The sequence below is a fragment of the Corythoichthys intestinalis genome, chromosome 3 (assembly GCF_030265065.1).
Source record: "Corythoichthys intestinalis isolate RoL2023-P3 chromosome 3, ASM3026506v1, whole genome shotgun sequence".
Lineage (NCBI taxonomy): Eukaryota > Metazoa > Chordata > Actinopteri > Syngnathiformes > Syngnathidae > Corythoichthys > Corythoichthys intestinalis.
This window is the reverse complement of record NC_080397.1, coordinates 39,005,289-39,149,467: the sequence shown is the minus strand read 5'-3', so window position 1 is coordinate 39,149,467 and position 144,179 is coordinate 39,005,289. Positions and strand designations below refer to the sequence as shown.

Below are 144,179 nucleotides of genomic sequence, written 5' to 3'. Positions count from 1 at the left end.
CCAGGCACATAAATTCCTTACCTGACTTGTTTTGGCTGTTCACCCAGGTTCAGGTTCAGAGTCTGCTCGTGGCTGAGGTCGTGGGTGGAGCCAAATCTACTGCTCAGAAGTCAAGCCTGAAGAATCTCACTCATCTTTGCGAGGAAGTCAGTTTAATGACATATATTGTTGTGTATGCCCAGAGTTTTAGGAGTGGTCTGACATTTTGTCTTCTTTCCCAGAATTCGGGCTTAGTTGATCAGTACATCACCGCCTTGTTGAGTCTGGAGCCAAGCCCTACAACGCTAGCCATGCTGGGTGTCTGTTTGGACTTCTGCACAGCTCAGAAGGACAAAGCCACAATTGAAAAACATAAGGTTTGTTGTTTAGCAATTACACTTGTTTGATAAACTGTACTTAGTGTAAAAAATAAAGGATCTAAATCTTGACTCCTTTATCTTGTCCAGAGGGCCATGTTAGACCTTTACATGAAGTCTGTGCTTATGAGCAAGACTAAAGCACACCAGCATATTCTGGATAAAAGTGGCTCCCTGCTCCGCCACGTCACTCACTCGGAGTTCCAAGAGCTGCTTCTCCCCACCATGCAAAAGACAATGCTGAGAAGTCCAGAGAATGCCATGAGGGGTGAGGTGTTTTGGGATTCTCATGTACATGATTAATAACCACTCTCCTTTGCTTAATTCCTAATGGAGCTTCTCTAAATTAATCCCTTCTCAGCAATTTCCTGCTTGCTGTCAGCACTGACTATAGATCTCAGTCAGTATGCCATGGATATTGGAAAGGCTATAGCAAGTAAGGGATTTTAAAAATATTTTTATTGGAGTGTATTTTTTCTCAATTTTTCTGTTTGATGTGGGGTTGGGTGTATTTTCAACATGGGGTAAAAAAAAAGTTTGACGTATATCTAGTAAATAGTTCCATCTGCTTTAGGCCAACTGAAAGCCAACAATGTGCAGTTAATGGAGGAAGCAGTCCAGGCCTTGCAGAACCTAGCCCGACAGTGCAGTGATCCCAATGCGGTACAGGAAATTGTCACACATCTTTTCAAGATTCTTGGAGGTGAAGTAGACATTTGCTATTTAGACAATTCTCTACATGGTTTTTTATTTAATGTGTACTGTAATGGTGCCATGGTTTCAGGATCGGAAGGAAAACTTACAGTTGTCACCCAAAAGATGAGTGTTTTGTCAGGTATGTACTTAAACCTTCTGAAGTTCAGAAGGTAGGATTAACCACTGCTTCATAAGCATTTACGATTTTAGGCATTGGCAGCTGTAGCCATCATGCAGTGTCAGGAAGCTCAAGCCAAACGCTGAGCTCTGCAGTCACAATGATGTTCATCCCTTATTTGCAACAGGAAGGTATGTGGGGAATTTTTTTTCTACTCTTCTTTTCATTCAATTACTTGAGGTCAAAGTCCTGGGAGCTATTGACCTAAGTATTTGCAGAGCTATCAGTATGAGATTGCTGAGACAGTGTCGCGGGTGTTCAGGCGCCATGTTGTGTCTAATGTGCCACCATACAAAGTACAGGTAGTCCTCGGGTTATGAACGAGTTCCGTTCTGACGCTTGTGACGTAACGCGAATTTTCGCGTAAATCTCAAAATAACTACAGGGTTTCGTCTAGGATTTTTTGAAGCTGTGGTGTTGATGGACTACATCGGAGTCGGACAGTCCCAATATGTTGTGCCGTGGCGAAATTGCTTCAAAGTTCATATCATGATAAATGACAATTGTTTTTTCCACATATTTTTCCAGGAAGAACCATAACAAATATCTATTTGAAATATTTCATTAGCCAGGATAATGTCATAGCCCTTTTCTTTATTTGGCCCTAATACGTACTACATTACCACAACAATATTAGTCTGGCTGTAAAGGGACCCTCATCCGTTGACCAATTAAATCTTTTCCTAATACTTTAAAATACTCATCTGAAATTACAACCAGTGATATTAGCAATGAACAAATGCTATTCTGGTACGCCACGATTCGGGTCAAACACACACCATAAAGAACTGAAATGCTATGTGAATGTCAATGTTAAGGTCATTTTGACAGGCTTAAACCAGAATTACATTCTTTAACTTGAAATATATTTCTGTGGATATTTCTCCCCATTTCCAACTCTGCACCAACGTAGTCAGGCACAAGCTTGCAACAGGAGAACCGATGAGATTTTCAAAATAAAGCGTGTAAGGGAACAATTTTTATTTGACGTGCTATTTTAAATGACTTCTAGCAAATAGTGCGTAAATAGTGAGCTATATATATTCATTTAAACGTACTGCCCGAAAACAGTGCGTTTCCTTGTGTACTACCCAACAGCCAGCTAACACTGAATGTACCACAAGTCTTGGTCTTTTCTTGCCTTTATGTGAAGTCGCTCATTTTCATATTGTAAAACTATAACACAGAAACATATACATATTCAATACTCTATACAAACTGTACCACACACTTACATACACAACTATTATATAGATAATACAACTTGTTTGAACTACGACTGGCCTTAAGGATAGTCTGGCTTCTATAATACAACAACAAGACTTAAGAAGTTTTGTACATATGACTTTTCTCCACAGATGTATGCATATACTGCGCATCAATAGGTTACTGTAAACGTAAAATACTTAGACATATATTTCCAAGGCAGAAAAGCACTCACGAGTGTCAATGCGACTGATAGACACAGCACTGTGCAAGTAAATGACTTGTGAGCCAAATTGTCACAAATTAGATGCAGTGAATTATTTTGACTGACAGGTGGCAGCAACACATCAAAAGGTCAACTGGTTTCTCACACTGGCGCATATAGACAACACATACGTATTATTAAAGGGTATGACAACACCTGGGGAAATGCTAATATTCCATCATTTATCCATCAACGCATGCCTTTTGAATTCATATCATGCCACTTTGTGTAATTACACACATCGCAACACCAAGAAAATGATAGAAATTTGGATCAATTGTCAAGCTAAAAGGACCCGCCCCCGAGATCCCGGAAATCTAGCATATTGTGTGCGTGATGTCACGACAAGGAAACAACAGGCTCAGTGCTTAGTACTGAATGGCGGCGATTAGAGGTGTGCAAAATTTCCGATTCTTAGATTATTCGCGATTCGGCCGTGGAAGATTCGAGAACGATTCACAAACATCCAAATTCCGATTATTGAAATATGCCAAGTAAAGCGGAAGTACAACACACTCAGCGCGCCGCGCGGTCAATGAGCAACGGAGCGAGAGTAGCTAAACATCATGCTTCTCATTACCTGGCCCCTCGGGTAATGCCAATGCTCAACTCACGGCTCTAGCTCAACTCATGCCACGAGATAAAAAAACACAACAACATACCTGAAGCTGCTACAAAAGTACGTCATCCACATAATGTTACGGTAGATATCATTTATATAAGACTAGATGCACTACGGTAGCGGTAGCGTTTGCAGCACATCTACAAAAAGGTAGATGCAGACGTAGTAAACGGCCGCCATCTTAAAGCAGTACACTTCTCTGCAAGGCTGTTGTAGCGAACCTTCCAAGCAAACCTAATTAACTTTTTATCTAAAATACTCCTAAATCGGTAAAATATTGACTTGAATCTATCTTTAAAATAGTTTTAAAACTTTCACATGTCGAAAGTTGACAAAAGGAAATTATGGATTAACGGGAGCAATTTTAACAACTTTAACGGTTGATTCACAACATTAAATTAATTGAATGTAGTTTAAAGCTGCTGATACAGAATGGGGACTGGAGTTTTTTATTTAATGTTATTTTTGTATATTTGTTTACTGCTATATTTTAACTTGATACTGAAATAGTAGTTTGGTTTAGCCTGAGAGTATTTTTGAACAATTTTGGAACAAATGTACAAAATATTTAAAAAAAAAAAAAAAAAAGGGGGGGGGGGGTGCATCAGTAATCGTTTTAGAATCGAATCGGACCATCTGAATCGTAATCGTAATCTAATCGTTAGGTGCCCAAAGATTCCCAGCTCTAGTGGCGATGATGGCGGACAATTTTGTTTCTAGTTGCAGCGACGAATCCGACGTAACGAACATTCTTCTAATGGTGACGAGGAGAGTTATGAACCTTTCTTTGGTGTTTTGGGTTACCAATTTGAGCCCAAACGAAAGCCATTGCAGCCTAATGAAAGGATCATTGAGGGGAGCAATCACACTGATGAAACACCAGCAACATATCTTGTGGGAAACACCGAATGGTTTGTTTTGCATTTCTTTTTGTGAAGCTGATACACCGTGACCGCAAAATAATGTAATGTATAGAATAATTATCATTTATTGTGCTATCATAGGTTTTCGCTCTGCCAACAGACACAAATATGAATGAGATTAGAGGATTTGTTCTATATATTTTACGAGCGATAATTTATATATGTGTCCACTCCTATATCCAATGTGTGATATGTTTTTTATTATAAAAGGGTACTCACTCTGGCCATTTCGAGCTTGGCTGCTCCGCTCCTTTGGTTAGCCTGGGGTGGTCTCACCAGTCATCGTCCTCTTTCTTGATATCTCGGGACATTTAGGTGGCTGCGCGTGTATGGTGGGCACCGCATCTGCTTTCATCAGCAATTTCTTAGCAAAACATGATTTCATTTGTTCATAGTTCGAATAGCTTTCAGGTGTAAAATGTGCACCACACAAAACCGTGCCGGAGGCTGGGTCTGCAAAATTAGCCCTCTTAGCACGGACGAACTTTACTCATTGTCTGCGTAGTTCAGCTCTTTTTCTCGCGTTCGGGAACTCATGGGTACCACATTGCGACAAATGGCTATTTGTAGACCACATAGCATGACAGGTTTGAACCATTTTAGCGATTTTTTGATAAAACACGAACGCAACTCTCTCGTTGATAAACAACAATGGCACCTGCCTCAACCTATTGTTTCCTTGTTATTACGTCTCCGCCCCATTCGGCTGTTTCCGGAATACTTTCGGAAATGTTCGTAATTTTCGATCTATTTTCGATAACTGCTCATGAATGTGATTTATTTTTTTGTTAACTTTATTAATATTTGTTATCTTGCCACATAACGGTTTTATTGATATCTCACAGCCCCATAGTGTTTTAATACCCTTTAAATTATACAAATTAGAAATTAAAAATTTAAATCTCATTTGCAAGGCGGCTTTTGTTTTGGGGTGTCTGTGTGCCACAATCTTTTATATGTAGGGGAAACCCTGAACTATCAAAAAACATGTATTATAAGTCATTGTACTGTCCTCACCAAGACGTGGGAGCAAAGTCCTAGCTAGACAGTAACCTTTCCCTTTTTTCTTACTCGGCTGCGCGACTTCTTCGCTGGAGTAAATGTGCTCATCCTCGTGTCTGCGCGTGCGCTCTTCTTCGTGTGCTCAAATACGTTCTTTTTGTGTGTACATGCGCTCTTACTCGCGTGCGGAAGTACTACGTGCGCTACGCTTCCTGCTTCAACATAAAAGCATGCATCACTAAACGAAAGTCAACACTATAATCAACTACACATTTCGCCAAAGGGCAGAACATTCATATTAATAAAATGAAATAAGAAAAATAAGATGCTGTGATGTACAATAAGGTACTGTTTACGCAATTAAAAAAAAAAAAAAAATGACTGGAGACAAAATGGCAGACGAGTCTCCGGCGTCATAAACTCAAAATCACGTAAGTCGGGTACGTCGTAACCCGTGGACTACCTGTAGTTGAATCAGTCACTGGTTAACCCTTTACACGCCACTCATTTGAGTTATTGACTGCCATTGAAAGCGCTAGTCGTCTGATCCATTTTGACTGGGAGGGCTGGCAGCGGTCATTTGGGCAAGTAGCGCCCTCAAGGTCACAAGGCAATCCTGAGTTGCAGATTTGGAAGAATATTTTAACAGTTCTGTTTGTAAGTCTACATAACTCCCGCTAGCCTAGATAGATGAACAAAGAAATTATGTTGGTACTGTATTTGTCATGACTACATAATAATTTTCAACTCAATTACGATTTGAATCATTGCTCTCGGGAAGTCTCCCCATTTAAGTCTAATTTTTGATCCCTCCCAAATTTAGTTCATGAGGGCACCTTGGTGCACGGCGTGTCAGTGCTCTCTCAATGGAGCAGTCGCCTTACCATGCAGATTCCGGCTGCTTTGTTAGACTGGTTCAAAAAGGCATTCACCCTCAAAACCTCCACCTCTTTGGTTCGCCACGCCTACATTCAGGCCATGTTGGGGGCCTTCAAAGGTCAGTTCACACAAGGGAGAATAATAACATTATATTGATTCGGATATCGTAATTCTAGCGTTTGTAATTCTTCTTGACTGTCCCTGTTTTCACTTATCTTTAAGGTGATACTCTGGACCAAGCATCAGACCTCATACCTCTGCTGCTTCAAACTGTGGAAAAAGCTGCAGCACAAAACTCCCAGTATGCTCTACTTTCCGAAGGCGTTGCGGCTTCGGTTCTTTTGAGTCGACTGTCCTTGCTCGAAACAATGACAGGTGATGATCACATTTTTTGGATCTTATTCACAGGGCTATTTAAGAACTATATCTGGGAGATGAATTCATTCATTGTCAATGGCAGCCAGTGAGTTAACAGTTCACATACACTTTCTTCCTACAGAGGCAAAGTTCTCCAGCTTTTGGAACTTGATCTTGGATGATAAGAAGCCACTTTTCACAACAGAAAAGTTCGTCTCCACGTCCAGTGAAGAAAGTGAGGCAGCTATCTATTATCAGTCAATCTCATATAAATTCAACATGTAAAACATCTTTTGGTCTCTTTAGCTCAGCTGACTGTACTGCTACTCTGCGAAAGGCTTTTCTTGGATCATGCCCACAGGCTTAACACCAGCAAATCTCAGTAAGTTTGTGCTCTATTTTGTAAGGTTTTATGTAAAAGTGTGTGAAATTTCCGATTCTTTCCGATCACTCGCGATTCGGCCGCTGAAGATTCGAGAACGATTCACAAACATCCATATTCGGATTATTTAAATATGCCAAGTAAAGCGGAACTAAAACACAGTCAGCGCAGTCTTCAGGACGGAATGAGAAATGAACCGAGAGTAAACATCCACCACAATACATGCCTCTGGATAAAAAAACGCCGACAGCCACTACAAACAACGCCCAGTTGCTACAAACTACGCCCACATAATGCTACGGTAGATATCACATGTATATAGATCTAGATGTGAAATGACACTTGACGGCGTTAGCACATGTACGGAGAACTAGATGCTAAATGAGACACTCGCCGGCGTTAGTAAACAGCCGCCATCTTAAAGCAGTAGACTTCTCAGGAAGGCTCTGTTGTAGCGAACCTAATTTTTTATCTAAAATACTCCTAAATCGGCAAACTCTTGACTTGAATCTGTCTTTAAATGATGAAACAGTTGTAAAACTTTCACATGGGGAAATAATGGAATAACGGGAGCAATTTTAACAACTTTAATGGTTGATTCAAGACATTAAATTAATTGAATGTAGTTTAAAGCTGCTGATACAGAATTGGGACTTTAGTATTTTATTTACTGTTTTGAACTGTTACCTTGATAATGAAATAGTAGTTTATTTAAGCTTGAGAGGATTTTTATGCTGTTTTTGTAGCTAATGTACAAAACATTAAAAGCAGCTAAAAGCTCTTGTGCATCATTAATCAATTTATAATCGAATCATAACATCTGATCGTAAATCGAATCGTGAGGTGGCCAAAGATCCGACCTACTTAATTGAAGCATCACTAGTGAACCCAGCTTTTAGTTATTGCTGCCATCAAAGATTTAGACACTTAGAAACACATTTTTTAAAAGATAATTAAGTCTGTGTTACATTTCATTATTCTTGCAGGATGTACCACAGTGCCACTGTGGCGGTGCTGTTGTCTCACAGCTGGCGTGTTAGGAAGCGGGCAAAACAGACAGTCAGAAAGCTGCTCTCGTCCTTGGGTGGTTCCAACCTTGCCCAGGGCCTTCTAGGAGAACTCCGAGCTGCAATCAACAAACACAAAGTGCGAACCTAAATCTTAATAGTTGTTAAGTAGTTGAATAGTTGAGTTTGGTTCAGCATCTGAAAAAGTGTGACATTCCTGTTGTTGTATTTTGTCAGGTTATGCCCCAGGATGCCTTGGTTTTAGAGTCTGGAGAGCTAACTGAGCTTGGTCGCAACTACACACGCCCACGTGTTCTGTTGGATGCGCTGCATGTCATTTGCTCTTCGGCCAGTCAGTGGAATGACCCAAATGAATCAGAAAACTTGGCCATGGAGATCCTCATTATTGCTCATCATCCTTCGTTAGGTACAGGAAGGAGCAGTTTTGTATTATTAAAACATCTGCACTATAGACCCTACCCACCGACGTCACAAAATCACGTGCTCGCTGTATGGTTCCGCCCACTTGTCCGTCATTTTGTGTCTGTATTATCAATGGTCTCAATTGATCGAGCAATTTATAATGCATTTCATGGAAGACCCGGTGCTTTCGGATGCCGTAAACTCACTTGATGCGTTGCATAAAAGGCGTTATGTGGAAAAGCTTCAGTTTATCCATTCGCCAGATCCATATTTGATGCCTAAATCGATGTTTTTCGACCCGCTGTCTCCGCCGTATTTGCCTGACATCTGCTAGCTACCCTGAACTGTACAACTATCTTGTCCACACAAAATCAGCCTATTCTCACGAAAGTTTGAAAAACTTTAAGAGCTTGGAGGCTTATAAATACTTCGTTGCTGGTTGGGTGAAACAGGTCCTCGTCCACGAAAATTCGGCAGGAATCTATCTTGTGCTTGGAAAGGTGAGTTACGAAATTTTCAATTCAAAATCTTTTGTTATTGCTAACATCCACTGTCAAGTCTAATGTATTTCATGTCGTTTGTCAATGGAGTTAGGGCTTTTAATGTTTATATGGTTTAGCGATAGCACTTTCACTACATACATACGTGTATGTTGTCGGCGATTAGCCTAGCAATGATCTTAATTGTGGTTGTCAGCCCCAAACCCTCTAAATATATATTAAATGCATCTTACCAGATATAAAATGACTACTACATAATCTGTGGTAATCGTTTGGAGCCCAGTTTTCTCGTCGAATTGCAGCAGCCCATCTCGCTCTCTTCTCTCCCGGTCTCTCGGAATCCGGTAGAACTTCAAGTCTCTCTGTCTTCTCCGTCTATCTTCTCTGTTATTGCAACCGACCGCCACACACGCCTTCACCATTTTGATTATTAATGTTAACGAGCAGAAAAACACGTCGTAAATAGGAGGAATGTACGTAGCCGTAACAGGGAAACATGATGTGTTGACGGACAATTGGGCGGCACCAGTCAGGAGGAAGGAGTTGTGACGTCACGTGGGTAGGGTCTATTGGCAACTTTCTCCGCCTTGATAATTTTCTTGTTTTACATCCTGCCTGTTTTATATTCATCTTTAAAAGTTGAAGCGCGGAGCAGTCTGTGGCCTTTCCTGCTCTCCACCATGAACGTAAAAGCTGAAGAATTTATAGAAAAGAATCTGGAGGCTATTCTGCCGCATCTGTTGGAGGTTAACACTGATAACCAGGTGAATCTCTAATAATCTTATAAATGCCTGTAAGAAGGGTAATAAATGAAGTACCTTAATTTTCAGACTATACGCCGCTACTTCTCCCCCATATTTTGGATCCTGGGGTTTATAGTCCAATGCGGCTTATTTGTTGATTTATTTGGGTTAATAGGTAACACTTTATTTGACAGCGGCGTCATAAGACCGCCATGATTATGACATGACACTGTCATGGGTATTAATGAATGCTTATGACAAATTTAATTAAGTGTCATCTGGCAAACATTGTCACTAACTCCATTTATGTCCAGCCCGGATCTTTTGCAGCCATTCAAAAGTGAGATAATTTGCAGGATGACATTAAATGATATCTGTCATAAGCACTCATTAATGCTCATAACAGTGTCATGTCATAATTATTAAAGTTTTATGACGCCGCTGTCAAAAGTGTTACCGGTTAATATCTTTTGGTGTAAAGATCCCATAATACAGTAAGTTGAGTTTTTCCGAGCACAAACATACAGACATACGGAACTGAATACATAACAGCCACTGGTGGAAGTAAAAACCATGCGCATTAAAATAACTGTTTTCAGTTCAACAATGTACATTTGTCAGTTTGAAAAATATGTTAGTACAAGTACCGTATTGGCCCGAATATAAGACTGTGTTTTTTTCCATTGAAATAAGACTGAAAAAGTGGGGGTCGTCTTATATTCGCGGTCTAGACATTATACCCATTTGCGATGCTAGATGGCGCCAGATATCATTGAAGCGATGTTCTGTCATGAGAGGGATCAGCTACTCTCAAGTTTAACCAGTTTGCATTATTTTATTGCAATGTTTTTCCTTATTCAGATTTGTTTCAAGACTACAGTTACAGTTAGACTTCACTTTGATGGTTAATGCAGTTATTGCAATGTTGTTGTTTTATTACAATAGATTGGTTTATTTACATTTCAGAAACCAGAAGCCATTCATTTACGAATGTGATTGGACTTGAGTTTACATATTTAACTATTCAGATATTAAGATTTGAATGAGGCAAAATAACATGCTTTTTCTCTCAAATATGTTGTTATAATCATTTGTTTCAGATGTACTGTAATTATTTTCTGTATGAAAATTAATTTGGTGTTCGAAAGGTCTTTTTTCAAACTTGAGTCTTAAAGGGGTCGTCTTATAATCAGGGCCGTCTTATATTCGGGCCAATACGGTATGTTGTGTTCATATTTACCTAGCTTGGCAATTATTCTGCAAAATTGTGTAATTTGGCACGATATGTATTACCCCAAATTTCAGAATCATTAAATTCACAAGTAACATTTCTAAAATCTAACTTGAGGGCAATTGTCTCATTTTGCTACAGGCTGTGAGAAATGCTGCAGGTGCCCTCTGTGCACTCTCTCCTGACAAACTGTTACCTCGCGTAATCAGTCACATAACAAAGGAGCTTTCCCAGCCCGCTCTTCATACTGTCACCAAGGAGGAGTACGCTATCATGCTGACACCTGAGGGTGAACTTTATGACAACTCCATTATTGAGAGGTAATATAAATGTTCCAGTAGTTCTTTAATGTAATTTGCCTTTGGCGTTTAAGAGATCTACTTCATTCAATTGCTGTTTTCCCAGTGCACAGAAAGAAAACAGCAAGAAGGGCAATATCAAGAAGGAGAACAAAGCGTACTCCTACAAAGAACAGATATTTGGACTCGAGTTACAGGAGGTAAACAATAGCTTTTTTTGTTGCTGTTTTAAATTAGGGATGTCCTGATCCGATCACGTGATCGGAAATCTGGCTGATCGCGGCATTTTTCAGAGGTTCGTAATCGTGCGATAAGGATCGGGTTTTTAATAGAAAAAAAGGTTTTTCTGCTTCATGCTCGTACAGCCTCTCACAACCTCTTTCTTCTTTTCTTGGTCAGCAGTGCCCTGGAGTTGGCTATTTAAATTTCATGATGATTGACAGATTCGTAGCTTTGATCTTGCCAGAGAAGCTTAGTAGCTCTACCATCAACGGCCAAAATGTATCATTCATCGTTTAGCTTGTTAAACACTATGAAAGTGGCACGGTGGGAGAGTAACATGTTTAAAAGTAAAAAAAAAAAAAAAACACTTTTTTTTCGGTATCGGCTCGGGGTCTGTATTGGCAGTTTCTCAAAATTAGGTGACTTGGACTCAGATACAAAAATATTCGATTGGGACATCCCTATTTTAAATATAATGTATGGATTTGAATTTTAACTTGATTTCACAGGAGATCAAGAAGAAAAGAGGCATCAAGGATGAAGTGCAACTCACCAGCAAACAGAAGGAAATGATTGAGTTGCAACGTGAGAAGGAGGAATCTATTCGGAAAAGGCTTCAAGGGGTAACGAAGAAAACCGCTTTCTCAAATATAGTGATCCCACGTTTCTCGCGGTTAATGGGGAACGCCTCCCGCTAGAATTGAAAATCCGCCAAGTAGAGGCGGAGCTTATTTGTGTGCGTTGAATGTATTTATTCAGATTTAGCAGCATTGGAAAGAGATACGTATAAGACATAATTTAACAATATGTATGTATAATTTTTATAAATGGTTTTAAACACTGCAAATGTAATAATTATGATATAAATTATATATATATAATATATGGCGGAAAACACTCAGGTGACTTGAGGTTCCGCTCTGAGACCCACAATTTGGCCAAATTTCAAAATTGTCCGATATGCATGTGTGATACATCATTTGAAAGCTTAAAATCTCAATTTTCTGGGGTAAGAAAAATTTTGAACAGGAGGGCATTTAAAAAAAAAAAAACAGCAAAACCCTATCTGGAGGTGAAAGCACGTGATAGCAGAATTACAAGTGCCACTACTTTAGCGAGATATTATCGCGTACTTACCTTGATTCGATCCAAAAACTCACCGAGTGTCAAGAGACAGCTGTGAATGGCCACAGCTGGATTTTTGGGGGATTTTATGGGTGAAACGTGGTAATATAACAAGGGTCGCGATGCAGAAATCGCAGACATCAAGAAGTGGTTGAGATTTTTTTTTTCATATTTTTACCCTTTTAAATGTTTTTTTTCCCCAATTTTTCTTTGTTTGGATCGATTATTTACCATCTAACATATCGGAAAAAATACAACAGTAAAAAAAAAAAATACAATTAAGCGATAGTTATTAGGTAGATATCCGTGACTTTTTTACAGACACCATTTTTTTCATTGTGACGTCATATGTTTAAAAGTTTAAAATATGCGAGTGAATAATTTTTTAAAGTCGTTTTTTTTTTATTTTTTTATTTTTTTTTAAAACGAAATATTAGGCATCAATTTATGATTCTGAGCTAAAAATGACAGACATTCTCAATAAATATAATTAATTACCTTCGTTTTTTGGCTGGGTTGAAACAAAATCTGTTGCGCGTCATCTGTAAACGGGGGTTTTCTGGCTAAAACGGACAAATTAAAAATAGTTCGGGAGCTTAATGAGCCATGAATCTTCTATGGCAGCATCTAGATATATTGTTCTATCAAACAACAGTTATTTTGGCTTAAAATACAGTAGTTTCTTTTAAAGATGAGTGCAAGAGCAGAAACTGCTTTTTCAGTCTTCTCTGTGTTTGCCGCCATATATATAGATTTGTACATGTATATATGCATATTGAAAAAAATCTGCGATGGACTGAGGGCGCAAGGTTAGAAGCGCGAAGTAGCGAGGGATCACGGTAATGTGTTTTTTCTCTTTGTCACTTTGTTGACTCATAACGTGGTTCTTATTTTTCACAGCTTGATGTAGAGTTGCACAGTGTGGTGGGTCTTCTAGTAGCTGTTGTTAAAGAGAGACCTGCACAGATTACTAGAGAGCTGCCGTCGGTCCTCCAAGTTCTGTTGCCCCTTTTGCACTCGCCTCTGGCAGCTCCACGTATTCAACAGATTTTCTTGGACATCGGATTGTGCCTCCTACCCAATCACCTCCATCATCTTGGTACCCAGCCTGTTTTTTTTTTTTTTTTTTTTTTTTAAATTACATCCACACTCCTCAGTTTGAAATGCAGCTGTTCAATTTATTACAATATTATAATTGAATAGATTTCTGTTTTTAAGGTGCTCTTGTGGGACATGTGACTTTGCGGTTGCTGAAGCCTGAATGTGACCTGGATGCAGCCTGGGAGCAGGAGGACCTGGACAAAGCAGTGGCCCGCACTGTTCAATTGCTACATAATAATACTGTCCCTCAGAGAGAGGGCAAGACTAGTGGTAAGGACAGCCAAGATCTGTCAAAAGATTTTTAGTATAGTACAACCCCTTGCAAAAAGTATGGAATCACCAGTCTCGGACGAGCACTCACTCATACATTTCATCATGTAGAACAAACTCAGATGAAAAACTTGAAAAATAATTAATTAGTTCAAAAGTGCAACTCTTTAGCATTCAGAAACACTAAAAGAAATCAATAAAAAACATTGTGGTTGTCAGTAACTCGTGAACAAGACCCCAAGATACTTGAACTCCTCCACTTGGGGCAGGATCTCATCCCCGACCCGGAGAGGGCATGCCACCCTTTTCCGGCTGAGGACCATGGTCTCAGATTTGGAGGTGCTGATCTTCATCCCAACCGCTTCACACTCGGCTGCAAACCGCCCCAGTGAGAGTTGGAGGTCACGGCTTGATGAAGCCAACAGCACCACATCATCTGCAAAAAGCAGAGATGAGATGCTGAGGCCACCAAACCGGACCCCCTCAACGCTTCGGCTGCGCCTAGAAATTCTGTCCATAAAAATTATGAACAGAATCGGTGACAAAGGGCAGCCTTGGCGGAGTCCAATCCTCACTGGGAACGAATTCGACTTACTGCCGGCAATGCGGACCAGACTCTGACACCGGTCGTACAGGGACCGAACAGCCCTTACCAAGGGGCTCGGTACCCCGTACTCCCGGAGCACCCTCCACAGGACTCCCCTAGGCACACGGTCAAACGCCTTCTCCAAATCCACAAAACACATGTAGGCTGGTTGAGCGAACTCCCATGCACCCTCGAGGACCCTGCCGAGGGTGTAGAGCTGGTCCACTGTTCCACGGCCGGGACGAAAACCACACTGCTCCTCCTGAATCCGAGATTCGACTTCCCGACGGACCCTCCTCTCCAGCACCCCTGAATAGACTTTACCGGGGAGGCTGAGGAGTGTGATCCCTCTATAATTGGAACACACCCTCCGGTAGGGGGACCACCACCCCGGTCTGCCAATCCAGAGGCACTGTCCCCGATGTCCACGCGATGTTGTAGAGGCGTGTCAGCCATGACAGCCCTACAACATCCAGAGCCTTTAGGAACTCCGGGCGGATCTCATCTACCCCCGGGGCCCTGCCACCGAGGAGCCTACCAACCACCTCAGTGACTTCAACCCCAGAGATTGAAGAGCCCACCTCAGAGTCCCCAGACTCTGCTTCCTCAAAGGAAGGCGTGTCGGTGGAATTGAGGAGGGCTTCGAAGTATTCTCCCCACCGACTCACGACGTCCCGAGTCGAGGTCAGCAGTACACCATCTTCACTATACACAGTGTTAATGGTGCACTGCTTTCCTCTCCTTAGACGCCGGATGGTGGACCAGAATTTCCTCGAAGCCGTCAGGAAGTCGTTTTCCATGGCCTCACCGAACTCCTCCCATGTCCGAGTTTTTGCCTCGGCGACCGCTGAAGCCGCAGTCCGCTTGGCCAGCCGGTACCTGTCAGCTGCCTCCGGAGTCCCACAGGCCAAAAAGGCCCGATAGGCCTCCTTCTTCAGCTTGACGGCATCCCTTACCCCAGGTGTCCACCAGTGGGTTCGGGGATTGCCGCCACGACAGGCACCAACCACCTTACGGCCACAGCTCCGATTGGCCGCCTCAACAATGGAGGTGCGGAACATGGTCCACTCGGACTCAATGTCCCCCACCTCCCCCGGGACAAGTTCTGCCGGAGGTGGGTGTTCAAGCCCTTTCTGACAGGGGATTCTGCCAGACGTTCCCAGCAGACCCTCACAATACGTTTCGGCCTGCCAGGCCTGACCAGCATCTTCCCCCACCATCGGAGCCAACACACCACCAGGTGGTGATCAGTTGACAGCTCCGCCCCTCTCTTCACCCGAGTGTCCAAAACATGCGGCCGCAAGTCCGATGACACGATCACAAAGTCGATCATCGAACTGCGGCCTAGGGTGTCCTGGTGCCAAGTGCACATATAGACACCCATATGTTTGAACATGGTGTTCGTTATGGACAATCCGTGACGAGCACAGAAGTCCAATAACAGAACACCGCTCGGGTTCTGATCGGGGGGGCCGTTCCTCCCAATCACGCCCCTCCAGGTCTCCCTGTCATTGCCCACGTGAGCGTTGAAGTCCCCCAGCAGAACGAGGGAGTCCCCAGAGGGGGCACTCTCCAGCACACCCTCCAAGGACTCCAAAAAGGGTGGGTACTCTGAACTGCTGTTTGGTGCATAAGCACAAACAACAGTCAGGACCCGTCCCCCCACCCGAAGGCGGAAGGAGGCTACCCTCTCGTCTACTGGGGTAAACCCCAGCGTACAGGCACCAAGCCGGGGGGCAATAAGTATGCCCACACCTGCTCGGCGCCTCTCACCGTGGGCAACTCCAGAGTGGAAGAGGGTCCAACCCCTCTCGAGAGGACTGGTATCAGAACCCAAACTGTGTGTGGAGGAGAGTCCAACTATGTCTAGTTGGAACTTCTCTGCCTCACACACCAGTTCGGGCTCCTTCCCCGCCAGAGAGGTGACATTCCATGTCCCAAGAGTTAGCTTCTGTAGCCGGGGGTCGGACCGCCAAGGCCCCCGCCTTTGGCTGCCGCCCAAATTGCTACGCACCCGACCCCTTTGGCCCTTCCCACAGGTGGTGAGCCCATGGGAAGGCGGACCCTCGTTGCCTTTTCGGGCTGTGCTCGGCCGGACCCCATGGGAAAAGGCCCGGCCACCAGACGCTCGCCTTCGAGCCCCACCCCCAGGCCTGGCTCCAGAGGAGGGCCCCGGTAACCCGCGTCCGGGCAAGGGAAACTTGGATCCTGTAATTTTCTCCATCATAAGGGGTCTTGTGAGAAAAATTGAATCATGAGATCCAAACAAAGAACTAACAATAAAGAGAGAAAGCTGTTTAAAATTTCAATGTAAACTTGTGCATTTATTGAAGATTTAACCACAGCCATCTCCCCATTGCCTTTGCCTGACATGCGGCCCCATATCATCAAGGACTGAGAGAATTTTGATGTCTTCTTCAGGCAGTCATCTTTGTAAATCTCACTGGAATAGCACCAAACCAAAGTTCCAGCATCATTACTTTGTCCAATGCAGATTCTTGACTCTTGACAAGAGATTAGATTTTAGACAGCTTTCTTATCCCTTCAATTGAAAATATGTTTGTCATTTTCCAACATGACAATGCATCATACCACAGAGCTAAAACTGCTAAAGCATTCCTTGGAGGATGACTCATCCAGTCAATGTCATGGCCTACAAATAGCCCAGATCTCAACCCTATTGAAAACCTGTGGTGGAAATTGAAAAAAAAAAAGGGCTATAGCAGTACTTCTCAAATAGTGGGGCGCGCCCCCCTAGGGGGGGCGCAGAGCGATGCCAGGGGGGGCGCATGTGTCCTCGGGGAACATGCTTTTTTTTTTTTTTTTTTTTTTTTTTTGGCCGTACTGGAATAACGTGTACTTGCACATCCACTCAGTGGGTGGCAGTGGCGCTCTCATTTACAGAGTGCGTTCAGTATTTTTGAACTAAGGAAGAGCACTCAGCACACAGAAAACAGATATGAAGAGCAGTGCGCCGCCGCCGTTTTCGAAAGCCGTTTTCCGACCGGACTCACTCACGCAGCGACCCACGGTCTTGTCGGGTTCTCACGTCGCCGCCCGAGAAGTGCCATTTTCGGCTTGGGATCGTCACGTCGACCGCCCTCACCTACGGTTCTACCTCGGCCGCCGAGAATGTGCCTTTTTCGTGCCATTTCCTTTTAGCTTTGACTTTTAATACAGTGTGTGATGAGGAAAGACCACTGTTTACTGTGTCCAAAAATATTTATAGCGGACAGCCAGAAGCCAAATCAATTAAGACGCCACTTAAAGACATTCGACCCCAATCTCATTGATAAGCCGCTTGATTGTTTTTCAGCGAAAACGTGCCGAATATTGCCAACAGTCGTCCTGCTTTGTCAGTGTTATATCAGTAAACCAGTGAGCATAGATCGCATGCTCATTGCAAAATAACTCCACACCATTGCAAAGGAGGTAATACTGAGTGTGAGCAACAAAAATAAAAACTGTCCTTCTGTCCAAGGACACTCTTTTTTTCTTTTATTCACTTTTGTTTTTTTCGGTCAAATTTTTTGGCATATTATCCTCATGAGTGAATGTTTCTAATCAATTCGAATTTGTTATTATTTACTGATTTTATTACATTTTATTTTTCTGTATCAAATGGTCAAAAATGTACCTTGAGTGTATTTTTACAGTTTGAACGTTGACTTTTTTTTTTTTTTTTAATTCAGGCAAATTGATGCTCGTCAAGTCTTTGTTACAAACAAAACAACGTTAATAAAGTTATACTTTATTATAAGTTGATCTATGTTACTTTTTTTCTTTATTAGAAAAAAAGGACACAGTGTTAGGCAGATGCGTATTTATGATAGTAATTTTATAGACAAATGATACTATTTACAGTGGCGGCAGATAGTTTGGGGGGGCGCGAAACATTTACGTCTTGCTTGGGGGGGGGCGTAACAGAAAATACAGTGCCTTGCAAAAGTATTCGGCCCCCTTGAACCTTGCAACCTTTCGCCACATTTCAGGCTTCAAACATAAAGATATAAAATTTTATTTTTTTGTCAAGAATCAACAACAAGTGGGACACAATCGTGAAGTGGAACAAAATTTATTGGATAATTTCAACTTTTTTAACAAATAAAAAACTGAAAAGTGGTGCGTGCAATATTATTCGGCCCCCTTGCGTTAATACTTTGTAGCGCCACCTTTTGCTCCAATTACAGCTGCAAGTCGCTTGGGTTATGTTTCTATCAGTTTTGCACATCGAGAGACTGACATTCTTGCCCATTTTTCCTTGCAAAACAGCTCGAGCTCAGTGAGGTTGGATGGAGAGTGTTTGTGAACAGCAGTCTTCAGCTCTTTCCACAGATTCTCCATTGGATTCAGGTCTGGACTTTGACTTGGCCATTCTAACACCTGGATACGTTTATATTTGAACCATTCCATTGTAGATTTGGCTTTATGTTTTGGATCATTGTCCTGTTGGAAGATAAATCTCCGTCCCAGTCTCAGGTCTTGTGCAGATACCAACAGGTTTTCTTCCAGAATGTTCCTGTATTTGGCTGCATCCGTCTTCCCGTCAATTTTAACCATCTTCCCTGTCCCTGCTGAAGAAAATCAGGCCCAAACCATGATGCTACCACCACCATGTTTGACAGTGGGGATGGTGTGTTCAGGGTGATGAGCTGTGTTGCTTTTACGCCAAACATATCGTTTTGCATTGTGGCCAAAAAGTTCAATTTTGGTTTCATCTGAGCAGAGCACCTTCTTCCACATGTTTGGTGTGTCTCCCAGGTGGCTTGTGGCAAACTTTAAACGAGACTTTTTATGGATATCTTTGAGAAATGGCTTTCTTCTTGCCACTCTTCCATAAAGGCCAGATTTGTGCAGTGTACGACTGATTGTTGTCCTATGGACAGACTCTCCCACCTCAGCTGTAGATCTCTGCAGTTCATCCAGAGTGATCATGGGCCTCTTGGCTGCATCTCTGATCAGTTTTCTCCTTGTTTGAGAAGAAAGTTTGGAAGGACGGCCGGGTCTTGGTAGATTTGCAGTGGTCTGATGCTCCTTCCATTTCAATATGATGGCTTGCACAGTGCTCCTTGAGATGTTTAAAGCTTGGGAAATCTTTTTGTATCCAAATCCGGCTTTAAACTTCTCCACAACAGTATCTCGGACCTGCCTGGTGTGTTCCTTGGTTTTCATAATGCTCTCTGCACTTTAAACAGAACCCTGAGACTATCACAGAGCAGGTGCATTTATACGGAGACTTCATTACACACAGGTAGATTCTATTTATCATCATCGGTCATTTAGGACAACACTGGATCATTCAGAGATCCTCACTGAACTTCTGGAGTGAGTTTGCTGCACTGAAAGTAAAGGGGCCGAATAATATTGCACGCCCCACTTTTCATTTTTTTATTTGTTAAAAAAGTTTAAATGATCCAATAAATGTTGTTTCACTTCACGATTGTGTCCCACTAGTTGTTGATTCTTGACAAAAAAATTAAATTTCATATCTTTATGTTTGAAGCCTGAAATGTGGCGAAAGGTTGCAAGATTCAAGGGGGCCGAATACTTTTGCAAGGCACTGTAATTGAGAAGCACTGGGCTATAGCAAGGCTCCGACCTGCAAGGATAATCTGGCAACCGCAATCAAAGAGAATTGGCATCAAATTGATGAAGAATACTCATCAAGTCCATGCCTCAGAGACTACAAGCTGTCATAAAAGCCAGAGGTGGTGCTACTAAATACAAGAGTAGAGATGTTTTAATTGTTATTTCTTTGTTTCTCATTCCATATTTTTTTCCTTAGAATGGAGTGATTCCTTATATATTTCCCTGCACTTGCTCTATGAAAGTAAAATTTACTCACCACCACAATGTTTTTTATTCATTTCTTTTAGTGTTTCTGGATGCTAAAGAGTTGCACTTTTGAACTAATTCATTATTTTTTCAAGCTTTTTATCTGAGTTTATTCTACATGATAAAGAGTGCTCATCCGAGACTGGTGATTCCATACTTTTTGCAAAGGGGTTGTACCTGTATACCATGCCTAAAACAATGAAAACTAATTAAAAAGAAATCAACTTTAGACTGTTATTGGCAACCACGAACAGAGAAAGGGTATTTGGTTTTATTAATTTTGATTTAATTAATGAATATATAATAGATGGCAATAAACAAGTAATGACATTACGTTTTAACTGTTTGAGTTGATACTCAATTTGGCCATTCGAGGGTGGGACAAGAGAAAATTGCCCATAGCCAAATAGTAACTAATCACCTGTGACAAATGTTGCATTTAAAATCAACTCCACAATACAGAATGGTCTTTAAATGAGGCATAGGATTTGTAACATGCCATGATTTTAGCAGTTCCCATTTTCATGTTGTTGGCATTGTTGTCGTTTTTTTTTTTTTTTTTTTTTTCTTCCCCAGGTGTGACCCCACTATCTGCTCCTGCCTTTTGCTACTGCTTTCCTTTCCTCAATGCCACACTCAAGAGGTCCTCAGGCAGTACAGAGGAGACGGAGAGTTTAATGACTAGATCTTTGCAAATCATCCATGAACATTGTCAGCTTCGTACTCAGACAGATGAGACGAATGTCATAGATGAGGTATCTTTTCATACTTCAGTTTTGCTTATTATGTATTTTCTCTGTTCACTATCCGTTGACAGGGCTTGAGGCTGATCTGTAGGGGGCCTATTTTTTAAAAAATCACTTAAAATTCAAATATTTTCAAAACCAAAGCTGCTACTGACCTAAAAACAAAACATGCACCTCCCTTAGGCATACACTATATGAGTCTCCATGAGCAGCGACGTAAAAAAATGCAGTCGTTCCATAATAAAATCCAGATTATTTTTTATATAAGTAAAGTTACTCTATTGTTTATGAATACAACATGGCGACCATCACAAAAACAAAGAGCTTTTTAAGTTGAAAATTCTTGTAAATGAATGCGTCCATCCCGAAATTTCTATAGCTATGAACATTAAACAATCTAGAATCTTGGTTAAAAGCAAATAACCGGGCCGTTATCATTCATTTTACGTAAATATTTCGAGCTAAAATGATGCTGTTGTGTATGGATACAACATGGCGGCCATCACAAAAGAGCTTTTTAAGTTGAAAGTTCTTGTAAGTAAATATGTAAATCCCAGAATTTCTATTGATATGAACATAAAACAGTCTAGATTCTTGGTTAAAAGCAACAAAACAAAAAAAAGGCAGTTATCATTCATTTTACGTAAATATTTCAAACTAAAGGTAAGCCAATTTTTCCCTGTTCATTTTTTTCCACAATGTTTCAAAGTGCATCCATGGTGTTATTTCATATAATAATTACCTTGAATCATTAACCAAATCACTCTTAAGGCACTCCTGCCTGCTTGTATGCAGTAAAACTATCGTCCTTTTTAACCTAAATCCGGCGTTTGAACACAGCGTATGTTCGAGTTCATAGCAGTGAAAGCTGCACGGCTCTCTGCCCGGCAAGGGAAGGCGTGGCACAATGTCTCTAGGAGCTTTCTAGTCAACTGATGGTGAAGTCTATGTCTATATTATAAATTTATTATTACTATTTAAAAAAAAAAAAAAAATCTTTTCAGAATGGCCCTGAACTGCTTCCTCGTGTCAACATGCTACTGCTGCTGACCAGAATTATTTCCACAGCCACACCTAGACTTCAGGTAACTTTCCCAATTGTAGCATCGCCTTGCCAGATTCAAAATAATGTATGTATTGATAGACAGTTTTCAGGTCATAGGAAGCATAACCTGTCCTTAAATCAAGATGTCTTGGTGTTTTCTAGTGCAGTGCGAGCAGCACATTTTGTGACATCCTAATAAAACTCTTTTCAGGTGTTGGCGTCTCAGTGTCTAACAACTCTGTGTGGCAGTGCCGGAGGAGGCGAGGGCTGCACTGTAGCAGAGCAGCCAGAGATAGATGTCCTGCTCAACGCCCTACTTTCACCTTGCTTCTCTGTTCGTGATGCTGCTCTAAGAGTGAGTTTCCCATATCTGAATTCCTTTTGTAGTTGTTTAAAGTTGAACTTCACTTTGAGTAAAAGTATCTTCATGCATTCACAGGAAAACCCACAAGAATGGGGAAAAAGACACAAAAATTAATCGATACATTTATCTATTCTGTATGTTCCTTTTTCAACTTTGGTTTGCAGGGGTTGTTGGAGATGGAGTTTGCTTTGCCGACAGACAGTACAGAGCAGAGTGGGTTGAGTTTACTGCGTAGGCTCTGGGTCGCTAGGTTTGATGTCGAAGAGGAAGGACGAGCCTTTGCTGAAAAGTATGTCTTATGCTTTGTTTTCTTACTCCTGAAGTCAAGGGCGCTTTCACACTAGCACTGTTTGGCCCGTTTTAAACGGACCAAAGTTCTTTTTCTCAGATAGTCTGCTTCGTTTTGTTAATGTCAATGCGCATCCAAACTCTAGTTCAGATCAAACAAACGAACTCTGGTCAGCTCAAAAGTCGTGGGTCTCGGTACACTTTAAGTGCACCATGCTTCGCTTGTGAATGCAACCGGAGCGTGGTGCGCTTTTGCGACTTTATGTGCAGCGTCACAGTGTGGAACTTTGATGCTACACGCAGTGCATCCTTGGAAGCGATAGTACAGCGCGCACGCTATTCAAAATTAGGGATGCAACGATACAGTTAAGTCAGGGTTCGGTATGATTTTCGATACGAGGGACACTATTTTTCATTCGATTCAATACATTTACAGTTCGCTTGGTATAGAGTGGGGAGGAAGCAACCCTGCCATTGGCTGAGTGGCAACTTAATTTATGCTACGTTACGTGCAGTGTGACAACACCACTCTGTGACGCTGCACGCTCCCTCTCCACACAGGAGAAGGTTTTTCCTCTTCTATTTGTCCATTCAATGAATGCGTCTTTCGTCCACGTGATGCTTCTTCGAAAGTTCAGTTGGTGCAGTGTGAATGCTGAACGTTTTCAACTAGTCATTTGCAAATGTTGTAGCGAGGTAGCGCTCAAACCGGACCCTGGTCCTCTTGGTGTAATGTGAAAGCGCCCTAAAAACCTTCTTTGGCGATTTAGAAGTATTCACCAGAGAATGTAGTATATAGTCAGGGGTGCACATAATTTTTTTGCCCAGGTTCTCAGAGGAGGATCTGGAGATGTGACTTGGTCCTCATTGAGCTTGAGAGCCGACCTGCCTGATGCGATAAATTTATGACAAGCTTTACTTAGAGCCAATTAACTTAAATTAATTATATTAACAATTAATGCCTGATTAACATCAACTGGCACAACAAAATTGCCATTACTTTGAAGTGAAATGTAAAGAAATAAAAAGCACCAATTCAAAATAAAGGGCATTATGCGGCTCCCACATTAACTCCAAGCCTTTTTAAAAGTGGGATGTCCTCCTCATAAGACCTCATTGAACGTGCATGTTTAGCTTTGTAAAATGCGAGCAAAAACACGTTTGTCAGTGCATGTCGCTGTTCATTACCTTTATTCCGCCACTTGTCCATAGGGCGAGCGGGGTCCTGTTTGACATCGATAGTTTGCTTAATTGCCACATGCTCTGTTTTTTTCGTGCTTTTCAAAGTTTGGATGGCTGAAATTCTTTGACCCTACATAAAATGCGCTGCTCTTATCGGCGACATTGGGATTCTCACAGCACATTTTGTACCGCATTTCCGTGCGAGCATCATTTGCTTCTAGCCATGGTACCTCCTACTTTTCAGCAAAAGTCCTTTTTTTCGGTAGCTCCGGTGACGTCTCTGTCGTCTGTCTGTCTTTTGACGGGGGTGGGGGAACACGGAAGTAATTACTCAGTGTGGCCTGCCTCTTTGACATTTTGAGAAGTTATTTTCTCATGTCCGCCGCAAATACGGTGGTCAGCCATCGGTACGCAAAAGCGTATGGAAGTCGTTGAGGGCCAGCGCCTTTGTCTACGTCCGGTACGCATGCGCGCATGAGGACCACTTATGTGCACCCCTGTATATAGTAATGTTGCCTATTGTTCAATAAGGTATTTGAATATGGAATTTGTGGAACCAAAAAGTAAGCCAATTTTGGTCTTCTTAGACTCTGGCAGTCTCTTGATCTGGAGTTGGTTCCAGAGATTTGCTCCTTGCTGATTGGAGACATCACTCACCATGAAGAGGCTGTTCGTTCTGCTGCGGCTGAGGCACTGTCAAGTGCTGTCTCCCAGTATAAAGACCAATCTGCTCCGGTCCTTGGACAACTAACTGAACTCTACCACCAAAAACTTTATGTAAGAGCCACCACTATACCGATTATTATGCCGACAAACTTAAGTCCCAGAGGCCAGATGCGGCCCGCCATATCATTAGCATGGCCCACAAACGGTACATCATTTGCGTCGACTTCATGTTTCTCACTAAAATTTACAATTTCCTGAATGAAAGATTAAGGACTAGAAATCGGAGAATATTTACAAAAGCCATATTATTCATTTATTAACTAAATGAAAACAGAATTTAAACAAATTAAAACAATGAATATGTTGGCTTTTTTCCCCTATGTAATTAAAAAACAAAAACAAATGATAAAGAAAATATTCAATGGTTTTTCCCTTTTGATTAAAATTTAAAAAGAAAAATAGATATTTCGTCTTAACTCATTTATTGCCATTGACACCGTCAAATGCACCCAGTGAGTTGTATCACACACCCCCTCCCCAAGTCATACCCTTGTCTTTAATGTCTTCTCTCTTGATTGTCGATCTCTTTTAATGGCAGTCAATGAGTTAACATTAGGGCTACAGCTATTGATTATTTTAGTAGTCGATTAATCGATGAACTAGTTAGTTCGAATAACAGTAATCGAATAAGTAACAGAGAAAATTAAAATACAAGAGCTGGACCGTAAACGGTATAAAAAAAAACATATCTGGTTCTAAGTACAATAAAAGAACAATTGGCTAACTTACTGTATATAGCAAAAGTCTGCTAGCTTAAATGCTAACTTTTTTTTTATAATGCTCTTAACACATGGTTCAAACACATAATCCCACAAAAAACGGCTAAATACACCAATAAACTAAATTACGAATGTGTTAAAAAAACATGACCTCAATCAAAAGCTTATGTTGGTCTTAACAGGTAGCAGCTGGATTTACCCATGTGAAATGAGTTATGTCATATTCACTGCCGCCACTAGAGGGCTGCCATCAATAAAACTAAATGTGAAAAATAAAACTAAATGTAACACTTTTAAAACAAACCATTACAACACTGCTTTAATTAAACGATTACTCGAAGCAGCAAACTTTCTATTTTTTTTTTTTTTTTTCTAATCGAATTACTCGAGTTAATCAATTAATCGCTGCAGTACTAAGATGCTCAAAGGGCAATTTTTAAGGTAACAATGTCTCCCCCAAAAAATTGATCAACTATCAATATAATTGTTGATTCGTTTGTTAATCCGTTAGTTGTCGATTGATTGTTGGTTGGTAGACATAATGGCCCTCCAAAGAAAATAAAAACTACAATTTGGCGTGCGATAAGGATGAGTTTGACACCCCTGGTTGAAGAGGTTTATCCGTCAATGCTGTTCAATCAATAAATATTCTTCAACTTTTATTGAAGAGACCACCCCCTGTGCTGGATACCTTGGGCAGGGTCATCTCTGAATCACCACCGGATCAATGGGAAGCAAGGTAGGAGAAAAGAAAAAGTTAAATTCATTAGCGTAATGATCCAATGTGTAGAAATTGAGCAGACCAACTCACGTCCATACAGTTTGCGCTGAGTTTTTATTTTTATTTATTTATTCATTTTTTTGCCATTTACCGCTACAGGTGTGGCATTGCCCTTACTCTGAACAAGCTGTCCCAGTATTTGGACGAATCCCAGGTGACTCCTCTCTTCCTCTTCTTTGTTCCCGACGCTCTGAATGACCGTCACGCTGACGTCCGGCGTTGCATGTTGGAGGCAGCTCTGTCAGCCCTCAACACTCATGGAAAGGTGTGATTTGCATTTCTTTTCACTATCTTCTCATACATTAACTGCAAAAAATAGAAATTACTATTAGTCATGCTTGCTAAAGATTTTAAGTGGAGGTAAATCGAATTCTTCAGTTCTCTTAAGTAACTTGTTATTCAGAGTACTTCTAACTTATCAAGTCAATCTTGTGAACGTGAGCAGTAATGTCACAGATTACTTGAAAAAATTTAATTACTGATTATAGATAACGCCTCAAAAAAGTAATCTAGTTACTGTTTACTTTTTTATTATTATTAAAGTAACGACCGTAAGTTACTTTAAAAGTTATCAGTTACTTTTTAACAATTTTTCTACCTTTGCTGCCTCAACATAAGAATGACAACAGAAAAATGTCATTGCATGTAATTAACTTTCCAATAACTGAATTTAAAAGGGAAGATCAGAATTTTTCACATGAGGCTTAATCTTCGAGTTAGCGGGGGTTTGATTAGTCGATGGAGTTGATTTCAACCACCATTGACTCGCGCTAGCTTAGCCACTTCGAAGCCCTGAAACTAACAAATAACTGACAGACTGCATGGAATTTGTTCAAATCAACTCCAATGACTAATTAAACTCCCGCTAAATCAAAGATTAAGCCTGATGTAAAAAAATCTGAACTTTGGGTTGGGATTTAGAGGTTAGGGCTAACAGCATATCAGTGCCAATGTTAAACGATGCAAATTGACTGCACAATAATCAACAACACACAAATGAACGGCGCAGTGCAAAAAAACCACAAAGGTAGGGGCGTGCGCTATTGCGCGCGCACAACCTGGAAGTACACAGTACACACACAGGGTCAATTTGGACACAAAATGTGAGGGCAACTAAGCACTTTACACTCAGTCGGACTTACAACACATCCTAAAGATGCTACACGAACACGTCACCTCATGGCATAAATGTGCAACACAAATATTGTAAACCACTGGTGTCAAACTGATTCCATAAAGGGCCAAGTGGGTGCAGGTTTTCTTTCCAACCAATGAAGAGGACACCTTTTGACGAATCTGATCTCTTACATGTGTAATCAGTTAAACTTTGTCAGGTGCTGCTTGTTTCAACAGAAAATTCATTGGTTAAACTATTTGTGCTGTATCGGTTGGAACAACATCCAGCACCCACTTGGCCCTTTGTGGAATTGGTTTGACACCTATGACGTAAACAATGCTCGCCGACTACACGCCGTTGCAACGGCAAAGCTACGAAATGGCCACGCAAGTAGCGGCTCCAACTTATCGCTGGAACCCTCCAGAATGAAGGAAAAGTACTAACGTTCATTCACGGACGCACACAGATCAACATTCCCTCGCTCATTTTAATAGGTGGCTGCACTCGGCTTGAATGTGCTCCCGCGATCCCCACGCCTTACTCAGTCCCAAAACACTTTGCGCGTGTGACTTGAGACCACAACGGGAAGTAACAATTAGCGGTTACCATGGAAACGAAGACGAAGTGGGAACCTTTTTAACATTTTCCATTCAAAATGCATTACATTATGAGGCAGCGGCAAAATAGTAACGCACACACATAAAGGAAACTAAATTTAATCAGATTACTGGTTTGGAAAAATGAACGCGTTTGATTGCTCGTTACTGGAAAAAACGTAATCTGATTACAATTACTGACAACACTGAACGAGAGTAACTGAGTTGAAAGAACTTGGTGTATGTTGGCCACACTCATGTATCGCTTTCTAGTAAACTGAAAGAGCGCTGGTATGCTAGCTGTCAGCCTTGAAGTTTAACTCAGTTGTCTGCGCGCAATGCTTCCACGGTAACAGCGTGGCTTCGATCCCTAGTTTGAGCAAAATCTTTCGTATTTAAGTTGAACTCTAATTTACATATAAGGACGAGTTCAAACTACTTAAACTAAAGTCCTATTTACTTCAGAAGATTAACTTGTTTTATTGAGTTTTTTGAGAATTTCAAGCTCAACCAACTTTTTTTTCTTAAATCAAATGTGTCTTTATTGAAACACTCGGCATTTCATGAGTGTCTGTACATGATATCTGTTACAGGACAATGTTAGCTCCCTGCTACCTGTGTTTGAGGAGTTCCTAAAAAATGCTCCCCAGGACGCAAGTTATGACTCTGTCCGTCAGAGCGTTGTCATTCTAATGGGCTCCCTGGCCAAACATTTGGACAAAAATGACCCCAAGGTCAAACCTATTGTGGCCAAGCTTATCACTGCCCTTTCTACGCCATCTCAGCAGGTAAAAAACTCTCAATGTTTTGCTAAAGAAATGATTTTTTTGCCTGGATTTAGTTTTGCTCCAAAGAAAAGTAACAGGGAGCAATTATCTTACGTAATCGTCATATGTAGCATCACAAGAAATAATTCTATAATCACTTAGTAACCTATAAATTTACAAAAATGTTTTTGTTGCATTTTCTCATGTAGGTTCAGGAATCAGTGGCTAGCTGTTTACCTCCTCTAGTGCCTGCTATCAAAGAAGATGCTGCAGGGATAGTACGGAATCTGCTGCAGCTGCTGCTAGAGAGTGACAAGTATGCTGAGAGAAAGGGGGCTGCCTATGGGTTGGCTGGCCTGGTCAAAGGACTTGGTATTCTGGCTCTGAAGCAGCAGGAGATTATGGCAACTTTGACTGACGCCATTCAGGATAAGAAAAACTTCAGACGAAGAGAAGGTGGGTGATTTCCACGGAATTAAACAAGACAAACTGCCAAGATGTGTCAATCTACTCCTTGTAAAAAAAAAAAAAAAAATCAAGCTTGTTCAAAATTTTAATGAGTGATGTCTCTTCTAGGAGCACTTTTTGCTTTTGAGATGCTGTGCAACATGTTGGGCAAACTTTTTGAGCCATATGTTGTCCATGTGCTGCCACATCTCCTACTTTGCTTTGGAGATGGAAATCAATATGTGAGAGAGGTGAGATAGAAAATCAATTCCTTCAAGTGCTTTTCTCCCCAAAATTAATTCTGCAATACATGGAATATCATGTAAATGATACCTTGTCCCACTACACTAGGCAGCGGATGACTGTGCTAAAGCAGTGATGAGAAACTTGAGTGCTCATGGTGTGAAACTAGTTCTTCCTTCTTTGCTGGTTGCCCTGGAAGAGGAGTCTTGGCGGACTAAAGCAGGTCTGCACAAGACAACTCCAAACCATGCCACGAGGTGTGTTGAAGGCAGACATTTTCACATACAATTTTCTAACTCTGCTTTTCTAGGCTCTGTAGAATTGCTTGGTGCCATGGCTTTCTGCGCACCAAAGCAGTTATCATCTTGCCTACCAAGCATTGTTCCCAAATTGACTGAAGTGTTGACAGACTCCCATGTGAAGGTGCAGAAAGCTGGTCAGCAGGCTCTCAGACAAATTGGCTCAGTCATCCGAAATCCTGAAATTCTTGGTAAGATTTCTTACTCTTTTAAAAACTGCTTGATGAAGCAAGTCTAAAATAAACATCAATTAAACTATCATATGAGAGGGATGTTGGAATTGGACCTTTTAGCCAGATTGCTGGAATCACGCCAGCCAAACCGCCGGAACCGTGCTAGCGCAGTTCCAACGACCCGGGCTGGCAGTGCCCTGACAACCCGGCCTAAAGGCCAAACTCCGCGCGTTCACCTTACTTCTAACCTCTTGTACTGACTCCATTTCAAAAGCTGAAAAAGGGCTTCAGAACATAAGTTGACAATTTATTCCAAGTCGACAGCAATCACACAGCAAAGCAAACCAGCAAATTGATCCAGTCAAGGAGGAAAGCTGGCTCCAGGGTCTCAAACAACAAGTACACAAAAATGTTCCTGAGAAAAGACAGCGCTAGCTAACGAATTCAGTCTTTTGACGGCTCGGGTGAGACGGGTCTTCAAACTCTCAGCCGTGGAGTCTCATTGTTATCAGGCGTTCCTTGTGGCAAGACAGGATGTCCTGCCACTGTTCTGGACTGTCCATTGTTGGCACCCAGCAGAGCTGATGGCGGGATTTGGTGGTCCAACCCAAGCCCACATGGCTTGTAGATGTTTTGGCCATCACCTGCTTGTCTTGGTCTGTCAGCGTCAAGCTCACTCAGTCAGCTGCACGACGCGCACGTTGGGCTTCCGTCATCGGCAGGCATCCTGTATCTGTAATGGCCTTATCTGCCCATTGTTTTGGTGCTGCAAATTCCAATCACTCCAAGTCGAACTACTCATAATATCAAATCTATTCTACTTCCTTTCTTAAACTATGATTTAAATGCTATTTATTTTATATTGGGTGTGTTAGAGTAATACAGACAAACAGTAAATATGGGAAAGAATGCTATTCCCTTCAGGGATATAGAAATAGTAATGATAGTAGGGACAGGGAAATAGTAATAATAGTGCTCACTTACTTGAGGATTTAGTTTTTGGTTGGTTGTTAATGCGAAGGGCTACTAATTTTCTAATTTATACAGTATGCTTCTGAAGCTGCTTCAGGTCCATGCGAATTTATTGAGCTATTTTTTTATAGTAAAAAATGTAACGCGATTATGATTCAGTGTCTAGTCTGGTGTAACATTTCAGAAGTTTTACTTGGTTTTGCCAAAAAAAAAAAAAAAAAAACAGATTTGCAAATGTCTTAGTTATTAAACAAAAATGTAATTGTTGAGAGGTTAAATCAGACAGTTACCAATGTAATAATTGATTAGTTGTCAGTTAATGGATCATTTTTATTTCACTTGTAATGTAGTTCTTTAGGTTGATTTTCCTGCCTGTAAATATTAAAATGACACCCAAGAATGTTGAAATTGAGTGTCTAGCTATAACTTTATGAATCATTTTGGATTTGATTTTACTCTTGTCATAGTATTGATTTTTTTACCCTTTAAACAACAACAACTTAATCTCATAAAGACCTGGCGTCCACATACATGGGCATCATGTTTTAGGTCAGGCAGGCTACAGTATTGACATTTGGTGAACATTTGCGGTCTTAATTATAATTTTATATACAATAGATAATCTTATTTTAAATCATTGCTTTAATTTTTCTGAATAAATGCAATAAATTAATAAAAAAGTCGATTAAAAACCCATTAATGAAATGAACATTCATGAAAACAGAAACATAATTTGAATGTAAAAAAAAAAAAATCTTTGTACTTAACTCATTAACTGTCATTCACAATGATATACGTCCAATTCATTTAAACTGGGAAGATTGGCTGTAAATGCTCATCTTTCGATGCCATTGACGGCACTAGTTTTCAAAATGCAAATGTGATTGGTAGCCAATGAGTTAAATGAGCACTAAAACTAAGGTTAATATCTGTGAATATCCCTTTCCCAGCTATAACGCCTATCCTGCTCGATGCTCTCACTGATCCTTCCCGGAGGACCCAAACATGTCTTCAAACACTTTTGGACACCAAATTTGTGCACTTCATCGATGCTCCTTCCCTTGCCCTTATCATGCCCATTGTCCAGAGAGCTTTCCAGGATCGTTCCACTGACACTCGCAAGATGGCCGCTCAAATCATTGGCAATATGTACTCCCTTACTGACCAGAAGGTATGGTTGTCAGAATACAGCAGTGAAAACATTTTGATGGTGTACTAATCCTATGTTCCGTTATAGGATCTGTCACCATACCTGCCCAGTGTCATTCCTGGACTTAAGACTTCCTTGTTGGACCCTGTGCCAGAGGTGAGATCAGTGCTATACAAATACTTCTGCAGTAGTTTGTGTGTTTATCTATCTTAGGCTAATAATGTAGCTCCTTCTCTTCAGGTGCGGACAGTGTCGGCCAAAGCCCTGGGTGCAATGGTGAAGGGAATGGGTGAATCCTGCTTTGATGACCTTCTGCCGTGGCTCATGGAGACACTGGCCTCTGAGCAGAGCTCAGTTGATCGTTCCGGGGCTGCCCAAGGTCACTAACATTTGTCATCATTTCTGCTATTCATTGAAAAATGATTGCTGACATTACAATTTCAATGTATTTAGGACTGGCTGAGGTGATGGCTGGGCTTGGCGTTGAGAAGCTGGACAAACTGATGCCAGATGTGGTGCAAACTGCGAGTAAAGTGGATATAGCCTCCCATGTTAGAGATGGTTACATCATGATGTTCATCTATCTGCCTCTCACATTTGGAGACAAATTTACTCCCTACGTTGGGCCCATCATCCCTTGCATTCTGAAGGTATTTACTTTGCTGGTTTGAATCTTTGGTCATTAGATGCAGCCAGTAGTGTGATTATTATGTCATATTTCCCAAAGATTGAAATGAAATCATGAATCGTGACTTAATTTTGTTTCAGTCAAGTGTTCCTAAAGAAATTGTATGCGTGCAGATGGTGCTCAAACAAGTAAAATGTGAAAAGAAGTATTGAAATCTGAAATATGGAGCTGTGCAAATCATTATAACACCATTAAAAAATAAACACGGGGAGTTATTTAAAACCAATGATGATTACCCAATCATCTGCAATATGCAATTTTCCTGATTAGGGGTGCACACAATTTTCTGGCCGATAACCAATTTTTGGCAAGCTTGCCTTGTCGAGTTCGAATTTTGCTGATCCCGATTTTTTTCATATCAATTTCATTGCAAATTTTATCACGGAAACAAAGCTATTTTCTCAGTTGCACATGCAGTAGTTCACTAACTAATAAATGAAAAGTTAAACACCTTTCTTTCTAAACTCAGAAATGATATCTTCCTTCAAAATAAAATGCAGCAGCATTTTGCTTTACAAAAAATTCCCTAGGTATGAGGAAATTAATACATTCATTTTCTGGATCAACAAACTACAAAATTATATCAGGTCTCTAAGTCTTTATTATTTTCATAATATCTTGTTACAATCTTGATGGAGCAATATAAATGTAAGCCAAATGTGAGCATCCACGAAACAACAGGTATTACCTGACTGAATTCAAACATTGCAGTACTTCTCAAATAGTGGGGCGCGCCCCCCCAAGGGGGCGCAGAGCGATGCCTGGGGTGGCGCGTGTGACCTCGGGGAACATGTTTTTTTTTTTTTTTTTTTTTTTGCCGTACTAGAATAAAGTGTACTTGCACATCCACTCAGTTGGTGGCAGTGGCGCTCTCATTTTCAAAGTGCGCACAGTATTTTTGAAGTAAGCAAGAGCACACGGAAGAGACTCATGAAGAGCTGGAGAGCTGTGCGCCGTTTTCGAAAGCCGTTTTCCGGCCGGACTCACGCAGCGACCCACTGTCTTCTCCGGTTCTCACGTGACCGCCCGAGAAGTGCCATTTTCGGCTTGGGATCGTCACCACGACCGCCCTCACCTACGGTTCTCCCTCGGCCGCCGAGAATGCGCTTTTTTCGGGCCGTTTGCCTTTTGGCTTTGACATTTAATACAGTGGTAGACGAGGAAAGACCACTGTTTACTGTGTCTAAAAATGATTATAGCGGACAGCCGGAAGCCAAATCAAGTAAGACGCCACTTAAAGACATTAGACCCCAATCTCATTGATAAGCCGCTTGGTTGTTTTTCAGCGAAAACGTGCCGAATATTGCCAACAATCGTCCCGCTTTGTCAGTGTTATATCAGTAAACCAGTGAGCACTGTTAGCATGCTCGGTGCAATATAACCCCACATCATTGCAAACTGGAAGTGACACTGGGAGCAGCGAAAATAAAAACTGTTCTTCTGTCCAATTACACTTTTTTTTTTTCTTCTTCTTCTATTCAGTTTTGTTTTTTCGGTCAAATTTTTTGGCATATTGTCCTCATGAGTTAATGTTTCTAATCAGTTTAAATTTGTTATTATTTACTGATTTTATTTTTCAGTATCAAATGGTCAAAAATGTACCTTGAGTGTATTTTTACAGTTTGGATATGACTTTTTTCTTTTTTTTTTTTTTTTTAATTCAGGCAAATTGATGCGCGTTGTCTTTTCTGTTACAAACAAAACAATGTTAATAAAGTTATACTTTATAAGTTGATTTATTATTTTCCCTAATAGAAAAAAAAGGATACAATGTGAGGCAGAGGTGTACTTATAATAGTAATATTATAGACAAATGATACTATTTACAGTGACGGCAGAGTTTGGGAGGGCGCGAAACATTTACGTCTTCCTAGGGGGGGCGTAACAGAAAATAATTGAGAAGCACTGCATTAAGACAAGACTGTAATGAGGTCATCCAGTGCTTGAAAAACAATTACCACAAAATGACTATATGGAATGTCAATACAAATTCCACTCCATCCCAAATTAACAGCAAAAGAGCAACAGATGTTAGAATCATAAACACGTAAATACCTTACAAGTACCCTTATATCCTCACATTAATGACCATGACCGATCAAACGCTAACAGTCTACCATGGTTAACTGATCTTAGATGCGATAGGCAGAAAAGATGGGTTATATTCTTAGTGATCTACAGATCACCGATCCCTAAAGATTTATTAAATTGGCCTCAATCCCATCGGTGCACCTTGAATTAATCATCTGTTAATTTTGCATTAACATATGTAAAACCTTTGTGCCTTAACTTCACTATATGCTAATACGGATACGTTTCATTCTGTTTTAAAACTATTGAATAATGAATGTAGATTTGCATTTAGCATTCTTATTTGATAAATTATCCTAACATCTGTGGTCCGATTCTCCAGGCATTAGCTGATGAAAATGAGTATGTAAGAGACACGGCACTACGAGCTGGTCAACGCATCATAAGCATGTATGCAGAGACTGCAATTGCACTCCTACTTCCTGAACTAGAGCAGGGGCTGTTTGATGACCTCTGGAGAATCAGGTAAGCAAGACATACTCTTTAACTTGTGTTAGGTTGAGGTAGCGTCAATATTTGTTTAACATATTTGTGGTGCTGCTTTACAGATTCAGTTCTGTTCAGCTGCTTGGAGATCTGCTGTTCCATATCTCTGGAGTGACAGGAAAGATGACCACAGAGACTGCATCGGAGGATGACAATTTTGGTACTGCTGCTTCAAATAAAGTAAGAACATTCAATTAAAACGGTTCATTGTTTTTGGTCATAGATTCATGTTCACATTGAACTTATCTTAATTGTTTCACTTTTCAGGCTATCATATCAGCTCTCGGGGCTGAGCGCCGCAATCGTGTACTTTCTGGCCTTTATATGGGACGCTCTGACACCCAGCTGGTAGTTCGCCAGGCATCTCTTCATGTATGGAAGATAGTGGTGTCCAACACGCCACGAACCCTTCGAGAAATCCTCCCAACCCTCTTCAGCCTCCTACTCGGCTTCTTGGCCTCTACCTGCCCTGATAAGAGAACGGTACATATTTTTTTTTATTTTGGCATTTTTCTTACCTTTGCACTTGATTAGGGCTTTTTGTTATTGTTTCTACTCCATCTGTGCTTTTTCAGATCGCTGCCCGTACACTGGGTGACCTAGTGAGAAAGCTGGGTGAGAAGATTCTTCCAGAAATTATTCCCATCCTAGAGCAGGGTCTACGTTCTGACAAGAGTGATGAAAGACAGGGCGTGTGCATCGGCCTCAGTGAGATCATGAAGTCAACCAGCAAAGATGCGGTTAGTCACAACTGCCCACCATTACTTCCTAACTGACATGTACAATCTTTTTCTCTCAAAATCATGACTACTAAACCTATTTGACTCATTTATATTGTTCTATAGGTGCTTGTCTTCTCCGAGTCTCTGGTCCCAACGGTGAGGAAAGCTCTTTGTGACCCTCTGGAAGAAGTCAGAGAGGCTGCAGCCAAAACATTTGAGCAGCTTCATGTAACCATTGGTCACCAAGCGCTTGATGACATTCTACCTACACTGCTGAAACAGCTTGTGAGTCTCTAACATGTCAATAATCCACTCAACATTAAGAGTAAACTTGGTTGGAGTTGATACCATTCTGTGCTAAATATTTTCCCAGGATGACGAGGACACAGCTGATTTTGCTTTAGATGGACTGAAGCAAGTGATGGCAGTCAAAAGTCGATCGGTGCTCCCCTATTTGGTGCCAAAGGTAACCACTGATGATGGTAACAATCAAATGAAAAATACAATAATTGTGACACACCAAACCAAATCTTGTGGTCCTAGCTCACAGCTCCTCCTGTGAATACTCGTGTGTTGGCCTTCCTCTCTGCTGTGGCCGGTGATGCTCTGACCCGCCACCTCGGCGTTATTCTACCTGCTCTTCTTTCCTCACTTAAAGAAAAACTAGGAACAGAAGATGAACCACAGGTAATACTTCTTCAGTTATCTTTGTGAGACATATGAAAACATGCCATTTAGCAATCTGAAAATCATATCGTAAAAGTATTGTGTTTAAGACTTGCTTGGTTTAAGTGTACCACTAGCATCTCAGGCTGTCTTATTTTGTTGATTGTCTTGCTCGTATTGGGTCACTTACTGTTGATTTTGGGGCAATTTTTTGTCACTTCCTGTTAGGCCTAAACGATATTGGGAAAAACCTAACGATTTTTGGGAGGTTTGGGAAATATTGCGATATTAAAACTGGAAGAGTTTTCACCTGATAACTTGAAGAGCTCTATTTGGGATAGACCTGAATGATATTACAAAAAATTAACATTGCGATATACACTGATGGCCAAAAGTATTGACACCCGTGCAATTCTGTCGGCTAATGCTCAATTTCTCCCAGAAAATAATTTGCAATTACAAATGCTTTGGTAGTAATTAGGGCCCGAGCACTAAGCGTGCGAAGGCCCTATTGTTTTGCAAAGGATTATTATTATTTTTTTATTTTTTATTTTTATTTTTCAGGGCAAATGAAAACGGCCAATTTGGAGGCCTGAACATGCACGAAAAGTCACCAAAATTTGCACATACGTCCGGAAAATTGTAAATTTCGATAATTTTGCAACGTTGCAAAAAAATATAACAAAATGGCTCAGTGGCGCCCCCTTGAAATTTTAAAATTGGCCTATAACATTAGGGTCTGTCAGCGTAGAGCAATGAAATTTGGGGGGTCTATACCTTGTCCAAAACCGCTCCAAAAAAGCATTTACACGCATATTCCAAACCCAACAGGAAATCGGTTATTTTGGATCAAATATGAAATTTTTATCGATTTACAGGGTGCACATTTGAGACCTTTTCGCCGAGGGAGTTAGTTGGATCATCTTCAAAATTGGTGAGACTGTTCAGGAGACATATGAGATCTTAAGTTTCTAAAATGGTGTGTTTTCATTCACGGGTCTGACCTGGGCGTGGTGCCAAAGTCGGCCATTTTTTCGGCAAAACACCGAATTCAGTAAATGGCTAATAATTCCTTGACACAACTTTCAATCTTTTTCATATCTGCCATGTATATGCGGTATCCCACCCTTAACACGAGTGCATTGAAATATTACCCATTAGGTCTAGCGCCCCCTAGTGAGAACAGGAAATGCCTTTTTTTACGAGACAGGTTCCTCCTTCAAGGGAAAAAAATCTGTTGACCTCAAACCTGCATCAGGGGAGCCTTAAGACCTGTGTTCAGATGCCTGATGAAAAATATTGAGGTTTCGTTGAGGCGGAGGGGTCCAAACAGGAAAGTGAAAATGAACTTCAACAATTTGTCACGCAAAAAACTTTGAACAGTCATAACTCGGCAGATATACAACATATCTGCGCCAAACTTCCCGTGTTTGTTGAGAGTCATACCCTGAAGGTTCTTGTAGGGGTCATTTGCATCAACTCTACAGTGCCAACTAGTGGCGACAGAAAGAAGTTTTAAAAAAGGCCTTTCCTATTGGGTTTTTTCAACATAGAGCAAGGAAATTTGGGGAGTAGATACCTTATGCAAAACTGCTCCAAAAAGTCTCTTGCACCCATATTCCAAATCCAACAGGAAATCGGGTATTTTGGATCGAATGTGAAATTTTCATGGGTTCACAGTAGGAGTTTACATTTGGAGGCTTGAATATTCACAAAAACTCGTAAAAATTTGCACATACATGCGGCTTTAGATAACGTTCGATAATCTTGCAATGTTACGAAAAAAATGTAGCAAAATGCCTCAGTGGCGCCCCCTTGAATTTTTCAAAAAGGCGTTTCCTATTAGGTTTTTTTAACAGAGAGTGATGAAATTTGGGGAGTCGATACCTTGTGCAAAACTGCTCCAAAAAGTCTCTTGCACCCGTATTCCAAATCCAACAGGAAATCGGGTATTTTTGATCGAATGTGAAATTTTTATCGGTTCACAGTAGGAGTTTACATTTGGAGGCTTGAACATGCATAAAAACTCACCAAAATTTGCACATACATGCGGCTTTGGATAACGTTCGATAATCTTGCAACGTTACGAAAAAATTTAACAAAATGGCTCAGTGGCGCCCCCTTGAAATTTTCAAAAAGGTCTCTCCATTTAGGTTTTTCTAACATAGAGTGATGAAATTTGGAGAGTCAAAACTTTGTGCAAAACTGCTCCAAAAAGTCTCTTGCACACACATTCCAAATCCTACAGGAAATCGGGTATTTTGGATTGAATGTGAACTTTTTATCGATTTACAGTGTGCACATTTTACACCTTGGCACCTAGGGAATTAGTTTGATCATTCTCAAAATTGGTGAGACTGTTCATGAGGCATATGAAATCTTAAGTTATAAAAATGGTGTGTTTTCATTCATGGGCCTGACCTGGGCGGGGCGCCAAATTCTTCCATTTTTTCGCCAAAACACCGAATTCGGAAAATGACTGATAACTCCCTCATACAACGTTCAATCTATTTTAAATCTGGCATGTGTGTGAGGTATACCAGCCTGAGCAGGACTGGATTGAAAATTTACCATTTGTGCCTGGCGCCTCCTAGTGGGAACAGGAAATGCCCTTTTTTACGGGACACACTCCTCCTCTAAAGGGAAAAAATCAATCTACCTCAAACCTGCATAAGGGAAACCTTAAGACCTGTCTTCAGGTGCCTGATGAAAAATATTGAAGTTTCGTTGAAGCGGAGGGGTCCAAACAGGAAAGTGAAAATGACTGTCAACAATTTTTCTCTCCAAAAACTTTAAACAGTCATAACTCGGCAGATATACAAGATATCTGCGCCAAACTTCCCGTGCTTGTTGAGAGTCATACCCTGAAGGGCCTTGTAGGGGTCATTTGCATCAACCCTACAGCGCCAACTAGTGGCGATAGAAAGTCACTCGTTTTTCCAAAACATGTCCAGTTCTTTTCATGTTGGTCATTGTAGTTTCAAGACCTATTAAAATACTTTTTTACGGCCCATGTCCACGTGTCTCTGTCTGTTGCCGTGACGACCCTTTGTTCGCCATTTAAAGGAAATATTTTTTTTCAGAGACTCAGGGAGCTTATAGAGCCACAATAGTTGGCACACTTGGTCGAATTGGCCCAGTTAGAAGATTAATTTTGGTTTTGAATAAGGGCTTGGCTGCACAGCTCAGTAGTGGCTCCTTTTTTGTAGTACTCTCTCCAATAGGGGTTTTTATCTCTTGGGTGTGGGAATGTAAATAGGCGACTTTCGAGCATGTTAGGTTCTAATGAGATGATTAGAGAGGAGGATCTGCCACCACCCTGACCTGCACACAGTCCGAGTTGCGTGACGTCCGAGTTGCGCTAGATTGCGAGGGCCCGTTCAGTCCTGCTTGCAGGCCTAGTATCTTCATTTATTTTGCTTGCAATGAAAAAACCCAAAACATAATGAATTTTTTTTTAATCATTATCATTTTACACAAAACTCCAAAAATGGGCTGAACAAAAGTATTGGAACCCTCAGCTAGAGCTGGGCGGTAAACCGAAAATTTACCGTCACCGAAATTCTTCACGATGACCGACGTAATTTTGACCATGTCGGTAAATTCGGTAAATTAATAAAACAAGAAAATAGTCTTTTCATCCCGCTTTGACTCTGTGTTGTTCGTCTATGCTCATTCCCCTTTAAGAAAGCAGTGAATGTACTTACGTAGGGAGTCACGTGATCATCAGGAAGCCAATCAAACAGAAGCCCGGTAAGCTAACGCTAGCAGCTAATGCTACAAGCAAAACGTGATGGAGTGTGGCTTAAGGGAGGTTCGCCAAACTTTCACCCGACATTTAATAGACTCTTGGTGGCATCCAGACGGGCTTTCACCAGCTGTCCTCCCTTGTTCTCACAATTTCCGGAGATGGTGCTTTCAGTGCTTTCTACCGGTAGCCAGGCCACAGGCTAACGCTAGCCGCTAACGCTAGCGGCCGCTAGCGGCTAACGCAACAAATGAACGTGATGGAACCGGATAGCGGCTCAAACCTTGTCGAAACGGCTGAATTTAATGAGTGGATTGGGCATGGACTGCCTCTAGCAATTGCTATGTCACGTTATTTTGTATCTGACTGTGTGTGATTTCTCTGATAGCTTTTGTGATGGTAAAGCATTCAGCATAAAGCACAAATGGCCCCAGCTATTTTTCTGTATGTGTTTAATTCTGTGTCATTATTGCTATCATAAAATCTTAAGTGTTTCATTTGCAGAAGATCAATATAGCTTTAATGTGTGTCTGTCTGTCTGTCTGTCTGTTTGGGGGTTCATGTATGTGTGCATTTATTAAAAAATGCACTGGGGGGGGGGCCCTGAAACCATAAAGTAAACACTTGTATTGAATAATTATGTCACAGCAGCCATTAACAATAAATTGTCTTTTTGAAGTGTACTGTTCGAGCTGCAAGTCATTTGTGTTACAATGACATGTTTGCACAGGCATATCGATTTTGACAATGTACATTGTTCAAGCCATACACTCTGTTATAAATGCTCATACTTGAATTCTTATTGTTTACAATTCATTTGTATAAACCTAATGTCCAGACTGCATGTACATTTGTTAAATATATCAAATTGAATGCTGGTAACTAAATCAACAAGAAACTGTTAATCTGTATTTCATGCATTGATTCAGATTTTCAAATTATATAACAGTCCGCTTGGACGACTTTATCGTCATTTATCGTTATCGAGATAAATCTGCTCCATTTATCGTGATACATGTTTAAGGCCATATCGCCCACCCCTACCCTCAGCCTAATACTTGTTAGCACAACTTTTAGACAAAATAACTGCGAACAACCACTTCCGGTATCCATCAATGAGTTTCTTACAATGCTCTGCTTGAATTTTAGACCATTCTTCTTTAGCCAACTGCTCCAGGCCTCTGAAATTTGAAGGGTGCCTTCTCCAAACTGCCATTTTCAAATCTCTCCACAGTGCCAGAGGAAGCAAAGCAACCCCAAAACATCAGGGAACCTTCGTCATGTTTGACTGTGGGGTCGTGTTACTTTCTTTGAAGGCCTCATATTTTTTCCCCATGCAAACTCGATGTTGATGCCTTTTCCAAAAAAGCTCTACTTCTGTTTCATCTGAACAGAGAACATTCTTCCATAACGTTTTTGACTTTCTCTGGCTTTTTTATGTCTCTGGGTCAAAAGTGGGGCCTTCCTGGGTATCCTACCATAGAGTCCCTTTTCATTGAGACGCCGACGGATAGTACGGATTGACATTGTTGTAGCCTCGACAGCTTGAACTTGTTTGTATGTTAGTCGAGGTTCTTTATCCACCATCCGCACAATCTTTTGTTGAAATCACTCGTCAATTTTTCTTTTCCGTCCACATTTAGGGAGGTTAGCCATAGTGCCATGGGCTTTACACTTATTGATGACACTGCGCACAGTAGACAGAGGAATATTCAGGTCTTTGGAGATGGACTTGTAGCCATGAGATTGCCCATGCTTCCACACAATTTTGCTTCTCAAGTCGTCAGACAATTCTTTGGTCTTTCTTTTCTCCATGCTCAATGTGGTACACACCAGGACACAGGACAGAGGTTGAGTCAACTTTAATCAATTTTAGCTGGCTGCAAGTGTGATTTAGTTATTGCCACCGCCTGTTATGTGCCACAGGTAAGTAACAGGTGCTGTTAATTACACAAATTAGAGAAGCATCACAAGATTTTTCAAAGGGTGCCAATACTTTTGTCCGGCCAATTTTGGGATTGATGATTTTTTTGTTTTTTTACATTTTCTTTTGTGTTTTTTCATTGCAAGTTAAAATAAATGAAGATATTACTACCAAAGCATTTGTAGTTGCAATCATTTTCTGGGAGAAATTGAGCATTCTATTTCATTCCTCCTGACTGCCAGAGGGTGGTGCTTAGCACCTGGATATTTGCATGGGTGCCAATACTTTTGGCCAGCAGTGTAATATATTGCCATGGTTCCACACTTACTTTTTGTATTGGTTGCACTGGTTGGTTTTTAATTTAAAAACACGATTCTTTACACCACGTTCCGATCCTCTGAAAAATGGCGCGATCGGCCCAATTTCCGATCACGCGATTGGATCGGGGACATCCCTGATTTATATCATGCTGTTTAATCCTGGCTTGCTGTATATAAAAAGGATCCAGGATCTGCGCACTTGTTGTTTTATGAAGTAAAACAAAAGTTTATATGTTAAAAAAACAAACAAAAATTGCACGTCCTGCGATGTGACTATTTGGCATGCGCGCATTGCGATGGCGATGTTCAAATGATATATTGTGCAGGGCTACTTCCCGTTCATTTTGTGTCACTGGCTGTTTATTTATTTGCTAAAAAATGAATAGGACACATGGCAAAGAAAACATTCGTGATAAAAAGCTTTGACTGACATTTGACCGTTATGCATTTGACCAAAACATTTTTGGCAGCCATTAAAACTGCCGTGCAGTTCACACTATGAGAACACATAGTGTGTATTTTGGAGAGGCTAAATGGGGCATGTTTATCCAAAGATATTTGATGTAAAATATAGTCACGATGGGAGAAGTCAGTTTCACTATATTTAACATTTATACAACCTAAAAAATATTTAAATTTACAAAATATGTGAACTTATGAATGTTTTATTGCCATAATTCTACTCTAATTATTTTTACAGATTCAACTGGTAGTGTTTTGTTTCTGTTTTTTTACATTGCTAATAGATGTTATTCCCTTGGCATTAGGAATTATGCAGTTGTCAAACAGTAATCCTCTCCGTGGACGATGAAGTGGGCCAGCGCATCATCATAGATGATCTGTTAGAGGCAACTCGAAGCTCCGACTCTGGCCTCAGGCAGGCCGCCGTTACCATCCTCAATGCCTACTTTGCCCGCACACGCCTGGACTATAGTGCCCATACGCGCAACTTGCTGTCAGGCCTCATCCGCCTCCTCAGTGACACTAATCCAGAGATTCTATCTCAGAGTTGGGACACAATCAATTCAATCACTAAGGTGGGTTCATGTAATTGAATGATTCCAATATATTCTGCTTCTGGGACCATATGTGAGCTCACTGGGTTTGTTGGTTTGTTCAAAGAAACTTGACGCAAGCAGCCAGCTGGCATTGATTGATGACCTTCATCGAGACATTAGATCAGCAGTTGCAGATGCAAAGGGTCAATACTTACCTGGTTTCTGTCTGCCGAAAAAGGTAAGACTTGTTTTCTCTTGGTATTGCAAATGATATATAGACAGTCGGGCTACCACAATGAATCGACTGTCAAATGAACTTATGACTATTTTGATAGTTGATTAATCGTTTACAGATAATGTTGCCCTAAAAAGTATCGCAATACTAATTTTTTTTTTAGGCTTTTAATATTTTTTTTCTCTATTATTTGCACTTTGAATTAAAAAAAAGAAAAAAGTTCAATTGTTTTTTATGAACCAAAGAATTTTTTTTAAATTAGAAAAACAATTTTTGTTCTGTTTACTTTTCAAAATTTTCTAACACAAAAAGATGAAAGAAAATACTTCCTTCTTTTTTTTAAAATTCATTTAAAAAATGTATTAAAACATTGAGTTCTGTAGTCCTCAAAGAAATGATTTGTCTCTATAACGAATCAATATGAGATGTATACTTCTGCGCTGAACAACAATGAGCATAGTATAACAAATGACCTGCTTTTTATTGCCAATTAGTCAACTAATCACAAAAACAATTGGTGAGTCTACTATCCAAACAATAATTTGTGTACTACTACTACACTGTCGGTCAAATGGTATTGTGCAGTAAATACACAGTCGGGCAAATAAGTATTTAGTCAACCACTAATTCTGTAAGTTCTCCCACTTGAAAATATTAGAGAGGCCTGTAATTGTCAACATGGGTAAACCTCAACCATGAGAGACAGTATGTGGGAAAAAAAAGAGCAGAAAATCACATTGTTTGATTTTTAAAGAATTTATTGGCAAATCATGGTGGAACATACGTATTTGGGCAGTACCAAAAGTTCATCTCAATACTTTGTTATGTACCCTTTGTTGGCAATAACGGAGGCCAAACATTTTCTGTAACTCTTCACAAGCTTTTCACACACTGTTGCTGGTATTTTGGCCCATTACTCCATGCAGATCTCCTCTAGAGCAGTGATGTTTTGGGGCTGTGGTTGGGCTTCCAACTCCCTCCACAGATTTTCTATGGGGTTGAAATCTGGAGACTGTCTAGGCCACTCCAAGACCTTGAAATGCTTTATACGAAGCCACTCCTTTGTTGCCCTGGCTGTGTGTTTGGGATTATTGTCATGCTGAATCTTCAATGCCCTTGCTGATGGAAGGAGATTTCCACTCAAAATCTCTCGAAACATGGCCGCATTCATTCTTTCCTTTACACAGATCAGTCGTCCTGGTCCCTTTGCAGAAAAACAGGCCCAAAGCATGATGTTTCCACCCCCATGCTTCACAGTGGGTATGGTGTTCTTCGGATGCAATTCAGTATTCTTTCTCCTCCAAACACGAGAACCTGTGTTTCTACCAAAATGTTCTATTTTGGTTTCATCTGACAATAATACATTCTCCCAGTCCTCTTCTGGATCATCCAAATGCTCTCTCGCGAACCCCAGATGGGCCTGGACGTGTACTTTCTTTAGCAGGGGGATACGTCTGGCAGTGCAGGATTTGAATCCCTGGCGGCGAATTGTGTTACCGATAGTAGCCTTTGTTACTGTGGTCCCAGCTCTCTGTAGGACATTCACTAGGTCCCGGCGTGTGGTTGTGGGATTTTTGCTCCCCGTTCTTATCATTTTGACGCCACAGGGTGAGCTCTTGCATGGAGCCCCAGATCAAGGGAGATTATCATTGGTCTTGTATGTCTTCCATTTTCTAATAATTGCTCCCACAGTTGATTTCTTTACACCAAGCGTTTTACCTATTGCAGATTCAGTCTTCCTAGCCTGGTGCAGGTCTACAATTTTGTCTCTGGTGTCCTTCGACAGTTCTTTGGTCTTGGCCATAGTGGAGTTTGGAGTGTGACTGACTGAGTTTGTGGACAGGTGTCTTTTATACCGATAATGAGTTAAAACAGGTGCCATTAATACAGGTAACGAGTGGAGCCTTGTTAGACCTCGTTAGAAGAAGTTGGACCTCTTTGACAGCCAGAAATCTTGCTTGTTTGTAGGTGACCAAATACTTATTTTCCACTCTAACTTGGAAATAAATTCTCTAAAAATCAAACGATGTGATTTTCTTTTTTTTTTTGTCCACATTCTGTTACCAATGTTGACAATTACAGGCCTCTCTAATCATTTCAAGTAGGAGAACTTGCACAATTGGTGGTTGACTAAATGCTTGATTAATAATTTGCCCACTGTATGCTTTGTTTTCAAGCGTGTAACTAGCACACACACTATAAATCATTCTTTTTGACTACAGGGTCTTACTTGCATTCTTCCTGTCCTGAGAGAAGGTGTCCTAACTGGTAGCCCTGAGCAAAAGGAAGAAGCCGCCAAAGCGTTAGGAGGGGTAATTAAATTGACATCTCCTGAGGCGCTTCGGATCTCTGTGGTCAACATCACTGGGCCCCTTATTCGTATCTTGGGGGACCGCTTTGCTTGGACAGTAAAGACAGCTCTGTTGGAGACGCTTACCCTTCTGTTAGCAAAGGTCTGTTTAAAGATTCTCTTGAAATCCCTGTTTCACAGAGATGAGTTGCAGAGCTTCACTGTTGTATTTGGTGTTCCATCTTGCAGGTGGGGATCGCGCTGAAGCCCTTCCTGCCACAGCTGCAGACAACATTCTTGAAGGCCCTACAAGACTCAAGCCGTGCAGTCAGGTTGAGGGCCGCTGAAGCTCTGGGCCAACTGGTTTCTATCCACAGCAAGGTTGACCCACTCTTCACAGAGCAACTCTCTGCCATTCGCAATGCAGAAGACTCCGGAGTCAGGTGTGCACACTTATTGGGGATTGGAGTATGGCGACTGCACTTAATGTGAAAATAGATTCCAGGTTTCATGTTTAGTTTTTAATACTCTGCCAGATACATTAGCTGCCAATCTGCTCAGGATGTTTGGTTTTTGTTTTTTAATGTGTGATATCATTTTAATTTGATTAGTGATTATTTTGTAACAGTACTTGGAGTGCCACATTCCATAGTTTAGAATTTAAAATGCCACATTTACTAATTTCACCTGATTTTTTTTTAGCAATTAAAGTATAGCTCACAAATTTGGTAATTCAAACTAATTCAACTAGTGCTGCAACGATTAATTGATTAACTCTGAGTAATTCATTTAGAAAAATGATTCGAATTGAATTTTGCTGGTTCGAGTATTCGTTTAATTAAAGTGGCATTGTAATGGTTTGAAAGTATTTGCATTTAGTTTTATTGATTTGGGTGGATACACTGCCCTCTAGTGGCAACATTGAAAATAACATAACTCATTGAACATGGCTGAATACAGGTGCTCCCTGTTAAGACAAACATACATTAAATTTTTTGGGGAGCTAATGTTTTTTAATGCAGTCGTAATTTAGTTTATAGGTATATTTAGCTATTTTTTGGGGAAAATTTGTTTGAACCATTTGTTAAGAGCTTTGTTTAAAAAAAAAAAAAAAAAAAGTAGCATTTTATAGCATTTAAGCTAGTGGACTATTTCTAAAGAAGATGGTCAATTGTTCTTTTGTAGTGCTTAGATCCTCATTTATTTTTTTCATACTGTCTCAGCTCAGGTATTTTATTTTTTTATATTCCGTATCCCGATTACTCGATTATTCGAACTAACTACCGTAATTTTCTGACTTTTTTCCTTCATTTTAAATCCTGCGGCTTACAGTCCAGTGCGGCTTATTTGTTGATTTATTTGGGCTAATAGGTAACACATCCCTCCTAGCATGCATTGCAGCGCAACAGATGTAAATAACAATCAAAATTCATGTTGTGTGCTAATTATTCAGTTACTGTTCCAGTTGTTTCTATAATTGCTAGTTATGGTATTTGGTAACACTTTGTTTGATAGTGGCGTCATAAGACTTGTCATAAAACCGTCATAATTATGACATAACACGATCATGGGCATGACTGAATGTTTATGAAGGATGTGATTAAGTGTCATCTGGCAAATTATGGAACTAGCTCCATAAATGGTCAGCCCGAATCTTTTACATACATTCAAAAGTGAAATAATTTGCAGGATAACACTAAATGACATCTGTTATAAGCATTCATTAATGCTCATGACAGTATCATGTCATAATTATGATTGTCTAATGACAGTCTTATGGCGCCACTGTCAAATAAAGTGTTAACAAATCCCATAACTAGCAATTAATGAAACAACTGGAACAGTAACTGAAAAAATATTTAGCACAGAACATGAATTTAATTGTTATTTATAGGGATGTCCCGATCCAGGTTTTTGCACTTCCGATCCGATACCGATATTGTTTTGCACTTCCGATCCGATCCGATACTGGCCGATACCGATACCGGCCTATCTGAGCATGTATTAAAGTTTAAAGTTATTTAGCCTCCTTACTTAGTTGTCAGACTCATGTTTAAAAGGGTTTTAGTACTCTTGATAACTAGCCAGCTGAATTAGGTGAGTTTTAATAACACACAATGGTTGGTAACAAGAAACTGACCTGTTTATTCAGTGACAAACACAAAACATTATAAATGACAAACAGAAATGGCATAGTCAGTCAGTAAAACGTGCAAATAATATTGTAAACTGTCAGTGGAAAATCCCACAAACCCCCCAAGCTATTAGATGCTTTTAATGTTTCATGCATTAGTTACAAAAATTGTATAAAAAGCCTTTCAGGTTTAAATAAACGACTATTTCAGTATCAAGTTTACATTTTAAAACAGTAAATAAAATACTCCAGTCCCCATTCTGTGTCAGCAGCTTTGAACTACATTCAATTAATTTAATTTTGCGAATCAACTGTTTAAGTTGTTAAAATTGTTCCCGTTATTCCATAATTTCCCTTCTGTCTACTATTGACATGTGAAAGTTTTAAAACTGTTTTGAAGATAGATTCAAGTCAAGATTTTGCCGATTTAGGAGTATACTGCTCCCCTTGTGTGTATAAGCGGACACAAGTTCGCAGCAAGCCAAACTCCATTCAAAAATGAACGCGGGAGTCAGGAAGTAGCATCCAAGCTTCAGATGCTTTTATTTAGCTGCACTGTCACATCCAAAAATGAACCCAGGTGAAACTAAAAGAAATAGAATGTACAGAACGAAAATGATTGACAGGTTTGACTATCCATATGCTATATATGTCAAATATATACGAAGCCAATTCCCATACGATGCCTCTCAATATTCTAATATGCAAATGAAGCATGCACCAGGTGCCAAAGTTTACAAAGTGGTCAAAACGCTTCAAATATGGCACATAAATCGCTAAATACTGTATATAAAAAATGTTGTACTTACAGACGATGCCTTCGAAGGCGCAAACAACACGACAAGTTTAGGATAGCGTGAGCACAGTAAACAATGTTGCCCAGCTCTCGTCAAACGGCGGACTGACGAAACGACTACAAACATGGCCGCCGCGCTACTTCTTTCCTGTCGGACGGCTGTCAAAATAACAGCAGGAACGAAAAATGCACGTGGTAAATCGCGAAATGAAGGGCAGAACAAGGAGTATTTTAGATAAAAAGTTAATTAGGTTCGCTTGGAAGGTTCACTACAACAGCCTACAAGGGAAGTCTCCTGCTTTAAGATGGCGGCTGTTTAATAACGCACCTAGTTTTCAATGCATGTGTATGTCGCTAAATGCCTGATTAGGTTGGTTGTATTAAAACTTCTTATAGCTTTACCACCACGCTTGACTTTATTGTGGCATATGTTGCACTCTGCCTCTTCGTCTTTGTCGTCCTTTAAGGTGAAATGATCCCACACAGCTGACATTTTTACAGATGAAGTCTCTCGGTAAATTGGGAGACGGTAATGTAGTGTGTTGAAGGGGTGCCTTAAAATGCGGACCGGATTTTAGGGAAACTGAAGCAAAAACTGGAATGGATTACGTATATCGGTGCGCGGGAAAACCCGGACCGGGTTTTCGAAAAACTGGATCGGAAGTCTGGATCGGAATTTTTCCGTGTCGGCCGATCCGATCCGCATTTTTTTGCCCATATCGGCGTCCGATCCGATCCAAATATCGGATCGGGACATCTCTAGTTATTTACATCTCTGGCGCTGCAATGCATGCTAGGAGGCATGTTGAATGACAACAGTGTTGAACGTTGGTGGCAGCAGAGGTTGACTGTCTCTCCCAAGGGAGCAGTAATGGCCACATGAAGCTCATTGAAGCAATGATGGTGGTTCATTTGGTCTCATTACAGTGGTATTATGCTGCTGTCAAATAAAGTGTTACAGGTTAATATCTTTTGGTGTAATTATCCCATAATACAGTGAGGCTTAAAGTCCAGTGTGGTTTATCTATGTACAAATGCCGTTTTCGTGCCAAATTTGGTGGGTGGCGGCTTAGTCAGGTGCGCCTTATAGTGCGAAAATTACAGTAGTTCATCGATTAATCAACTCCTAAAAAAAATCGATAACTGCAGCCCTAAATTCAACTCATTTCATCAAGTTAACAAGGTTAATTTAATAAATGTGAGTTAATACTCAAAGAATACTACAAATAAGTTCCATAAGAGATATTAAGAATTGGATTTACGTATACAGTATATCATAAAAGAGTACACCCCTCGCATTTCTGCAGATATTTAATGATATCTTTTCATAGGACAACACTGACAAAATGACACTTTGACACAAAGAAAAGTAGTCCGTGTGCAGCTTATATAATAGTTAATTTATTTTCCCCTCAAAATAACTCAAAATGTAGCCATGAATATCCAAACCCCTGCCAACAAAAGTGAGTACACCCCTTTGAAAAAACATACATCCCTAAATGTCCAAATTGAGTACTGCTTGTCATTTTCCCTCCAAAATGTCATGTGACTCGTAACAGGAGTGCTGTCAGCTTTGCTGCAGAGATTGAAGAGGTGGTAGGTCAGCCTGTTAGTGCTCAAACCGTACGCCGCACTCTACATCAATTTGGTGTGCATGGCTGTCACCCTGGGAGGAAGCCGCCTCCCGCAAACAGTTTGCTGAAGACATGTCAACAAAGCACATGGGTTACTGGAACCATGTCCTATGGTCTGATGAGACGGGCAGGCTTTCTTGTGTACCGTCTTCAGAAGAAGGTTCCTCCTGGGGTGACAGCCATACGCACCAATTTGATGTAGAGTGCGGCGTATGGTCTGAGCACTAACAGGCTGACCTACCACCTCTTCAATCTCTGCAGCAATGCTTACAGCAATCCTGCAATGAGTCACATGACATTTTGGAGGGAAAATGACAAGCAGTACTCAATTTGGACATTTAGGGATGTACGTTTTTTCAAAGGGGTGTACTCACTTTTGTTGGCAGGGGTTTCGATATTAATGGCTATATTTTGAGTTATTTTGAGGGGGGAAATAAATTAACTATTGTATAAGCTGTACTTTTCATTTATTCAAAGTGTCATTTTGTCAGTGTTGTCCAATGAAAAGATGTACTTAAATATCTGCAGAAATGCGAGGTGTGTACTCACTTTTGTGATACACTGTACTTACATTTTTAAGTTAGCATGACTAATAGGAAGTTTAATTTTTTACAGTGCAAAAAAAACGTAAACTTAAGTTTAAAAAAAAAAAAATAGAAAACTCAAATGAAGCGCAGAAGCTAATTTCCCAACATCCCCACCAGATGGCATAGCTTCACAGTTTACACTCATAGTTAGTAGACAGGAAATGACAAAACTAGCCTTACTAACAAGTAACATTAAATTAAGTATTCTAACAGCCAAAGACCTATTTTTTAAAAAATGCCAATTGAGTTATTTACTCCTTTTCCTAGTTCAAATGGATTGGACTTTTATCACCACTATTAGAAGTGAAACGTTATCATTCACTGCTAGCCCTTACAGTTTCAATGAATGGGACACATATCTCTATCAGTTGCAGCCATTTTAAAATTATCATGATACTTTGATAATCAAACTAATTGAATGTATGTTTTTCCCTCAGAAGTCATGTTTTTGACCTCACGCAGGGATTCTAACACCAACAATTTGGGATTACTGTATTATCTCTTGTTGTACTTGTGTAATTCATCTTGTTACACTTTGTCTTTAATAGGGAGACAATGCTTCAAGCTTTAAGGTTCGTCATTCAAGGGGCCGGGTCAAAGGTGGATCCAAACATCCGCAAGAACGTTACCACCACATTACTAGGCATGCTGGGACATGACGAGGTATGACATTGAGAGGAGATAACTTGAAGCATTAAACAGGGTTGAGAGGATTCTGCTCATTTAATAAAAAGCCTAAAAAGTAACTCTAGAAGCATTTTAGAACTGTTTTGTGGTTTTGGACCTTTTCTGCGAGCATTGTGGTGACACGGAAGTTGGTGAGACAGGATGTGGTTGGCAACCAAGTTGATTTTAAGTTGCGTTGTCAGTAAATATGGCAACAGTAGCTCATCTAAAGGCATCTGGGATTCGAAAATTGAGGGTCACTGATAAAAGTTATTTTATCTATGGTACAGTATATACACAGAAGGTTCGGATACAATTTTACCATTTTAAAGTGAGTACTTATTTCACTCAACAATACAATAAAATTTACACAGGTGGAATGAATTCCACATTTTCTGGAAACAAAGTATCTTTAGAAATAAGCCTTCTTTTAACCAATATACATTGTTTTCACAGATTTCTGTACTATTTCGCATGTTTGTAGTGTTACCGCTGTACTTAATCATGGTTTTACACGTTCTGCATATGAAATACACGTTAGCTAATTAGCCTAGCGCTCGGTGCTAACTATTAACACCTCAAAAACAACAACAATAAAGGCAAAACAGTACAAGAGGGTTCATGTACTCACCTCTTGTAGACGCACACGGGTCTTAGCAACACACTCAGGACATTTTTCAATTGACATGACTTGAAACTACAGCTGGACATCTGAAAGATGAGGAGCAACGAACTATCTCCCCTTTCGCTCTAAAAAATAACGTGCGACCCGGCGCGTTTCTGTCCCTGCCTGTCTCATACACAAATTTATTTTCCAGTCTTTTGAAAAAGGGTAAATCTCTCACTCAGTTACAGGCAGCATCCATTATAACGTGTGTGCGTCCGTTAAAGGTGTCCGGGCGGCAAACGTGTCTTGAATTTCGTTCTGCTATGAGCGGCTGTCATAAAGATATGAGGAAAAATCATCGTTTTTGAGCCTTTATGAACCGTAATCGAATCGTCACTTGTCGAATGCGATGCATGTAATAATTGATTTTTTTGGAACTCCTCTTGGTAACTTTAGTTGCTATTGACAGCAATGTCATCCAATCCATTTTGACTGACTCCCGAGTCAAAATGGATTGGGCGTCTATCGATGTCAATGGCACTGAAAGATGATCATTCAAAGCCAACCATCCCATTTGAATTGGATTTGACATCTGTCCTTGGGAGTTAGATGAGTTAGAAATAAGAAGTCAATACGTTCCAATGTCTGTCTGTCTTGCCTGCTTTATTTGTGTCTGTTTGCACACATAGGATGCAACTCGAATGGCTTCCGCTGGTTGTGTTGGTGAGCTCTGCCCATTTTTGTCAGAGGAGGAGTTGAAGACTGTCCTGCTTCAGCACATCTTAGGTTAGTACACGACTCAACCGAGCACTGCGGAGCATATTTAACTTATAAATGTTGACCTTTTGTAGATTAAGTTTACTATATCTAACCTGTGCTTGATTAATGCACTGTATTTGATTTGAAAAAAAAAATCATTTGAACATTTAATTCACTCATTATTTCGCGGACTACTTGAGAGAACATGTGTACCACTGGTGGTACATGTACCGCACTTTAAGAACCAGTGGTTTAAATGTTGCTTCTTGACAGAGACAGTTCTTTGTAAATGGAGAAGCTATTTGCTGATGAGTTGTGGTCCTATCTGGGGGCTAATGTATATTTGTTTCTCTTGCCTCACAAGCAATGTGGTCATTGAAAAAAAAACTAATAGCTGTTTCTCTGCTTTCAGCGGATATGTCAGGGGTGGACTGGATGGTGCGACATGGTCGCAGCTTGGCTTTAGCCATAGCTGTCAAGTGTGCGCCTGAGAAGCTGTGTGGCAAGGAATACTGCGACACAGTGACGGAGAACATTTTGACCAATGCCACTGCTGACAGGGTAAGCAAAATGTTAGAGTAACGGGGTGCGTGCATCTGGTTTTTGTTTGTTTCTAAATAATTCACCATTTTTTTTAAGAACTACTTTTGTTGTTGTAGGCTGCTTCCCACCTTTCGCCTCGCTTTAATGCTTCTATGTATAGTTCTTCTGAGGAACATCTATTATGCAAAATAAATAAATCATGATAAGAGAACACTCTATTTTTAAAAAAATTGAAGGATTTTTAATACGCCATTCCTTAGTGTCAAAAAGTGTTTTCAGGATAAATTTTCTATCCACGCTAACAGAAAATCCTACCACTACAGAGAGTATAGCTTATACTCTCTTTTTATTATTTATGTAATTATATTTATTATATATGTATCAGAGGTTCTTAACCTGTCTCCGAGCGAACCCCAGGGGTTCGGTAAGTAGGTTTAAGGGGGTAGGTGAGGGGCCCTATTTACGTACACTGACTGAATCTAAGCAAAGTGGTGTTTTAGACCAGTTTTGGACATTTGTATGTATGTACAGTATGTATTCAGATTCTCGTTTGCTTCCAATTTACAGGCTGTATTTCATTTCTTTCGATTGCTAGCCCTCTATCTAATGAGATGAGAAACTGGTTTGCTCAGTGGAAGGTTGACTCGCACTGAGTATGAGGAAGTACACCAGACCTCTAGTTAGAGTGGACTCAAATTTTGACCTTTTTTAAAATATACTTTCAAAATGTGACAAAATCTGAAGAAGAATTTGCTTAGTTATTAGCCGTCTTGCTTAGATATATTGGACTTAGATTTTTTGTTTTTTGCCTTGTTATCTAAGTATTCGGTACGTTTAGCAAGGTTATGATTATGAACCACTGATATACTATAATTTTCAGACTATAAGCCACTACTTTTTTTCCTTCATTTTGAATCCTGCGGCTTATAGTCCAGTGCGGCTCAATTGTTGATTTATTTGGGTTAATAGGTAACATTTTATTTGACAGTGTTGTCATACAACTGTCATAATTATGGCAAAACACTGTCATGGGCATTACTGAATGCTTATGTCATTGTCATCCGACAAATTATGTCACTAACTCCATTTATGTCCAGCTTGGATCTTTTACATCCATTCAAAAGTGAGATAATTTGCCAGATAACACTAAATGACATCTGTTATAAGCATTCATAAATGCTCATGACTGTGTCATGTCATAATTAGGATTGTCTAATGACAGTCATATGGTGCCACTGTCAAATAAAGTGTTACCAAATCCCATAACTAGCAATTAATGAAACCACTGAAACAGTAACTGAAGAAAAAATTAGCACAGAACATGAATTTTGATTACTATTTACATCTATATCGCTGCAATGCAAGCTAGGAGGCATGTTGAACAATAACAGTGTTGACAGCTGCTGGCAGCAGAGGTTGACTGTCTTCCCCCAAGGGAGCAGTGATGGCCAAATGACGCTTTTTGAAGCAATGAATGGTGGTTCATTGGGCCTTATGACTGTCGTATGATGCCGATGTCAAATAAAGTGTTACCGGTTAATATCTTATGGTGTAAATATCCCATAATACAGTGAGGACAGTTGCGGCTTATAGCCCAGTGTGGCTTATCTATGAACAAATGCAGTTTTCATGCCAAATTCGGGGGGTAGCGGGCCAGCGGCTTATAGTCAAGTGCACCTTATACTGCGAAAATTATGGCGTGTGTGTGTGTATATATATGTATATGTATACCATATATATATATATATATATATATATATATATATATATATATATATATATAATATGGCAGAAAACAAGACTGAAAACGCTGTTTCTGCTCTTGCACACCTCTTTAAGATAAACTGCTGTATTATTAGCCGAAAGAACTGCTGTGTTTGATAAAACAATATGTCTTTATGCTGCTATAGCAGATTCATGGCGCATTAAGCCCCCAAAGTATTTTTAATTTGTAATTTTACCCTGGAAACCCCCGTTTTCAGACGTCATGCAACCACTTTTGTTTCAACCCAGCCATAAAAAGAAGGTAGTAATTATATTTATTATTCAAAATGTCTGTCATTTTTAGCTTAGAATCATTAATTGATGTCTAATATTTAAAAACAAAAAACAAAAAAATTTAATGATTCACTCGCAGATTTTAAACTTTCAAACAAATTACATCACAATGAAAAAAATGGCGTCTGTAAAAAAAGTCACTGATATCTACCTCATAACTATCGCTTAATTGTATTTTTTTTCGTTACTGTTGCATTTTCCCCAATATGTTAGATGATAAATAATCAATCCAAACAAAGAAAAATTGAAAAAAGATTTACATATGGCGGAACACTCAGGTGACCTCAAGTTCCGCTCTGAGACCCCCAATTTGACCAAATTTCAAAATTGTCCAATATGCATGTGTGATACATCATTGGAAAGCTTAAAATCTCCATTTTCTGGGGGAAGAAAATTTTGAACAGGAGGGCATTTTAAAAAAATATATAATTTTTTTAAATAGCAAAACACTAACTGGAGGTGAAAGCACGCAAGAGCAGATTTAAAGACGCCATGATTTTAAGATTTAGATGTGAATGGCCACAGCCTGATTTTTGGGGGGAAATTATGGGTGAAACATGGTAATATAACAAGGGTCGCGATGCAGAAATCGCAGACATCAAGGAGTAATCCAGATTTTCATATATTTATACCCTTTTAAACTTTTTTTTTTTTTTAACATTGTTTGGATCGATTATCATCTAAAATATTGGGAAAAATGTGACGGTAACGAAAAAAATGCGATTTAGCGATAGTTATGAGGTAGATATCCGTGACTTTTTTACAGACGCCAATTTTTTCATTGCAACGAAATTTGCTACAAGTTTAAAATATGCGAGTGAATCCTTTTTTTAAAGTCTTTTTTTTTGCGAAATACTAGACATCAATTAATGATTCAAAGCTAAAAATGACAGACATTTTGAGTTATAAACATAATTACTTACCTTTTTATGGCTGGATTGAAACAAAAGTGGTTGCGTGACATCTGTAAACAGGAGTTTCCAGGGTGAAACGGACTAATTAAAAATAGTTCGGAGGCTTAATGCACCATGAATCTGCTATGGAAGCATATAGACATATTGTTCTGTCAAACACAAAAGTTCTTTTGGCTTAAAATACAATTTATTTTAAAGAAGGGTGTAAGAGCAGAAACTGCTTTTTCAGTCTTGTCAACGTTTTCCGCCATATATTAACTAGTATAATATTAAGTATTAGATTATAATGAGAATGGAGATCACAAATGTTTTTATCATTTGAATTATATTTAATTTATGAGTGTAGTATTAAATTTCCCTATTATCATCAACCCAATTGATCAATGTACAACATAATGACTACATTTGTTAAAAGCATAGTTTTTGAGTAGATCATGTGACCTGACTTCTCTTACAGATCCCCATTGCCAGCAGTGGGATCAGAGGGATGGGATTCCTGATGCGATATCAGCTCAGTGTGGATGGAGGCACTAATGTTTCTCAGCGGTTCATCACACAGTTTGTCAAGGTTTGTTATGTCAATAGTGATGTAAAAGACACGACCTGACATAGTGTATTTGTGTAAATAAAAAAACATTGAGTCCAGGCTTGATCGTAGTAGGTAGAATATTCAATGTTGATGGAAGATTTGTGTTCTTTGTGACTCTTGCTGTCTGTGTGACCTCGCAGTGTCTTCAGAACCAGTCCAGTGACATCAGGTTGGTGTCAGAGCGAGTGCTCTGGTGGGTCTTCAAAGAGCCGGCAGCACCTACCATGGACGCAAATCTCATCAAGCCTTTGTTGAAGACTCTGTTGGACAATACCAAAGACAAGAACACCAGCGTCAGAGCCCAGAGCGAGCACACCATTGTCAACCTCTTACGACTACGCCAGGGAGAGGAGTGCATGCAGGTCAGACCATTTATTAAGAGAATGGTTTGCTCTAAATAGAAATCTTTTTAAAGACGCTCATGTTGTGCTTTTTTTTATTAAATTCTGCGTTCCAGATGATTACAGCAATTCTGGACTCGGCGAGTAACGACCTCCTATCAGAGTGTCACCGCCGGTCTTTGAAGAAGATCGCCAGTCAGCAAGACTCCAATGAAGAGATAGACGACACCATATTAACGTGAATGAACTGGACTGACCTGTTTGATAATGTCAGCCAAAACATGGATCGACAGATGTGATCTCCACTGAATTAGAACTCCAGACACAATCACATCATGTTATTCTGTTTTCCAGCACAGGAACTCGGGAAAAACTTCAAGACCAGACTTGTAATTCACACAACTTTTTATTTCCGCACCCCTTAACAGCAGATTCACTGTATGACAACAGTGTTGCTTTGTGCTCAGTCATTGATTCTATTTCATTTCCTATTTTGATGGTTTGGATTTTTCATTTATTTACCTCTCAAAATGTTTTACAATGCATTATTCAGGTCATACCTCCACTGGACCTGGACGTAAGTATTTTTCAGCCCCCTAAATGGTACAAAAGATGTCTTTGAATGTGCTACAAGTTCCTATGCTGAAAAACAACTATTGATTCAATTCCCTCACATGCGGTTAAATCTTTTATTTTTTATTTCATCCTTTTAACGGCCTTTAAACCCAAAATAAAATGTTGTCAGGCAGCATATATAGTGTTTCTGTATCTCTATTCCCCAATTTTGGTCTTTCTTTTCTGGTTATTTCCCCAGTTTTAGTGACTGTGGCCAATTCTGTTCAGAATTTTTTTTCCTAATTATTTTTACTAAAAATGATTTGCGATCCCACCCTAATGGCATATTGCACACATCTCATGTTTTGGTTGTTGATTTGTGGAAGTGACTGGGGGTCTACATCATCAAAGGATCTCAACCCATTGATGTGATTGTAAAAAGGCAATACAAAATTAAAAAGTGAATGGATTTCATTCAGTAATGTAGAGTGAATTATTTCTGGAGCATTTAAACTGAAGGCCATGTCTGGGTTTCACATTGTTTTCTGACTGTTTTAAGGCATTCAGCTTTGGAATGACAATTACTGCAATGATTGTCGTGTGCTGGTGACTGTACCCCAACGCAAAGTTCAAATTTGAGTAGGATTGAGGAACTGGAGTCCTGACTGCAACCCTATCAAACACCACTCATGTTGAAACAGAACAGAGGCAGGCCGCATTAGAAAAAAAAAATCTTATTCAAAAGAACTGTTTAATATTGATGGCTCTGAGAATGATTAGTGATGGATTTTTTTCCAGTTACCATTTCAATAAATAAGTATTTGTTACATGAGTCACATCACGTTATTATGCAAGGAAATCTGATGTTCTTTAGCCTCAGTTGGGCCATTGTGTATAGTTTTTTAAAAGTCTGCTAAGAGGGAGGGCTTCCATCTCTTCTTGAGCACATCAAAGTTGCTACTTCTCCATAATTTGTGGAAAGATCATAATTAAATTTCGTAGGTATATTCTAGGGATATATAGGCATTGATCTACAGAGCATGATTTTTTTGTTGTCTTAAACCATATTGGATTAAATATTTGCAGATTTATTGTTGGCTGTTGGTAAAAAGTTAGCCAATAGAGGGCACGCAAAATCTTCAGGTGTGCTTATGTCTCTGGCTGATGAGATACAGTACTAAGAAAATAAGCCAGGTGGTCGTAGTTCATTTTATATTGTATATTTTCAGAACAGGTATTGTCTATGGCTGAAGAATTTAACAGAGGTAACAATGTCAGGTCGCACTTGCAAGCTGGCAACCATGGTAACTTTTTTTTTTTTAATAAAAAAAATAGATCCATTTTCAGTGTTGGATTACACAAAGTTAACTGTAAACCATTACAAGTGAACATACACTCCCACATAAGATATATTTTTATATTGGCTAAAATAAAAAGCGCAAATAGTTGCCCCGTGTTGTCAGCTGTTAGTTTAGGTGCATTACCTCTCCCGCCCCCGGATTGTAGGACGAACTACAACTATTTTGAAAAAAAAAAAAAAAATTCCAATATATTTGCCGTCTGAAGGGTCCCCGGGGGCCCCCGGCAACAAGAAACATGGGGCCCTTCGAGCGTGTGCAAGTAAGGGGGACAGTTGGACTTGGAACAATAGCATATTTAATAAAAGTATAATAATGCCTCCGTCTCATAAAGCGCTTTTTAGGACACTCAAAGTGCCTGGCTTCTACTACATTAGGACATAAACGTACAGTAACATAGTACACTCACCGATGTCTTGCTTCCTTTTATCCTCTTCTGCTTTTCTTTCTTTTGTCGCTTCCAGAAGTATAACTTCATTTTGGATATACGTCAATTAAAAAAAAGCCAAATCGCCGCTCACTCTCAGTCGCGTGAAGGAGGGATAGGGAGTGTAGAGCGAGTGAAGGGGCCCCTTCAGGGAACTCGGACACAAGGCTTTCACTGGCACTGTCGCACTTGTCTCTGCGACTGCAGTAAAGCTGCGTGTGCTAAATCTGTTGGCCCTCTGGGGGCCCCTGCTGGCTGGGGGCCCTAGGCAATTACCTGGTTTGCCTAATAGAACGTGACGCCTCTGACTGTGTGCACCGAACCGTGATGCCCATGATGGTCAGGAATGCATACAAATACCGTTACTCTTTAATTTATATACACTACCGTTCAAAAGTTTGGGGTCAAAGCGACCCCAAACTTTTGAACAGTAGTGTATGTGTATTTATATTTACAACCATACGTGGAAATAAAGGGGCGCCTGGGGGGGCACAGCCCCTCAGGTGGCCGAAGAATGTCATTGCATGTAATTAACTTTACTATATATGAATTCAAAATTAAGACTTTGCCGGTAAAATGTTGTCTATAAAAGCCGTAAAGCCACAAAACCAATAACAGAAATGAATGAAATGAACAAAAAAATATTTTTATAATGGGTCAAAATTATTTTTCAAACAGGTCCTGTAACTAGCACCTTAGAGACGGTCATTTGCTTTGCTTAGCCAAAACCAAGAGAGATATACGTAATTTTTTTCAAACCTAAGCTTTCAAAAGCGACAACTATTGAGCGAGAACCAAGGATTGAAGATGTGGACCATGAAACGCCGAAGAGCATCGACAAAATGGTATTCACGAGCATGGGCTAAGCTAGTAACCGAGCATATATCTAATATAAGTTAATTTTAATGCTGACACTGCGTTTCGGGGTCCTCAACATGTTTTGCCCCTCCCCACCTGCCACAAAATTCAAACTCCCCTATATTTACAACACTGAAACAAACTACAGAACAAAGAAAATGTCCAGCAACACCAAAAGAGTCAAGGAAATCACAACCAGGATATCAATCCATCACAATGGATAATGTTTATGTAAGTTTGTTTATGTAAAAATACTGAAGTTCTACAGTTTCCTTCACTTATTTAATATGTCAGGTACGTTTTGACTCCTGAGCTCATGAAGAGGAAATGTTTGTGTGGCTAGCTCAATGTAGTGTTGAAGATGGGAAGTGCAAAACAATGTACGCTGAATTTAAGATACTTGTGCGGGCCATATTCTATGATTTCATAATTTACTTTAGGCCACTAAAAACTTGGCAGCGAGCTCCAGTTCACCCGCCAGCCGTACTTTGGACACTCCTTTCAAAATAATAACTTCATTTTTATGTTCAATACAACTTTTTACTTAGTATTTTTTACAAAATATTTTATAGTTAAGTAGGGCTACAGCAATCAATTATTTTAGTAGTCCATTAATCTATCAGCTATTTAGTTCGAATAATCGAGTAATTAGATTCAGAATTTATAATGCGTTGCAGAATAAATTGTAGGAGATGTAAAACAAAGGCTTGCTAAGACTGCACTTTCAAAAGAGCATTAAATGCGGATACAAAATAAGATTCTCGAGTGTTTCTTCAAACTATGCAGAATTGCACTTTCATTTGAAAAAAATTAAAATACCTGAGCTTAGCCTCAGACACTTAAAAAAATAATAAAAAGAGGATTCAAGTACAAGAAAACAACTGGCTAACTTGCATCACAAAAGTCTGCTAGCTTAAATGCTGTAAAGTGCTTTTATAGTTTCATAGTTAAAGTTTTTTTTTCACAATGCTCTTAACAAATCGTTCAGACACATATTCCCACAAAAAAAAACAAAAAAAAAAAAAACAGCTAAACATACCTATAAATTACGAATGCATAAAAAACATTTAAAAAAAAAAAAAAAAAAAAAAAGACAAACTTACATCATGTTGGTCTTAAGAGGGAGCAGCTGGATTCAGCCATTTTAAATAAATTACCGTATTGGCCCGAATATAAGACGGTGTTTTTTGCATTGAAATAAGACTGAAAAAGAGGGGGTCGTCTTATATTCGCGATCTAGACATTATACCCATTCACGACGCTAGATGGTGCCAGATATCATTGAAGCAATGTTCATGACAGATCTCAGCTACTTTCAAAGTTAACCAGTTTCATTATTTTATTGCAATGTTTTTCCTGATCCCGATTTGTTTCAAGACTACAGTTACAGTTAGACTTCACTCTGTTGGTTAATGCAGTTATTGCTATTTTGTTTGATCACAATAGATTGGTTAATTTACATTTAAAAACCCAGAAGCCATTCATTTACGAATGTGATTGCACTTTAGTTTACATATTTAAATTTTCAGATACTAAGATTTGAATGAGGCATAATAACATGCTTTTTCTCAAATATATTGTTATAATCATTTCGGATGTACTGTAATGATTTTTTTGCATAAAAATTAATTTGGTGTTCAAAAAGTCTTTTTTTCAAACTTGAGTCTTGAAAAAGAGGGAGTCGTCTTATAATCAGGGCCGTCTTATATTTGGGCCAGTACGGTACATCATATTTACTGTTGCCACTAGAGGGCACTTTGTCCACCAAAATCAATAAAACTAAATGCAAACACTTTCAAAACTAACCATCAGAAAGCCACTCTCATGAAACGAATAGTCAAAGCAGAAAAATTTGATTGGAAGCTTTTTCAAATTGAATTACTCGAGAGTCTGCTTTTGACATAACTCCTGTGTAACAATTTTTATGACTCATTGAATAATTTGGCTCCATACTTGTACTGTCAACTGTTTTATTGCATTACATGTGAAGTTGAAGCCCTGTTGAAGTTGTACCAAAGCGTTTGGCATTGCTGCTTGGCGGTACGGGGCGGCTAGACAACCGGAGCCTGCGCAGTGTGCAGTGTGGCCGGATCACAGTGAAGGAGAGTCGGGTGCAGTAGTTCCACCACCAGAGGAGGAAGCCGAGTTTCCGGCCGCTGGCAGCAGAGGGAGAGAACTGCCTAGCCCCCGAGAAAAACGACGCCGGCTCGGGGCAAACGATTTCTAGTCCTGGTAGTCGGGGGTCCTCGTCTAAATCGGGGGGTCCGGGGTCGTGTTCATTTATTTATTTTTTTAATTAACGAGGGACTAGAATCATAACCGGTCAAAGAAGCGGCACAAGGCGGGGGTAAGCCACGATCCACCGGCATGGCCAGGGACTACGATTACCTCTTCAAGCTGCTCATCATCGGTGACAGCGGTAAGTCGACACCGGGGATGTGGCTTGGGAAGTGGGCCTGTCTTGTTTTTACACATGGGTAAAAAACCACATACACCATGGGACCGCTGTGCCATCATGTTTCGCGTTGTATAGATTATATATTGCCTGAGAAATAAATTTGTTTCTTGTAGTGAAGTCCGCCGCCATATTACCGCGTTTATTGACAGGGCGGAGGTGGTTGTGTGTCCGGGCTGGGCATGTCTGTCGATGAGGCCGGATATCGCCTCCACAACAGCCGAGTTTGTCCTCATTTTCCTGTTCTGGTCGTGTAGCAACTAAGATACTTTCTCATCTTAAATCAAACACACACTAAGCAGGGGAATATTACAAGAGTGAATTCGACCCTTATAGCGCGTTTTTATGTGTCAGTAGCCGCGGAAGCTAGCTTGAAATTCGGCTAGCATATTTTTGCATTGGTCATGAAGCTGTTGTGTTTGCTGGCGCTAGCTGCAGGCTAAAATGATATTACGACAAGGTTAGGACGTTTAGCACAACCTCGAGCAACTACAATTATTTATTATTTTTGGGAATAACAAGTTGTTATGTTGACTGGTAGCCTGAAAAACTCGCTTTTTGAAGTGAAGGAATGCTGCACTGCAGTCTGATAAACATCTCAAGGCAGTCACGTTTAAATGAAGTGAGACTATCATGATTGTGCCAACCAAAGTGTAACTGTGAAATTGTCAGTAAAGCTACCCGACTATTTTCTTTGTAGTGGTATATATTCATTTAGCCCATTGAAGTATCAAAATCATGTAAAAGACACTTGAACACTTGACTGGATTTGACTATTGGAGTAAAAGTTAACCCACAGTACTGTACTGCTTTGTGGGGTCTGATACCCATATACATTGTCCATCCGGACATTGGCACAAACCCATCAATATCAGTAGCACACTGATGTCAGTGTTCTTCAGCTGTTCTATGGAACTACAACTGACTGTAAAGCTATGTTGAAAGTCCAAGATGCAATGACTGCTGCACATTTTGAACAAAAAAACGTGTGTTTTTTGGGGCTCAGATGTTGGCCTCTGATTAGGAGTGGGAACGTCTTGGTACCTCACGATACAATACGATTTGCGATACAAAGCTCACGATAACAATGATCTGACAATATAGCGATACAAGGATTTTCGATACATTGGTCAGGAAATCATTCTAGGATATTCTACAAACAACTAATAAACAGAAAAACAAGCTTCTGCTGTGAATTGGAATGAGTTTATCACTAGTAGACGTCCAATCCATTTGAACTGGGAGAGTGGCAGCGAATGAACTAGGGCTGCAGCTATCGAATATTTAAACAGCAATTATACATATACATGAGAAAAAAAAAGATTTAATCCAATATTGAACCATTTTCAGTCAATCAATGTCTTTATTTTCGATGTACATTGTTGAAAACAGCCAACAATTGCATCTAAGATGTGACTAGGAAAAAAATTCACTGCTTTCACTCAAAAAACTTCTAGACCTTATATATATATATATATAAAAAAAAAAACATATTTCTTACCTAAAAATGTAATTACGCTTGATAACACACATCACTTGAAAGCTACGTGTTTTTCCCACGTGTTTCAATTTAGTTTCCATTTGTGTCAAGCTATTTTTAAGTTAAGTTTTAAGTTAGTCTAAACTGTAAGTACTGATAGGATTTTGAGTTTTTGCAGTGTTCAAAATAAATGTATGATACTTTCTGTATTGGAACACATTTATTCAGCAATGACTACTGAGCTAAAACTGACAGTTAGCTTTATTATGTTTTAATTTTACACCCTCATCACTCTCCAGCGCTGTGTTTTTACAGATTAAATAAAACCTGTATGTAAGACACGTTAGCCACGCATCGACAGTGGTCATAATCAATAGAAACCTAACCTTCCGAAGGGCTAACGTTATGTGAGCGAGTGACAGTAGCGTTATATTTATTAGCGAAGAGAAGTCTACTGCTTAAAGATGGCGGCTGTTTACTAACGCTGCCCAGACGCGGCCGAGTCCGTCATTTCACATCTAGTCCTAAATGCATGCGATATCTATGAGACGCCTCGGACACTACCTGCTACCACACTAGCATCATGCGGGCATAGTTTTTAGCAACGTCGGTGTAGTTTGTAGCGGCTGTAGGCTGCAGTAATTTTTTTTTTTTTTTAAATTGCTTCTTCCTCTACGCACGTGACGTCAGCGCGTTGTCCCGCATTAAAAGTAGTCCGGGCAAAACGTGATGCTTAGAGCTGTCAGAATGAAACAATTCCTCGAGGTGAATAAAATTACTCGGATCAGTTTTTAAACTCGAGTTGCTCGAGTATTCGTTTCAGCTCTAATAACGATGATCTGACGATATGGCGATACAAGGATTTTCGATACATTGGTCAGGAAATCATTCTAGGATATTCTACAAAAAACAAACAGAAAAACAAGCTTCTGATGTGAATTGGAATGAGTTTATCACTAGTAGACGTCCAATGCATTTGAACTGGGAGGGTGGCAGCGAATGAACATTCGTTCATTCGCTGCCAACCCTCCCACTTCAAATGGATTGAACGTCTATGGCTGTCAGTGGCAGCCAATGCCAGGCAATGAGTAATTTTGGGCCATTTAAGGTCATTTACCTGTTGATTTTCAGTTACTTCCTGTTGATTTGGGGTATTTTATGGGTCACTTGCTGTTTATTTTGCGTTACAGAACAGGAAGTGACCTGGGAATCACCCAAATGAATAGGCAGTGACTCAAACTCAACAGGAAATGACCTGTAAATGCCCTAAAATAAAAAGCAAGTGACCTGTAAATGCCCTGAAAATCAGGACCGAACGACTGTGAATGCTCTGGTTTTGAATGAACGAACGTTCCCAGTCTAAAAGGATTGGATGTCGAGCACCGTCAATGGCAGCCTTTTTTTTTTTTTTTTTTTTTTTTTTAGATTGACACCTTTTTAAAACGATATCTCGATTCTAGACAGGAGCATATCGATAACCTTTTGGGATCCCAAAAGGTTATATCACCATAAGTGACCATATATATATGGTCTATACTATATATGACCATATATGGTTATATACCATATATCACCATTTCGATATTTTGTCACACCCCTACCTCTGATACTAATTAACTTCATCTTCTAGCTATCTGCAGCTCTTGGGACATTGGACATACTACGGATGGCTATTCAATAATACTTTTTTTTTTTTTTTTTTTTTTTAATTAAAGGGAACCACGGATAGAACGACTTGTAGTTCTTAAAAGATAAACGTTATCATGAGTTAAAATAATTTGATATTAAAACCCCTCTTGATGCTTTTAGTTTTTATCCAATTTGTAAAATTAGTTTAACTAGTTGGTCGCCATTGTTGTTGACGTCGCAGAGTAATGACGTCACTGAGTTATGCTGTCGGGCTTCCAGAGTATGAATCGAGCGACAAAAGCATATCTGTTCAGCCCTTTCAATTTGAACCCAGGAGGAACATTAATGAGCATGACGCACTGTTGATATTTCAAAAAACGAGCAGCAAAAGCAAAATGAACAGGAAACACAGGATGAGACCAGAGTAGGACAAAACTGGTGTTCTGCCAAAATGTGCTAATCTGGCAAAACGTCTATAATAGGCGAATTTGACACCCAAAGTACTACCATGCGCTTTCAGCTTGTTTTGTTTAGATCCATACAGACAGAACATACTAAAATACTTAAACGTAGTATCAATGTGTGGTTTAAATATGCTACGTGACTAAAGTGGTCAACAGATCAACAATCTGCTTTGAAGTTACCACAAGAAAACACAATGCTTAAAAGTATGAGAGGGAAACACATGCAAAAAGTATTTTGAGGCAATGAAAAGGTAATTAAAGGTTCAATAAAAACACAAATAGTAAGTACTCGCCGCTTTTAACCGATGTGCGCATGTGTTGACGTCTCGCCGCGTAAGAAGGTATTGCAGAACACCGGTCATATTCCTCGAGTGACAGTGACAATCTACGTCATCACCCTGCGCGTCCATTGCAGGTATTAAAACATGGCGCCCTCCGTAGGTCAAAACATGTACTAAATATTATAGATTTGTAAATCAATGGCAATATTTCATGTGTTTCTAATAACATATTTTAGTAAAAGAGAACAATTGTGGCTTATTAGAGCCCACAAGTCTTAAAGTACATGGTCCCCATTTATTTTAACATTGAAACCTATTTTGTAGTACAGTACTTAACAATGATTTCTGTAGAAAAGATTTACACAAACGAGACTCAATAGTAATTTTTGTTTGTTTTTGACAAATTTTGGGATGCCATCATTTATGTGGAAAGCATTGTTAGCCTGATGACGTCAAAGGCAGACGATGAGCTCATTTCCCCATGTGTCTGTCCCCATTTTGTTTCTTATTTTTACGCAATATTGGCACATTTGAAGCGATGAAAATTGCTTGAAAATCTGTAAATGCTCTTTTTAACACTTAAATGTTTACAACGTGAGAAATCAAGCAGAGCTGCTTCACTGTTGAATTTATCGGGCAACTCTGTGTGTTTTTAGGCGATATCAAGTTAAAAAAAAAAACATTTTACATTACATTTGTGAAGGCTTGTTTAGCTAAAGTGCATCGCTTCAAGGAACAATGAAGATGAGCCACGAAAGTAAGTTGCTGTTAATCGCCACATAAATATACAGACCTATTAAGATATATACGAAGATGTCCATGGCTTATAAAACAATATAGGAAGATGATTAAACGTAGGTGTTTGCTTTTATTTTTTGTATTTGCTTAATTTGTCAGAAGCTTGTTATGTGGATGGCGGGCAGTGCCGTATTATATTAGAGGATTTCAATCAGTGACAGCATGATTAATTGACTTTTTTAAAGCATATTGAATTAGTGACTAAACATTATTGTGGGGTGCTGTTTATGGGAGTGTTCAACCTAATGTAGTAAGCTTCAATACCAACTTGAACAAAGCATGCTTGGAAATTCAAGGAAGATGATGTGGTTATTTTTATTTAGAAGGTCACCCTACAGCAACAATATAAAGAATATGAATAAATACTGCCACTTTGAAGTATGTTATATTCACAAAATAAGGGATAAAGAGGAGTACAGGCGGTAATAAGTTATTTACACATTGCTTCACAATGCATTTATTTTCCTGAGAGAAAGCATAAAGTTATCTTATTAAGGAAAATAAATCATCTTGGCAGTTGACACTATGATCTTTAAATTCTATATGCTTAAGAACTAAGAAGCGGTGGTTAAAATTTGAATTTGTGTATCATTGAAAGCAGGGCAAACTTTTTGGAACTTTGGAATGTCGATACGTAATTTGCTCTACTTTGAAGACGCTCATATTGTTCCTATCAAATAATGGGAGGTCAAAGGAAACTGATAGCTTTTAGGAGCAATAAAACACTAACTGACAATTGCACAAAGGTGGTAGCAGATGGTCTCGCCCCAGATGCAGCAGAGTCATTTGATGGCTGACAAACTCATTTTCCACTCTTCACTCTGACCGATACTCAACTTTTTCCTTCTCTCCCGTGGTTCCAACATATTATGAGCTTACTGCATTATTGTCAATACTGTAATGCATTTGTTCCACATTTTTGAATCAACTTACCTTTAGCATATATGACTATTAACCGCGCCGTTATTACAGCCTTTATTAAATTTGACATTGTGTTTAGGGTTTGTGCTTGTGCCATGCTGTTGGACTTGGATTCCCAGCCAATTAGATGTTAGTACCTTGCAAACAGGGGGTGGTTGACTCCTGTTAAAGCTCACATTGTTCCTCTGTTTTCTTGGCAGGAGTGGGGAAGAGCAGTCTCCTGCTTCGTTTCGCAGACAACACATTTTCAGGTGAGTGAATGGCCAAAGACCAACACGTTCTGTTTTGACTGCTACATTTTCATTGAAATTGATTAGAATCAAATATTTAATACGAGCCTCGTTGCATTGCCCTTGTTAAATCATTTAGTACTTTGAACATTTACTTACCATTAAAAGAAAGACAACACCTCGTATAAATTACCTTGATGTGAAATACAGTTGCTTAAAGTGCGTACGACAGGATAAAAAAAGTCCTAATTCGCAGTATTATTTGAATTAAGAATCATATTTTGAGACGACTGGACTATATACAAAAATTTGGCAAAGCGCATATGACAAGAAATTAGTTTTTTAATTCGTCGTTTAGCCACGCCTACCATTATAGGGCTCTAGCATCCCCAAAAGGAGGGTGACGTTGGCAGGATCATGGTTTTATCTGAGCCCATTGAGGGGGAATCATTCAGAACGAGGAAAATGCGACGAAGAGAGCCGCAAAATGTCATTGTTTCAGTCTCTCTGCTCAATATTTTTACAGGACATTCTTTTTATCTAAGTATTTTTCCCCAATTGTTATATAAATGGTATGGTCATGACAAATAAAAGTCCAGTGCTAAATGGAATATGAAATAATAAAAATGCATTTATTCAGTATGACATGGCAAAATTACTCCATAATGGTCAAAACTGTCGACTTCATCTTTACTGTCGCACCTCCCGAACGATATTTTATGCCATCGTAGTTAGTCAGGCTTTTTTATTTTGGAGAATGTAAACAAACCAAGAGGCGTGACAGCTAGCTGACATGCTAACCCAAACCGAGTGACGTCTTAGTCTTATTTTCGCTTTTCGAAGCGAAAAATCACACAAAACTAGCCCGTATCAGGGCACACGGCGGCGGGGTTGTCGTTTGCCTTCGCTGATCGGCAACCCGCCCGGGGGCGATCAAGTTACAGCTCGTTCCCCTGGTACGGACGGGAGAGCTCGCCAGGGAAGCAGCTGGAGAGTACTGCGGGACAAACTGGCTGATGTCAGAGGAGCGCGTAGCTGCCACATGGTCAACACGAATATGGCGTAAAACAATGCTTTACTACACGGCGTAAACGTGACAGAGAGTGGCGTGCAGTTTTTGTGCAGCTAACATGTCAGGATGTGTTGCAAGTTGCAGTTTCTGATGGGGTTGAAAATGTGACATAACACCGGGCACACGAAGAGACCGAGTATAGAGGGGGGGGTGCAAATAAGCCGCCGGTCGTTGGCCGAGTTGCATTCTCGGTGGACAATCAGCCACAAAATGCAGGCCACCTCCATTTAAAATGTGTGCGATAATCCCAGTATTTGACATAATACAAAATACGATGTTTACTCACTTCCTCTTAATTCCAATAGTCCCACAATAGTAGGTCTTGTTTTGGCCAATATCCGCAGTGAATGGGAACCTTTTGAAACCCAAAAAGGCTCACACGCTTCTCCCTGGTGCAGCAACAGTTTTCTGCAGCCGTTTGGCTGGCGTGATGTGAAGATAAACTAATTAATCCACAAAATCAGCTGAATCCGCAGTCCATCTGCATGCTATAAAGCAATGCTGTATTGTGAGATGATGACCCGGGTGACATCACATTCGCATTCGTCCTAAACCCAAGACTGAAGCCGGAAATTTCTCATTTTCATGGCGCGGGATTCAGAAATTGAATAGATAAAACGATCGCTTCCACACACATCCAAGCGGTCCACTTCATTCAGGAGCATAAAACACCGCGTGAAATATGAAATTAACATGCTTTTTGGTGTCATACACACTTTAGAGTTTTGAAGTAAGCAAATGGTGAATTTCCTACACCTCTTAAAATGGAGAAAACAGTGTTGAAGTCTTTAAAGGGTATATGACACCTAAACTGAAATCTTAAATAGCATTATTACAACAATTTGGCATGAGGACCAGCGCACACCCGTGCAGTGTCGTAAAATCAGCACTCAATCAAAAATCAATCTCCCGGTCGCCTGCAGATGGATTAAACAAAATTTCTGTTTCCGGCGGCTGTGTGAAGGATGAATAGTAATAAGTAGAGCTGGGAATCTTTGGGCACCTAACGATTCGATTACGATTACGATTCAGAGGCTCCGATTCGATTATAAAACGATTACTGATGCACCCCCCTCCTTTAAATTTTTTAAAATTTTTTTTAATGTTTTGTACATTACTTCCAAAATTGTTCAAAAATACTCTCAGGCTAAACCAGTGCTTCTCAATTATTTTCTGTTACGCCCCCCCAAGGAAGACGTAAATGTTTTGTGCCCCCCCCAACTCTCTGCCGCCACTGTAAATAGTATCAGTCTATAAAATTAGTATTATAAATACACATCTGCCTAAATTTGTGTCCTTTTTTTTCTAATAAAGAAAAAAAGTAACATAGATCGACTTATGATAAAGTATAACTTTATTAACATTGTTTTGTTTGTAACAGAGAAGACTTGACGCGCATCAATTTGCCTGAATTAAAAAAAAAAAAAAAAGTCACATCCAAACTGTAAAAATACACTCAAGGTACATTTTTGACCATTTGATACAGAAAAATAAAATGTAATAAAATCAGTAAATAATAACAAATTCAAATTGATTAGAAACATTCACTCATGAGGACAATATGCCCAAAAATTTGACCGAAAAAAACAACCCTGAATAAAAGAAAAGAAGAATGTCCTTGGACAGAAGGACAGTTTTTATTTTTGCTACTCACACTCAGTATTACCTCCTTTGCAATGGCGTGGAGTTATTTTGCAATGAGCATGCTAACAATGCTCACTGGTTCATGATATAACACTGACAAAGCAGGACGATTGTTGGCAATATTCGGCACGTTTTCGCTGAAAAACAATCAAGCGGTTTATCAATGAGATTGGGGTCGAATGTCTTTAAGTGGCGTCTTAATTGATTTGGCTTCTAGCTGTCCGCTATAATTATTTTTAGACACAGTAAACAGTGGTCTTTCCTCGTCACCCACTGTATTAAAAGTCAAAGCTAAAAGGCAAACGGCAAGAAAAAAGCGCATTCTCGGCGGCCGAGGGAGAACCGTAGGTGAGGGCGGTCGTTGTGACGATCCCAAGCCGAAAATGGCACTTCTCGGGCGGCGACGTGAGAACCGGACAAGACAGTGGGTCGCTGCGTGAGTGAGTCCGGTCGGAAAACGACTTTCGAAAACGGCGGCGGCGCACCGCTCCTCATATCTGTTTTCTGTGTGCTGAGTGCTCCACCTTAGTTCAAAAATACTGCACGCACTCTGAAAATGAGAGCGCCACTGCCACCCACTGAGTGGATGTGCAAGTACACCTTATTCCAGTTCGGCAACAACAACAACAAAAAAAACACACAAAAAAAGCATGTTCCCCGAGGACACATACGCCCCCCCCTGGCATTGCTCTGCGCCCCCCTGGGGGGGTGCGCCCCACTATTTGAGAAGTACTGGGCTAAACCAAACTACTATTTCAGTATCAAGTTAACATATAGCAGTAAACAAATATACAAAAATAACATTAAATAAAAAACTCCAGTCCCCATTCTGTATCAGCAGCTTTAAACTACATTCAAATAATTAAATGTTGTGAATCAACCGTTAAAGTTGTTAAAATTGCTCCCGTTATTCCATAATTTCCCTTTTGTCTACTTTCGACATGTGAAAGTTTTAAAACTATTTTAAAGATAGATTCAAGTCAATATTTTACCGATTTAGGAGTATTTTAGATAAAAAGTTAATTAGGTTTGCTTGGAAGGTTCGCTACAACAGCCTTTCAGGGAAGTGTACTGCTTTAAGATGGCGGCCGTTTACTAACATCCGCATCAGGCTTTTTGTAGATGTGCTGCTAACGCTACCGAATCTATATTGCATCTAGTCCTATATAAATGATATCTACCGTAACATTATGCGGATGTACTTTGTAGCAGCTTTTCGGCAGCAGTCAGGTATGTTGTTGTGTTTTTTTTAACTCGTGGCATGAGTTGAGCTAGAGCCGTGAGTTGAGCATTGGCATTACCCGAGGGGCCAGGTAATGAGAAGCATGATGTTTAGCTACTCTCGCTCCATTCCGTCCCGAAGACCGCGCGGCGCGCTGAGTGTGTTGTACTTCCGCTTTACTTGGCATATTTCAATAATCGGAATTTGGATGTTTGTGAATCGTTCTCGAATCTTCCACGGCCGAATCGCAAATAATCTAAGAATCGTAAATTTCGCACACTTCTAGTAATAAGGTTGTGAATCCAGTTGTAGCTAAACAATAGCATATGACGGTTAGCAACCGTGTGGCTAACCCCCTGACCCCACCCGAACTCGTCAGGGGAAGAGGGGTGTCACGCCAGCGAATGAAAGCCAGGCCAATGTTTACTCTGTATATCCTGGCAGCCTCTCTCTTTTTTTTTTTTTTTTTCCTTCCTCAGACAAAATTTTTTGTCTCTTGTTGCGCTGCCATTTTTGCAGAATTCCCACGAAAGCGTTTGCATCAGCGTCAGTCTTTATAATTAATGAGGAAAGGGGGAAGTAACGTATGCCGTAAAGCAGTCAGCGCATTTGTACTTTTTTTGAGTGGCAGGGTTCCTGCCACCCTCCTCAAAGTTAATTAGTGCTGGTGAAAGCGATACCGACCCCCTCAAGATATAAAAGAGGTGTCATTCAACAACAACATTCAATAGTCGACATATAATCACAAATGTTATGAAAATATTTTATCAAGGTTGAAAAGTTACTGAGTGTTGCTGTAAAGCTGCCGTTTAGCTCCCCCTTTCATCATTGCGCTCCGGCACCTCCTTCTTGGTGATGACGTCTGTAGGTGAAGTATTTAGCATTAAACACAAAGGAGGAAGAAACATTTTTCCGCGAATCTGGTTCAAGTGTAGAGTTTTCGGACGATAATGTCGATCCAGAGGACATATGTGACATACAGCCATATTTGTTTGAGTGGTATTTATTTGGAGGAGGAGGAAGATTCAGAACGAGAAAAAGGCGACAGAGACAACAAACACGAGGCTGATGACTACAGCAGATTGCATGGGCAACAAAAAAATATCATCATTGCTTTTATCTCTACTCTAATATTTTTGCAGTATATTCTTTTTATTAGTATTTTTTTCTCTGATTGCTAAATAAACTGTATGGAAATGACAAATAACAGTCTTGTGCTGAATGTAATATGAAATTTTAAAAAAGGCTATATTACTGCATAACGGTCAAAACTGCCGACTTCTTAAACCTCCTGAACTGTATTTTACGCCACCGGAGTTAGTCCGGCTGTCATTTCCCTGCTGCGGCCTCTGAGACGGAGGAAAGAGCGTAAACAAAAGAGGAGGCGTGAGAGCTTCGCTACATGCTAACCCGAACCGAGTGGCTCTTCCAAGTCTCTTCCTTGCCTTTCAACTAGGGGTGTTCCATCTTAGGCACCCAACGATTCGATTTGATTATGATTAAGGGTGCTACGATTTGATTATTGAACGATGATCACGGTTATCGCGATTATCACGATTATCGATGCATCGTACATTACTATTAATTAGGGCTGCAGCTATCGAATATTTTAGTAATCGAGTAATCGACTGAAAATTCTATCGATTAATCGAGTAATCGGATAAAACAAATATATTTTTAGGTGAAGAGCAATTATAAATATACATGAGAAAACAAGACATTTCATCTAATCTTGAACCATTTTCAGTCAATCAATGTCTTTATTTTTGATGTATGTTGTTGAAAACAGCCAACAATTGCATCTCAAATGTAACTCGAATAAAAAAAGACTAATTCACTGCTTTCAGTCAAAAAACCTTTAGATCTTATAAAAAAAGAAATATATATATATAGTACTGTGCAAAAATTTTAGGCAGGACGCCTGCCTAAAACTTTTGCACAATACTGTTCCATGATCCTAATAAATTTAATAATTAAAAAAATATATATACAGTACTGTGCAAAAGTTTTAGGCAGGTGTCCTGCCTAAAACTTTTGCACAGTACTGTATATACCTAAAAATGCCATTACGCTTTATAACACTCATCACTTAAAAGTTTTTTTGAATTTCTAAATTTGAATTGAATTTCTATTTGTGTCAAGCCATTTTTTAAGCTCTAGTTAAGTTTTAAGTTAGTCTAAACTGTAAGTCCTGATAGGATTTGGAGTTTTTGCAGTGTTCAAAATAAATGTATGATACAGGCTGTATTGGAGCACATTAGGGACCAGTGCTACATGGTGTTTTATCCAGCAATGACTACTGAGCTAAAATTGATAGTTAGCATTATTGAGTTTTTATTTTACACTCTCATCACTCCACAACGCTATATTATGTTAAAGCCTGTATGTAAGACGTTAGCCACGCATCGAAAGTGGTCATAATTTATAGAAACCTAGCCCTCCGCAGGGCTAACGTTACGTTTGTAAGGTACAGTAATGTTAATCTTTTTTATTAGCGCTTAGCGCTCTACTGCTTTAAGATGGCGGCTGTTTACTATCGCTGCCCAGACGCGGCCAAGTCTGTCATTAAGCATCTAGTACAACATACATGTGATCTCTATGAGACTCATCAGACGCTACCTGCTGCCAACGTAGCATCGTGTCGGCTAGTATTTAGCAACGTCGGCGTCGTTTGTAGTGGCTGTCGGTTGCAGTAAGTTTTTTGTTGTTGTTGTTGCTTCTTCCTCTATGCACGTGACATCAGCGCATTGTCCCACATTAAAAGTTGTCCGAGCAAAACGTGATGCTTAGAGCTGTCAAAAAAGACGATTACTCGAGGTGAATAAAATTACTCGGATCAGTTTTTAAACTCGAGTTGCTCGAGTATTCGTTTCAGCTCTACTATTAATACTGTAGCCAAACAAATTTATGTCTATTATTTATTTTAAATATCCTAATGATTCAACAGGAACGATGGGAACATGCCCATACGACAAAAAGCTGCCCTCATGCTGCTTTTTTATTTATTTATTTTTTTACAAGAAAGTGTTAAACATTAACCATTTTAAAGGGTATACTTATTTCTCTCAACAGTACAATAACATTTACACAGGTGTAATGAATTCCACATTTTCTCGTAACAAAATGTCTTTAAAAATAACCAATATACTTTGTTGTCACAGATTTCTGTACTATTCCGCATGTTTGTAGTGTTACCGCTGTACTTAATCATGGTTTTACACGTTCTGCATATAAGAAAATATACGTTAGCAAATTAGCTAATTAGCTTAGCGCTCGGCACTAACTATTAACATCTCAAAAACAACAACAATAAAGGCTAAATAGTACAAGAGGCGGTTCGTGTACTCACCTCTTATAGACGCACACGGGTCTTAGCAACATACTCAGGACATTTTTCAATTGAAATGCCTTAAAAATACTGCTGGACATCTAAAAGACAAGCAGCAACGAACTATCGCTCTTCCCCTCTTGCTTTAAAGAATAACTTGCGCACAGAAGCGCAACCACCGGGTCGCGCTTCTGTTCTTGCCTGTCTCGTACACAAATTTATTTTCTAGTCTTTTAAAAAGGAGTAAATCTCTCTTCAAGTAACTGGGAACATCCATAATAACGTTGTGCGTGCGTGCGTCCGTTAATGCTGTCCGGGCGGCAGACGTGTCTTGAATTTCGTTCCGCTACGAGCGGCTGTCATAAAGTTATGAGTAAAAATCATCGTTTTGGAACTTTTATGAATCGTAATCGAATCGTCACGTGTCGAATCGCAATGCATGTTATAATCTATTTTTCTGGAACTCCTCTACTTTCAACACGAAAATAATTAATACTTGACCCTTTCTTGTAGGTGTTTATAACTGTTTGAAATAGGAGTGTGACAAAATATGGAAATGGTGATATATCGTGAGACTTAGTATCACAAAAGGTTATCGATATGCTCCTGCCAAGAATCGAGATATCGTTTTAATAAGGTGTCAATGTCTAAAAAATTTTTTTAAAGGAACCAACATGTTGCTACCAAAATCTTCCACCATAATAGTGTCTCAGTTAACTCTAAGGCTGCATTGATGGTGCACGACGCCGAATCCATTTAGAACGTTTGTTCATTCGAAACCAGAGCATTCACAGTCATTCTGTCAGATTTTCATGGCATTTACAGCTCATTTCCTGTTGAGTTAAAGTCACTGTGTATTCATTTGGGTGATTGCCAGGTCACTTCCTGTTCTGTAACTCAAACAGGAAGTGACCCGTAAAATACCCCAAAATCAACTGGAAGTAACTATAAATCTTCAGGTAAATGACCTTAAATCGCCCAAAATTACCTCATTGCGGCCATAGATGTTCAATCCATTTGAAGTGGGAGGGATGACAGCCAATGAACACCTTCTCAGTTCAAATGGATTGGACGTCTACTTGTGATAAACTCATTCCAATTCACAGAAGTTTGTTTTTCTGTTTATTAGTTGTTAGTACAATATTCTAGAATGATTTCCTGACCAATGTATCGATAATCGTTGTATCGCCATATCGTCAGATCATTGTTATCGTGAGCTTTGTATCGCAAATCGTATCGTATCGTGAGGTACCAAGAGTTTCCCACTCCTAGTTTGAAATGCGTCACAGCACACGTCACTCCTTTAAATGTTGATATAAATCAAAACAATGCCGGTCAAAAATGTGTATTGGCATGTTGGAAGTGTTTTCACTCCGTAACGCAGTAAAAAATGAAGTCCATGTCTGCTATGTCTTTTTGCTACGACAACAAAAGCACATGAATAGGATTTACTGGTTATAACCATTGTGGTGACATTCATCTACAAGCCATCTAATCCAATGGGTCCATTTGTTTTGGCAGGTAGCTATATCACCACAATTGGAGTGGACTTTAAGATCCGGACAGTGGAGATCAATGGGGAGAAAGTGAAGTTGCAGATCTGGGATACAGCAGGACAGGAGCGCTTTCGGACCATCACTTCCACGTGAGTTGATGAATATACATACAGTATATATGCGCACACAAGGAGATCTGCAGTAAGACTCTTGTTTTGAATACCAAACCAAAAAATGGCCTTTGTGTGCAGCTTGAGAATCCTGCAGGGAATTCCCCATTCAGATGTCTTATCTTGTGCAATATGTCAACATCATACATGATGGCCCTGAGCTCTTGGCTCCTCTTTGTGAATTCAAGTATGCATGCAAACATTATAAATTTGTAGACATGAAGCCACAAACTGCACTGAAAATATATTCTTTTGCTACTTTTTAGCATTAGCAGTACAGTATTCCCATTGCTCTGCACAGGCTGACAAACACACATCTATACTTCCTTTGTGGTTGTATTCAGTTCACCACTCCAGCTGTACATGTTCAGACAACTCTGTATGCCCACCATCGCTGACACGCCACACACATGCACACAAAGATACACGCGGGGCGGCGGACAAAAGATTCTTTGTGTTTGTTTGGCGCTACGCAGCTCCACTGGGGCCAGCTTGCCGTTTGAAGCCAAGGCTGCAGGTTTACTTTCCACCGGACTCCACTCAAAGTGTCTGCTATTTATTACAGATGCTGTCCTAAAAGTTCTAATGGGTGATAAAAGTCATCTTTGTCGTGAGCCACATTGTACTTATGGTTTCATTTTAATCATTATGTCTGCCAACTAAGGCTACCACGATTAATTGGTTAGTTAATTACAAAATGAACCGACAACTATTTTTATAATCAGTTAATTTCTTTTGAGACGTTGACTTAAAAATGATAAGCTTTTTGTTTTTTCTTCTCTTAGCAAACACTATACAGTGGTACCTCGACATGCGATCGCTTTGACACACGATCTTTTCGACATCCGACGTAAAATCTGACTCGCCATTTGTTTCTACATCCGACGAAATGCTCGAAATACGACGATTTATGACAGCGTCACATATTCATTTTCCAGCAAGACGCACACACTTCGGATTTTCTTGTGAGAGAAATCAACATGGGTTCCAAGAATGTTAAAGCAGGTGGTGTAAAAAAAAGGTGAGGCTTACCAATGGAAAAATATGAGCGTGGGGTGCGCGTCCGTGAACTACCTGACAATACTCCTCTGACCTCCGTTTGCCAGTCTTTATACTGTAAGTAAAGGTGACAACCATTGTCAAAGAGATCGCCAGCTTCATCAGGTTTTTAATCATTTATTTCAGAACTTGTGGGAAAAAAAAAAAACATGCCAACAGCCCGCAACAATAGGACGTTAAAAGTGAAAGGAATACTATCTCAACTGCACTCTCACATTTGTTACATTATTACAGGTATTATTATTACTATTATATATTATTCCGATTTTTATTCATAATGTATTTGTTTTGCTCTTTGTAAGTGCTATTTGCAATAGTAACAGAGGTATTTATTAAGGATTTAGTGTAGGTTTTTGGGCTGTGGAACGAATTAATGGAATTATAATGTATTCTTATGGGAAAATCCTGCTTGACATACGACCATTTGGAGTTACAAACAAGGTCCTGGAATTAATTAACGTCATTTTAATCCATGTATTTGCCATTTTTAATTACTAAAGGAATAAACTGCAAATATTCTATTTTTTTTCTTATTTTTTGATTAATCAATTTAAAGGGAAAGTGACTATTACCGTATTTTTCGGACTATAAGTCGCGTTTTTTCATATTTTGGCTGGGGGTGCGACTTATACTCAGGAGCGACTTATGTGTGGAATTATTAACACATTATGATATAATTTCACATGTTATTTTGGTGTTTTTTTAGTGACACTGTTGGTTTTGTAAAGTTGTTAGCATGTTCTTATGCTATAGTTATCTAAATAACTCTTTATAGCTATGGCCACGTTCGCGTTCCGCCTTTGGCAGTGTATGTTCAATTGTATTATTGACTTTTTTATCTTGAAATGGATGCATTTAGTTTGTGGCGCTTTCACGCCCACGTGAGGGCGCACTCGCACTTGTTTACGTGACACGCCAGAAGAAGACTGACAGCTACGTAGCTCTGAGTGAGTGAGTGGGCGAGTTAGCTAGAGAGAATAGACGGATGCGAACCTACTTTCATTGTTTATGCTTTTAAATCATCTCTACAGAGGCAACGCCTGCGTGTATCATCTTTTCTGTTGTTGTTGTGTGTTTTCCACCCGCGATCGGACACTTAGAGCCAGTTGTGTGGTTGTTTGAACGATGTGCTAATGATAGCGAACGCATGCTAACCTGTTACTTATTACTAATAGTACCTAATTATCATTTATTTACGTTGATGCGAACCTGTTTTCTATCGAGGACCAAATTGATTCAACAAATTATTCGGACGTCCAGCATTGTCTTTTGCGAGTTCGCTGTATAGCCAGGACAGTCCGTAGCGTAGGACAGTATATTCACATTTCATTGTTCATGCACTGTACACTGTACATTTATTTAGCATGTTGTTCTCTGTTGTATTTTTATATTAAATTGCCTTTCAAGATGACATGTCTGTTCTATGTGTTGGATTTTATCAAGTGAATTTCCCCCAAAAATTCGACTTATACTCCGGTGCGACTTGTATATGTTTTTTTTCTCTTCGTTGGGCATTTTATGGCTGGATCGACTTATACTCAGGAGCGACTTGTAGTCCGAAAAATACGGTAATGGTCATTTAAAAAATGCTTCCCTTCATACTGACCTGGTGTCCACATACTGTATGTGGACATCACAGTTTGGGTTCTATAGGCCACAATTTTAAAACTGCACTTGATACAGACCTGGGTCATGGAGGCCAGATCTCAATTATAATTCCAAGTATGTGTGTAAATATATGTATATTTCCTAGAAAAAAAGACAAAATGGGGTAGTGATTGAGCATTCTTTGAGAACTGCATGAATTTTCTTGAAATTTTATTTTAGTGAGAAACATGAAGTAATTGCTCATGGTTTATTTCCGCTGGCAGCACAAAATGAAGTGCTTCACCCCGGCTTTGAGTTTGACACTTGTGTTCTAAAGTTTTTCATCTGTCAGTTATTTCCTATAAGTATTGTACAAACGGTAAGTCTCCTCCTTGTCTTTGTGGTCAGGTATTACAGAGGAACGCACGGGGTCATCGTGGTATATGACGTCACCAGCGCAGAATCCTTTGTCAACGTCAAACGATGGTTACATGAAATCAACCAGAACTGCGATGATGTGTGTCGAATATTAGGTAAGTGTTGTTTTGGGGTGCGCCATACATTCATTTTACCTCCGCCAGTAGGTGAAGTTTTCACAAGATAGAGATTATGTTTTTGGTTCCATATGTCTGTCTGTATGTATATTTGTGTTCAGGATAACTCAAGAACAAATAAAGGGAGTACTATCCAACACACAAGAAATCTATGTATTATTAAATGGAAGCGGTGAGAACGTTTTGGGTTTATGAGGTTGAAGGTCACAGAGGTCAAAAGGAATTTTGCGATAACTCAAGAACGAGCAAAGGGATTGGAGATTAAATTTTGGGGTAATGAGGTCAAAGGTTGAATGTCACAGAGGCCATGAAAGGAATTTTGCAATAACTCAAGAATGTATAGCAAATTATTATTAAATGTATAGGATGTTTGTCATAACAAATGGTAGCGGTGATTATATTTTTGGGAGTAATGAGGTCAAAGTTTGAAGGTCACAGAGGCCAGAAAAGGAATTTTGCTGGAACTCAAGAATTTGTAACGTAAATATTATCAAATTTATAGGATGTTTATCATATGATAAGGAAGCGGTGATTAAATTTTGGAGTAATGAGGTCAAAGGTTGAAGGTCTCAGAGGCCAGAAAAGGAATTTGAATCGTTTGTAATACATTGGAAAAAAATGAAGACATAAATTCAAACAAGTGCGGCCAGTGTGTATTTTGCTCTGGAAAGTTTACTTATTTGTTGTTGTTGTTTGTTTTATAAATGTCTTATGACCTCACATTACTTAACTCTTTGGCTGCCTTGACGGTAATAGACATCCAATCCATTTTACTCAGAAGGGCTGGAAGCAATCATTTGATCATTCGATCGCTTCCAGCTATGGCTGCAGCAATTGATTATTTTAGTATTCAATTAATCTATCAACTAGTTAGTTCGAATAATCGAGTCATCTGACTAGGAACATTTAATGCGTTGCACAATACATTTTAGGAGATATAAAAAAACAAAGGCTTGCCAAGATTGCACTTTCAAAAGAGCATTAAATTTGAGAACAAAGTGTTTCTTCAAAATATGCAAAATTGCACATTAAGAAATAAATTCAAATACCTTGGCCTCAAATGGTATTAAGGAAAAAAATGATCTAAGTACAACAAAAGAACAATTAGCTTACTTGCTTAGCAAAAGGCCACTAGCTTAAATGCTATAAAATGCAAACTTTTTATTTTTTTTATTTTTTTTACAATGCTTTAAACAAATCGTTCATTTTCAGACAAAAAACGGCTAATTATACTTAGAAGCTAAATTACAAATACGTAAAGAAACATATTAGCTTAAGTGAAAACTTACCTTATCTTGGTCTTGGTCTTGGCCTTGGTCTTAACAGTGAGCAGCTGGAATCAGCAATGTTAAATGAATCATGTCATTTTCAATTTTGCCACTGGAGGGCAGTGTATTACCCAAATCAATAAAACTAAATTCAAACACGTTCAAAACAAACCTTTACAACGCCACTCAAACTAAATGAATCCTCGAAGCAGCAAAATTTCAAAGCTTTTTTCTAATCGAATTACTCGAGTTAATCAATTAAACGTTGCAGCACTACTTCCAGCCCCTCCCAGTTAAAATGGATTGGACGTCGAATGTCGTCAAAAGGTGTTTTCAATATCAATTTTCCCTTTTACTAACTACCGCACCACATACTCTGTGACCTGAGCTGGCAGTGAACGAGTTAAGATAATGATAACTTTTGAATAGATGTCCGCTGTATTGACCACAATATGGGTTTGGAATTAAAATAGGAATTGTGCACCAATTTTAATCTTTTTTTTTTTTTTTCCAATGTTTCTTCCGTTTATAGTGGGAAACAAAAACGACGACCCCAACTCCAAAGTGGTGGAGACCACTGACGCGCAGAAGTTTGCCGAACAAATGGGCATCAATCTGTTTGAGACGAGTGCAAAAGAGAACATTAATGTGGAAGAGGTAATACCATGAGGATAAAAAGTTCATCTAAACTCATGGTGGCTAAAGTGTATCTTATCCTGTGGTGCAGATGTTCAACTGCATCACGGAGCTGGTGCTCCGAGCCAAGAAGGAGGTGATGGCCAAGCAGCAGCAGCAGCAACAGAACGACGTGGTCAAACTCACCCGGAACAGCAAACGAAAGAAAAAGTGCTGCTAGCGAACGGCGGGTCATCAGGCCGCCACCAGGCAGGCCGGCGTCGTTTTTCTCGGCGCTCGCACGCAAAACCGGATGGGACTCAGAAAGTCTAAATTAAAGAGCAGATAAAGATTTAAGAAATATACGCTAAAGATTAAAGACATATGCGTCCCCTTTGGACAAAGTAATCATGGAGAAATATATGTACAGATTTTACTATCAAACGTCTGATCAAAAGTCTTATTTGGAATTCAAGCGGAGGGTCCTCCTTTTCATAAAGGATCTGCAAAGTGACGACCGACTGCCAGAACTCTCCCGTATACATCTGCTTAAATCCCGCCATTGTCACATATGCGCGTCTCATCCTTCTTCTTCCTCACACTGCACAGGACATTCAGCACTCGATGAGGAGAGGGGCCTTTCTTTCTTGTCTTGTTTTTTTTCTAGTTGTATTCTTTTGCTGCGGGAAGGGGGGTAACCCACTTTACCACAGCTCACGCCAAGAGATCAGGATTATATACGAAGATGTTTGCGTTGATCTGATGGCCGTAAAACAAATGATTGGGCGTCCAAACCATTGGACGGAGCCGCTGACTTCATCTTTTTTTTCTTTTGCCAAGCTTTCTTCTAACCTTCAGCACTGCACAGCCAAAAACCTTTTGATTTGACTTTTGAGCATTTTAAGTGCGGCAGTCTTAATGTGGTGTCCCTTTTTATTTTTTGTTTCTTTTCTAACAGTGATAGAGTTACGCAGTGGTGGTGAGCCCCTTACAGGTGATTTTCATCAGGGGGTCCATCCTGTCCGCTCGCTAGCCCACCAGCACCAAGACACTTAGCTTCAGCAAACTTAGAGTGCTTCTGCGCACTCTTAATTTTTTGGGAGATTGCTCGAGGTGCAGCCATTACATCACTAAACGTCAGACTGCTTATAGCTTCCACTTCCATTGGCCTTGTTAACCCTAGAGTTAAATACATTTTTATCAAACCCCCACACTCTATTGTTACCACTTCATTAAGTATATGTGTATATAAATATTTGTGTTTCTACTCAACACATCACGGACACGGGCAAATACATGCCCCGTGTGTGTTCTTATTGAACGCATTCATCAGATGTGGTTTACTGTACACTGGAGAAAAAAAAGACATGTACAATTCCGTTTTACCCGCAATGAATTTAATCCATAATAACCATTTTAAAAGGAATAAATAGTAAAGACTGAGCTCATTTGTCAGTGACTTGTGGCCTGACTTCATTTTAAACCTGTGTCTATTTTTGGAATCTGTGAATAAAGTGTGGGAGAAAGTGTAGTCTGGTCTCATAGAATGAGCATTTGTTGTTTTTAATGTGTGTATATTAGGGCTGTCAAAATTATCACGTTAACGGGCGGTAATTATTTTTTTTAATTAATCATGTTAAAATATTTAACACAATTAACGCACATGCCCTGCTCAGACAGATTTAAATGACAGTACAGTGAAATGCCCACTTGTTGTGTTTTGTGGAGTTTTGCTGCCCTCTGCTGGCGCTTGGGTGCGACTGATTTTATAGGCTTCAGCACCCATGAGCATTGTGTAAGTAATTATTGACATCAACAATGGCGGGCTGCTAGTTTATTTTTTGATTGAAAAAATTAATAATTTTATTAAAACGAAAATATTAAGAGGGGTTTTAATACAAAATTTCTATAACTTGTACTAACATTTATCTTTTAAGAACAAGTCTTTCTATCCATGGATCACTTTAACAAAATGTTAATAATGTTAATGCCATCTTGTTGATTTATTGTTATGATAAACAAATACAGTCCTTATGTACTGCATGTTGAATATATATATATATATATCCATCTTGTGTCTTCCATTCCAACAATAATTTACAGAAAAATATGGCATATTTTATAGATGGTTTGAATTGCGATTAAATGCGATTAATTACGATTAATTAATTTTTAAGCTGTAATTGATTAAAAATTTTTAATTGTTTCACAGCCCTAGTGTATATATGTGTGTTCCATCATTTCAATACCCACGCTAAATATTGTGTAATCATTAAGACATTTTAAACATATATTTTTTTGCTTTTCATTGAAATTTTATTGAGGTCTATAAATAATGACATGTTAAAATCTCATCTTTTTGCATATGAACACCGTCACAATGTATTTCAAAAGAAACGAAATATATGCGCTTCAATTGCAAGTCCCAGAGCGTTCAAGAGATGGCGACGGCGAGCCCCGCTGGCGAAATGTGTAGAAGAAGAAGTGCTCCGCCGCATAATGGTAGGTTAGCTAGTTTGGCGGTAAAACAAAAGTATTTTCTGAAAGATTTTGGGAGAATGATAGGGACAAGAATTTATTTTCAGGTAAGACGATAAGCTATTCTTATTCAGGCAAAAAACAAACATTAAAAACTAAGTGACCTGAAATATTTTACACCATAACTTTTATTTAAGGCTGAAATGATGAAAACCGACCTGTCAACTGCAGTCAACCAGAATTAAAAGGACAGATGCTCAGGTGTTCCTTGACAGGTTGTGATCATGTCTGCCAATGGAACTGGTTCACTTGTATTAAAAAAAACTTAACTGCTGGAATAGTAGTTTGGTGGTTAATTAAGTGTGTCGGCCAAAATGATCACCCAAAACAGATATTAGAAAACAACCATTTAAAACCCACCAATGACAATACTACCAATATACACTATCTAAACCCTTTTATGCATGAATATAATGACTTTTTAGACCTTAACAGGGCACTCTTCCACCGTGCCGCCTGGTTAAATTCAGCTAAAAATAATTTTATATTGAAGTGCTCCTTCTGCTATCATAGCTGCTTTCACAGAAGAAAAAGAGAGCCTCCTTATAAAGTGAGTTGCAGGTCATGAAAATCGATATGGATGAGCTATTAGGGGTTCTTTAAGTGGCCCATTCACCAAAATAATATAATATATGTCGGATAATATCGACATTGTCTATTTCACTATTGGTTTTGGGCTAATATGCACGTTGCCTTTGAAGTTAATGTAGAAGCCTTCTGCCTTTGTACAAAGGCTGGTCACAGTTCTGCACAGCAGTTATACTCATTAACCATTAGATGTCTCCAAAATAAGATGCATGGGATTTGTTATGTAAGCATTATCATTTGACCTAAGGCTTAATCTTCGAGCGAGCATTTAATTAGTCGGTGGAGCTGATTTTAAAAAATTCCATGCAATTTGTTAGTTTCAGGGTCCTGGAGTGGCTAAGCTAGCGGAAGTCAATGGTCCCATCTTAGCATGCTAATAAAAACAACATATGCACGCATGAGAATCATCGATGACCCATGCAATCAATAGTGTTGGTTATGTTTTCAGGATAAAGTTATTAAAACTTACCATTGCATGTCAAGAACTGTAGGATGAACAGCAACATTTGTAATCCAGCAGCTCTGCAGGCAGCATGCTGCAGAGTGGAGTGATATTTTTTCCACCGGTGTGTTTCAGTCATAGTCAGCAGCAATTAACCAAAGTTCATATTGTTCTTCGTTCTTCGTAGGGATTTTGTGGACTATCATTTGCCCATTTCTTTTGTTTGTTTACACAGCCTCTAAATGCACATTTCATCATGTTGCCATTTTTCAGTCAAGACTGAGTGAACTGATTGGAACGCCACTCGAACTGGGAGGCCCTCGTTGCAAAGTCGGGTTGGGGAGTACCCCGACTCTACGACTTGCTTCAATTTGACGTCACTTGACAAAATGCCAATGCCCGTCGAAAAGCACAGTCAATAGTAAAACTAAAGAAGGCAGTTTACAGTGTGTGCTCTTTACCTTAGCAGTTGTTTTTCCTCCACTATTTGATCGCTTACGAGGACACAGGTTTGCTGGATGGCCAAAATAAAAAAACAACTTGTCGCGATCAGCCATCTTTGCTTATATTCGCCTTGAACGTTTTGAGGTCGTAACTGGCATCATCCGAGTGGGATGTGTCAGACTTCCCACCTTCCTCGAATGCAGCATGAGCACGAGTAGCCGAATCACTCCTCTCTATTGTGGTCGGTCGCTTTATGCATCTAAAAAACACGCCCTGCAGAATAAAATGAATTACAGCAGTTTGCTGTGACATTGTATTGGCGGCATGGATATTTGGAACGGTGATCTGCATTTTTATTTATTTGTTACATAATACATATGTTAATATTGTTTATTACTGACATGCTAAGATGGGACCATTGACTTGCGCTAGCTTAGCCCTGCCGGAGCCCTGAAACTAACAAACAAATTACTGACAAACTGCATGAAATTTGTTGAAATCAATTCCGACTAATTAAACCCCCACTAACTCGAAGATTAAGCCTAATGTAAAAAAATCTCCGGTCAAGTAAGGGATCCGTCTATTTTCTGGATCCGACGGTCCCACCGCGTCTGCAATATTGGTTTTGGATCTGTCCATTTTTTTGATTCGTCGGTCCCACAGCGGCTTTTCGGATCAGTCTATTTTGTGGAATCGACGGCCTGATCGCAGCTGCAACATAGCCATGGGATAGGTCTAATTCCTGGTTCTTCGAGTCAGTAAAAAACGCGGATTTGGATTACTATTGCTATCTTTTTTGTTGACTCTTCTTTGTGGGAGTTTTACCCAAATCATACTAAAGAATTAAAGCACTATGGCACGCTACAGTGATGACAGTGACTCTGACGTGGACCTTACAACAATGTTGGAGTTCGTCAGGGAACGCGTGTTTGCGTACTGCTGAGCATGCTTGTCATAGACAAGCATTGTGTTTGTCACTGAATAAACAGTTCAGTTTCTTGTTACCAACCGTTGTGTGTTATTCAAACTCACCTAATTCAGCTGGCTAGTTGTTATCAAGAGTACTAAAACCCTTTTCAACATGAGTCTGACAACTAAGTAAGGACTAAGACATGCTCAGATAGGCCGGTATCGGTATCGGCCAGTATCGGTATCGGATCGGAAGTGCAAAAACCTGGAAATGGGCAAATCCTTAGTGGAAATATTATTTTTTGTGAATAAATGTGCATAAATGGAAGCTTCTCCCCTTTTTGGTACTTTTATACACTTATCCTACCTACCACGCGTTACAATGTACAAGACATGGATTACACAAGATGTGCTCTTTGGCCTGTACTGTATGTAAAGCACACGGCAGCTCTGGATGATAACAATCTACATAATTATATTGGGATAAGTTTGAAAATGCAATATGCTTACCTTGAATATCTGCTAATAAAACCGGAGTTCCCAACAGCATACACTCTCGCTCCCAGCTGGAGTTCCCAACAGCACTCTCTCGCTCTGTTGCCATTGAGACTCGCAGCGAGTGCATCACCAGTTTTGCCCAACTTTTGTCTTAGCAGGTAGATCTGGTCCTGCTCTTCACTTTTCAGATCTGGATCAAATAGGAAGGGTAGAACTGACGACATGTTGGGAAAGCTAACGAGTGACACGTTGAAATTTCGGCAACGGGTCTGGTGACGTCACGCACTGTGACGTAACAAGAATGGCGACCTATCACTTAAAATCATTTTACAAACTTTATTTAAACAAAAACATTAAGAGGGGTTTTAATATCAAAATATTAGAACTCATACTAACATTTATCTTTTAAGAATTACTTGTCTTAAAAATATAGGATCTCTTTAAAGCATCCAGTGGGGCATCACAATACGTATGGCGGAAAACACAGACGAGGCTGAAAAAGCAGTTTCTGCACTTGCACCCCTCTTTAGAATAAATTGCTATATTTTTAGCCAAATGAACTGCTGTGTTTGATAGAACAATATGTCTATATGCTGCTGTAGCAGATTCATGGCGCATTAAGCCCCCGAACTATTTTTAATTTGTCCGTTTTACCCCGGTAACCCCAGTTTACAGACGTCGCGCAACCGCTTTTGTTTCAACCTAGCCATAAAAAGAAAGTAAGTAATCGTATTAATTATTCAAAATGTCTGTCATTTTTAGTTTAGAATCATTAATTGAGGTCTAATATTTAGTTTAAAAAAAACTTATTCACTCGCATATTTTAAACTTTTTAACAAATTACGTCCCAATGAAAAAATTGGCATCTGTAAATAAGTCATGGAAATCTACCTCATAACTATCGCTCAATTGTATTTTTTTCGTTACTGTCGCATTTCCTCCAAAATTTTAGATGATAAATAATCGATCCAAACAGAGAAAAAAAATGTTTAAAAGGGTAAATATATGAAAATGAAATTCTCGACCACTCCTTGATGTCTGCGATTTCTGCATTGCGACCCTTGTTATATTACCATGGTTCACTCATAAAATCCCCCCAAAATGTGGCTATTGCCTTTCACAGCTGTGTCTTGACACTCGGTGATACACGCTACATGGAGATTTTGGATCGAAAAGAGGTAAGTACGTGATAATATCTCGTTAAAATCATGGCGTGTTTAATTATGCGCTTGCGTGCTCTCACCTCCATTTAGGGTTTTGCTGTTTAATTTTTTTTGTTAAATGTCCTCCTGTTCAAAAATTTTCTTACCCCAGAAAATTGACATTTTAAGCTTTCCAATGATGTATCACACATGCATAAAGGACAATTTTGAATTTGGCCAAATTGGGGGTCTCAGAGCGGAACTTCAAGTCACCTGAGTGTTTTCCGCCATATATCAGATTTTTGGAGTTGGACAATATCGGGATATTGGTAAAAAAGTAATTATCGGACAACACTAGGTGTTTGTGATGGGGTTTTTTTTTGCATCGTATTATTAAATATTTTTTTATTGTTATTTAAATACATGTGGCGGAAAACACAGACAAGACTGAAAAAGCAGTTTTTGCTCTTGCACTCCTCTTTAAAATAAACTGCTATATTTTAGGCCAAAACAACTGTTGGGTTTAATAGAACAACATGTCTATATGCTGCCATAGCAGATTTGTGGCGCATTAAACACCTGAACTATGTTTAATTTGTCCGTTTTACCCTGGAAACCCCCATTTATAGACGTTGCGCAACCGCTTTTGTTTCAACCCAGCCATAAAACAAAGGTAATTAATTATATCTATTATTCAATATGTCTGTCATTTTTAGCTTAGAATCATTAATTTACGTCTAATATTTTGTTAAAAAAAAGAAAGTCTTTAAAAATTATTCACTCGCATTTTTTAAACTTTTAAACAAAATTGGCATCTGTAAAAAAGTCACGGATATCTACCTCAAAACTATCGCTTAATTGTATTTTTTTTTGCTACTGTTGCATTTTCTCCGATATGTTAGATGATAAATAATTGATTCAAACAAAGAAAAATTGGGGAGGGGGGGCGTTTAAAAGAGCAAAAATGTAAAAAAGAAAATCTCGACCACTCCTTGATGTCTGCGATTTCTCTGTCGTAGCCCTTGTTACATTACCCTGTTTCACCCATAAAATCCGCCAAAATTCCGGCTGTGGCCATTCACAATGGATCTTGACACTGTGATACATGCTACATGGAGTTTTTGGATCGAAAAGAGGTCAGTACGTGATAATATCTCATTAAAATCATGGGGTCTTTAATTCTACCTCGTATGCTCTCCCAGTTAGGGTTTTGCTGTTTAAGATTTTTTTTGTTTTTAGAAATGCCCTCCTGTTCAAAATTTTTCTTCCCCCAGAAAATTGAGATTTTAAGCTTTCCAATGATGTATCACACATGCATATCAGACAATTTTGGAAGTCAGCCAAATTGGGGGTCTCAGAGCGGATCTTGAAGTCAACTGAGTGTTTTCCGCCATATATATGTCGATTAGTTGATTATCTATGATGAATTGTGAATTATTTATTTTAAAAAAAAGTATAAAAACATTTGGTTTATTTGGATGTCTTGACTGTGAAGCACTTTGGCTTACCATGCTGGCTGCTTATCCAATTTCACATTGTTCGTGCTTTAGTTGCAAAGTCATTTGTGAAATGTCGATTTGTGTTTGTCAGAAACAGATTGTGAGAATATGATAAAAACAGATTTCGCTGCAAACTGCATGACAAATATTTGGCATGGTTGGAAGTGTTCTATTAGTGAAACCAATGCTGTTAGTGGAAGTGAATGGAAACCCTCACACAGAGTACAATAGGCTCACTAAAAACAGCAAGTCCATACAGGCTGTAGAAAACAAAGTGACTGGTGTGGTTGTGTCACGGCCGCCCACACACAGACACTCTCACAATTTCCCATTACTTATATCACTAAATACTCAGTAGAAACAGGTTTTTAAATGGGTTAGAAATGTTGTAAACAATACAAAGAAACACAGCAGTACCGAATTGAAGAAACACATGACAAGAGTGACTGGCATTTAATTTTTTTTCTTCCCAATCTTTCACCCAATTTCTCATGTTGAACAACAACACACAAGCCCATGAACAAGAATGTAATGTTTTTAATAAGGCACTCTTCATAAAGAGTCATCATGAATGGCTTTCTCAATATTAACAAAGCAGACAAAAAAATGTATGCTACCATTGTCATTTGGAACCGCTAACATTACATCACATAAAACAGTAAAACTACAATGTATAGAACAGGACATAAAAGCAAACAAAGCCCGATACAAAACAAAACAAAACAAAAAAACAATTGATGTAGAAATTCAACAGAATTAACATTTCTTATCCTTTTTAGCCATGTGTCCCCAGAGCACCTTGGCCTCAATGCGCATGATGATTCAAGGAAGTCACCAAGCAGCTTTTGTCAAAGAAGTCGGTAAGCACAGGCAAGCAGCCTGCTGCTCTAAATACAACTAGCTTCATGTGAAATGTTAATACCGGTACTTCCCCAAAATATACAACCAAGAAAACCCATTTAAAAACAAAAGTTTGTAGCTAAAAAAATGAACAAACAAAAAGCATTGATTGAAAAGGTATGGACTTTCTCTATATAAATATATTCAGTTCATCCAGACCTCCTTAGGCTTGCTTTATTTGATCTATGTAAAAGAAGTTCATTCTTTGGGTTTCTCCCTTCAAACCACCAGCTGAGATGACATCTGCATAGGTTTTGTGCAGCTCAAACACACTCGCACGCAAACACGCATTCACACACGGACAAACAAGAGCCAACGTGGTAGCGCGGCAAGTCATTCAACATCACCTCAACGGAAGGCCGACAGCTTGGTCACAACTCAAAGTGCGCGTGAAGTACTGAAGCAGTGAGGATGGAGGTAGACTTCCCCCCCTAAAAAAATAGTAATGTTTCATGATATGAAATTTAACATTTTATGTCCTCCTTCTCACGCCTGTGTAAACATTGGAAGAATTTGGTTACCTAGGAATATGTTTCAAATAATAAAGGAGTGTCCTCATGCAGGTTTATTCAAATATTAGCGATCAACATGAAGGCCATCCTTAGAGCACTGGGAATGGAAAGTACTCAAAGTAAAAGCTAAAGTGCGAAGAATACTCAGTTATTACATCCTTATATCTTCTAGTAGGTTAACACAAAGTTTGAGAACTTAAGGGAATTGTTTTAGGTTTTTCAATACAGTGAACCCCCTTTAAAGAGAACCTCGGACTTAAAGACTTGTAGGCTCTAATAAGCCACAATTGTTCTCTTTTACTAAAATAGGTTATTAGAAACTAGTGCTGCAACCATTCATCGATTAATTCGAGTATGCGATTTGAAAAAAATTATTCGAATTAAATTTTGTTGCTTCGAGTATTCGTTTAATTAAAGTGGCATTGTAATGGTTTTGGTGCTGCAACGATTAATCGATTAACTCGAGTATTCGATTAGAAAAAAATATTCAAATTAAATTTTGTTGCTTCAAGTATTCGTTTAATTAAAGTGGCGTTGTAATGGTTTATTTTGAAAGTGCTTGCATTTAATGTTATTGATTAGGGCGGATACACTGCTTGGTCTGCCTCTTTTCAAATTGCTGAATCCAACTGCTCCCTGTTAAGACTAACGTAAGCCAAGTTTTTGTTTGAGCTATTGTTTTTTACTGCATTCATAATTTAGTTTATAGGTATATTTCACAGTTTTTTTGTGGGAATATGTGTATGTACCATTTGTTAAGAGCATTGTAAATAAAACTTTAGCATTTTATAGCATTTCATCTAGCGAACCTTTTCTATGTACAGTAAGTTAGCCAATTGTTCTTTTGTTGTACACAGATCCTCATTTAAAAAAAAAAGTTATACGGTTTGAGGCTCAGCTCAGGTATTTTAATTTTTTCATGTTCCTTATCCGATTACTCGATTATTTGAACTAGTCCATCGATTAATCGACTACTAAAATATTCAATAGCTGCAGCCCTAAATGGTTTATTTTCAAAAGTGTTTGAATTTAGCTTTATTGATTAGGGTGTGTACACTGCCCGCTGGTCTGCCTCTTTTCATATGGCTGAATCCAACTGCTCCCTGTTAAGACCAACATAAGCAAGGTTTTTGTTTGGGCTAAGGTTTTTTAATGCATTCATAATTTAGTTTATAAGTATATTTAGCCGTTTTTTGTGGGAATATGTGTCTGAACCATTTGTTAAGAGCATTGTAAAAAAAACTTTAGCATTTTATAGCATTTAAGCTAGCGGACTTTTTCTATGTAAGTTAGCCAATTATTCTTTTGTTGTACATAGATCCTCATTTAAACAAAAAAAAAAGTATACCGTTTGAGGCTCACCTCAGGTATTTTAATTTTTCATGTTCCTTATCCGATTACTCGATTATTCAAACTAACTAGTCCATCGAGTAATTGACTACTAAAATATTCAATAGCTGCAGCCCAATTAGAAAACACATAAAATATTGATTTAAAAATCTATAATATTGGGAATACTACATGTTTTGACCTACGGAGGGTGCCATGCTTTTATACCTGCAATGGACGCTCGGGGTGATGACGTAGCTTTTCACTGTCACTCGACAAATACTTCCGAGTTACTGCAATTCCTTCAACGCGGCAAGACGTCCAACACATGCGCTCATCGTTTAAAAGCAGCGAGTATTTACTATTTGTGTTTTTATTGAGTCTTTTATTACCTTTTCATTGCCTCAAAATACTTTTTGCATGTGTTTCCCTCTCAGACTTTTGAGCATTGTGTTTTCTTTTGGTAGCTTTAAAGCAGATTGTTGATCTGTTGACCACATTAGTCACGTAGCGTATTTAAACCACCCTTATTTGATATTACCGTATATAAGACGGTGTTTTTTTGCATTGAAATAAGACTGAAAAAGAGGGGGTTGTCTTATATTCACGGTCTAGACGTTATACCCATTCACGATGCTAGATGGTGCCAGATATCATTGAAGCGATGTTCTGTCATGACAGATCTCAGCTACTCTCAAGTTTAACCAGTTTGCATTATTTTATTGCAATGTTTTTCCTTATTCAGATTTGTTTCAAGACTAGTTACAGTCAGACTTCACTTTGATGGTTAATGCAGTTATTGCAATTTTGTTGTTTTATTACAATAGATTGGTTTATTTACATTTCAAAAACCAGAAGCCATTCATTTACGAATGTGATTGCAATTTAGTTTAGATATTTAAATGTTCAGCTATTAAGATTTGAATGAGGCAAAATAACATGATTTTTCTCTCAAATATATTGTTATAATCATTTGTTTCGGATGTACTGTAATTATTTTCCGTATAAAAATTAATTTGGTGTTCAAAAAGTCTTTTTTTCAAACTTGAGCTTTGAAAAAGAGGGGGTCGTCTTATATTCGGGCCAATATGGTACTACGTTTAAGTATTTTCTTAGGGCATCTTTAGTATGTTCTGTCTGTATGCGTCTAAACAAAACAAACGAAACGGTGGTACTTTGGGTGTCAAATTCGCCTTCTTGTAGACGTTTCGCCGGTGTAGCACAGTTTGGCAGAACACCGTTTTTTTCCCCCTACTCTTGTCTCATCCCGTCTTTCCTGTTCATTTTGCTTTTGCTGCTTGTTTTGTGAAATAGTGACAGTGCTGTCATGCTCATTAATGTTCCTCTTGGGTTCAAATTGAAAGGGTGATGACATGACATTACAGATGACATGTTTATGTCGCAATTGTCATACTCTGAAAGTCTGGCAGCGTAACCATGTGATGTCACCGCCTTGCGACGTCAACAACAATAGCGACCTACCAGATAAACTAATTTTACAAATTGTATAAAAATGAAAACATCAAGAGGGGTTTCAATACCAAATTATTTTAACTCATAATAACATTTTTTTTAAGAACTACTCGTCTTTCTGTCCGTGGATCCCTTTAAATCTTTCTCTCTGTATATGTATATTAGGGCTGCATAATTAATGGAAACTTCATTGTGATCAGGTTTTTGACAGGTAGTATGGTTAAGGCTTCATTAACCCTTTATAGGGCACTTATTTAACTCACTGGCTGCTATTGACGGCGCTAGATGTGAAATACAATCAACTTTAGAGTTATTGGGTGCTATAACCAGTGTATTTCTGTTTTTATTTATTTCAATTGTATTAATTTTGTTGTCATAAAAAATATTTTGATTCAAATGTGTCTTTTATTAACTTAATAAATATAATTCTATTCTAAATTATACAAGAAATACCATAATGATCAATAATATATGTAATAAATACTGTATATCTATAAATTCTGACCAAGCGTCCACATTGTGTATGTTGGCATCACATTTTGGGTCATGCCAGGTCGTTATGATTTAAAAAAAAAATTTTAATAGTTGCTAACTCTATTAAGGTTTAAGATGTCAATTGATTAGCACGCTCCCTGCTGATTAATAGTGATTAAAAACAGGAAGTGTTTGAGCTTAATGTGGGGAGTGCATCAAAAGTGATCGATTTTTTGTCCATGACTTGTTTTGGATTTAGGGACAGTGATTTTGAACAAGATAATAACATGCAGTTGTGTTCAAAATTATTCAACGTTCAAACTGGCGAGTAGTGTTGGAGCAAGTCGGACATTTTTTTTTAATATCATTCATAAACAGATCAAATAAGGACATGAATGTAATTCAGACAAATGCAATTTTTGCAAATTTGATCTGATTATTAAGTTTGAAAAAAGTATCACATTAAAATACTGAGGTGGTGGTTGAATAATTAACACAATTGTACTTATTCAGCAACCTGTTGTTAACTAATATTCTTGAGTAGGCCTGCACCATATATCGTTTGAACATCGCCATCGCGATGTCAGCACGCGCAATAGTCCTATTGCAGGAGGTGTTTTTTTAAAAAATTTTTTTGAACACGTAAACTTTTATTTTGCTTCATAAAAGCAGCAAGTGTGCAGAGGCATAGCCTCCTGGATCCCTTTTATATGCAGCAATCGTCATCATTCACAGATGAACCCCCTAAGCCTGGATTAAACCGTATTGTATACTGTAGATTCAATATGGTCATGGTGAGTCAACCAAAGTCTTACCAAACAGAGCTATTCAAGTCATTTTGTAAAAATTCGAATCGTTTTAATATCGCAAACCCCATAAAAGTCGCAATGGCAGTTTCTTCCCAATATCGTTCAGCCCTATTCTTGAGTAATTACAAAAAATATAATTTGGTGGTCATATTTCACTGTAATTTCCGGACTGGAAGCCGCTACTTTTTTCCTTTGATTTGAACCCTGTGGTTTACGGTCTAGTGTGGCTAATTAATTGATTAATTTGGTCAGGCTAGTGAGCTGCATATCTTTTGGTATAAATATCCCATAATGGTGTATGGACACTTGTGGTTCATGAAAGAGTGACTTATACATCGAAAAAAAATATTTTTTTTGTAAAATTTGAACGGTGCGGTTTACAGTCAGGTGCACCATATAGTCCAGAAATTACAGCAATTTATAACAGTTTACAGTAATATATAATAATTTTTAAAGTAAAATCTGTTAAAAAACTGTTTAAAAAGCAGTGGAGTTATTATACAGAAGTTTTTCCTAACGTGATAAACAATCGTAATTACAATATTGACAAAAATTGTGATTAGAATTTTGCCTATTATTATGCAGACCTAATAGATTTTTATATATGCACAGACATAATTGACACCCAAACAAAAAGGTTTCTAATACCTAGGCCCCTGTCTGAGTGAAGAAAGAAAGAACATGACTAAATGAAACTCCTCCCCTCAGTTCAACATAGTTGCTTAGCACCAAAATGCCACAAGATGGTGCAAAAGCAATATTAGTCATGGCTTTCACCCTAGCACAAAAATAGTGAATACAGTGCCTTGCAAAAGTATTCGGCCCCCTTGAACCTTGCAACCTTTCGCCACATTTCAGGCTTCAAACATAAAGATATAAAATTTTAATTTTTTGTCAAGAATCAACAACAAGTGGGACACAATCGTGAAGTGGAACAAAATTTATTGGATAATTTCAACTTTTTTAACAAATAAAAAACTGAAAAGTGGGGCGTGCAATATTATTCGGCCCCCTTGCGTTAATACTTTGTAGCGCCACCTTTTGCTCCAATTACAGCTGCAAGTCGCTTGGGGTATGTTTCTATCAGTTTTGCACATCGAGAGACTGACATTCTTGCCCATTCTTCCTTGCAAAACAGCTCGAGCTCAGTGAGGTTGGATGGAGAGTGTTTGTGAACAGCAGTCTTCAGCTCTTTCCACAGATTCTCGATTGGATTCAGGTCTGGACTTTGACTTGGCCATTCTAACACCTGGATACGTTTATTTTTGAACCATTCCATTGTAGATTTGGCTTTATGTTTTGGATCATTGTCCTGTTGGAAGATAAATCTCCGTCCCAGTCTCAGGTCTTGTGCAGATACCAACAGGTTTTCTTCCAGAATGTTCCTGTATTTGGCTGCATCCATCTTCCCGTCAATTTTAACCATCTTCCCTGTGCCTGCTGAAGAAAAGCAGGCCCAAACCATGATGCTGCGACCACCTTGTTTGACAGTGGGGATGGTGTGTTCAGGGTGATGAGCTGTGTTGCTTTTACGCCAAACATATCGTTTTGCATTGTGGCCAAAAAGTTCAATTTTGGTTTCATCTGACCAGAGCACCTTCTTCCACATTTTTGGTGTGTCTCCCAGGTGGCTTGTGGCAAACTTTAAACGAGACTTTTTATGGATATCTTTGAGAAATGGCTTTCTTCTTGCCACTCTTCCATAAAGGCCAGATTTGTGCAGTGTACGACTGATTGTTGTCCTATGGACAGACTCTCCCACCTCAGCGGTAGATCTTTGCAGTTCATCCAGAGTGATCATGGGCCTCTTGGCTGCATCTCTGATCAGTTTTCTCCTTGTTTGAGAAGAAAGTTTGGAAGGACGGCCGGGTCTTGGTAGATTTGCAGTGGTCTGATGCTCCTTCCATTTCAATATGATGGCTTGCACAGTGCTCCTTGAGATGTTTAAAGCTTGGGAAATCTTTTTGTATCCAAATCCGGCTTTAAACTTCTCCACAACAGTATCTCGGACCTGCCTGGTGTGTTCCTTGGTTTTCATAATGCTCTCTGCACTTTAAACAGAACCCTGAGACTATCACAGAGCAGGTGCATTTATACGGAGACTTGATTACACACAGGTGGATTCTATTTATCATCATCGGTCATTTAGGACAACATTGGATCATTCAGAGATCCTTACTGAACTTCTGGAGTGAGTTTGCTGCACTGAAAGTAAAGGGGCCGAATAATATTGCATGCCCCACTTTTCAGTTTTTTATTTGTTAAAGTTTAAATTATCCAATAAATGTTGTTCCACTTCACGATTGTGTCCCACTTGTTGTTGATTCTTGACAAAAAAATTAAATTTCATATCTTTATGTTTGAAGCCTGAAATGTGGCGAAAGGTTGCAAGATTCAAGGGGGCCGAATACTTTTGCAAGGCACTGTTTTCAGTCAACGGCAAAAAATAGGCTCCACCCTGAAAATCCCTTAATATTGGTATTTGTGCAAATAGGCAGGGGTTCACTGCATTTTTTTGTTTGGTGGTGTGCCATGAGATTATCTAATGTAAAAATTATGTAAGCATTGTGTTCTGTCCCGCGACCATCATGTTCCAATCATGCTATACTTGTACAGTTAGGTGTCCTTAGCCTGGCACAAGGGATGCCAACAGTGAACATTGGTGGCTTGGCAGTGGGCAGAAGTGAAAGGGTCTTAGGCACAACAAGGAAACCTTCCTCAGTAGAAGTAAACGTGTAGACCCTGATTATGTCCTGCAATTGGGTTTTAGGAGAGGATCTATGTCGCATTGGGACCGAATTAGACGAGGAGCATCAGGAAAGATAAAGTGCAAAGTTCAAACCCCCCAAACCTCAGTGTAAGTAAAACTATTTGAGCATTTATTCCATATACTTGATATCCGGCTTAAGGTCCAGGTACTAGTACACTGTTTGTCCCCTTTTACTAGTTAAACTTTTTCACTATTAAGTAAGACACTGTCTTTCCATACGGTATCAAGGACACGGAATAAAGGCTCCAATGTCTTTTATGTCGGTATATGTGTGTGCCATTGCCCGTCTTTGGCTACGTTGTTTCCACCTGTGCTGTGATGTCACTCCCTCCTTTTCCACTCGATGTGGCGTCGCTTGTGTCTGGTGTACTCAGTTCTTTTTAAAAAATGAGAATAGTTTTCGGTCCCGGTCCGAGAGGCGGAGAGCTCGTCTGGACGACTGAGGGCCGGGAGCTCTCGACAACCTGGAAGTGGAGGAGGAGCTGGACCGCCACTCGTCCTGGTGCTTGTCCATTAACTGCTGGTCAATCACTCGATGCATGTCATCCTGAAAACAACAAGAAGCCAGTGAGTGCTTTCTGAGCTGTCCATAGTTCAACATTTCCTTTCATGCGCTCCCCACAAAAAAAGTGAACTTCATTGGACGTTAACATATCACCAGCATCAGGGGTCTTGACTGTAAACTTCAGATAAGTGACAAAGAGCAGATTGTCTTCTTTTGGAAGCATGATTAATTATTTTTTAATTTTTGAGAGTTGAGTACCGGTAGTGTTAAAACATGAGTTAGTTCACCTCAAGTGATTTCAGAATGCAGAATTTAGTTTGATACAATAACTCAAACAACTTAACCCCTTATAGTGCAAGTGACTATTTCTAGTATTTAACAGAAACACTTAATGCCATAAAGACTTGGCCTCCATATACATGGGCATCACATTTTAGATCATATAGGCCCAGGGGTGCTGGAAGTCACTCACAGCAGGGGGTGATGAGGATCTTATTTCGTTTTTCCCATCCCAAAAAAAACGTTTCGGTCCAAATTTGTCATGCTCGCGCTTTTTCATCATACAAAGCGTGCACAACGGCATTACACACACATGCTGGATAGTTTACGTACTACTACTAGGCTACTACAAAGACAGCGTTCTATTTCACCTACAGTGTGTGTTGGAGTTTTTGTATTGGAAATAAAAGCACCCGTGAATTTTAATGCAAATCCTCACAGCTGGACGGCGCAATGACACAAACACATTTGAAAAGTAAAAGGTCCAATAAGCCTCGGTTTAACACCCACTTTTCACAACACTCAAATAAATTCCATGTGAATATTCAACAGCAACAACAAGTAATAATATGACCACAATGAAAGCTATTTGAAGTTCTCATCTGCAGCTAACTTTTCCTCGGCGGGCACTATTATATAAACTACTATAATCATCATTTTTGACCTGGAACTGAATTTCAGAAAATATTGCTGATTCGTTTTTGCGCCATGTTAACGCCTTCTATGTAAACAGTTAACTCTTCTGTTCCAGTAGCGCCTTATTCAACATGATCTGGTAGCAAGCATGGCGTCCGGTGGTAACCCCCCCCCCCCCCCCCAAAAAAAAAATAACTTTTTGAACATATATATATGTAATCCCCAAAGTCAAATACGCTATTGTTTCAATATGTTTTATTTATTTTTAACAACAACCACAACAAAAAATACCAAAACACTTTTTCTCCCACCAACACCAGGGGGTGCTGCAGCACCCTCAGTACCCCACTTCCCGTGCCACTGTGTAGGCCAGTGTTTTTCCAACCACTGTGTCACGGCACACTACTGTACCTTAGTGTAGTTTCTGGTGTGCTGTGGAAAATCATCTACTTTCACCTAATTGATGTAAAAAAAACTTTGGAGAAAATGAATCTGTAAGCTGAGTGCTGTCTGTGCTGTCCAGTGGTTGGTAATCATGTAATACTCTTCCATATCAGATGGTGGCAACAGGTAGCTAGCTAATTGCTTTATTTAGTAATGCGTCAGGTGGAGGTGAGAGCAGCATTGTTGCTAGCCGCAAGCAAAACTATAACTGTGACAGTGATGGAAAGGTTTTGGAAAAGAGATGCTCAGAACTGGAACCTGGAGAAAATTCTGACTCAGATGAAGACCCAGGTATGAGTGTCGGTCAAAAAAAGAAAGAGTGAGTGTTTCCCTGCCAAAAGTCTCTGTTATGAGGCAATATAGCGAAAGCTTTCATTGGGATTTACCATAGACCAGGGGTTGACAGACCGATGTTGAAAGAGCCATATTGGACCCCCCCAAAAAATATTAGGAGCCGCACAAAATTAAAAGGCAACACATGCTGTACTGTATGTATCAATTAGCTATATTAGCCTACTCGCAAAATGACTACGTTGGCTACAATACATAACGAGCCTTCATGATTAAATGTTTATTTTCTTTGTAGTGTACCCAATAGATAATGACTAACAACGTGACTACTCTGTTGTACGATGCTGCCTCAAGTTTAACTTCATTATCATATTAATGAACTAGAATAATGTTTTGTGATGTTTGTCCTCCAACAGAAACCATATTAAAACAAAAAAATGTATTTCCCTTCCCTATCTTTTTCCATTTTCAAACATTTTTGAAAAAGCTTCAGAGAGCCACTAGGGCAGCGCTAAAGAGCCGCGGGTTGCTGACCTCCGCCGTAAAGAACTGGACATAGCAGGATTAACTTTCACCAGGGTTGCAATGATACCTACTCCAAAAAAACAGTGCCAGGTGTCACACTGAGTAAGTAAAAATAATGATTATAAAATGATGATTGATTCCTACACAATTTTATATTGTTTCTATAAAATTCAATTTCTGGAAAAACTGTGATTATAACTTTCTTATGGTTGGTACAGTGAGGCAAATAAGCATTTAGTCAACCACTAAATGTGCAAGTTCTCCCACTTGAAAATATTAGAGAGGCCTGTAATTGTCAACATGGGTATACCTCAACCATGAGAGACAGAATGTGGAAAAAAAAAACAGAAAATCCCATTTATTTTTAAAGAATGTATTTGCAAATCATGGTGGAAAATAAGTATTTGGTCAATACCAAAATTTCATCTCAATACTTTGTTATGTACCCTTTGTTGGCAATAACGGAGGCCAAACATTTTCTGTAACTCTTCACAAGCTTTTCAAACACTGTTGCTGGTATTTTGGCCCATTCCTCCATGTAGATCTCCTCTAGAGCAGTGATGTTTTGGGGCTGTCGTTTGGCAACACGGACTTTCAACTCCCTCCACAGATTTTCTATGGGATTGAGATCTGGAGACTGGCTCGGCCACTCCAGGACCTTGAAATGCTTCTTCCGAAGCCACTCCTTTGTTGCCCTGTGTGTGTGTTTGGGATCATTGTCATGCTGAAAGACCCAGCCACGTCCCATCTTCAATGCCCTTGCTGATGGAAGGAGATTTTCACTCAAAACACACATTCTCCCAGTCCTCTTCTGGATCATCCAAATGCTCTCTAGTGAACCGCAGACGGGCCTGGACGTGTACTTTCTTCAGCAGGGGGACACGTCTGGCAGTGCAGGATTTGAGTCCCTGGCGGCGCATTGTGTTACATTGTGTTATACCGATAATGAGTTAAAACAGGTGCCATTAATACAGGTAACAAGTGGAGCCTCATTAGACCTCGTTAGAAGAAGTTAGACCTCTTTGACAGCCAGAAATCTTGCTTATTTGTAGGTGACCAAATACTTATTTTCTACTATAATTTGGAAATAAATTCTTTAAAAATAAAAAAATGTGATTTTCTGTTTTTTTTCTCCACATTCTTTCTCTCATGATTGAGGTTTACCCATGTTGACAATTACAGGCCTCTCTAATCTTTTCAAGTAGGAGAACTTGCACAATTGGTGGTTGACTAAATACTTATTTGCCCCTCTGTATATGGAGTCACTTCCTGTTTGAGGCATTTTTAAGTTTTCCTGTTGGTATCACATCAGTCAGTCACTTAATGTTGATATGGGGGCATTTTGGGGTCACTTCCTGTTGATATCGAGTTAATATGGGCTATAGAAATTAATTTTTACATTTTTGCTGGCGGTGTGCCTTGAGATATTTTTAAGGAAAAATGTGTGCCTCTGCTCAAAATAGGTTGAAAAACAGTGATGTACGCCACTGTATTAACATGTCGTATTCAAGTGTGGACTACATGACCATGTGATGTCCACATATGTGGACGCCAGGCAAAAAGGCTGTAAATTGCAGCCAATGAGTTCAATAAGTGCACTATAAGGTGTTAAGTAGTAAGTCCTTATGGATTCAGCTTAGATGGGCGTTCCCCCCTCTCCGTGGCATGGAATGGCTCAGCATGGCGTGGGTGGGAGGTTAATACAGGATGGGATGGTGCATCTGGGCTCACCTCTAAGGCAGGAGGGGAGTGTACCACAAGGGAGAAGAGAGGGTGGTACGGAGGCTGAGAAAGGCCACTAGATCAGAAACCACAAGAGCCAAACTGTAAAGAGCCCTGAGGATGCAAACTGGGTGCAGGGAGAAGAGAGAGGAAAGAGCCGCTAGTTAAGGAGGAGGAGGTGGGTGGAAGTGCGGGTAGGTAAGTGTGCTTCTTAAGCAGGGTACACACATACTGATATACACTGACCGAATGTATTTTTTTCTTTATTTTTTTCATTTTCTGTTGCATGAGTTTTTTTTTTTTTTTAACTGATTCTAAACGAGTTGTAGTTGCTGATTTGAAATCTGCCAAGGCTGTAATTATTTATCCCTGTATGTTCCAGGTTTCATGCAATCACATTTTTGATCGCTTTGCTATAATTTTAGATTGCAGAAAAAAAATTGACCTCTTGATTAGGGGGGGGGGGGGATACTTTACAGAAAAAAAATTAAGGTCAGATTTAGATTCAACACCCCAAAACTACATAAGAACAAGTGCATCAATGTAAAGTTTTGTTTTGTTGACTGGTATAATACTTTTACTTGCTTTGGTTCTTCTTTTACCACTGCTACAACTAAACTTCTTTGTGTCTGCTTTCCCTCACATTTTAGTCTTGAAACTTAAGATACTTTTTTGGGGAGAAAATGCTCAATTTCTAATAATCTTATTGTTAACTTTGTTTTGTTTATCTTAAATAGGCAGCACCACACACAATAGGAGGATCTTTTGTGATGTAATTGTATACATTTGTCATGTTACATCATGGTAGTGTATGGCAAGATTGAGTGTATTTTACATGTAGAGCGGTTGTTTTTCACGCTTGGAGATGGATTTAGTAAGGCAGATCGTTTACTCTTGCTGGGTGGTAAACTTTTTTCCCCCTGACTTTCCACTGAAAGGGACCGTGAAAAATGTAAGTAAGATGATGAGATTAAACACTGTGTTCTTTCAGATTAGCATACCCATATAAATATATAGCGCTTTCCTACACATCAAATGCTGCTCAAGGCACATTATAAGCACATAATACTTATACAGTTGTACCTCTACATACAAAGTTAATTCGTTCCAGGACCTTATGTGTTAGTCGAAATGGTCGTACGTACAGCAGGATTTTCCCATAAGAATTCATTATAATTCCATTAATGTGTTCCACAGCCCAAAAATTTACACTAAATCCCTAATAAATACTGTTGGTACTATTACAAATGGCAATTACACATAGCAAAACAAAATAAATTATAAATAAAAATCAAAATAATAATACTAATAATTCCTGTAATAATGCAACGAATTGGGTTCTACTGTAGCGGACGTTTTTTGCCGTACCTGAACGTACCACGTGGCTGACGTGACGGAGAGGGAGCGGTGCGGTTGAGAGTTTACTTTCACTTTTGATGTTTTGTTGAGAACACCGTCAACTGTGGCGGACAGTAGGCTTTTTGTGTTGGACAAGTTCTGAAATAAATGATAAAAACCTGATGAGGCTGGCGATTTTTTTGGCGATGTTACCACAATAGTAATTGTCACCTTAACTTATAAAGACTGTAAAGACTGGCGAACGGTAATCGGAGGAGGACCGTGGAGATCGTAGACATTCTATGGCTGTATTCATGAGCCAGTTCATGGATGCGCACCCCACGCTCATATTTTTCTATCATTTGCATCTTCATTTCAATGGTAAGCGTCACCTTTTTCTTTGTTTCACCACCTGTACCAACCTTTTTGAAACCTGCGTTGATTACTCCCACAAGAAAATCCGCCATGCGTCCGTCTGCGGCGCTGTCATGTCGTCGTATTTCGAGCATGTCGTCGTATGCAGAAACAAATGGCGAGTCAAATTTTACGTCGGCTGTCGAAAAGATCGTGTATCGAAGCGATCCTATGTCGAGGTACCACTGTACTTGTTAATTTATGAATTTAAATGTGACGAACCCACGTTTGGCTTACACTGAACTGCATTTCATAAAATTGTGCGGTTGCTGCCTTTTCTGTTTTAAAATGTAGAAGAATTTATAATTGTATCGTTTTGTTCTAACCATTTGATGACTGTAATTGTAAATATACATCATATTTAATATGATGTCATACAGTATATATTTTAAATACCGTAAATTTGCATTTCTCTAATATGTGTGTTCCCAGTTTAAGTAAGCGGTTTCCCAAGTGAACAGATTATTTCTTTGTGAACACAGAGAGACAAGAGTCGTGGAATTAGAAAGAGGTGATAATAAAAAAAAAAACAAAAAAGTCTGACATAGCCTTACTTCAAGGCTTTAATTGAAACATCTCCATTATGACGACCCACCTGCCAAGCCTCCAGCTGCTGTGACAGGTTGAGCTTCTGCTGGATGGCATCCAGTAGCTGACTATTTAGAGACATGATGTCTATTTTACACTTGGCCAGCTCCATCTCCACTGCCTTCTTCCTAGAAGACGCACAAAGTGACAAGATGTTGACGTCCTTCACAAAAAAGGAGTAATTGTAATACATCAAATTATAAAACTAAAGTTCATTATTTTTCTCTTGTTGTGATCCTACTTGGCTATGGCGTCGTCTCTGTCTTTAATGGCACTCTGAAGCTGTTCGCTAGGCTCTCGGACAGCCGCCATGTTCCTCATCCTTTCTGACTCCTCTTGGAGGGAACACATTTCTACTGAGAGTAGCGCCATCTGTAGGTTGGATGGGTAAATGGCATGTACATTAGTGGAACTACTAGCGGTTTATTGGACAATCAATGTCCAATGAACATTTTTTGCGCATTATTGTACATACGTACTGCATACACAAGTAATAATCAAGGCCGGCCCAGCCTATACGCAGACTATGCAGCTGCTTAGGGCCACCACTAGGGGGCCCCCAATCTGGCAAGCGCATTTTGTACGTTGTTAATAGAGCATCGTGAATAATGTGGCGTGCATTGCCGTTTATCTATGCAAAAATCCATTTTCTTGTCATTACAATCTGGCAACCTGGGGAGTGACGTTGAACTTGCTTTGCGATGATTGGTGCTCAAACTTGATTGGAAAATAGATGCACGAATATGTCGAAGAGAATTTATCCTTTGGAGCAGAGAAACGAAAGAAGAAGAAAATCAGAAGAAAAGAAACAACAGTATCAAGGTAATGTAGCATGTCGTTGAAGTTGTTGTGCAAGACACTCCGACTTGAAAGTTGTTTACAGCTGAGCTTGTCAGTATGTCGTACTGGTAATTGCCATTAGCCGCAGTGCCCCCGCCGCCTACGCGCCGCCTAATATGGACTGCTTTCACCGTACAACATTCGGATACTCAGCAAGGGACTTAATGCCGTCGCTGTTTTTACTGCGGCATGACAGCATCGTAAACAATGGAGGCGGACGATCACGACGTGGCATTCCTGCTCTTTTCTTTTCCACACATTTTTCTTGAACCTTCAAACTACGTGACGTCTCAATAATATGCTTCAATTCAGTGCCCATTTGGGGTCCTCCCATCGCGGATGAGGTGGAGATGAGCGTTTTTTACAGAGGTCGTCTCCCGAATTGTCTCCGGTCAGCCAGCTGCGGGGCTAGCCCCTCCCAACTCAATGCCGACCAAAAATGAGTACTGTATATAAAAATGCGTAGGGGAAAATTAAACCCCGAAAAAGTGACCTGCGTGGTACTCCCAGTCCAAGAGGCCTGCGATCAGTTTTTTCCCCCAAGTCATTTCTGCCTGTCAAAACTGTCGCCACTTCCAGGAACGCTACTTTTGTGTACAAGTTTACAGGAAATACACGCAGTGCCACACCATATGCTTCTATTTGTTATTTTCCAAGTGGTGAGAGAGCAACTGAGCATCGATTGTAACATCCCAAGTAATGATGTCAGGCTTACGTTGTTTTATAAAGATTTATTTCTATCACAACTCGGCGCCTGCTCGTAAAAGTGCTCCCACTTCACTCCCGCTCCTGCGTGATGTGTTCAACTGCGATCACGAAAAAAACAGTGATCACAAAATAATGCCAGTAATGTGTAGCGATTTCAAAATTTGCCGCGGGCAAGTAATGAGTTTCCGGTTCAGAGGTAAACCGCGCGGGCGACGACGTAACACATTAGGCTTCTCCTTTCTACGCATGTGTAGTTTGCGCAAATGCAGGCGTACCTTGCAAAAGCGGGGGGGTGGGGGGGCTTGAACGCACCTTAAACGAAGTGTGGAAAGGTAAAAAAATAGTCGGCAAAATACCCTGGAGAAAATTATCTGTCTCATTGCATTTATATCGCACATTATTATCAAGTAGTATGCCATGTATCAGCCGACGGTGAATCTACTTAATTAGTTGAGCATTCCCCACAGTACACGTTTTTGTTGACGAATATTTTCCTGGGCTGAAATTTGTTCCTCGTAATCATATGTTGTACTTTGGATGATTCAAAGGAGCTATTGAGAAGTATCTCAGTATGGAATTGGAGGTGGAGTGCCGTCTTCTTCACAAGATGATGATTTCCCCAAATGTACAATTCAAGGTAATGGTTGGCAATGTCGTGTACATAGTTAAGAGATCAAGAATCAAGAAAGATGCACATAAGGTTACAATTTTAATAAATTTTTACAAAAATATGGGCCCCTTGGTATTATTTTGCTTAGGGCCCCCAAATGGCCTGGTCCGGCCCTGGTAATAATGGACATGCATTCCTGGATGTACCTGATTGTGTAGCTGTAGCAACTCTTCTTTACTGTTGTGTGTCTTGTCCTGCTCTGCTTCATACAATTCCCTGATTTCTCTCAGCTCTTCTCCCAGCTTCTTCACTTGTTCCTCCAGAGCTTCTTCGTCACTGCGACGAGAACCCTTTCAAAAGTATATGCAGAAAAGTTACATTTTTATACCACTGTCATCATTTTTCTTCACAAAAAGGCTTGGAATCTTATTGTAAATAGCTTTTGTAGCTTTACAATTTATATCCCGAGATGCTTTGGGTGTAGGGAGCGTGGATTCAGTTCTCATAGTGACGGTGAATGATTGTCTGTCTAGACAGATATGAATGTGAATGTGCCTTTCAGCTGTGGGTAAATTCAAACCTATTTTGATCATCTCCATTCATACCGTTGACTCGTTGCCATCGAGCAGGTTCTGTGTTAGCCTGCGTAGTTCTAACATGCTAGCATGTAGGCTCCCAGTTGGCACATCCTTGGCAGAAGACGTCTCTGAGGACTCGTCCATGGAAGAGTCTGTGGATAGCGCGGAATCCGTGACGTCATTCCCTCGCAGATGAGAGCACAGTGAGCGCACCTCACAGTAGGCTTCCCACAGTTGAAGACGCAACTATTGACGCAAAGACAAAATAAGAACCGGACTCTCTGTGTGGTTCATGGCCTACTTTCATGGCTATACATTACTTGCTCTCTCTCCTGCTCCTGCTCCTCTTGCTCCATGCTTTGCTCGATCTCACACATCAGGCTGGATTGATGAGGGGTGAGGCAATGCAGGCTGGTTTCCTCCGTTAGCTCCTCTAGGCGTGCCGTTAGCTGCCTGTGGGACAACTGGACTTCCTGAAGCTCCACTTGATTCTGACGCAACTAGACATAACCACAAACTGGCTTGAAAGCGTAAATAAGAGTAAAACTGCCATTTTAATAACCAAGGTGAATTCACAGTATCCCAGGTGAGATGTACAAGAGGATGGGATTTAAAAGAAATAATTTGAAGGAAAAAGAAAAAAAAGAAAATTCCATAACCGTTTTTAAATGGAATGTTTTAAAGGGAACCTAAGACTTGCAGGCTCTAATAAGCCACAGTTGTTCTCTTTTATAAAAATATGTTATTAGAAACATAAAATATTGCCATTAATTTAAAAATCTATAATGTTTAGTAAATGTTTTGACCTACGGTGGGCACCATGTTTTTAAACCTGCAATGGACACTCGGGGTGATGACGTAGTTTGTCACTGTCACAAGACGAACACTACAGTGTTCTGTAATTCCTTTTACACGGTGAGACGTCCAACACATGCGCACACCGGTGAAAAGCAGCGAGTACTTCCTATATGTGTTTTTATTGAATCTTTTATGACTTTTTCATTGCCTCAAAATACTTTTTGCATGTTTCCCTGATACTTTTACGCATTGTGTTTTCTTGTGGTAGCTTTAAAGAAGATTGTTGATCTGTCGACCACATTAGTCACGTAGCATATTTAATACCTTATTTGGTACTACTATGTTTAAATATTCTCTTAAGGCATCTTTAGTATCTTGTCTGTATGCATCCAAACCAAACAAGCTGAAAGCGCACGGTAGTACTTTGGGTGTCAAATTCGCCTCTTGTAGATGTTTCGCCGGTGTAGCACATTTTGGCTGAACACCGGTTTTGTCATACTCTTGTCTCGTCCCATCCCATTTTTCCTGTTCATTTTGCTTTTGCTGTTCGTTTTGTAAAATATCGACAATGCTGTCAAGCTCATTATTGTTCCTCTCGGGTTCAAATTGAAAGGGTTGAACAGGTGACTTGTTTATGTTGCTAGAGTCATACTTTGGAAGGCCAGCAGCGTAACCTATTGACGTCATCGCTCTGCGACATCAACAACAATGGTGACTGACTAGTTAAACTAATTTTACAAATCGTAAATAAAAATATCAAAAGGGGTTTTAGCATCAAATTATTTTAACTCATAATAACGTTTATCTTTTAAGAACATTCGCAGCCACCACTGACAGTCATGGTTGCCCAACTTCCCATCATGCATTTGGGCAGAGCAGGAGACGATCTTTTTCTCAATACGCTCAATTGAACACAACGCAGAACATATTGTATACCATTTGCAGTCACTACTGACAGTTATGGTTGCCCAACTTCCCATCATACATTTGGGCAGAGCAGGAGACGATCTTTTTCATAACACGATTAATTGAGCACAACGCAGAACACACTGTATACCATTTGCAGCCACCACTGACAGTCATGGTTGCCCAATTCCCATCATGCATTTGGGCGGAAGAGTTAAGTCGCCACAGTATCATTTAGTGAAAGCACAATAAAAATAATATTCCTATCTCTCAAAAAAAGTAATGTTCACAAAAAGAAAAGCACTCAATGCAAAGAGAACTGGCATTCCCAATCAAAATAGCTATGCAAAATACACATAAAACATACTCAGACTTTGCCTTGGCTAGATCTCTAATTCATTTAAAATTCGCCATTGACACCTTAAGGTGTATTTTCAATCACTACTTTACTTACTGTATCTTTCCATTCCAACAATAATTTACAGAAAAATATAGCATATTTTAGAGATGGTTTGAATTGCGATTAATTACGATTAATTAATTGTTAAGCTGTGATTAACTCGATTAAAATTTTTAATCGTTTGACAGCCCTAATTATTACGAATGAAATATTTTTCTTCCATCACCTTTGGTTTTATTGGATTGTTAAAAACTTTTATGTCACCCTGAATGACTCATTTTACTTCTATTCAAAGAAAATAAATACTTGCACCTGAGTTGATGGTCCAGCTAATTTCTGGGAAGAATAGTCAGGAAAATACTCTTTCTATATTGCCTTTTCTGAATTTTACAACGCCCACCCCCAAATTAAAAAAAAAAAATCCAATTTTTGAGAAATCTCTGAGATTCCGGTCTAAAATGCAGATCAGTGCAACTTTATTCCGTAGCATTCAAGATTTGTACCTGAAGGTCCTTTTCGTGACACTGCTTCTCCAATACCAGCGTCCTATCTCTGAGGTCTTCGACTGTATTCTTGAGCACTTCATTCTCCTCCAGCATGACATGCACCCGCCGTTCAAGCTCCATCTTCCTCTCCGACAGCATCTTAATCTAACGCGTTCAGCGTTTGTGATAAGAAATGACACCCCATTAAAAGGGATTATGTGTACAAGATGATGATTGTCTTGATTTTCAAATGGCTATTCATGCACTTGATTAAAGGCTAAATATTGTGCCGTCCCGTCTCTCAGGTGCACTAGGCTCTTACACGAGATTAAAAAGTACTCCCACTGGCTTTAAGAATGTCGGTTGCCTAGCACAAGCGTAGGCGGCCGTAGCCACCCTCATCTTAGGAATGTCTTGGTGATACGGTAGCGCCCACACAAAGCTTAATATCAGTTTACTCAGCAATTGATGACCTTCAACTTCCCTTAACATATGTATTCGTCACAGTGAGATGCAGGATTGGTTTTGGCTGGGCATATTTAAGCATGAAATGAACAACAGTACGTGATCATTTCATCACTGCTTGATTTGACCTATATCTGATAACCTACTTTACACTGCAGCAACTTAGATGAGAATCAGTTGCACATTAAGAGACGGCACATTAAGGGCCACAAATAGTATTTTTCTTCACACAGGGAAATCACTAAGAGTCATCATGTAAAAATCAAAGCATATGAAGAGTGGAACCCAGACATTGCAGTACATCCTCAGCTAAAAATAGATCACACTCTTTTTCCCAATTATAGTTCAGGCTTTGCATCAGGGTGTTTTCCCTGCTACCATATGAATGAAAGTAAGAAAGGTGGCTGCAATTAAACAGGAACACAAGACTGACATCACAACACATCTCATGCGCCTTTTTTTTAACGTCAGACCTTTTTAAACTGGGATTAGCATTAAAATAAACAGATTTTTCCATGCAAGTTGTGTTGAAATTAATCTTTGTCCCTTTTTTTCTGTTTACACTTACTTTTTCTGTTTGTATACTTAAAAGAAAGCTACATGCAGCATGCGGGAAAGCTAGCCAACAGCCGCTAATCACTCACTTCAAGTACTTGCTGCTCCAATCATGAAGGAGGGCAAAAGAAGTGAGCAAAATACAGGCAGAGAGAAAGGAAATAATGAGAATACTCTGGCATGAGTTGTCAGTATTTTAGAAAGGCAATAACATTGTAGAAGTCTGAGCCAAAAACTTTCCCATTAGTGACATTTACTAAATTGAAATTACCCAAAACAATATGTAATTTCCAACACAAAAAAAGCATGAATTCTACTTATAAAATAAAATCCAATTTAAAAAAAAATTTTTTTTAACTGCCTCACCATAGCTGGTCACACCTACAAATATAAAACTGTTGTTTTTGGCAGCCTTTGTCTTACTGTGGCAACTTTTGTTTTAGTCTTTTGGACAAAAATACTTATTAGTCATTCTAGTTATTTCAAAATGTGTTCTTCTTCGTCGAGTCGTCTAGATTTAGTCGACAATTCTTAAAATTTTTTCGTCTACAAACTTCAAAAGTTTTAGTCGGTCGGTGAGTAAGGCTGTGTGTGGGGCGGGGAGAGGCGCAGCATGTCACATGAGTGACACCACCAAACACCGCTAAAATGCGAGCTAACTACACACACGATAAGAAAATATCACACATTGTGAACTTATGACGGAAACTATGGGGAATTTTCATCTCATCAGACGACAACTAGTATCCATCTCTTTAAGTTTTAGTCTCCCAGGACACGATTTTAGCTCATCATCGTCATGAAAAAATATTGTTCGTTGACGAAATATTTTCGTTATCGTCCTCGTGGAAGAAAACAACATTCGTATAAAAGATATTCAAATAGTTCTACAACTGGACGAGGTTCAACCTCTAAATGTAAAGTTTGATTAAATTATTTCTATTTTGAAACTCTACAGATGCAAATGTCTTGGGAATGTCTTACTTCAGCTTGTAGCGTCTCTAATCTTGTCATGTGCTGGCTTGTAGACGTACTCTTCTCCCTGAAGTCGTCCCGTAACGAATGGACCTGAGTGGATAGCTGCCTCTCCACCTCTGCAGCCTGGACAAGGTGTAAGATACTCATTGGAATGAAGAAAAACTAGAAACAATTAGGACAGATGGAAATACACACACACATTGTAACCTCATACTACTCTGTATGACATAGAGGGAGACAAACAACTGTTATCATCACCTTGACGGGAAATTCATCGGCGATGTTTATACTGCGTGTCAATCCTCCCACTCAATTCTGTTCCCGTAAATGATAAAACAACCGTTCCCACGAAAGCAGCAATTTGCCCAAATGTTGGGCTTTCTTCCAGAAGCACTAAATAGAACATTTATACTTGGGTAATCAAGTGCTATAGCATCCCTGCCTGCATCAGCAAATTTTATGGGATCATCACACCTGACTGTGCTTGATTAGCATATACTGTAGCTGTTCTCAGGAAGCTGCCAGTTACAGTACACGATGATCATTGGCATACAGATGACATTAAAGAGACACTATGTGCATCCCAGGCAAATGAATGTTGTTTGATAAATTGAAACCAGAGGTGCAAATTCAAAGCATGACCATATTTCTGACCTCTATGACCTTCGACCCTTTTATCATTATAGAGCGGTACTTCTAAATACGAATTTGCAGTAATTTGTTCTAAGACCTGGTTTGTACAGTGGGGCAAATAAGTATTTAGTCAACCACTAATTGTGCAAGTTCTCCCACTTGAAAATATTAGAGAGGCCTGTAATTGTCAACATGGGTAAACCTCAACCACGAGAGACAGAATGTGGAGAAAAAAAAAAAAAAACAGAAAATCACATTGCATGATTTTTAAAGAATTTATTTGCAAATCATGGAGGAAAATAAGTATTTGGTCAATACCAAAAGTTCATCTCAATACTTTGTTATGTACCCTTTGTTGGCAATAACGGAGGCCAAACATTTTCTGTAACTCTTCACAAGCTTTTCACACACTGTTGCTGGTATTTTGGCCCATTTCTCCATGCAAATCTCCTCTAGAGCAGTGATGTTTTGGGGCTGTCGTTGGGCAACACGGACTTTCAACTCCCTCCTCACCCTGTGGCGTCAAAATGATAACAAGAACGGTGAACAAAAATCCCAGAACCACATAGGGGGACCTAGTGAATGACCTACAGAGAGCTGGGACCACAGTAACAAAGGCTACTATCAGTAACACAATGCGCCGCCAGGGACTCAAATCCTGCACTGCAGGACGTGTCCCCTTGCTGAAGAAAGTACACGTACAGGCCCGTCTGCGGTTCGCTAGAGAGCATTTGGATGATCCAGAAGAGGACTGGGAGAATGTGTTATGGTCAGATGAAACCAAAATAGAACTTTTTGGTAGGAACACAGGTTCTCCTGTGTGGAGGAGAAAGAATACTGAATTGCACCATACCCACTGTGAAGCATGGGGGTAGAAACATCATGCTTTGGGGCTGTTTTTCTGCAAAGGGACCAGGACGACTGATCTGTGTAAAGGAAAGAATGAATAGGGCCATGTATCGAGAGATTTTGAGTGAAAATCTCTTTCCATCAGCAAGGGCATTGAAGATGAGACGTGGCTGGGTCTTTCACGATGACAATGATCCCAAACACACAGCCAGGGCAACAAAGGAGTGGCTTCGTAAGAAGCATTTCAAGGTCCTGGAGTGGCCTAGCCGGTCTCCAGATCTCAACTCCATAGAAAATCTGTGGAGGGAGTTGAAAGTCCGTGTTGCCAAACGACAGCCCCAAAACATCACTGCTCTAGAAGAGATATGCATGGAGGAATGGGTCAAAATACCAGCAACAGTGTGTGAAAAGCTTGTGAAGAGTTACAGAAAACGTTTGGCCTCCGTTATTGCCAACAAAGGGTTAGAGCAGGGCGGTAAATCGAAAATTTACCGTCACCGAAATTCTTAACGATGACCGACATAATTCTGACCATGTCGGTAGATTCGGTAAATTAATAAAACAAGAAAATATAGTCTTTTCATCCCGCTTTGATTCTGTGTTGTTCGTCTATGTTCATTCCCCTTTAAGAAGCAGTGAATGTGCTTACGTAGGGAGTCACGTGATCATCAGGAAGCCAATCAAACAAAAGCCCGGTAAGCTAACGCTAGCAGCTAACGCTACAAGCAAAACGTGATGGAGTGTGGCTTAAGGGAGGTTCACCAAACTTTCAACCGACATTTAGTAGACTCTTGGTGGCATCCAGACGGGCTTTCACCCGCTGTCCTCCTTTGTTCTCACGATTTCCGGAGATGGTGCTTTCAGTGCTTTCTACTGGTAGCCAGGCTAACGCTAGCTAGCGGCTAACGCTACAAATGAACGTTATGGAGTCGGATAGCGGCTCTAACCTTGTCGAAACGGCTGAACCTAATGAGTGGATTGGGCACGGACTGCATCTAGCAATTACTATGTGGCGTTATTTTGTATCTGTCTGTGTGTGATTCCTCTGATAGCTTTTGTGATGGTAAAGCATTCAGCATAAAGTACAATCCAACGGCAAAACTTACAGTGTTTCCCCTAGGATTTTTTGAAGCTGTGGTGGTGGGCTGCATCGGAGTCGGACAGCCTCACCATGTCGTGCCACAGCGAATTTTTTTTTCTTCATTTTTTCCCCCAAGAAGAACCATAACAAAGATATATTTGAAATATTTCATTAGCCAGGCTAATGTTGTACCTCTCAGCTACAGTACATGTATGTAAAATGCGTAGCTGATTACAGCTACGTTACCCGATGTACTAATGCGACTTTTTTTCTCGTGGCAATAGTACGACTTACATCTCGTAGTGACTCAGGGTTGGCAACCCAAACTGATGAAAGAGCCATATTTGACCCCAAAAAAAACACAAAAAAAACTGATACAGTATGTCTGGAGCCACAAAAAATTAAAAGCCTTGTACAAGCCTTATAAATATCGATACTAGCTATATTAGCCTACTATAGAAATGACTAAGTTGGCTAGAAATACGTAATTAGCCTTCATGATTAAATGTTTATTTTCCCTGCAGTGGATCCTATAGAGAATGACGCACCACGTGACTACTCTGTTGTACTATGCCACCACAAGTTTAACTTCATTACAATATTAATGAATTGAAAGAATGTTTGTGTCATGTTTGTCCTCCTAGAAATCCTATTAAAACAAAAAAATATATTTCCCTCCCCCATCTTTTTCCATTTAAAAAAAAAAAAAAAAAAAAAAAAAGCTCCGAAGCATCGCTAAAGAGCCGCATGCGGCCCGAGAGCCGCGGGTTGCAGACCACCGTCGTAGTCCTCCTTTTTCCTTTTATTTGACCCTCATAAGTACTACATTACCACAACAATAACAGTCCTTCTGTCAACTGACCCATTTAGAGCACTGGGGGAATTCTAATAGCCGTGTAAAGAGTTTTACTTGATTCGGTGAGAAGGTGAATAGTTTTTTCCCCGTTGTTCGTAAACTAAATTTCCACACAAAGGCACGTCGAGGTACCATTAACTTAGCAAGGAGAGGTATGAGAGTCATTTTTCGAGTGTCCCAGAGCTCGCGAAATTTGGGTGGGGGGGCGCATTTATCAAAGTTTCGTCAGCCGTAATTGTCTGAAGTTGGCGCGCCGGTGTTGTGCCGAAAAATAGCCACTCCACGTGAAATGTCCCCCCTGACGGGAGCGCCCACACGTCACTCGTACAAACAGCCTTTTCTTACCAATCGATGGAACCAGAAACGACGTTCTTGTACCGTGAATATGTATCATTTTACTCTGCTTGAACTGATAAATCGTTTACTGTGACCAACGCTCTGAAAATAGAGCAAGGCTTTATTTTGGGCCCCGCCTCTCCGCAGTCTCTCAGCGCAAGTTAGTCAAAGTTTGCTTTCCGTCCAAGACGGCCGTCCACCGCTCACTTTCGCCGAAAAGTCTGATCCAAATTATTGTAATGCCCCGGATATGGGCAAGAAGGAGAGAAGTCTGTATTTGCTTACCCACTTTATTGTGGTAACAATAATAAAGAAAAACAATAACAAAATAACAGCGGGCTGCTACGACATGCGACCGCTATCTCTCGCTATCTCGCTCGTTCTCCCATTCTTCCTACTCGTTCCCCTTGCGTCTCTTAAGGGGGGGGCCTGCATAGTTACGAACATTAGGCTACAATACACAATGAATAGGTGTCCGCTGAACTCCTCCCACTCGGCTGCCGCTAGTTTGAAGCGGCCTTAAATTTTTTTTTTTTAATTTAAATAAATAAATAAAATACATCTCATTTGCCAGGCGTGGCGGCTTTCATTTTAGTGTGGCGGTGCGCCACAATCTGTTGAATATAGGGGAATCCCTGACTTATAATGACCGAGAAATGGCCCCAGCTATTTTTATTGTGCGTGCATTTATTAAAAAATGCACTGCGGGGAAAAAACCCTTAAACCATAAAGTAAACACTTGTATTTAATAATTATGTCACAGCAGCCATTAACAATAAGTTGTCTTTTTGAAGTGTACTGTTCAAGCTGCAAGTCATTTGTGTTACAATTACATGTTTGCACAGGCATATTGATTTTGACAATGTACATTGTTCAAGTCACACACGCTGTTATAAATGTCATACTTGAATTCTTATTGCTTACAATACATTTTTATAAACTTAATGTTTAGACTGCATGTACAATTGTTAAATACAGTATATCAAATTGAATGCTGGTAAATAAATCAACAAGAAATAGTTAATCTGTATTTCATGCATTGATTCAGATTTTCAAATTATATAACAGTCCGCTTGGGCGAATTTATCGTCATTTATCGTTATCGAGATAAATCTGCTCAATTTATCGTGATACATGTTTAAGGCCATATCGCCCAGCCCTACAAAGGGTACATAATAAAGTATTGAGATGAACTTTTGGTGTAGACCAAATACTTAATTTCCACCATGATTTGCAAATAAATTCTTTAAAAATCAAACATTGTGATTTTCTGTTTTTTTTCCACATTCTGGCATGGTTGAGGTTTACCCATGTTGACAATTACAGGCCTCTCTAATATTTTCAAGTGGGAGAACTTGCACAATTAGTGGTTGACTAAATACTTATTTACCCCACTGTATATCGAAATGGTCGTATATAGAGCGGGAATTTCCATTAGAATACATTATAATTCGATTCATTCGTTCTGCAGCCCAAAAACTATGCCAAAACCTTAATAAATACTGCAGGTAACAATTGCAAATAGCAAGTACACATAGCAAAACAAATAAATTTTAAATATAAATAGGAATTATAATAATAATAATAGAGTTAGTCTCCGGGTTATGACGGACCTGACTTAGGCGATTTCGGACTTTACGAGGCCTGTGTCTCGTCATTCCTTTTATTTTTTAATTTTAACTTTTGTTTCGTGATGCATGCTTTTATTTTGGCGCAGGAAGGGTAGAGCAGGTTGTACTTCCGCACATGAGAACATTTACACACCCGCCCACCCAACACACGGCGGTGACGGCACACGCACACATAAGTACGCAGCTGAGTGAGGAGGTGACAGCTTGCGCACACATTTGTTGCTTGTGAAGCATCCAGAGGTGACGGCTGTATATAACCCCTTTTGTACTGTTTATTGTGCGTTTTCAATTGTGGTCGAAAACGCGTCTCAAGTATATGTAATTGTTTTTGATGATGTGCGGACGCTATCTGATACATGCTAATCGTTTGTTCTTGCTATATCAGCAGCTACTTGTACTTGTTTGAATTGCTGTTTTTGAAGATGAGACTGATTTAATTTCATATTAATATAGTTTCATTCTGCAAGTGTTGATGGAAATCCGTTTACATCGCCAGCGCAGGAACACAACTCGTTCATAAACCGGGGACTACCTGTACTACTACTACCTGTGCGGTTACGGGAAAACAATGAAATTGCGACGCTGTCATAAATCGTCGTATTTTGAGCATGTCGAGACAAATAATGAGTCAAATTTTACGTCGGATGTCAAAAGGATCTTATGTCGATGCGATGATATGTCGAGGTACCACTGTTACCACTATTACCTTGCTAAAATTTTTAATTAAAAAGGCTAGTGTGTTATAAAGTTATCGCGAAATTCCTTTTATGATCTCTGTGACCTTTTGACCTCATTACCCGAAAATGTATTCACCCCTTCTATTTGATATTACAAGCAAATCCTGCAAGATTGTACAGTTTTTCGTTGGCTTTTCGTTCTTGGGCTATCTTGAACACAAACATACACTCTAGACCAGGGGGGGTCGAACTGATCTTCAAGGGCGGTACTGCGACTCGTCTTTGTTCCAACTGATCCAACACAGACAGTTTAACAATGAGGTTTCTGCTGAAACAAGAAGCACCTGACTGCGATCAACTGAACACCAGATTGGTGAAAAAGTTTCCTCTTGATGGGTTGGAATGGATACCCGCACACACTGTGGCCCTTTGTGGAATAGTTTGCACACCCGTGGTCTAGACAACACACAGAATTTAATTTTTCTGATGTGTAATCGTGGAGAAAAGTAAATAAAAGCCAGTGTTTCAAGGAAGTGTCCAGCTTGACATGCAGGCAGACTTATCAATGCTTTACCATTTTAGCCAATAAAATGTGAGTATCCCAAATTACACACCGTTCCTTGGGTCCTTGCGACATCATTAATTCCCATCATAAAATGCACCTGTACTCCAGTGTGTATGCGAGGGTGTGACTGACATAACATACTGGCTGCGCCCGTGAGCGGTGGGATTTGCGATAATTCGCTGCCAGACTCTCTCTGTTTAATTGAATTGGATGCCCATCGTTGTCAATGGCCGGCGGCGAGTAATGACTATAAAGTTACTAAAAAAAACAACAACAAAATGGATTAGAGTGCTACCCGCAGCCATAACAAGTGTATTCCAGTTTTTTTTCCATCTTAATGTTATAATTTTATTAATTCATAAATAAATATATATATTTATATATGTAATAAAATACAATAATGATTAATAATTTAAAAAATGGTTATATGGCGGAAAACAGACAAGACTGAAAAAGCAGTTTCTGCTCTTGCACTCCTCTTTAAAAGAAACTGCTGTATTTTAAGCCAAAACAAATGTTATGTTTGATAGAACAATATGCCTATATGCTGCCATAGCGGATTCATGGCAAATTAAGCCCCCAAACTATTTTTAATTTGTCCGTTTTAGCCTGGAAACCCCATTGATAGACGTCATGCAACCGCTTTTGTTTCAACCTAGCCATAAAACGAAGGTAATTAATTATATTTATTATTCAAAATGTCTGTCATTTTTATCTTTGAATCAATAATTGATATCTAATATTTCATTTTAAAAAAAGGACTTTAGAAAATTATTCACTCGCATATTTTAAACTTTTAAACAAATGACGTCATAATGAAAAAAATTGTGTCTGTAAAAAAGTCACGGATATCTACCTCATAACTATCGCTTAATTGTATTGTTTTTTTTGTTACTGTCCAATTTTCTCCAAAATGTTAGATGATAAATAATCGATCCAAACAAAGGAAAATTGAAAAAAAATGTTTAAAAGGGTAAATATATGAAAAAGAAAATCTCGACCACTCCTTTATGTCTGCGATTTCTGCATCGCGACCCTTGTTATGTTACCATGTTTCACCCATAAAATCCCCCAAAAATCCAGCTGTGGCCATTCACAGCTGTGTCTTGACACCCAGTGATACATGCTACATGGAGATTTTGGATCGAAACAAGGTAGGTACGTGATAATATCTCGTTAAAGTCATGGCGTCTGTAATTCTGCTCTTGCGTGCTCTCACCTCCAGATATGGTTTTGCTGTTTAAAAACTTTTTTTTTTTTTTTTTAAATGCCCTCCTGTTCAAAATTTTTCGTTCCCCAGAAAATTGAGATTTTAAGCTTTCAAATGATGTATCACACATGCATATCAGACAATTTTAAAAGTTGGCCAAATTGGGGGTATTAGAACAGAACTTCAAGTCATTTGAGAGTTTTCCGCCATATATATGTATATAACTGAGACCTGGTGTCCACATATGTGCACTTAACATTTGGGTCATATAGGTCACACTTGTATAACAAATGTAAATATGTCTTTATGGGGTTATGTTTTTGTTTTCTTTTGTTAATTACCAAAAATAGTCATTTGCCTTATAAAGGATTAATGACATTCTGCTGGTTTTTGATGAGCTGTACATGTGGTCTGCTGGCTGCATGCACACCACACTTAATTAGAGCGCCTAAAAAGGGTACCAGAATTGCAATTATTTCTCTGCAGCTATTGAGAATTTAGTTAATGCAGCTTTTATTTCACCATAGTTGTGAGTAGGGACACACACAAACATCAACAAGGAAAAACTACCATTTGATTTAAAAATTGAGATTGTTTTATAAATCAAAACCTGTTACCTGCTGTGAGCAATTAACTTGAGTGAGGGGCTAACTTGTTCTGGTACTGTCTAAATGCATATGGCAAGGCTATTACCATGGATTATAGCCTAATCCCCTCTTTGTTGCATCTTACTCCATGGTTTACATCACTTCCTTTCAAGTGCCCTGCTACCAAAACCATCTTTTTGTAAGTAGTTGCAAACTCCGATATCATTCCTGTTGCCTTTGTTGTTGTTGTTGTGTTCGAATATCCAAAACATTGTGTAAAATATACATGTTTTTAGTGTGGTTAACCAGTTACAACATAATACTTTGGGCCTCTACTACGCCATTTTCACATTGGTCATGATGAATAGTGGTATTTGGTAAAAAAATAAATAAATAAAATTGAAAACAAATGGCCTAAAAAGTTTTAAAAAGCGTATTTTACGTTTGTGATAGAGTAAGGGTTAATCCAGTAGCGGATCGACATGTGCTGATTACCGGTTTCAAGGTATACCGTGGTCTGAAAACATCACAGTTTCAAAATCTCAAAAACTACGTTATACCGTCCCTATAGTATTAGCTATTTTTTATGTCCCAAAAATGCACAGAGAAATCCCTTGCTTGCAACTGCCAGGCTCAACCCGCCCCCACCGGTTGTTGCTCAGTGTCAGTGAGTCAGCTGTGCTACACGATGTGCTGGAGGAGGTGAAACTCCTGAACTTTTTCCCCCATCGTAGAAAACGAAATCGCTGGTATGGGAATACTTCGGCTACAGAAAAGTTACAGACGGCCGCGGCTTAGAGGAGGAGGGCCAACCGAAACATTTGAGAAGGGTGGCTGCCGAGGAGGCAATACATCCAATAGGATTCGCATTTATACAAAATTAAAGTTTAGTAAACACTGTCATGAACATTTCCCACCAGCTACGAGAGTTAACTCCAGTGTGTTTAGTATGTCTAGTGGTGGTAAAACGTGTTTGTTTTTGTTTTTTTCTCTCTGGCAGCTGCCTGTGTTGAGAAAGAGAGTGTGCGTAATGTAAACATGATACAAGTCATACAAACATGCTTTATATGGAAAGTAATTCAATTATTTTTGTTCTGATAGTAATAATGTTGAGCTGTGGCTGTGGGTTTAGACTCACCTAAAGAACTGCATTTAATTTCATTTAGAATATTTATGTTATTTTTTGTTATTTTTTTAAATGTATTTTAACTTAGCAAATTGGAACTTAAGTATAATGTTAAAATGTTTTGAAAAATAAAAATCCTGTTCAGTGGAAACAAGTTTTAAACCCAGATATCTCAAAGTAACACAGTTTAGAGCTGTAATATTTTTTGGTTTAAAGTGCGTTCGACAGGATAAAAAAAGTCTTAAATAGCATTACTATGTGAATTACAATCATATTTTGAGACGATTCGACTATATACAACAATTTGGCAAAGCGCAGATTAAGAGAAATTAGTCTATTAATCTGCCGTTTGGCCATGCCTACCATTATAGGACTCTAGCGTCCTCAACAGGAGGATGACGTCGGCAGGGTCATGGTTTCATCTGATTCAGAATTCAGCCCCTAGAGGGGGAATTGTTCAGAACGAGGAAAATGCGACGAAGAGAGCCGCAAAATGTCATTGTTTCAGTCTCTCTACTCCAATGTTTTTACAGGATATTCTTTTTATCGAAGTATTTTCCCCCAATTGCTATATAAATGGTATGGTCTTGACAAATAACAGTCTTGTGCTAAATAGAATATGAACTAATAAAAATGCATTTATTCAGTACGATATGACAAAATTACTCCATAATAGTCAAAACTGTCAACTTCACCTTGACTGTTTCACCTCCCGAATGATATTTTATGCCACCGTAGTTAGTAAGGCTTTTGTCGTTTCCCTGCCACGGCTTCGGAGAATGTAAACAAACCAAGAGGCGTGACAGCTAGCCAGTGACGTCTAAAGTCTTATTTGAAGTGTAAAGGGAAAAATTTCACCAAAAATGCCGGATCATCTCACACAGTGGCGGGGTTGTCGATTGTCTTTGCCGATCGGCAACCCGCCCGTCAGCGAGCAAGTTACAGCTCATTCCCCTGCTACGGTCAGGAGAGCTCGCCGGGGAAGCAGCTGGAAAGTACCTTCGTACATCGGTGAGCGCGTAGCTGCCACATGGTCAACACGAATATGGCATAAAATAATTCTCTACTACACGGCGCAGACGTAAGCAGAGAGCTGCGTGCAGTTGTTGTGCAGCTAACATAGCAGGATGTGTCTGAGGAGAATTCTTCTATATGTCGGTCCATGATCAAACGTAAGTAAATAGTCCTTTATTTAAATAAAGTTTGTAGTGTTTACTTTGTAATCGCTGTAGCCGCGGCCATTTTTAATACAAAGTTGCAATTTCTGATGGGGTTGAAAATTTGACAGAAGAGGGCAATAAGCCGAGTATAAAGGGGGGTGTGCACACAAGCCGCCGGAGGTCGGCCGAGGGATATTCTCTGTGGACAATCAGCAACAAAATGCAAGCAACCTCCGTATTAAAATGTGTGACATGATCCCAGTATTTGACATAATATAAAATACGATGTTTGCTCACTTCCTCGTAAATCCAATGGTCCCAAAGTAGTCGGGCTTGTTTTGGCCAATATCCGCGGTGAACGGGAAGCTTTTGAAACCCAAAAAGGCTCACACGCCTCTCCCTGGTGCAGCAACAATTTTCTGCAGCTGTTTGGCTGGCGTGATGGCAAAAATAAAATAAATAATCCGCAAAATCAGCTGAATCCGCAGTCCATCTTCATGCTATAGAGCAATGCTTTATTGTGAGATGCTGACCCGGGTGTCGTCACATTCGCATTCGTCCTCAACCCGAGACTGAAGCCATAAGTCACTCACTTTCATGGCGCAGGATTCAAAAATTGAATATATAAAACGATCACTTCCACTCACATTCAAGCTGTCCATTTCATTTAGTTAGTTGAAGTCTGGAGATACACTTATCAGAGCACGATAAATCCTTAAGTTACCTTACAGTAACGGGCCGTGTGAATCATCCATAAGGTCGGGTTTTTGGATCACACACATAATTTGTTTATTCAATCAAAGCTGCTAAAATTTAACGATCTTGTAAAGTATAATACATCAATAATCCTCTATAAAGCATTCAACAAAGTATTACCAATTAAGTTACAAAACTTTTTTACAATGAAAGAAGTCATAACTTAAGAGGATATGGAGACTTCTTAATACTAAAAATTTGAACAACTCGTAAATGTTTTTGTGTGTCTGTGTGTGGAGTGAAAATTTGGAATAATCTGGGAATGCAACACAAGCGATGCCAAACTATCTACAGATTTTAAAAGTTATACAAACTTATGGTCTGGTCACAGTATACTGATATAAGGTCTTAATTACATCAATAAATTGTCTTGGTATGAGTGCTGGTTGTTTCTTACCATTGCTGGTATATTGTCTGTGACCGTTGTTGGTATAGTTATTGTTGCCATTTATAATTTGTTGTCCTGTGTGTGAGGCCTTTACCATTGTTGGTATGGTTTTACTTTCATTTACCATGTTGGTATGAAATTGATGAAACTTTTAACTCGTAGTTCTCGTAGTTGAGTGTTATTGCACTTTCTGTGTTGCAAATGAAACATTTAAAGCTATTGTTTCATCCTAATTAGATACTCATCAGATGTTTTCATTTAAAGAGTCAACAATTAGAGGATTGTTGGAACAAATGGAAATATCATGTGTTCCCCAGAGGGAGTTTATGTTCTCACCATCCAATCAGAGTTGTAACAGTTGACATCACTTAGTGACAACCCATTGCTTGGTAATGAAAGGCAGGGAGGAGATGGGTGAACGCAAGCCAATTAGAAAAAGGGTGGAATAAACAACCAAGCACTGTGATTGACCTCATTTGTTCTATTATGCAAGGTTGCCATCTTGCGCAAAGGAAATGAGTCGTGAGATCTGTGTTGACACAGTCTACTAACTCTTAGGAATGTTGCACAGTAGCAGTAAACATAACATAAGTTTTCCCTGCTAGGGAAAATTTGTCATGAATATTTACACGTTACCGCATTGTTGTACAGCTGCATCAATGGATTGGTTCTGCGTTCTTTTTTAATAAAATATGAGGATGCCTTTGGGGCAGTCGCTGATTTTAATAAAAATCTGATGCAGATGAGAGGAAGCCTGGGCGCAAGATACAATTTAAAACATGACAGAACAAATAGAAGTCGGTCATCAGCATTTGTGGCGCAGCAAACCTCTTTTCTCAAACGACGGATCAATGTACACATGATGCTGTCGACAATATTGTAAAGAGGGATTTAAATGTTTAGTGTTCGGGTACAAAGCTCTCAGGCATTTTGCCATGTGCCATTTGTACCCTTTCCTGGCCTCTTTGCTGTGGAGGCTTGGCTCTACCAAGCGAGCATCAAAGCATCGGCAAATAGTCAACGTAAAACGGTGCCAATAAAGTGATTCGGTGTAGCGATTCCTGACAGACTAATGCCCTAAGTCACTAGTTTTGTGTTGCTCATTGTTTGTGCTCATATAGATTCACTGTGTCCTGAATATACCCCCTTTTTTTGGCAAACTGCTGCAGCTAAAAATCAACTGAGAGAACCACCAGCGCAAGAGAAGCAATACGGAGAATGGATGGATGGATAATTCAAGTTGTGCTTTTGCAAATATTGTAAATATGTATATATGTAATAGTCCCAGCAAATCATTATTTTTTTCCCCCTAATTCTTTTGTTCCTCTCTTTAAATCAGCTTGATGTCAAGATGGTAAATTAAAGCTGCAAATTACTCTAAAGACAAGCCTACTAGGTAGTTATTGCAGAAGGCTAACAAATTTCCATGTTTCAGGATTAAAGTAAGACCATGTCCTATCTAAAATGCTGCTCTGAGACCTTTTAATGTGCTAAATCGCAAACAACAACCAGGGATGCTAGCTTAACAATGGCCGAGACAGAGCTCAAAAAGCCCTGCTTAATGAAAGTTAAACTGATTGTGCACATTCTGTTGCCTTTGTGACTTGGGTTACAACACAGTTCATTTTCGTGGTGCAGTTATTCCTCTGCTGCAATAGACTAATCTGAGTAGAGATTTGTGGACGTCACTTTCTAGTGGTGGTCGCCATGACTGGGGTGTTAACACACCTCAGTAGCAACCCAGCGTCAGATAGTATAAACAGTAACATTAGCTGCTGCTAGAGTTGCCAACTCCCTGAAAATAAAAATAAGGGACACCTCATTGGTAGAGCCGCCCAGCCCGATAACCGTCACTTTAAAATAGAGAACATGCTGAATAAATGTACAGTATGATAATGTTACATGATGCATGAACAACAAAATGCGAACGTGGCCGATATGTTAACGTAACATAGCTATAAAGAGTTATTCAGATAACTATAGCATAATAAACATGCTAACAAGTTTACCAAACCATCACTGTCACTCCAAAACACCAAAATAACATGTGAAATGATATAATAATGCGTTAATAATTTCACACATAAGTCGCTCCAGAGTACAAGTCGCACCCCCAGCCAAACTATGAAAAAAACTGCGACTTATAGTCCGAAAAATACGGTATTCTTTTTTATTTTTATTTTTTTCTATTAATAAATTGTAATATAACAATGTTACTCAAACCTGATTAGGTGCATATTTGAGTGATATAAGCACGTCAAAAAACAACAGTTATTGGCAATGTATTTTAATACTTGTTAAAAAGTGCAACCATAGACAATGAGGTGCGTTCAAAGTCCCCTCAGCAATAAGAGTTTCACAAATAATCACTCCAAATATAATGTCAAAATTAGGGATGTCCCGATCCAGGTTTTTGCACTTCCGATCCGATACCGATATTGTTTTGCACTTCCGATCCGATACCGATACTGGCCGATACCGACCTATCTGAGCATGTGTTAAAGTTTAAAGTTATTTAGCCTCCTTACTTAGTTGTCAGACTCATGTTGAAAAAGGTTTTAGTACCCTTGATAACAACTAGCCAGCTGAATTAGGTGAGTTTGAATAACACACAGCGGTTGGTAACAAAAACTGACCTGTTTATTCAGTGACAAACACAAAACATTATAAATAACAAACAGAAATGGCATAGTCAGTCAGTAAAACGTGCAAATAATATTGTAAACTGTCTAAAAAAGCACCAACAACCTCAGTGGAAAATCCCACAAATCCCCCAAGCTATTGGATGCTTTTAATGTTTCGTGCATTAGTTACAAAAATTGTATAAAAAGCCTCTTAGGTTTAAATAAACAACTATTTCAGTATCAAGTTAACATTTTAAAACAGTAAATAAAATACTCAAGTCCCCATTCTGTATCAGCAGCTTTAAACTACATTTAATTCATTTAATTTTGCGAATCAACTGTTAAAGTTGTTAAAATTGCTCCCGTTATTCCATAATTTCCCTTCTGTCTACTTTCGACATGTGAAAGTTTAAAAACTGTTTTGAAGATAGAGTCAAGTCAAGATTTTGCTGATTTAGGAGTATTTTAGATAAAAAATTAATTAGGTTCGCTTGGAAGGGTCACAACAGCCTCCTAGGGAAGTCTTCTGCTTTAAGATGGCGGCTGTTTACTAACGCATCTGGTTTTCAATACTTCAATGTTGCTAACATAGTCGAGTCTGTCGTGTAGCATCTGGTTCTATATACATATGATATCTATTATCTCCAGTAAAACGACGTTGACGTAGTTTGTTGCGGCTGTCAGCAGAAGTCAGGTATTCTTCTGTTTTTTATCTAGCGGCATGAGTTGAGCTAAAGCCGTGAGTTGAGCATTGGCATTACCCGGGTCTAAGACAAGTTATGTTTACTTTCGGGACGCAATGCGGTGAGTTTCTCATTGCGTCCCGAAGACCGCGCTGTGTATTAGTTCCGCTTTACTTGACATATTTAAATAATCGGAATTTGGATGTTTGTGAATCGTTCTCGAATCTTCAGCGGCCGAATCGCGTGTTGGATGGTGCGTATTTACTCACGTGAGATAATGGCTCGTCATCCAGAATGAATTCTTTGGCAATGACTCTTGTTATTCCCTGGGCTTTGGGACTGTCGAGTGCCAGTTTGTCACGCATAGCAATAGTTTCTGCCAGTTTTAGTTGCGTAGGACCTTTCTTTTTGTCTTCGGTTTTCTTAACATACTCCTCATATTGTTTGTGGTGGTATTTCGCTAAATGCTTGATTAGGTTGGTTGCATTAAAACTTCTTACAGCTTTACCACTACGCTTGACTTTATTGTGGCATATGTTGCTCTCTGCCTCTTGGTCTTTGTCGTCCTTTAAGGTGAAATGATCCCACACAGCTGACATTCTTACCGATAAAGTCTCTCGGTAAATTGGGAGACGGTAATGTAGTGTGTTGAAGGTGTGCCGTAAAATGCGGGCCGGATTTTAGGGAAACCGAAGCAAAAACTAGAATGGATTATGTAAATCGGTGCGCTGGAAAACCCGGACCGGACTTTAAAAAAAAAAAAACTGGATCGGAAGTCTGGATCGGAATTTTTCCCGTGTTCCGATCCGATACCGATGCGCATTTTTTTGCCATATCGGCGTCCGATCCGATCCAAATATCGGATCGGGACATCTCTAGTCAAAATGCAAATAAAATTGAGAGAACACAAAAATATAGTACAAATAGTGAAAATAAAGTACACATGAACACTGAACATGCGTTTTACTCAAGCTCCACTCAAACTTCTTATCGCCCACATTCTATGTTGTCTTTCGGTATCATAATGACAACCCACAGTTCCTCTACCAACGAGTTAAGCAGGATTGTCATTGTTCTGTCAGCTCATTGGTCAGAAGACTGGAGAGGCGGGGGAATGTGTTCCCCTACATATTCTTGAAAAGCATCATAGCAGTATTTGTTCGTTGTACAAATCAAACACTATTTTCGATTTTCATGACAATACAGGACAGAGTGCGTCCCTTGCAGTGTTGTTAATAACGGCGTTAAAATATAACTGCGTTACTAACGCATTATTTTCTTCAGTAGTGAGTAATCTAATTAATTACTTCTCTCATCTTGGCAACGCCATTACCATTACTGAGGCGTGAAAGGCGTGCGTTACTATGCGTTACGATGTTGGTTGACTGACGCGAGAAAAGTCTGAAAAAGACGGACTCACGGAGACGAGAGAGCAGAGCAGGAGTGGGGAGGAGGCAAGGGAATGTGACGCCTTTGCAAGCGCGATGCTACTATGCTAGGTGGCTCCAATAATACCTGACTGTAGCCGATAGCCTACAAACTACGCCCACATGATGCTTCGGTAGATATCACATACAGTATATGCAGAACTAGATGCAAATGACAGACACGGCGGCATTAGCAACATGTATAATAAAGAACTAGATGCGTTAGTAAACAGCCGCTATCTTAAAGCAGTAGACTTCAAAGGAAGGCTCTGTTGTAGAGAACCTTCCGAGCGAACCTAAGTAACTTTTTACCTAAAATGCTCCGAAATCGGCAAAACTTAAATCGATCCTTAAATGATGAAACAGTTTTAAAACTTACACATGTCGAAAATAGACAGAAGGGAACTAATCCAATAACGGGAGCAATTTTAACAACTTTAACGGTTGATTCACAACATTAAATGACTTCCACACATAGCAAAGGTTACTATCTAGTTATCGCAATATCCGCAATACCCCTGCGTCTAGTTAAATTTAGGGTAAAGAATTGGGTTAGGGCCAATTGTCCCAAAAACCCTTTAAACTTCACATTGTGTGACCTGTTTTTTTTTTTTTTTTTTTTTTAAGAAAAAAACATGAAAATTATCACCAGTTACTTTGCCAAGTAACTAATTACTCTGACATTCAGGTAACTGAGCTACTAATGCAATTACTTTTTGGAAGAAGTAATTTGTAACTGTAATGAATTACTTTTTAAAAGAAAGATTAACAACACTGGTCCCTTGCAAGCTTAATATGGGACACGTACTTTTGTTTCTGAATACGGGACTATCCCATATTTAAATGGATGGTTGGCAACTCAAGCATCTGCTCGCGGCACATTCCAGCAATGGCGGACGGGGTATCTCTGGTCGTTTTGCTCGAGTTAGTCTATAGCAGTACTTCTCAAATAGTGGGGCGCGCCCCCCCAGGGGGGCGCAGAGCGATGCCAGGGGGGGCGCGTGTGACCTCGGGGAATATGCTTTTTTTTTTTTTTTTTTTTTTTCCCCCCGTACTGGAATAAAGTGTACTTGCACATCCACTCAGTGGGTGGCAGTGGCGCTTTCATTTTCAGAGTGCACGCAGTATTTTTGAACTAAGAAAGAGCACTCAGCACACACAGAAAACAGATATGAAGAGCAGTGTGCCGCCGCCGTTTTCGAAAGCCGTTTTCCAACCGGACTCACTCATGCAGCGACTCACTGTCTTGTCCGATTCTCATGTCGCCGCCCGAGAAGTGCCATTTTCGGCATGGGATCGTCACGACGACCGCCCTCACCTACGGTTCTACCTCGGCCGCCGAGAATGCGCTTTTTTCGTGCCGTTTGCCTTTTAGCTTTGACTTTTAATACAGTGGGTGATGGGAAAGACCACTGTTTACTGTGTCTAAAAACAATTATAGCGGACAGCCAGAAGCCAAATCAATTAAGACGCCACTTAAAGACATTAGACCCAATCTCATTGATAAGCCGCTTGATGTTTTTCAGCGAAAACGTGCCGAATATTGCCAACAATCGTCCTGCTTTGTCAGTGTTATATCAGTAAACTACTGAGCATTGTTCGCATGCTCATTGCAAAATAACTCCACACTATTGCAAAGGAGGTAATACTGTGAGCAGCACAAATAAAAACTGTCATTCTGTCCAAGGACACTCTTTTTTTCTTTTATTCAGTTTTGTTTTTTCGGTCAAATTTTTTGACATATTGTCCTCATGAGTGAATGGTTCTAATCAATTTTAATTTGTTATTATTTACTGATTTTATTACATTTTATTTTTCTGTATCAAATGGTCAAAAATGTACCTTGAGTGTGTTTTTTACAGTTTGGATGTGACTTTTTTTTTTTTAAAATTTCAGGCAAATTGATGCGCGTCAAGTCTTCTCTGTTACTAACAAAACAATGTTAATAAAGTTATACTTTATTATAAGTTGATCTATGTTACTTTTTTTCTTTAGAAGAAAAAAAGACAATGTTAAGCTGATGCGTATTTATAATAGTAATTTTATAGACAAATGATACTATTTACAGTGGCGGCAGAGAGTTTGGGGGGGCGCGAAACATTTACGTCTCCCTTGGGGGGGCGTAACAGAAAATAATTGAGAAGCACTGGTCTATAGGGAGTCAAGCCCCTGTGCACCTGGCTGCGCTCTTATGTCTACACGCAATCCACAACAGGCAAACCACCGTTTGGCACCAAATTTATGGTTGTTACCACAAAGTACGTTTGAAGTGTCCAAGATCAATGTGTCAATGCATGAGACACAAGTCTTATTCATGTCAAGCAAGGGTTCAGCCAAGGGCTGTAGCTGGTCATTTGGGCCAATTTTGACAAAAGGTAAATAAAGGGACAAGTTATTTATTCTCATACACATTCTAATGTATAATGTAGACCAATTTGGTTTAGTTCAGTTCAATAAATGTCTTAATTTTAATGTTATAGATAACAAGTAAATCGAATAGTCACATCCAGAAAAATTCTGAGTTATCAAATTTAGGCTATATCACCCAGCACTATCTGGGTCCAATTCCTACTAATGATATTCATAATAATTGCTTTGAAATACTTTTTAATATTTTGAGAGGTATTGCAGCACGCAGGGCAGCCAATCACTCTAAATTATTCATCAAGATGAGCTTCAGAAGCACACCTTTCACACTGATGAGTTGCAGTGAAAATGACCAACGAACTGATGGCAAATGGTGCCCCTGTGCACCTGGCTGCGCTCTTATGTCAAGCAGGCAGATTTGAATTGGTTGTGAGACTCTTCACAACCAATGTAGGAAGAAATTAACATGTGAGCTGTCTTTGCATGGGGTTCTCTGTAGCGTGGACGAGCACTTAAGGCCATGTGACGCAAAGCCCAGACTAATTAAATCTTCCATGCTACCTGAAGCTTTATATCCAAAGCACACACATGCAGTTTCTCACCCTTCGAAGTTGTTCCAGCAATCGATGGTTTTGTTCGGATAGCTCACTGATGGCCTTGGTTTTGTCCCTGTCAGCCTCTCTTAGCTGGACCTGGTGTTGCTCCAGTTCTCCCTGCAGCTGCTGGACATCAGTCTCCAGCTCGGCCACGCGGCCCTCCCACTCCCCCTCTCGATTTTCCAGACGCCAACGCAATTCATGCTTCTCTTGCTCCAAGTGCTGCCAGAAGAGACATGAAATTACTCATAACAGTTACACCAACATACATTAAAACATTTGAATACAGGATTCTTGGTAACACTTTACAATAAGGGTCCCTTGATTAACATTAGTTGATGCATTTTTAGACAATAACTCATGTTTAAGTAACATGACAATAATTCATTTAATCCCTTATCTAACATTTATTAATATATTAACATGAGTTAATGCATTAGTAAATGCATTTTAAGACAATAATGTTTAAGTAACATTACAATAATTAATTTAATTGCTTAGCTAATATTTATTAATATATTCATTAACATGAGTTAATGCATTAGTTAATGCATTAGTTAATGCATAACCGGATAGTAACTAATAGTTTGGTAAAATTTAAAAAATATATACTGTAGGCCTATATAGAGTTAGGGTTTAGGGTTGGTGTTTGTTACCTCAAGCATTTATAATTTCTTAGTTAAGGGACACATGTGCTACACTTTACAATAAGGGTCCAAAAAGCATTCAGTAATGGTTAATAAAGGTTGGGAGGGGGGACTTGAGAATTTCTTAGTTAAGGGACACATGTGCTACACTTTACAATAAGGGTCCAAAAAGCATTCAGTAATGGTTAATAAAGGTTAAGAGGGGGGAACTCAAGCATTTATGATTTCTTAGTTAAGGAATACGTGTGCTATACTTTACTATAAGGGTCCAAAAAACATTAAGTAATGGTTAATTAAGGTTAAGTAATACTTATGAGGTACATTCACGTGAACTAATACCATACTTAAGGTTAGGTTATAATATATACAGTTGTGGTCAAAAGTTTACATACACTTGTGAAGAACATAATGTCATGGCTCTCTTGAGTTTCCAGTTATTTCTACAACTCTGATTTTTCTCCAATAGAGTGATTGGAACAGATACTTCTTTGTCACAAAAAACATTCATGAAGTTTGGTTCTTTTATGACTTTATTATGGGTTAACAGAAAAAGTGATCATATCTGCAGGGTCAAAAATATACATACATGGATCTGAAAAAGCGAATCATTGACTTGAACAAGTCAGGAAAGTCACTTGGAGCCATTTCAAAGCAGCTGCAGGTCCCAAGAGCAACAGTGCAAACAATTGTTTGTAAGTATAAAGTGCATGGCACTGTTTTGTCACTGCCACGATCAGGAAGAAAACGCAAGCTATCACCTGCTGCTGAGAGAAAATTGGTCAGGAGGGTGAAGATTCAACCGAGAATCACCAAAAAGCAGATCTGCCAAGAATTAGAAGCTGCGGGAACACAGGCGTCAGTGTCCACAGTCAAGTGTGTTCTGCATCTCCATAGATTGAGAGGCTGCCGTGCAAGAACGAAGCCCTTCCTCCAAAATCGGCACCTTAAGGCTCGACGGAAGTTTGCTGCTGATCACATGGACAAAGATCAGACCTTCTGGAGGAAAGTTCTGTGGTCAGACGGAACAAAAATCGAGTTGTTTGGCCACAATGCCCAGCAATATTTTTGGAGGAGAAAAGGTGAGGCCTTTAACCCCAAGCACACCATGCCTACTGTCAAGCACGGTGGTGGTAGTATTATGCTGTGGGGCTGTTTTCCTGCCAATGGAACTGGTGCTTTACAGAGAGTAAATGGGATAATGAAGAAGGAGGATTACCTTCAAATTCTTCAAGATAACCTAACGTCATCAGCCCGAAGATTGGGTCTTGGGCGCAGTTGGGTGTTCCAACAGGACAATGACCCCAAACACATCAAAAGTGGTAATGGAATGGCTAAATCAGGCTAGAATTAAGGTTTTCGAATGGCCTTCCCAAAGTCCTGACTTAAACCCCATTGAGAAATTGTGGACAATGCTGAAGAAACAGGTCCATGTCAGAAAGCCATCAAATTTAACTGAACTACACCAATTCTGTCAAGAGGAGTGGTCAAAGATTCAACCAGAAGCTTGCCAGAAGCTTGTGGATGGCTACCAAAACCTTCTAATTGAAGTGAAAATGGCCAAGGGACATGTTACCAAATATTAGCGCTGCTGTATGTATATTTTTGACCCAGCAGATTTGATCACTTTTTTTCTGTTCACCCATAATAAAGTCATAAAAGAACCAAACTTCATGAATGTTTTTTGTGACAAAGAAGTATCTGTTCCAATCACTCTATCGGAGAAAAATCAGAGTTGTAGAAATAACTGGAAACTCAAGAGAGCCATGACATTATGTTCTTCACAAGTGTATGTAAACTTTTGACCACAACTGTATAATACATTACTTAACATTAATTCACATATACTACATTACTACATTAATAAATAGTTATCAATGTATACTGGCACTAGTGATATTTTAAAATGAGAAACATTGCTCTGTGAGTCCTTGGGTGCTGCTAACCTAACCGTAATAGTCGAACTATAAGCCGCTACTTTTCCCCCTCATTTTGAATCCTGCGGCTAATAGCCCAGTGCGGCTTATTTATTGATTTATTTGGGTTAATAGGTAATGCTTTATTTGACAGAGGTGTTATATGACTGTCATAAGACCGTTACAACGACATGACACCACATGGTCATGGGTATTAATGATTGCTTATGACCGATGTCATTAAGTGCCATCGGGCAAATTATGTCACTCAATCCATCTATGGCTAGCTCGGATCTTTTACATCCATTCAAAATGAGACCATTTGCTGGATGATACTAAATTACATACTGTATGTTATAAGCATTTATTAGTGCTTATGACATTGTCATGTCATAATTATGATCAGTTTATGACAAATTAGGCAAATCATCCAGCAAATTATCTCACTTTTGAATGAATGTAAAAGATTCGAGCTGCACATCAATGGAGTTAGTTCCATAATTTGCTGGATGACACTTAATGACATCTGTCATAAATATTCAGTAATGCCTATGATAGTGTCATGTCATAATGACGGTTTTATAACAGTCTTATGGCGCTGTCAAATAAAGTGTTACCAAAATACTATAACTAGCAATTAATAAAACAACTGGAACAGTAACTGAAGAATTAATTAGCACAGAACATAAATTTGGATTGTTATTTAGATCTGTAGCGCTGCAATGCATGCTAGGAAGCATGTTGGACGACAGCTGTGGACAGCAGTTGAAAGCAGAGGTTGACTGTCTCCGCAAGGGAGCAGTGATGGTCAAACTAAGCTTCTTGAAACAATGATGGTGGTTCATTTGGTCTTATGACAGTCTCTCCTCTACTCATGAAAGTGTCATGTCATAATTATGACGGTCTTATGAGTGTTACCGGTTAATATGTTTTGGTTTAAATATCCCATAATACAGTGAGGACAGCTGCGGTTTATAGTCCAGTGCGGTTTACCTATTAACAAATGTCGTTTTCGTGCCAAATTTGGTGGGTGGCGGCTTACAGTCAGGTGCGCCTTACAATCCAAAAATTACGGTACATAGGTGCTAGGTGGTAACATATTTTCAGCAACACACGTTTGCAACGACAGTGTTCCTCTTAAGAGGAAGATAAACAAAGAAGTTAAAATTGGACGCAACAAAACAATTTAAAATCCAAAACATCAATGGGTCTGATATTGGGAAGCGGCTTACTTCTCTGAGCTGCATTATGAGGATGAATATGGATCAAAGGGCTGAACAGATGTACAGTAGATTCAGTGAGCCGTGTATGGTGAGAGGATTAGTCTCGTGTTTTTTCTCAGGGCACGTTGGCTCGTGTGAAGGATTTCAAAAACAAGAACAAAAGCCACAAGATGTTTATTATAAACAAACCCTTACTCCAATTCAGGCTCGAAGTTTGACCAAAGTAATTGTGATTTCTTCCCTGCAATACTTGGCTTACCAATAAATCAAGGCAAATGGCCACCTCTGTCAAAGCACGCCATGAAAAAGTATCTTGATAACTTTTGTTGTAAGCTGTCGACATGCTGTATTGATGAATTTTAATTAAGAATGTGAAGAATTAATCCCAAAAGAAAAGCAGACTGTTTGTACACAATTGTTTTACATCACTGCTAACGATGACCGTGGGCATTGTAAGTACGAAAAGCCAAACCTAAGAGCATTATCGATCGGTTAGTCGCTTCATTACCTCTAATTTGTCGTTGAGGTCTTTGTGCATTTTCTCATATTGCTTCGTCAAATCTTGGTTTCTCTCCAGTAAAGCTTTGCCGAGTTTGGCAGCTAAAACCAAATCCTTTTCCTTTTGTCGGAAGAGAGACAGCAAGTCGGCGTTCGCTTCCACCGAGAGCTCTCCCGCTTCATCCTGCTCCTCGCTGAGCATGGCCAGTTCCTCTTCCAACGCCACGCCGAGGCCTCCGGAGCCGACACCGGCGTGGCGCAGGCAGCCTCCGGGCTCACGAGCTGCCGGCTCCGCGGAGTCGCTGTCCAGCTCTAGTGGTGCTGAACCCGCGCCAGACGAGTTCAGGTCGAGGCAGAATGCAGACATAGTTCGTCTCCCCGGCAGACGAAGGACGAGCCACTGCTTTTTTCTTTTTCTTTTTTTTTTTACACCGAATAAACCCACCCTGCTTGGACTGGGTTGGGCTGACCGAAGTGGCCTGTCATCGAAAATTCATCCATTCTCTTCAACGACTCCCCGTCCTCGTCGTTAACTTATCACAGCGAACAACGCCTCCCTGCTGTGCGACTCACACAGAGATGAGAAATAACTAATGTTTTCTCATGATATAATCCACATCGATGCAGTCGGACGGTCAGCGACAAGCACGTCGCAGGGCTCCGGGTCCCTCATTACTGTAAGCCGGTTCCTCATGAGACAGTCTGGCGAAAAGACAGGAGCGCGCGATCTCGCCGCCTGCTCAATCCCGTCTCATGCCCTTCTTGAATGCGCGCTCCCGCCCCGCCGATGACGTCAGTTGCAACCTGTTACAAGCGGCTATCTTATTGGCTGACAAGGATAGCGCCATATTTTGGTGCTTCACACTCCAGCTGTGTATGACCTCCTAATGAGCACGAGGAAGCGCCTGCAGGCCGCCATCATGACAGCGTGAGTATGGACAGTAGATACATTTGTGGAGAAAAAAAAAAAAAAAAAAAACATGACGGCGATAGACGTCCTATCCTTTTAACTCATTCACTCCCAGCCGTTTTACTGGATTTTGACTGATTTTGCAAGGCCCACAAAAAATTCTGTTCTATTGCTATATAGACATGGAACCAGGGGTGAAAGTGGTTAGAATTTCTTGCCGGAACTCGACGGAGCCAGAAATTGTATGTGTGTATTTATTTTTATTTTTTATTGGGTATCAAAACTACTGAAATGCAAAGAAAACTGTTTTGGTCAGTTGTTTCTATAACACATACAAAAAACGGATTTTCATTCAAAATTGTATTTTTTCAATGACTTGCAAAATAAAAGTTAACAAAAAACAGCAAACCCAACCTCCATCTCCTAATTTTTATTTTCGCTCATTTCCTCACATAGTAAATGCCAAATCCTAACTACTTAAGAACATAAGATGTATATTAAAATTGAAGTTAATGTAAACATTTACTTTTTGTTGTGTTTTTCAATAATAAAGATATAAGTAACATACATTCAGAAGAAAAAGTACAAATGACTTATATTATGCAGAGTGAAATGGAATATATTAAGATCGCGCAAATATTGACTTTTTTAAATCAATAGGAAATGAATAAGTAGCCTAACATAAATGAAGAAATATAAGTCCAAAGTGCACATTGACAGCTAAGATGGTCTGAACCTCCCCATCAGAGCAAATATAACTACATATGATAAATAAGCCTCCTTAACTCTTGCCTTGCTCTGAAAGATTTGATCCATTTTCTGTTGCATCGCCCTTTTTTTGTCGCATCAATTCAACACTTTTTTTTCTTTCTTTTTTTGCTGTTTCAGAAATCATGCACATTTGAACCAATCAGAGCTAACTATCTCTGGTGATCACATGTCAGTATGTCAGCCAATTGAATGGATAAATGAGTCCAGGCGTTTTGCTTTGCTGCGTGCATTCGCACATTGACGTGACTCGTCATCGTCAGACTCAAATAACTGCAGCAGCTGGGGAAACCTCCATGCCGTCCGTGGAATAAAATATAAATATCGGTGGAAACGGATTATGCTACACAAGCCCTTTATTATGCTTGTCCTTAACACTTGTGTATGTAAATATGATGTTGGTAGATTGTTTCTTTTTGGAGATGAAATGCATGTGTGGCAGCTTTGTATTATTATTATTTTTTTCACATAGTGTTTTAACAGTTGCCGTCATATTTTTGGAATTAAAGCACCGTGCACCGGAACAGCATTCCGGCCCTGAATCTTATACCGGAACTGTGTTCCGGCCCTGAATCTTATATCGGAACTGCGTTCCTGACAGTTCTGGCCCACTTTCACCCCTGCATGGAACCCACCAAAAGAAAGATTAGACTCTCTTCTTTCAGCAGGAAAAAAAGTTAGTTCATATCTTTTCCATTCTTTAGGAATCAGCATTAAAAAATAGCTTAGTTTGAGCAATTTTCCAATTTCTGATGAAAAAAACAGAGAATTTGAACTTTTTGTAAACGCATACATTTCAAACATTACTTTGACTAACACAGCTATTTTTTGGTTTAGTTACATCCCAAACATCTGAATAATGGTTTTCTTTTACAAAGTAACATAAACAACAAGACAAATAGAGCTTTTAATAGCAAAGTAACAATTTATTTACTTCATTGAACTGAGCGATAACGCTGTTGTGGCTGCGACAGCAGGGGTAAAATTTTCCCTCATCGTCGCCTGTCTCATAAAGACAACATTTTTTTGAGTCTTTCTTTTGTGGTGACCACTGCCTCGTGGTGGAGTTCGCCTGGGGAACTTGTGTTCCTGGGGGGGAACTGGTTTGGCCAGCGCGTTTCCGGCTGAGTCGCGGGACACTGTCAACGGCACGGACTCAGCGACGTCCATTCAGTCGTCTGCCGCCGGCGTGCCGGCCGTGCGGCCCGGCCGATCGTTCCGTTGAATCGGTTTGCCAAATGCGCTACTGCCCTCCAGTGGCCAGTTTTATTGCTTTAAAATGGATTTTCAGCATTGTGCTTTGGAGCTAAGTTGAATCAGAACCTAGAGATGTCTAATGTGAAAAAAAAACGTAAAAGACATATTTTGGGACACTGAAACAATTAAAAATAGAACGTTTTTAAACGTTTTTTGGAGCAAATTAGTTAAACTGGGAGGTTTGGCAGTAGGGGTTTGACAAAATATCGAAATGGTGATATATCGTGATACTTTGTATCCCAAAAGGTTATCGATATGCTCCTGTCAAGAATCGAGATATCTTTTTAAAAAGGTGTCAATTAAAAAAAAAAAAAAGGCTGCCGTTGACGGTGCTCGACGCCCAATCAATTTAGACTGGGAATGTTCGTTCATTCAAAACCAGAGCATTCACAGTCATTCGGTCCAATTTTCGGGGCATTTACAGGTCCCTTGCTTTTCATTTTGGGGCATTTACAGGTCATTTCCTGTTGAGTTTGAGTCACTGCCAATTCATTTGGTTGATTCCCAGGTCACTTCCTGTTCTGTAATGCAAAATAAACAGCAAGTGACCCATAAAATACCCCAAAATCAACAGGGAGTAACTGAAAATCAACAGGTAAATGACCTTAAATGGTCCAAAATTACTCATTGCCTGGCAATGGCTGCCACTGAGAACCATAGACGTTCAATCTGTTTAAAGTGGGAGGGATGGCAACGAATGAACGGATGTTCATTCGCTGCCACCCTCCCAGTTCAAACGGATTGGACGTCTACTAGTGATAAACTCATTCCAATTCACAGCAGAAGCTTGTTTTTCTGTTTATTAGATTTTTGTAGAATATCCTAAAATGATTTCACTGCTATATACAGTCACGCTAAGGGCTAGGTATGGTCTCAATATTGGTAGGGACGATATAACAGCAAAACCTGCATGTACACTTTTTGCTGGGGACGGGACATTAATAAGACCAAACAGATTGGGTGAACGGGGGTCAGGGCTACATTTCTCACCAATATGAACCTAATGAATTGATAGGCTAAATGATTAATGCAAAATAAATCTATTGATTTATACTAACTTTCACACTGCAAATTTATAACATCCTAATCTGATATTTTTTCTTAAATCTCGTCGAATAATTTTCTCCATCTTGTTTTGAGTGTTAAAGGATAGTTAACAGATTATTGCTTCAGATTCTTCCTCTTACTTTAAGTGAATATTATTATTTCTTCTTTTTAAGCTCATAAAAGTTGGTAATTTTTCACCTAAATAAAGAATAAAATGCTTTCAAATAATGTTTTGAACAATATTCTTGAATTAAGAGCATTTCTGACAAACAAGATTTTTTTTAAAGATTAAATATAAAAACGTTTTGCTCAAAATAAGTCTGTTAAGCTTATTTTCAGCTGGCTATTTTCTTACTTTGAGAAGTCTAAGTAAAATTTACTTGAAGCACTGGCAGATAATGTCACTTACTTCCAGTAGATTTACAATGAAAACAGTTTTAAGGAGGTGGGTTTTTGCAGTGCTTTTTAGTAGATTTGGTTTGTCAATTTAAATATTTATATTTGAACACATATCAACATACACAAGAAGTACAAACTTGTTAATGATCTGTTAACTATCCAGGAATGCAAAAAAATAAACATTTGTCTTAACACCACTAAAAATTTTCTGTCTAAATAAATTAAATATGAAAAAAAAAAAAAAACTTCTTAGTCAGGGAATAACAAAAATAAATAAAAATTGAGCCTTCCTTCAGGTAAAACACAACTGTTTTTGTCCACAAGCAACAGCCATACTCAACAAAAAATGAAAGCTCTTTTGGGCTGCTTTTAGACCACATAAAAATAAAAATAAAAATAAAAACTAAAGAGAATGGGGTAAAATGTGGTTCACTACATTTCTTACAGTTTAATTAACGTTAACAGTAGAAAACATACAGGAGGATATTTCTCTCAAAGCTGCGTCCTCCTCGAGTTTGAGAAATTTGCACGGATTAATGTTATGCTAACTCTGATGCACGTCGGATTTTTTGTAGCAAAATTAGTGGTGTGTTCCCACACCTCCACAACATTGACATCTTTTTACATTACGTACAGTGGCTGCAAGCTAGATTGGTGGGAAAAAACTTCTAATATCCCTTGTCTTCGAAGATGGCGGAGGAGGCGACATGTTGCATTTCTGTTGGGCTCTGAATGCGTGTGTGTGTGTGTGTGGGGGGGGGGGTCAAGTCATCAGCCAATCAAACGTGCGTTTGAGGGGAAAAAAATGGACTGGCACATTCAGCAAGTGAAAAGGGTCAATGTAGGTCTGAAGATAAGAAAGTACTGTGATTCAGTTATTAATCCTTACAATTTATAGGAAGACAATCTAAATGACTGAGGTCATTATATAATGCAAATAAGGTTGCTTAAAAGTTGGTGGGGAAAATTTGAGCATCCAGTGGGTAGTGTTATGTCCCTACCGTCCCTATTCAAACATACGGCCTGGAGTCCCGCATACCATTATTGGCACAAATAAAGTTCAAGTCCGTAATTTTGAATATCTCCAGAAAAAGAAATGATTGAGTCAAAAATATATACAGTATATGGCAGAAAACACTCAGGTGACTTGAAGTTCCGCTCAAAGACACCCAATTTGGCCAAATTTCAAAATTGTCTGATATGCATGTGTGATACATCATTGGAAAGCTTAAAATCTCTATTTTCTGGGGGAAGAAAAATTTTGAACAGGAGGGCATTTAAAAAAAAAAAAAAAAAAGTTTTTTTAAACAGCAAAAACATATCTGGAGGTGAGAACACGCGAGAGCAGAATTACAGACGCCATGACTTTAACGAGATATTATTGCGTACTTGTTATGATCCAAAAACTCCATGTTGCATGTATCACTGAGTGTCAAGCCACAGCTGTGAATGACCACAGCTGGATTTTTGGGGGATTTTATGGGTGAAAAATTGTCATATAACATGGGTCGCGATGCAGAAATTGCAGACATCAAGGAGTGGTCGAGATGTTCTTTTTCATATATTTACCCTTTTAAATGTTTTTTTTTCTTTTCTTTGTTTGGACCGATTATTTATCATCTAACATATCGGAGAAAACGCGACTAACAAAAAAAATACAATGAAGCGATAGTTTTGAGGAAGATATCCGTGACTTTTTTTACAGACGCCATTTTTTTCATTGTGACGTCACTTGTTTAAAAGTTTAAAATATGCGAGTGAATAATTTTTTAAAGTCGTTTTTTTTTTTTTTTAATGAAATATTAGACATCAATTAATGATTCTAAGCTAAAAATGACAGACATTTTGAATAATAAATATTTAATTACCTTCGTTTTATGGCTAGTTTGAAACAAAAGTGGTTGCGCGACGTCTGTAAACGAGGGTTTCCAGGGTAAAACGGACAAATTAAATATAGTTAGGGGGCTTAATGCGCCATGAATCTGCTATGGCAGCATATAAACATATTGTTCTATCAAACACAACATGTTTTGGCTTAAAATACAGCAGTTTCTTTTAAAGAGGAGTGCAAGAGCAGAAACTGCTTATTCAGCCTTGTCTGTGTTTTCTGCCATATATTTTTTCTTTGTACTTTGAACCAATTAACTCACTGCCGTCCAATGACAAGGATAGATGTCAAATTCAGATAAACTGGGAGGAATGGTTGTGAATACTCAACTTCCAGTGCCATTGACAGCTTCCAACCCTCCCTGTCAAAATGGATTGGACATCTCATTCCGTTAAGGGCTACCAATGAATTAAAAGATCATGACCATCTGAATTTATTAAGTTCCATTTATTTCAGAAGATATTGTAGAGCTTATGCAAAAAACAAAAGTGGGCCGATAATGGTGAGCAGGACTATACTCATCTTCAAAACTGGATTGAAAAGAAGAACATGCATAGTTTTAATTTTTCTTACCACTGGAATGTTTGTTTTTAGT

General features: G+C 39.4%; 3 protein-coding genes across 7 annotated transcripts in view; 2 read left to right on the top strand and 1 right to left on the bottom strand.

Annotated features, from left to right (window-relative positions):
- The window catches only part of gcn1 (GCN1 activator of EIF2AK4), a 63,475-nt gene extending 5,108 nt beyond the window's left edge, over nt 1–58,367 (top strand). The window contains exons 6-57 of the mRNA XM_057831853.1: nt 48–146; nt 222–356; nt 447–624; nt 718–792; nt 931–1,059; nt 1,141–1,191; nt 1,263–1,361; nt 6,072–6,245; nt 6,350–6,502; nt 6,627–6,719; nt 6,791–6,866; nt 7,853–8,012; nt 8,111–8,300; nt 9,436–9,560; nt 10,912–11,090; nt 11,176–11,269; nt 11,801–11,914; nt 13,317–13,515; nt 13,635–13,787; nt 20,785–20,963; nt 21,959–22,039; nt 22,211–22,354; nt 22,528–22,652; nt 24,421–24,610; nt 25,947–26,017; nt 26,159–26,324; nt 28,366–28,560; nt 28,749–28,995; nt 29,116–29,237; nt 29,338–29,452; nt 29,540–29,719; nt 31,624–31,844; nt 31,911–31,979; nt 32,064–32,202; nt 32,277–32,473; nt 34,925–35,067; nt 35,151–35,268; nt 35,356–35,571; nt 35,664–35,828; nt 35,934–36,095; nt 36,184–36,276; nt 36,354–36,497; nt 43,236–43,505; nt 43,591–43,704; nt 45,924–46,154; nt 46,241–46,434; nt 51,691–51,805; nt 53,105–53,201; nt 53,587–53,735; nt 57,147–57,257; nt 57,419–57,640; nt 57,736–58,367. Coding sequence (XP_057687836.1) covers nt 48–146; nt 222–356; nt 447–624; nt 718–792; nt 931–1,059; nt 1,141–1,191; nt 1,263–1,361; nt 6,072–6,245; nt 6,350–6,502; nt 6,627–6,719; nt 6,791–6,866; nt 7,853–8,012; nt 8,111–8,300; nt 9,436–9,560; nt 10,912–11,090; nt 11,176–11,269; nt 11,801–11,914; nt 13,317–13,515; nt 13,635–13,787; nt 20,785–20,963; nt 21,959–22,039; nt 22,211–22,354; nt 22,528–22,652; nt 24,421–24,610; nt 25,947–26,017; nt 26,159–26,324; nt 28,366–28,560; nt 28,749–28,995; nt 29,116–29,237; nt 29,338–29,452; nt 29,540–29,719; nt 31,624–31,844; nt 31,911–31,979; nt 32,064–32,202; nt 32,277–32,473; nt 34,925–35,067; nt 35,151–35,268; nt 35,356–35,571; nt 35,664–35,828; nt 35,934–36,095; nt 36,184–36,276; nt 36,354–36,497; nt 43,236–43,505; nt 43,591–43,704; nt 45,924–46,154; nt 46,241–46,434; nt 51,691–51,805; nt 53,105–53,201; nt 53,587–53,735; nt 57,147–57,257; nt 57,419–57,640; nt 57,736–57,861 — 7,587 coding nt within the window. The 3' untranslated portion in view covers nt 57,862–58,367. The remainder of the gene's footprint in view (nt 1–47; nt 147–221; nt 357–446; nt 625–717; nt 793–930; nt 1,060–1,140; nt 1,192–1,262; nt 1,362–6,071; nt 6,246–6,349; nt 6,503–6,626; nt 6,720–6,790; nt 6,867–7,852; nt 8,013–8,110; nt 8,301–9,435; nt 9,561–10,911; nt 11,091–11,175; nt 11,270–11,800; nt 11,915–13,316; nt 13,516–13,634; nt 13,788–20,784; nt 20,964–21,958; nt 22,040–22,210; nt 22,355–22,527; nt 22,653–24,420; nt 24,611–25,946; nt 26,018–26,158; nt 26,325–28,365; nt 28,561–28,748; nt 28,996–29,115; nt 29,238–29,337; nt 29,453–29,539; nt 29,720–31,623; nt 31,845–31,910; nt 31,980–32,063; nt 32,203–32,276; nt 32,474–34,924; nt 35,068–35,150; nt 35,269–35,355; nt 35,572–35,663; nt 35,829–35,933; nt 36,096–36,183; nt 36,277–36,353; nt 36,498–43,235; nt 43,506–43,590; nt 43,705–45,923; nt 46,155–46,240; nt 46,435–51,690; nt 51,806–53,104; nt 53,202–53,586; nt 53,736–57,146; nt 57,258–57,418; nt 57,641–57,735) is intronic.
- A 4,365-nt stretch (nt 58,368–62,732) lies between these two features.
- rab35b (RAB35, member RAS oncogene family b) lies at nt 62,733–84,621 on the top strand. 2 transcript variants are annotated; one of them, XM_057832909.1, is made up of 7 exons: nt 62,768–63,049; nt 63,129–63,236; nt 69,046–69,096; nt 77,863–77,986; nt 81,062–81,186; nt 83,008–83,132; nt 83,203–84,621. In XM_057832909.1, the coding sequence occupies exons 2-7, from the start codon at nt 63,185–63,187 to the stop codon at nt 83,329–83,331; spliced, it is 606 nt and encodes a 201-aa protein (XP_057688892.1). In that variant the 5' UTR covers nt 62,768–63,049; nt 63,129–63,184; the 3' UTR covers nt 83,332–84,621. The 2 variants fall into 2 exon arrangements, with proteins under 2 accessions (XP_057688893.1, XP_057688892.1); XM_057832910.1 differs by lacking the exon at nt 83,008–83,132 and having other exon boundaries at nt 62,733–63,236.
- Nucleotides 84,622–99,078: 14,457 nt separating this feature from the next.
- On the bottom strand, nt 99,079–138,060 carry bicdl1 (BICD family like cargo adaptor 1). 4 transcript variants are annotated; one of them, XR_009062671.1, is made up of 12 exons: nt 137,326–138,060; nt 133,041–133,256; nt 113,489–113,605; nt 111,503–111,649; nt 109,216–109,395; nt 108,923–109,141; nt 108,524–108,667; nt 106,401–106,531; nt 106,167–106,287; nt 105,188–105,316; nt 103,829–103,946; nt 99,821–99,964 (listed from the first exon to the last, which is right to left on the bottom strand). XR_009062671.1 is itself a non-coding variant. In XM_057831050.1 (11 exons), exons 1-11 carry the CDS (start codon nt 137,680–137,682, stop codon nt 99,788–99,790), a joined length of 1,938 nt encoding a protein of 645 aa, XP_057687033.1. In that variant the 5' UTR covers nt 137,683–138,060; the 3' UTR covers nt 99,079–99,787. The 4 variants fall into 4 exon arrangements, 2 of the variants coding, with proteins under 2 accessions (XP_057687033.1, XP_057687034.1); XM_057831050.1 differs by lacking the exon at nt 103,829–103,946 and having other exon boundaries at nt 99,079–99,964; XR_009062672.1 differs by lacking the exon at nt 105,188–105,316.
- Nucleotides 138,061–144,179: the final 6,119 nt, after the last annotated feature.

What these genes read in the sequence shown, in the direction of transcription:
- rab35b (XM_057832909.1), top strand. Translation starts at nt 63,185, where the DNA reads ATGGCCAGGGACTACGATTACCTCTTCAAGCTGCTCATCATCGGTGAC. An exon ending in CGCAGACAACACATTTTCAG is followed by an intron (nt 69,097 to 77,862) that starts GTGAGTGAATGG and finishes TTGTTTTGGCAG; the next exon opens with GTAGCTATATCACCACAATT. An exon ending in TTTCGGACCATCACTTCCAC is followed by an intron (nt 77,987 to 81,061) that starts GTGAGTTGATGA and finishes CTTTGTGGTCAG; the next exon opens with GTATTACAGAGGAACGCACG.
- bicdl1 (XM_057831050.1), bottom strand. Translation starts at nt 137,682, where the DNA reads ATGTCTGCATTCTGCCTCGACCTGAACTCGTCTGGCGCGGGTTCAGCA. An exon ending in TCGATGGCAACGAGTCAACG is followed by an intron (nt 108,668 to 108,922) that starts GTATGAATGGAG and finishes TACTTTTGAAAG; the next exon opens with GGTTCTCGTCGCAGTGACGA. An exon ending in CAGCCACGTGGTACGTTCAG is followed by an intron (nt 99,965 to 105,187) that starts GTACGGCAAAAA and finishes TGTTGTTTTCAG; the next exon opens with GATGACATGCATCGAGTGAT.